At 47.8% G+C, this 140,495-nt stretch overlaps 1 protein-coding gene and 3 long non-coding RNA genes across 6 annotated transcripts; 2 read left to right on the top strand and 2 right to left on the bottom strand.

The window, feature by feature from the left end:
* Positions 1-32,719: 32,719 nt before the first annotated feature.
* Positions 32,720-83,584, bottom strand: LDLRAP1 (low density lipoprotein receptor adaptor protein 1). 3 transcript variants are annotated; one of them, XM_074976488.1, is made up of 9 exons: positions 83,401-83,584; positions 65,222-65,364; positions 60,826-60,938; positions 55,825-55,939; positions 49,531-49,603; positions 47,672-47,755; positions 40,613-40,740; positions 38,390-38,424; positions 32,720-35,343 (listed from the first exon to the last, which is right to left on the bottom strand). In XM_074976488.1, exons 1-9 carry the CDS (start codon positions 83,483-83,485, stop codon positions 35,199-35,201), a joined length of 921 nt encoding a protein of 306 aa, XP_074832589.1. In that variant the 5' UTR covers positions 83,486-83,584; the 3' UTR covers positions 32,720-35,198. The 3 variants fall into 3 exon arrangements, with proteins under 3 accessions (XP_074832589.1, XP_074832591.1, XP_074832590.1); XM_074976490.1 differs by lacking the exon at positions 83,401-83,584 and adding an exon at positions 63,089-63,188 and having other exon boundaries at positions 65,222-65,354; XM_074976489.1 differs by lacking the exon at positions 38,390-38,424 and having other exon boundaries at positions 35,190-35,343.
* A 121-nt stretch (positions 83,585-83,705) lies between these two features.
* On the top strand, positions 83,706-88,557 carry LOC142001338 (uncharacterized). Its single transcript, XR_012642454.1, has 3 exons — positions 83,706-83,932; positions 87,665-87,780; positions 88,098-88,557. It is a non-coding gene; the product is annotated as an uncharacterized LOC142001338 (long non-coding RNA).
* On the bottom strand, positions 85,837-102,792 carry LOC142001339 (uncharacterized). Its single transcript, XR_012642455.1, has 3 exons — positions 102,516-102,792; positions 90,388-90,520; positions 85,837-87,772 (listed from the first exon to the last, which is right to left on the bottom strand). It is a non-coding gene; the product is annotated as an uncharacterized LOC142001339 (long non-coding RNA).
* Positions 102,793-112,836: 10,044 nt separating this feature from the next.
* LOC142001248 (uncharacterized) lies at positions 112,837-132,723 on the top strand. The gene is made up of 4 exons (XR_012642423.1): positions 112,837-113,085; positions 113,445-114,262; positions 127,195-127,256; positions 127,935-132,723. It is a non-coding gene; the product is annotated as an uncharacterized LOC142001248 (long non-coding RNA).
* Positions 132,724-140,495: the final 7,772 nt, after the last annotated feature.

Genomic DNA, 140,495 nt, shown 5'->3' with positions numbered 1-140,495 from the left:
CATAGCTCTTATGGTTTAAGAGTTCATGAACAAATAACACCGCAGAAAGACAGACTCTAAAATTATACAGTAGATAGCCAGATAGAGCCTCAAGGTAATCTGACCCCCTTGTACAAGGGAGGGCAGTCATTTTTGATGGGAGGAACCCCAACCATCTAGTAACTGGTCAAGGGCTGCACTCTTCCATGATATTAATGGAGGAGGTGTGAGGTCTGAGGTGGTGGTTGGGGGCAGAAGGGAGCTTGGGGTAGGAGTCTGGGCTGCAGGAGCAGTGGTGGGGGCTGGGAGGAGGCTGTGACCTGGAGCAGGGGATTGAGGTGCAGGAGGGGGTGCAGGGCCTGGAACAGGGTATGGGTGCAGCAGAGGAGTCTCACCTCGAGGAGGAGTGTAGGAGGGAGGTGTGGGGGTTTGCTTTGTGACCTAGGGCAGGAGGGGGTGTGACCTGCCCCAGGGGATTGAGGTGCAGGAGGGGTAATGCAGTGGGTTTGGGTTGCAGCCTGAGGCAGGGACTTAGGGGGTGGAAAGGTGTCAGGTGCAACCTCTGACCAGGAAGCACTTGTCTTAGGCAGCTCCCAGCCAGCAGCCCAATGGGACCCTCCTGCCTTTCACACCCCCACACGCCGCTTAAAGCATCTGGCTGCGGGGGCCATGTACGTCTGTGTGTGCTGCACACACTGGTGCGGGGCTTTCTGTGCACCACAGGGGCTGCAAGCACAGCTCAGCCAGCTCCCTCTGGCTGAGCCGTGACCTTCTGCTGGGGGCAGGGGCAGTGTGCAAAGCCCCCGGTCCAACAGCATGCATGCAGAGAGCACGTAGCCCCCACAGCCGGATGCTTTGAGCAGCGTGTGGGGATGTGGCAGGCCGGGAGTGTGTATCAGTCTCCCATTGGGCCGTGGGACAGTGGCAGGCTGGATCTGGTGGAATTGCGGGCCGGATTCTGCCGGTGGGCCATATTTTGCCTGGCCCCCTCCGTGACCCTGCACCTCTTTCTGCATATGCAGTCTCTCTGGAAGCAGCAAACTTAATCATTTCTGTGAGTGCCCCAGGGAGAGGGACCGGATGCCACAGAGAGAGATCCTGGAGTTAATTGATTGATACCTGCAAGGCTTAAACTGGTAAAGTCCAGAGCCATTTGTGGGTGAATCAGACAGACAGGCATGGCAGGGAACTGCCACTCAAGCTGATCCCTAATAAAGCTCCATCTTGCTAAGGCAGAGCGGAATAGTGCTTCACCTTTCTGGCCTGCCCCAAGCAGAGCATCACAACACCGCCGTGAGCTAATACGTTTGCAAGCCTCAAGAGACCCATAGCCTGAATTTAGACTCTAATCCAGAGACAGGCAGGTCAAGTCTCACTGACCATTTAAATGGCATGTTTCTGTTAGCAGACCAGGGAAACGTTTGCATTATATAAAGCAGCAACCTCCATTCTCTCTCCCAGAAGCAGGTTCAGAAGCCCTAGAAGCGCTGGTACACCCCATGGCTTAAAGTGGTCTCCATCATATACAGCTGGTTCAATACCCCCTTGATACAAATTGTTCCAGCTCCCCTGAGTGAGCATATCAATTTCACACACAGAATGATACTTTTTTTTTGGCTTTAACAGCTGAGATAAAAATCTGTGCCATGCTGCTGAAACCAGAATTTTACAGAAATCAGACGAAGAGATTTCATAACGAGAGGAGCCTTGCTTAAGAACAATGAAAGACAGTGTCTCAGTATCTTCAAATTGTCCCTTGCCAAAGGAAATAGAAAACAATGCAGAAGCACTGCCAAACCTAATATGAAGCAGGGGAAGCTGCAGGGAGGAAATCGTTGAAATGGCATTGTTTCGTTCTCCCCATGCTAGCTCAGAAATGCAATGGTTCTTCACCGCTAAAGCCATAATTTTAACTGGTGACATCACAAAAAATCAAGCAGACCTCTAGCACCTTACAGACTAGCCATTTTATTTTATTTTATTATGAGGTAATAAAGCAATGGCGAGTTTGAAGGCGATGGATAAGATCTGGAAAAGCAAAGCAATTAGCTTTGGAACAAAGCTGAGTGTCTTGAAAATGTGTGTATTCAGCAGCACACTGCATGGATGTGAGACATGGGTGATAATGAAAGATTCAAAAAGAAGAAGAATATTGGCATTCGAAAGGAGTTGTTATAGAAAGGTTCTGAGAATAGGATGGATGCAGAAGGTCACCACTGAGGAATTATATAGGAAGATACAACCAAAAGAGAACCTGCTGCAGACGGTTATAAAACAGAAGCTACAACTATTTGGGCATATTTACAGAATGAACGATGAACAAAAAATCAAGACCCTGGTATTCAGCATAACGGACAGTTCGAATAGGAGAGGCAGAACCCCCAGAGAATGGGTGGAGGATATAGTAGATTGGTGCGGAGCTAGTCTACAGAAACTAAGCCACTCTGCACTGGGCAGGGAAAGATGGAAGGAAATAGTGAGGGAGGCATCAGACACCAACGGGTGCTGAGCCCATGGTTATTGATGATGATGATGATGATGATACTCTTCCGTGGATAAGACTCATTTCATCGGATTCACGTTACCCACAAAAGCTCGTCACCTAATAAATAATACGCTTAGTCTTTAAGGTGCTACAGGGCTGCTTGTTTTTTGTGACGCTACAGACTAACACAGCTACCCCTCTGAGACTACTTAACTGTGACCAGCAGAGCTGTCCTGTTCCTAGGATGGTTTGGGGCATCCACCCTAGACTCCACACTATTGGGGTCCCCACAACAACCACCTCAACCACCCTATGGATGGAAGGGACCTGGGGGCTTGCAGGGAGGCCTGGTGCACCGTGGCAATATGGTTCCCTCCTCCCTCCACTGGGGCAGTGGCCTGTAGTGTGCTCCACTCCACCGAGCTGCCCATTCCTGGCCCACTGCGCCATGGCAGTGGGAAGCAGAATGCCCCGGCCCTACGCAGAGAAGCAGAGCAGAGCGAGCTAGGAGAGGGCAGCGGGCAGGGAGCAGAGTGGAGCAGGCTGCTGGGCTGCTCTGGCTCCCACCACCACAGCGAATGGGTCGGGGGAGCAGGGAAGCACTGTTGCTCTCCTGCATCAGGTCCTGTAACCCTCCAGCTCATGCTGCTGGGCAATGGCAAGGGGGAGCGGTAGGGCCTGGGGAAAGGGGTGAGTGGGAGTGGGGCAAGGTGCGGCAGAAGCAGGGTGGAAGCAGAGCCCTGCGCCCCCCTAGGGACAGCCCTGCCGACCGGTGCGTCTGGATTGAGCTTGAGGGTCTGGTTTTTTGGAAGGCAGATGGAACAGCAGGTCCCCGTATGGACATGAAAGCCTCTGAGAGGGCTATACAATCCTGCATAGTGTGGCAAAAGGGAAGTGTTATTTACCCCGTCACGTAAACAGAAGAACCAAGAGTCACCCAATGACATTGATAGCAAGGTTGAATCAAACATAGAATCCTAGGGCTAGAAGGGACCTCAGGAGGTCATCTAGTCCAGCCCCCGGCGTCAAGCAGGATCAACCCCAACTAACTCATCCCAGCCAGGACCTTGTCAAGCTGGGCCTCCAGGAAGTCCTTCCCACAGTGCACAATCCGCCTGTGGAACTCATTGCCAGGGGAGGTTGGGAAGGCCAAAATTATAATTGGGTTCAAAAAATAACACCTATTGGCTGAGGTGGTCAGGGAGGGATGCAACCCCCTGCTCGGGGTGTCCCTACACCTCTCACTGCTAGACACTGGGACTGAACAACAGGGTGGATCATTCCATAATTGCTGTGTTCAGTTCACTCCCTCTGAAGCATCAGGCTGCTATCAGAAGACAAAATCCTGGCTAGATGTACCCTTGGGTCTGACTCACTGTGACGGCTCTTACATACTGACACACTCTGCAGTACTGGCTATCTCGGTTTTCCAGGCAGACTCAATAAAATCTTAGCTCCAATCTGTGTTTTATTGGGAGTTAATGTTCAAATGTCATGGGGGAAACTGGGATTACTCGCCTCGGTTTAAGGTGACCAGCCATGCCAATATTATCAGGCCGGTCCCCGTATTAGGGACTGTGTCTTATACAGGCAACAATCCCCTCTCCTGCTCCCCTACCCCCCCAAAATCATTCTGATCTTTCACATTTGCTATCGGGTCAGCCGCCTTCCCTTGTCCCTTAGAAGTTAGTGTTACTGCCTGTGTATCTGAATTTAATCTCACAGTGGCATGACCATGGCCATCCCGGGGGGAGCAGGGCAACCCCTCAGTGCCCCAAGCATGGCAGCCCGCCCCACTGCACCCCAGGCCCCGCTCTTCTCCATTCCACTCCCACCTCAACCTGCCTTGAAAGAGATTACCTGAGGCAGGTGGCAGGCGGTGGACAAGAGTGGCAGCCACAGGAGGTTGCCACCCCCTGGCCTCCCTCTCGTCTCCCCCAGCTGTCCACACTCTCCAGCGGCTTGCAGAAAAGCAGGGCTCAGTGGGCCAGGAGGATGTGGCACAGCTCTGCATGGTGAGTACGGGGCGAGGAGGCCGAGGGGAGGCAATCCCTGAGGCTGCAGCTGCCGCTACCTGCCCGCATTCCCCATGCCCTGCCTCAGGTAATCCTTCCACTCCATGGAGCAGCTGCCGTGGGGTCCCCAAAAGCGCAGGGTCTGGGGTGGCTCCCTCACCTCGTCCTATGGACAGGACGGCTCTGGACATAACTCAGGGGCAAGTTCAGCAAAGCCAACATTGGCCTCTTCTAAGGTCCCTTTGTGCCACTGGAATGGAGCAAAGGCACACTGAACCAGCTCCAAAGTGGGTGCTATGAAAGATCCTCCTCCTAAAGGGACTTGCACATTTGCAATGCAAAAATATCCATCATTCAGAGAAAAAGACTTTTTTCCCCCCTTCAACTGGAAAGCTCATTTCCTTTAAGTCTTAATGGCTTTGAACGCGACTGCTGTGATGGATGCCAAAAGAAATCAAGGCACATTGGAACAATCAGAAAAGATGACTTAATATTTCCATTTTAGCATATATCTTCGAGGAAAAGCAGCACTTCCTAGCAGTTAAAAGTCGTTAAACCACACACTGCAGCTAAAACAGCAGGGTACAGTGCTATATACTGGCTGTCCTCAGGTGGCCAGTAAAGCTCAAGTTCAAATCATTTGTCAGCTTTACAGTAACTTCTGCTCCGGACAATGCAGGTCAGCCAGTGCCCTTTGGGCAATTATATTAAAATTAATATACAGCTCCAGAGTATTTCACAGCTCAGATAATAGCGGTCTCTGTCTTTTAGTGATCTCACACTGCTGGAATATTGATTAGGATAAATGCCCCCGATGTTTTGCATGGATGCTGTATAGTGAAGAAGGAAGAGCACTTGAACCAGAGATTTCCAGTGTAAGCGGAATTTAAAGCTGTTTCAGTGAGGCCAGAAGTGCGGGGGCGGGGGGAGGGCGAGGTGGACAGATAAGGAGAACAAGGCAGATGTTTCATCAGCTAAATATATTTCTTTTCCCTGCAGAGGAGAGTAAAAGTTGTCAAAGCTCTTTGCTATGCGTGGCTTTGCCAAATGAGGGAATGACTTTTTTCCCTATGCAGACATTAAGCAATACAATAAAATAGATACACTGTGGCGCTCACCATTTCTAGAGCATGAGTACCTGTATCAGGTCATTAACATCAAGAAGAGATATTACTTAAAATTTAAAATGATCAGGGTGAAATATCAGCCAAAGCAATAAAAGAAAAAGAATTTCTTCATCTCCGTAGCTCCACTGGCTGGCATCAAAATCCTATTTTATACAAATACCAAAAAAAAAAAAAAAAAAAAATCTGGATGTTCAAAGTGCAGGAGTTGTTTTTATTTTGTAGTCAACTCTTTTGAGTCTTTGGAAAAATGTCAATCACAATGTGCTGGCCAGATTCCAACGCACCTCATTACATTCTGCCAGCTGTACTCAATTCTAGGGTTCTTGCTAATAATTTCCATTCATGGTGGAATAAATTTTATGTGCACAAAGGCTTGTGTAGATGTGCACCAGCTATAGAAACACATGGTGCTGGCTGTGGGCACTCTGCTAATCAGCTGAGCAGCACCTGAATCTCTCATTGACAGCACTCAGCTTATCGGGAACACTGCTTAATCCTTCTTTAGTTTCAGGTGGGGAGGGGATTTTCCACTTCCTGTCAGGAGCAGTAGCCATATTTCACTGCAGAGTCTACAGTCCAATAGTGGACAATGTACACTACAGTCCAATAGTGGGCAAAGTAATCCTTAGGGTTATATAGAGGGACAAATTCAGAGAAACTTGACTAGAGTTAGCACGTACAAAGGCTTCTGCATGTTTTTTGGTCATATTCAATGGTAACACAAAGGCTACGTCTACACATGAAGCCTACATCGAAATAGCTAATTTCAAAGTAGCAACATCGAAATAGGCTATTTCGATGAGTAACGTCTACACGTCCTCCAGGGCTGGCAACATCGATATTCAACTTCGACGTTGCGCGGCACCACATCGAAATAGGCGCTGCAAGGGAACGTCTACATTACAAAGTAGCACACATCGAAATAAGGGTGCCAGGCACAGCTGTAGACAGGGTCACAGGGCGGACTCAACAGCAAGCCGCTCCCTTAAAGGGCCCCTCCCAGACACAGTTGCACTAAACACCACAAGATAAACAGAGCTGACAACTGGTTGCAGACCCTGTGCCTGCAGCATGGATCCCCAGCTGCCGCAGCAGCAGCCAGAAGCCCTGGGCTATTGCGAAGTTGCGGGACGCGCAATGACTACACGGTCCCTACTTCGACGTTGAACGTCGAAGTAGGGCGCTATTCCTATCCCCTCATGGGGTTAGCGACTTCGACGTCTCACTGCCTAATGTCGAAGTTAACTTTGAAATAGCGCCCGGTGCGTGTAGCCGTGACGGGCTCTATTTCGAAGTTAGTGCCGCTACTTCGAAGTAGCGTGCACGTGTAGACACAGCTAAAGAGTTACATCCCTGTAAATAGGTTTAAGAGGCAGAGCAACATAAGCTGCACCAGTGTACCCTCCAATTTTTTCCACCCATGGGTGGAATAACTTTTGTTACATGCACCAAAGCATGCGCAGATGTGGACCACTTATAGAAACACATGATGCCAAGCACTCAGCTTACAGGAAAGGCTGATCTGCAATGATTTGGCATTCCCTGGGTATGTAAAATAAAGGAACATTCCTCATCAAGGGAACGCAAAGGAAATGGGACATAGCAGAAAAAACAAAAGAAAGGTGTATGTGGAGGTCCTCGATATATGTCAGGGATACAGACTGTAGAGCTGCAACTTTAAGCAAAATGATGCATAATAAGGAAATTTCCCCTGTAAGAAATTATGTAAATAGAGGGGGGTGGGGACTGCAAGAGCAGAAATGTTGCCTATGTGACTTTTTGAACCCTAATGTACCACTCACTTGGGTTGTGTCTACGCTACAAAAATAACTTCGAAGTTGCTTACTTCCAAGTTGTACTTCAAAGTAAGCAACTTTGAAGTTGAGCGTCTTTGAAGCAGGGCACTACTCCATGCCTGGGAATGGAGTAAGGACTTCAAAGCTGGGCTCCCTCATTAACTTCAAAGTAAGGGAAAATGTGTGTAGACTCTCTCCTGGCTACTTCCAAGTTAACTTCCAAGTTAGTTGCTAGTGTAGACACAGTCTTACTGTAGCATACATTTAAAGCTTTTTAAGCAAGACTTAAATAAATGATTTTAACCCAAAATACATTTTGAAACCATTTTTATCCTATGTGTAGTACGAGACACAGGGGAGTCACAGAGGATGCTAGGAGGAGATGCTAATTTTCTGTTTTCTAAACAATTTACCGACTTAAGTTAGGAATTTTCACATCGTGTTCCTCAACGTTTCAATGGGGTAAGTGTGAAACAACTTATACTGGAAAGGCTTAGATCAAGGATTGATTATAATAATAAACTACTATCACACACGCTCAACTTATGCCCCCACAATCCTTATGGGACAAACTAAACCTTGTTCTAAATCCATTTATCATAGAGAGTGATCAAACAAGGGCCAAAAGCTGCTCTCAGTTACACTGGTGCAAATCAAGAGTATAGGAGAATAGAATTTGCTAGTAGGCAGAAGCTCAAGGAGTTGATTGAAGATGGATGAAGAGCCTTTGGCAGGGTTGGCTGAGTAGAAATACTGGGCTAGAGGAACAGCGTGTTGGAGTGGGGACTGGGCAAAACATTGGTAGATGTGCCATCAGGTGCCAGTTACTCTGAATCCACTGATGTTACACACGTGTACTATGCACGTTGGATTGGCTGCTCTTTCCACCATGGGGTTAAATAACTGTGCTCAATACCGATACATAATACACACAGCCTCACCACTTACACACGCTCCTGCTCTGGCAAATTTCTCAACCAAGATGAGAGTGCGCCTAAAGGGCTCAAAAGCTATTTAACTGGATACTCCTCAGTTCCTATTGATAGTGTACTAATGGTTAGAGCAGGTGACTGGTGTTCGCCATTTAAGATTCTATCCCCAGAGCTGACACTGACTGAATACGTGTCCTTGTGCCCATCATTTAGTTGCTCTGAAAAATGGAGCTTGTGCGTAGTGCTTAAAGATTCTCAAAAGAAAGGTGCTGTGAAACAGAAAATGTTTTTGCCTAGCAGGAATCCCCAGCTGGAATATCACATCCAGTACAGAAAACGTCCTGCGGAAGATGTTTGCATGGCTTGACAGATGTATCCAATTAAACTTCTTTTGACATTTCTCTTTCCCACCCCCAGTTTATAAACAGAATGATGCAGGAAAAAGAAACTTCCACGGATCCCTGCTTAGTCCCTGAATAAAACCATACAAAGATGGAGATTTTATATGATATATATTCCAGCTAGAACTAATGGCCTGGCAATTGAGAAGAGATACTAACATGTCTATGCTAAAAACTGCTGTGTGTTATAACACATTTTTAAAAGCAGTCATCTACTGGGCTGCATCACTGATTAGAGAGAGACTCAAGCTAGATTGCCAGGCTGTAAAACAGAAAACCTGAACTGAAGCAGATCAGAAACCTAGAATTATAATCACACCAACTAGGTACCATGCACAAGGAAATCTGGATTCAGTCTAGCTGAAAAAAAAATGGCAGAGAGAGAGAGAGAAAAAGCGGCAATGCATTATTCTCCCTTGCTTTCTTTTAAAATTGAGGGAGTTCTAGCCAGGACAAAACACACCAGGCATGAAGTCCTGTTAGACTGACAGATTCCTGGTAAAGCTGGTTGCAATCAGTTTCTCAGATGTGTGGTGTCAACAATATCCCTCTTAGGTTTTATGCCTCCTTGGATTCAGAGGGGCTATAAAACAGCTCAGGGTCAGTTGGAATGTTCAAAGAAAGGAAGCACCCATCACACATGGGGCCAGGTTCACATATGGGGCAGCTCCATTAATTTAAAATGTTACCTCAGGGTGAATTTACTCTAGCACAGCTGATGCTCATGCATTGCTCCTTGCATTTTAAGTCTTTTCACAGGGGTTAGGTAGCATAGGGATACAGTAGACCATTTTACTTTCTGTTAGTCGAGGAAGAGCAGCTATACCTACCTTGATCCTGGAGAATTGTTGCTTTGTATCTGCTCCAGTTTATTTGGGCTAGTGCTTTGACTTGAGTTCCAGCATCCAGGATAAACCTCAACCTCCAATGCCCGAGTGCAGGCACCTGAATGTCATGACTGCTAAGCACACATGCTAGAGAAGTTCACAGTTCGGCTGTCCACTGCCGCTTCCCAGGAACCTGCACCAGTAGTAAGAAGCACCTACACTCACAGACTTTAAGTAGCAACATCCAGTAACCTCTCAAAAAGCACAGACTGGAATAGACCTTTGGAAAGCTGCAAGCTCCAGCCTGTTCTTGCCAAAGGCAAATTCTGCTCAGCCTTTACTGACCTGTGTAAAGGTAGGTGAATAAATCTGGTTTATAAATCCCCCCCTGCCGTATCTAAGGCCTTTTCCTTTTTAGCCCCTACAGGGACTGCAATTCTGGGATCTTAAGACTGAAAAACTCCAGTGCTCAGGCAGGTATAGCTGGGTGTAGGGACAGCAGAAAGAAGCACATATGTGCAAATGGCTCGTTGCAAGTTGTGTAGATTTGCGCAGATAAAGAGAAAATCTCTTATTATTCAAGTATCTGAGGAATTCATCCGATTCACAGACCTGGGCCTGACACTCAACCCTTGTGGGAATAGGCACAGAGCATGTGGCTGTAGGTGGTGGTTGATTTGCCTTCCATAAAAGACAGCCAAGCTTTGCTAAAAGAGTGGCTATAGCTCAAACAGAAGCGTTGGACTTGGTGCACAAATTGTTGGGTGAGCTCTATGCTATAATCTGGGCCTTAATCTATTCTCCTTGCACAGCCAGAAGCTCTCTCTTATTCTGACAACTCCCAAGAGGTCTAGACATAAAGTAGGAGCCATGTGGTATCATACTAGCTCAATATTCTAATTTGTGATGCAGCATTTCGAAGCCACAGGGCAGTTGTGAGTTTGCTCCTGTTGCTTGAAATTCAAGATGCTCCCAGGACACTCACTCTGTTTATCAGCCACGATGCAATAGGATGCTCTGGATGAGAGTCTGAAAGCGAGTTCATAAAATCACTTGCAAGACATTGACTCAACTGCACTTAATTAAAATGGCAGGAGCAAGCTGTATCAGGAGAAGTTTGAGTGGAACCAGAGGTCTAATAAGTCTCCACCCCTGCGCACGCTAAGGAGAGTAATGAATGAGATGTATTATATAGTCAGAGCAAGTTCTCTGTTGGCAGGTCAGAGACTGGTGGTGGCAGGTTTGCCTGCTGTTTGTGAAGGCAGATACAAATTAACCCTTTCCCAGATGTCTCACATAAGAGTGCAGCACCGATTGTGACAGCCGCATGATTCAGGCAGTTTTGAGATGATCCGGGTCTGGATAAAGCGAGCTCACGTGACTGCAGTCACTAGCCTCATGCAATAGGCATCTAGCATTTCCCCAGGCCATTGACCAGCCAGATGGAAAACATATGTTTCTTATGCTGGCTTTTGCATTGAGTAAGCAATACGCCTAACTTGTTTACAGCTGTCTCAGTCATCTGCTGCATCCCTGTTAGGTGTAGGATTAAAATCACCTGATTTCAAGCTCTGCCACATTGCATCTTCATGTGCAGGATAGCTAAAGAGAGTTGGAAACACAAGTAACTTGGTAGATTTCTTTGCGCTCACAGTGGTTCCTTTTAATTCTCCGATCTCAACGAGACTGACCTAGCTTCCCTTACAATAACCATCATATTGACTTGCATGGCATTACTCAGCCAAGGCACTTAAAAACTTTGCTGGTAGTTTTATCATGATCCTTTGCAAGCTACGCTGCAGAACTGACATCAGTAGTTAGAAGGGAGACCTTGAAGGAGCAAGTGATTGAGTACTGTACATGGCATTCTAATGACTCAATGTGTTGCTAGACCACATGTACCATCAAAGATGCCTCTTGGCTCAGCTGCAAAACCTATTAAAGAGGACATTGAGTCTGTCCCAGCAGCAGCGGGGCCGACAGCCACCACAGGCCGTGGGGAACCCATCCTTGCTCCCCGGAAGTGGTGGGGCCTGACTCAGAAAGGGTGGGGCCACTGGGCCCGTAGCACTCCCCCCCGACCAGAGCTGCGCAGAGTGGCAGGACAGCATTGTCATGGCACCTCAAAGGTGCCTGGGATTCTGGCCACTACCAGTGCTATTTTGGCAGTGGCAGTGGCTAGAGCTCCAGGCCCCTTTCAAATGCCAGGTCCTGGGGCAACTGCCCCCTTCGATTCCTCTCCAGCTCTTGGTCGGCCTGCCCAGCAGTAATAATACTAGTATTAGTTAATGAATAAGAAGTGCTGGTATTTTACAAAGGATGTCAGGATCATCCCATTTTATAGATAGGAAAACTGAAGCCCAGAGCAGCAAAGTGACATGCCCAGCACCATACAATGAGCTAGTGGCAAACCTAGACTTTCCGTATCAGTTCTGTGCTCTGGCCAAGAGACAACAGTGCCTTGCCCCAGTCAATTGCTGATAAAATTCTGATTATTTACATTGCCTTTGTCCTTCCCTTCTTGGCTCAAATGGTTTCAGAGCATTGCTGCTTTGTGTTACAAGGGTCATGCTCACGGCAACATCAGACCTTCTGTAATTTACTCATTCAATAAACAAACTGAATTTTAAAGAGATTAAATCAAACACTCTTAAAGAAGTCAATCACATGTGCAGGAGCTTTGTCGGATGCAGATGTTGAAGCCTGATATCCAAGATGTAAAACCAGAGGATGGCCTCTGCCTTAAGGGATCACAGGGCTGCAGTCTGCTCCAGCTGTCAGCGTGGGCACTTGTCTACCCTGAGTTACTGCCTGTGATGATCCTCACAGTCACAGGGTGAGGAAGAAGCCACATCAGTGCAGGATTGCAGCAAATCTGGATGCTCCAGAATAGGCCATTGAGGATCTAAGCTGATGTGCACAAGGGAGACAGAAGGAGGAATGGATGCCTGAATTTTAGTGTGTTAGATTCTCTTTCCCACTCATGATTTCCCTCTGAAATGACACTTCCTTCTGTTTGGTGGCACTGATGGACCATGGATGGTAAAGGGCAAGTTGCACTCTCGACTGAGCTCGTGGGCTCCTGCAGCGAAGGAGTGGGAAATACATGAGTTGTGGCATCACACCTTGGCCCACAGAAGCAGGGTTCCATCTCTGCATGTTCACAGACCTTTCGAGGCGGGGCTATGTGGCCTCAAAGCAAAGATCCCAGAACGTGCAGTTTAAGGGACAGAAAAACAACAACATATACAGATGGCACAGTAGCTACTCCAGGAGAGGGATAGCTCAGCAGTTTGAGCATTGGCCTGCTAAACCCTGAATTGTGAGCTCAGTCCTTGAGAAGGCCATTTAAGGATCTGGGGTAAATAGATTTAAGAAAGAAAAAAAGTGTCAGGGATGGTGATAGGTCATGCAGGGAATGGGACCCAGTGACCTCTTAAGGTCTCTTCCACCTCTATGAGATAAGTATGTCTCCATACTTATTAATTAACTGTGTGGCTCAGTCCAAGAGGGACACCTTAAACACATACTTTTGCCAAGACTAGGCCAATCAGTTAGAGCCATGAGGATAGAGTTCAAAGAGCCACATTATAAATTTGTATCTCTATAGACAAAAACATAGTTGATTGTGACTCAATGCCCTTCCCATCCCCCAGAACCAAGCACCCCCCACCCCCCCATAACCCGCTTCCCCACCCCTCCCCCAGATCCAGGCACCCCCCAGTCATGCAGCTCAAACTCAATGCCGCTGAAGCACTGGAGCCGCCAAAGGCTGGGGCGTGTGTGCAGAGAAGCAGACGGCACTTCCGGCATGCAGCTGAGCAGGAACTGCATTTAATTACTTGAAGAGCCGCACACGGCTCGAGAACCCAGGGTCGGCCACCTCTGCTTAAGACTGATTGTGAGAGGAGAGACAAAGACTAGTGACATCTGAGCAAGTGAGTTTTACCCTAGTCTGTAAGGCGCCACAGGACTGCTTGTTATTTGTGAAGCTGCAGACTGACCCCTCAGGGAGCACCTACAAATCATTTCTTGTACCATTTCAGGATCCGCTCTCACTGTTTATTATTCCCTGTGCTTACTTGGTACAGCTATTTTACAGGCTGTATGAGCCTGCCGAGTTACTAAAGCCAAGAGAAAGTGAGCGGGATTATTTTTTGGCTTATGCATCTTCAACAAAATTATAAATCCCCATTTTAGAATCTTTAGAAAAGGGCAATGCTAGATGATCCTTAAAAGAAATGGAGTGACTTACAGATCTCGGCTTGAGCTTCAGGTCTCTCTGACATTCGGACCGTTCACACTGACACGTAATACACATTGTTCCTGGAACAGCATTAGTGAGAGACATCACACAGGCTAAGGAACCACACTCTAAAAATGAACGCTGCATCCTTGAAAATTGCATCCTTGAAACCTTAGGTGCCTTGGCCACACTTTTCTATTGCTGCAATAATTACTCAAACCTTTAAAAAAATAATCACACTGCTCTTGTATTTTGAAGATCCTGTGTTGTGCTGACCTTGCTGAACGACAACCACTTCTTATGAAATCAAATTTTGTTCTGTAAGACTTGAGCCGTAAGTAATATTTTACATTAAGACAGCACCACTCATTCCCCAGTAATGTGCAAAATGTAGCTGGCATTAACATCGCCTTTGAAATGCAGCCCTTAAGGAATAGAAGTACTAGGCAGAAGATGGTACAGGTTGAACCTCTTTAATCTGGCACCTTCACGACTTGACCAGTGCCAGATGACAGAATTTGCTGGCCCACGAGAGGTTATACTGTCTAGCCGCATTACCAACACTTTCACTGCTTACTGGACTCTGAGAAGACATTCAGGGGTAAATTACAGCTAAATACCAGCACAGAACACTGAAATCAAGGTCTGGTTGGTGGAAATAATCTTTATGGGACCACAGGAAAGTTGGCCCCACCCATGATAAGTGGTCATCCTCTAACTAAAATCATGCCAGAGTGCAGATGTTGCTGGACGAGAGAGTTCTGGATTAAAAAGGTTCGACCTGTATAACGCACACATCACAACAGTTGAAAAGATGCAGGAACCCAAGGGCCACAAACAGAAACCACCATTATTAAATATGCCATAGGTTTGCTTAAGGTGACATTACTATGTGCATGTATATTTATTAAATTTGATTCCTTCACCTAACCTACCCACAGTGCCTACAAATCCCTTGTTATTGTCTTTTCTGTTACAATCCAGTGCCTGCTAGAGTTTAAAAGGGATATGTGATGGGGTTCAGGGGTCCCCCTGCACTGCACCCCGTCCGCTGGCAGGAGTGACTCTCACTCAGCAGGTACAACAGAAGGTTTATTAGGCAACAGATGTCCAGTTTCTCACAGAAGCGACAGCATAGCAGCCAGAGACAGTCCTTCCAACCTGTCCTGGGGAGAAGACCCCGAGGGGTGCCCCTCTGGGGTGTAGCTTCCCCCTCCTCAGGCTGGCTGCCTTCCAGCTCTCCCTTTTCCTAGCCTCTAACTGCCACCCCCGATTCAAAACCCCTCTCAGCTCCTCCCTGCTCTTTGTTCAGGCAGAGGTGTTACCTGCCAGTTGTAGCCCCAGGGTCATCCTTAGCCACTGGGAGCTGCTGCTTGCCTCAGACATCCAGCCTGACTCACACATGCACTCCCCCAACTCCATCACAGGATATTACTTTTTTTTTTTTTTAAATCATCCCTTTGTGTCTGAACTTTTACAACCAGCTAGTAATGCAGGTACCATTATGGGTTCTTATAAGTGAAAAAGATTAGAGAAAAACACATCCCTCTTTTTCCTACAGTATCTTTGTCACACATTTGACAGCACTTTGTATGTCTTTGGTTTTTGTACAGTGTTGGGTTTTGTTTTGTGGTTTTTTTTTTTTTTTGTTTTTTTTTTTTTTTTTATTTACAGAAAGGAGGGGAGAGAGAGAGAAAAAAACATTTTAGGGGCTATGAAATGGATTGTAACAGCACATAAATTGGTAAGGCGACTTAGAGGCCAACACATCATCCAAGTCTAGACCATTCATTTAAAAAAAACTTCTCAGATTTTGAAATGACAGCATCCATTGACATTTGCTGAGGATGATATCACAAAGAACTTCTTTAAAAATGGCTTTTTGTACTGCCACTATAGATAGAATCAGAGACACAATACTCCTCAGAAGAGAGGGGCAAAGGTTTGTGGGTTTTTGTTTTGTTTTTTGCCAAGTAGAAATTTTGCCAATTGTTTTTCAAGGCTCTAAACCTATTTGTCAACTTGGGTCTATTCAACTACAGGTTGAACCTCTCTAATCTGGCATTGTTGGGACTTGACCGGTGCCAGATAAGAGAATTTGCTGGATATAGGAGGTCAATATTGCCTAGCAGCATTACCAACACTTCCACTGCTTATTGGGCTCTTAGAAGACATTTAGGGGTAGATGACAGCTAAACAGTAGCACAGAACACTGAGAACCAGGACTGATGGCTGTAAACATACCTTATGGGACTGCAAGAAATTTGGCCACACCCATGATAAGGGGTCATCCAACGAACTAAAATCATGCCGGATTATGGATGTTGCTGTACGAGAGTGTTCCAGATTAGAGAGGTTCAACCTGTGCTAGTTTCAGCCATTTAAAAATGTCAATGTTTTATGTTACAGCAACAAAGAGTCCTGTGGCACCTTATAGACTAACAGAAAAGTTTTGAGCATGAGCTTTTGTGAGCACAGACTCACTTATGTTTTATGTTGATCTTTTTGTTTTCAAAGCAGCATTTTGTTTTCAAATTTGGCAAAGTGGGGAAAACACACTTGAAAATAGAGGAACAAAAAAAATTTGATCCAAAATATCTTGGCCAATAAAAAACAAATTTGAAATTTTTTAAAAAATTGATTTTTTAAAATTTGATTTGTTTGCCTTAACTCTGGCTTTCTCATTTTTGACCCAAACTGGGGGGGGGAAAAAAATCACTCAACTCCATGTACAAGCTCGCTAATCTTACTCCTCTATGGTATTCCCAGCGGAGATAGCAAAACATTCTTAATGTCAGTAACATCCTTGTAAATTCATTGGCATCAGTAGAGTTATTCTAGCTTTATACTGGCTGTGGTGTCCAACACGCTAGCCACTAGACATGTGCGGCTGGTTGGCTTGAACAGTAAATATATGTTCAGAATAATATGGGTAGTTCACTATAACACTAGAGTGGCTACGGGTTGGACATCACAGTTCTAAGGTAACCTAAATGGGCTTAAGGATCAAGAATGACCTCTCTGAACTTGAAACGCTCATCAATAATCAAGCTTCCTCGCAAGACTCCACAGAGCAGGACTTTTGCTGCACTAGACAAGAAGTCTATAACACACACTTCCACACCCTACAAAAAAGAAACGGACTCCACTAAATGGGCTTAGATACACAAATAAAAACTGGTTCACATCATTTAAGATTATAAGATCATGCCTGAAACTCATTCACTCTCTCTCTGGTGAACAAAGCACAGTGGCTTAAATAGGTTTTTCTAAAGGCAGTTCTGTATGTTGGTGGAGAAGGATCTAGTATACACACAGTTGTTTGAAAAAAGTAGAAGGTGGGAGGGAGAAAGAGGGAAAATATTTAAACCCACACCTGTGGGACTGTTTTTGAAAGCATGCACTGTGATTTCTGTAGGAAAGTGATCAGCCTGTAATAATTTAGATGTTCTTGTTGCTATGGCTACATTTTTAAGGAAAGTGACACATTCCATTATTATTTAAATTTTCAGTAACACAAAAGCTAGCACATTAAAAATAATAATAAAAAAAGCCAGAGATATAACTGCTTTATTTGTTACTGTCAGTTTTTTGGGCTGTGACTGATAAAAATTGCCCAACCTGAAGACATTTAATATGTTCACACATTTTATTACATTAATTAGACCTAGGGCTTGTACAAATGGGCATGTAATCAGGAGGCCAAAGACCTCAGCTTCAGATGTCAGATTGAAATTCATGTCAGTAAAAGGAGCAAGGTGTGTGCGTGTGCGTGTGTGTGTGTGTTAAATCAAGTCCCCAGTGGACAGCAAATTTAGGACTGTTGCAGGATTCAGATGGGGACAGGGAGGTACAGAAGTGTAGTTGGAATTACTTTTTGGAAAGCAAAAGTAGTTGCTACCTGGAAGCATGGCTGTCGCCTGGAGTGCATTTACCATGGATGTGACCATGGTGAGCCAAATAATAAAAGTCCATCTGCAGCTAGCATTGTAAAACCAGTTGCTGCTGAGTTGAAGGACAGTGTTCTCTCTCTCTAGGAAAGCCCATCACTTCTTAAAGAGCATTCGGAGGCTAAAGACAAACTGGGGAGGTGTGAACAGGCCTCCCTTCTTCTTTAGAGCCACAACTTTCATCAGAAGCAGGAGGCGCTAGAAAATCTTGCAAACCAGACTGGAGTGTAACCAGTTCAGAGATATGTAAGACTAACAAAATGATTTATTAGGTGATGAGCTTTTGTGGGGCAGACCCACGTCTTCAGATCTGGAGATAGTGCTGTACTGGAAATGGCATAATCTCCAGATCTAAGGAAATGGGTCTGCCCCATGACAGTTTATCACCTAGTAAATTATTTTGTGAGTCTTTAAAGTGCTACAGGACTGCTTGTTGGTTTGGTTAGGATACAGACTCACATGGCTCCCTCTCTGTTACAATTCTGAGCTATCTGCTTGAACACGCAGAATGTCTAAAGCAATATCTGAGAGGTGTGAACGGATCTGTCCATTTCTATGGGTGGGATCCAATGTCAACAGCACCGTGAAACATTGAAGTCATACCCCACCCATCACAAGTAACAAGCAGGCCTTTACTGGGTCGTGGGCGTTAGTGGGTAAAAGCAGTTTCATCTGAGGAAATGGGTTTTACCCACAAAAGCTCATGATCTAATACATCTGTTAGTTTCTAAGGTATCATGGGGCTGCTTGTTATTTGTGAAGCTACAGACCAACACACACATCACATCTCCTAGAGCTGGAAGGGACCTTGGGAGGTCATCTAGTCCAGTCCCCTGCCTTAACATCTGTTTGCCCCAATCCCTAAATGGCCTCCTCAAGGATTGAGCTCACAACCCTGGGTTTAGCTCAAATTACTGAACTATCCCTCCCCCGCAAGGCCACATCTGCACTAGCCCCCTCCTTTCGAAAGGGGTATAGTAATGAGCGAGTTGGGAAGATGCTAATAAGGCACTGCCGTGAATATGCAGCACCTCATTGGCATAATGGCGGCCACACGCAATTCAAAACTGCCGCTTTCGAATCACGTGCCACCTGTGTAGAGGGGGGTCCTTTAGAAAGACCCCGTCTACATGGGTGGTGTGCGATTCGAAAGTGGCACTTTCAGATCACGTGCAGCCACCAATGGAGCACAGCATATTCATGGCAACACCTCATTAGCATCTTCCCAACTCACTCATTACCATGCCCCTTTCTGAAAGGAAGGGGCTTGTGTAGACGTAGCCTAAAACTAAATATCACATGCCAGAGAATGAAAGAAAGGAGAGGAAATAGCTTACGAAAAGTTATCCAATCTGCTCTGATCAATGGGTCACAGATGAAGCCTTTACTAATATGCAGCAGGGGGTTGGGGGGGCTAGATCCCTTTTCCCCACAAGGAGCTCAGAGGCCAAGAGTTTTGAGAAGGGACACACAGTACCTTCTGCCCTGAAATGCATATTCTAATTTGAAGACTATGTAAGGCCCACAGACCTGGATCATGCGCAGGAGGGAATGACCCTGCAACCTTAGGGGCTAAAACAGGGGTCAGCAACCCCCAGCACAGGTGCCAAGAGTGGCACATGAGCCCATTTGCATAGGCATGCAAGGCAGGAGCTGAGCCCCACCCTCCTCTCTCATGCAGGGGGGAGCTGGCTCAAAGCCAGGCCGCTCAGTGGATTAGCAAAAGACCAGCTAGTGCTACCAAACACCACCTAACCGGTAAAGCTCTGCATCTGAGTTTATTTATGAATGAAGCTGTTGTAAATAGGACTACTAGTGGCTTTAAAAAGTATCACTGGCATTCTGACTGTACATAGAGGTCAAATTTCGACACTCCACCTCAGAAAGGTTGTTGACCCCTGGGTTAAAGCCCATCTCAGCAGCTAAAAGCCACATGGCTCTCAGCTAAGGCCCCCCATCTAACCCCATGCTCCTCCCCCACAACCCACACTCACTCATTAGCAGAAGGCGGACAGCTCCTTGTGGGTCTTTGCTGGCTGCCTGCTTCTTAAAGCACCTGCGCTGGGTCACCCACGTAAAATGGCAGGGGCTGAGAGCCAGAAGCAAAGGCCGAATCTTTCTTCAGATGGGGGCAAAGATGGGAGGGCTGGGTTGCCTCATGCCCCCCCCCAGTTTGGGAAACCGTGCTTAATGAGACTGACTCCCTGTCACAGTGTGTGGGGGGCTGGCCTGAGGGGAGAAAGAATGGGGAAAAAGGTAAAGAGCAAGACCACGGGGCTGGGGATTTGCAGAAGTACTCAGCATTGGCTTAACTCCTTGCTCACAGAATGCAAGAAAAAAATCCAATTGCAGCTACCAGTTTGTACAAGAGACTTCAAACAGTTCCCCCTTGCTCCAGCTCCAGGGAAGTATCCTTTAAGAGACTATGATTTCCCTTAAAAGCCCTGAGGCTTTGTCTACACTGCCAAGGGAACAACAAAAGTTTTGTCTTTCACAGGTGCTTAACCCCTTTCCCCCAGACAAAAGTTTTGCTCCAGCAAGAGGCAGCAAAAAGGGGCTTGTTGGCAGGAGCCACGCTCCTGTTGACAATGCGAACCATGTTCCTAAGGGTGGAAGTATTTTATCAGAAAAATTCACGGCAAGTAGCATCTCCACTGCCCGACTTTTAGCCACACGGCCCTATCCCTAAAAGCACTGCAGCGTATACAAAGCATAAAGTTATAAAATGTCAACCTTTCAAATGTGGCCTTTAATCTTTGGTACTCAATTAGTGGCATGCAGAGCTTGATTTTCAGAAATGCTGAGCTTTGGAGGCTCAGCACCCCTTGGAGGAGCTACATTCTTAGCCTACACCAACGTAAGTTAAAATGATAAACTATGCCTCTTGGGAGATCACAACATGATGTTATTTTATTTCCTAGAATTCAGAATAACATGGCAGAACTTCAAAACAGGGAGAGGCAAAACAGGCTGCTCCCTAATGTGAAGAAGCACAACCATCCCATTTTACCCTCCACTGATCCTCTACATACTGCTGTTAGGTTGATAGCATGCTTTGCCACACAGGACCCTAGCTCACAAATGGGATAAAAGAAAGAACTAAAGATTAAAGTGGTAACTTATCATTTTAAATATACCATACTGTGGAAGGAGCAGAAATCAGGCCTGAAGTCGGACTTCAGCTGCTTCTGAAAATTCTGCCCTGAGGGTGCAATTGACCAGACACAAGACAGATAAGAAATGGAAGCCAGCTGGGTTCTTCTCCAAGATTTCCCCTGCAGCTCTTGCGAAGCAGGCAGCTACACTTGCCCACTGGGAGCCAATTATCAAAGTCCTTTTTCTAAGCTGTCATGACCCTGGAATCACAAAATTAATCCAGCCCCATGTCCAAAGCAGCATCAACTCTTAACTAAATCATCCCAGCCTGAACTTTGTTAAGCCGGGCTTCAAAATCTCTGGGGATGGAGATTCCACCACCTCTCTCGGTAATGCATTCCAGTGCTTCACCACCCTTTCCTAATATCCAACCTACACCTCCTGCTCTGTAACTTGAGACCATTGCTCCTTGTTCTGCTATCCGTTACTACTGAGAACAGCCCCTCTCCATCCCGTTTAGAGCCACTCTTTTGTTAAGTGAAAGGAGCAAGTATGCAATCAGTCTTCTGTGGAGCCTGACTGGTGAACTGGGTGTCACTTATTTGCACCATGAAGATTTACATGCAAAAGGTTTTTTTTCCCCATATGAACATAACCAAAATTTCTGTGGGTGTGGATTATTTTAGATAGGTGGGGTGGGGGGTGTCCTGCTAATTGCAGGGATGAAAAGTGGGGCCCAGTGTAAAACGTTCGCTCAACCCTGCTCTTAGATCCAGCGGTCCCAGGTTTGAGTTCACCTGTATGCAAATGCCTGTAAAGCAGTGTTTCTTAAACTATTTGAGACCACAGCACACCAAACAATAATATTTTTTTATATGGAGCGTCTATGAAAATTTTCTTCAACAACAAAACAAAACAAAACAAAAACAAACAAACACAAAATCAGGCCCCTGCCCCCCTCAAAAAAACCCAAACAGCAATTCACACAGCAAAACCAAAATGAAATAATCAGGGATGACAAAGTAGTAACTTTGTTTCTGGTTTTAACAACAGAAAATATATACCATTGATGCATGATATTAAAAAAAGTGTCAGATACTCATGGCACATCTGCAAGTTGTTCATGGAACACCAATGGTCTGCGGAACAGGGTTTAAAACACACTGATGTAAAGGGTTAAATTCAGATATAGTGGGTTCTCGGTTAGCAAACAGCCAAAATCAGATGGAAGTTTTTGAAGTGAAGCTGTTACCTGCTGAGAGGGTTTTCTTTTCTTTTTCCCCTCCTTTCGTGTGGCTGAAGGAGAGCAAAAAAGATGGTTTAAGCCTGTACCAGGCTTGGAGGATTTCAGTAAATATCCAGGCCTCGGGAAAGCGCGAGCATCCAGCTATGTAAGTAGAAAGGAAACATTTAGTCAGACGTGATCAGGTTATTTTTTATTTTGGGTTTGGTGCAGGACTTTTCAGGCTGTCTGAGGTACCCCCTGAGTACTGGCATTTTTAAATTGAAGCCCAGGGAAGTAATTCTCTTTGCTTTAATCTACCTTTGTTTTCAGTTGCTCTGCAATATGTAGCAACCAAGAGTGCTCTTCTTATGCTAGGTAGCCGGGCCCTGATTGGCTGTACCACCCCACAGCCATGCTAGACCGCTTGAAGTACTCTCTTCGCTGGCAGGGACCTCAGAGTCTAGTATACTCTGTTACCCCTTCCTTCCTCCACGCGATTAACAGTGAATCAGACCAGCTTGTAGACCTGGCTGTTCTCCTCCACTAAGTGCCCTGCATCTGTTTATTCCAAGACTTTTCAGCAGAGGCCCTTGAGCATTTAGAAATCTAGTCCATAGGAAATGCTACTATGAAGAGCATTTTATGGAAATACAGCTCAAGTATACCAGTAAAAACGAGAGATTAATTGGAGCCAAAAAGGGTGCGGAGGTTGGTGGAGGAGACGGTTGAAATTTTTCGTCAATAAACAAAACAAAAAAACCCTCCATGCAGAGCCCCTAGGAATTTCATCAAAAATAAAAAAATTGGGGGTTGTTGAAGTTTCCGGTTACTAGAGTGACATTTTCCTTTCCCCACATTTGGCCTAACTGGAGAGAGTCCCACGAAAGCTCATCACCTAATAAATTATTTTGTTAGTCGTTAAAGTGCTACTTGACTGCTTTTTTGTTTTGGAGAGAAGGAGCTTTTAACCAGGTTTCTGTAACATGCAGCTCCTCCGTCTTCCGCAAAAGGAAGCTTTGACAAAGATTTCTAATGCTGGGGTTTCTTTTTCCTAGGGTCTCTTCCTGAAATACCGTCTCATGCTGCTAAGCACTGGATTTAGTGCTTTTAGTGACATTCAGAAGACGACACTCTCCCAGAAAATGTCACGTCAGCTGTTGCTTACTGACCCGTGGTTACTCTCTTGGGGCTTCCCCTTTCTCTGATCCAGGTAGGAAACTTTCAGCCAGCACAGCCTTTGCAAAGCACTTTTTCCAGTTCAGCTCCCATTGGCTCCGAGAAGCATCTCAGTCACGCAAATTTCTCCTTGGCCTCTGGAGTATAGGACAAGAAGCAGTGGGCTAAAACTGCAGCAAGGGAGGTTTAGGTTGGATGTTAGGAAAAGCTTCCAAACTGTCAGGATGGTCAAACACTGGAATAAGTTACCTGGGGAGGTTGTGGAATCTCCATCATTGGAGATATCTAAGAACAGGTTAGAGAGACATCTATCAGGGATGGTCTAGACGGTGCTTGGTCCTGCCGTGAGGGCAGGGGGCTGGACTCGATGACCTCTCGTGGTCCCTTCTAGTTCCAGTGTTCTATGATTCTATGAAAGCTGGAGCAGAACAGGTAAGTACCCAACCCCAGTCCTCCACCTCCAACACAGCCCCACGCCCTGTCAAGCAGCATGTTGCTTTAAGAGGCACGTCATTTCCTCCCTGAGCTTGTTTCATAGAGTAAAAAGCCCCCCTCCCACCAAAACACCAGAACAGCTACTCAGGTCTTCTTCAAGTGCTTGCTCATATTGCTTCCAAGCAGGCGTGGGCACGATTGTGAGAAAGTTTTATCCCAGCGGCTACCCCTCAGGCGGGCTGTGGAGCCCCTTGGAGTGGCTCTGATATGCTGCTCTATGACCCCCTGGACCCAATTACCCTTCAGTTCATTCCCACGGTCAGTGACGGTTGTGGGAACTGTGGTTCTCTTGCTTCTCCAGTGCTCCCTAGCGCTCCACAGATAGCTGCTGTCGTTTAGTTTTGGTAGTTAGTAGCAAGTTAGTAGCAGAGGGGTCTCTCCCTGCTCTGCCTGCATTCCCTCTGGGACTCAGGGGAAGCCCAATCTCAGGCTCAAACTGTGCAGCTCTTGTACTGTGCCTCTGCCCATTAGTGACTCCCACTACTCAGTTCTTTGGTGCCCGGGGCAGACTCACTAGTCGGGTGAGCGCAGGATCTACAAGGTGTCTTAGCGATGTAGTAGAAAGGAGCAAGACTTATCTCAAGCAGCTAATGGCATGGGCCCTTCGGCCCCAGTGCTGAATACATTGGTATGTGGTGCCCCTGCAGTGGGTTTGACATCCATGCAGGACAAGGACTCGGTGCAGAAGCCTCGGCACTGCCACTCCCAGGCACTGAAGCCTTTCGTGACTAGGCACCACTCCCACTGTCCAGTGAGATGCAGCAAGCCGACAAAGGGAGCTCCTCTGGTACTGCCTGCATTGCCGTCCGCGGCCTCCAGCACTGCACAGGGAAGCCAGCGTGGTGCTAATGTCCCTTAGCAATCTGCCTGGTGGTGCCGGACTCCTGAGACACCAAATGGAGGAGGTTGTCATCTCCTCCACCCTGGACACCTTTGGGGACTCCAGGGCCTCATTGAGATGATGGTCCAAAAGTCACCAGGTGCTGTAGACAGGCCGACTCTTTCCCAGCAGACCTCATTGAGAAGGAAGCCAGTGTTCTTGGCCTCTTGGTGGCACCTCGTCACCACTCAGAGTCCCAGTGCTGTTCTGAGTCCTGGCATCAGTCTGACTCACGGCGCTGGTCCGGCCCTCACAGCCGTTCCCACTTGCGGCCGTCTTCAGACCGTCAATCCTGGACACGTGCCGAATCCAGCTGGCAGTCACCATCCCTTCAGCACCACTCTTCCCAGTGCCACTGGATTGCAGCTCCCAGGTCCGACTTCAGGGTGCGAAGAGCCCGAGGCTGGCGCCATTCTCTGCCAAGGCATCGATCCTGACGCACCTTGTTCCGGTGCCCAGGGCTGTAGTGGCACTACTCTCCACTGTGGTGCTGATCCATGTTCCGGCACCACTTGAGATCTTGACTTCACTCGAGGATACAGCATTCAGCACAGCAGTAATCCAGTCAGCAACTCATTGATATTGACTCATCCTTTTAGGAGAAGCTTATGAATCACCTGCTTGGAACTGATATGAGCAAGCACTTGAAGAACAGAAGATGGTTATTCACCTTTGTAACTCTTGTTCTTAGAGATGTGTGGCTTATGTCTATTCTATACCCACCTTCTTTCTCCTCTATCAGACTAGGTCTAGACTACTGCAGAAGAATGACATGCTCAGGGCTGATCTTCCAGGGTTTTCTTTCACGCATGAAACCGCACTTTCTGGGGTCCAAGTCGACCCTGGAACTCCTCGCGAGTGGCAAGGATTAAGAAAGGTTGACAGGAGAAATGCTCCCGTCGGCCACCTTCTGTATAGACAGACATTGAAGTCGACCGCCGATGAGTCAATTTTTTAGCTACGCAATTGGCTCCCTCTATTTTTAATAGACACACTGCTACACGGTGCTCCCTCTATTTTTCATATCCATGTGGAGAATAAATTGTGTTATGTGCACCAAGGCACGTATGGATGTGCACCACCAATAGAAACACATGCTGCTGGCCGTGGGTGCTCTGTGGATCAGCTGAGCGGCACCTGACTCTCTCCTGGGTGGCTGCCCAAGAGCTCAGCTTACAGGGAACCCTGGTGATGGAGCAGAGTCGTGTTGACAATCCATGCTAGAGAAACTGGTATGTAGGCTTCTGCCACGTCCCGCCTCCTTTGGCTTGGAGAAGGAGTGTTTAATTCTACTGCTCTTCCCTACCCAGGGAAATAGAGCTATAGGGCGAAAAAAAGATTAAGTCAGCCAGTTTTTTCCAGAGAGCTGGACTCCGCGTTGAAGAAACATAAAAGACTGGCCCTCACTCAAAGAGATTAACAGTGTGTGGGGGTTGGAGATACTGAATCACAATAGATTGATAAGATCTTAAGTAAAGACCACCATAGAGCCTTAGTGCAGAGTGCTTTGTCTGAGTCAGACAAGGTTATGCCGGCAGCTAGAGAAGCTGGCTACCTGCAGTCCAGCTCGTGCTGTCTGCAGGTTTCTGTCCCTACACAGAAGCTCTGTGGTAAGAGATTGAAGATCCACTTATACTTTGCTTCCTTGTTCATCCCTGCCAGCATCTGCAGGGATGCATGAAGTCATTAAGTTCTCTGTACAGTCAGTTCTAGCACATGGAGGCAAACCCAGCACTTCAGAAGCACAGCTGTACCTGGCTCTTAAAGCAGAACCATCCCTTCTTCAGGAGCAGAAGGATAGGGAATTTTTCACATCTTCGTTACAGATAGGCTCCTGCTTCTCCACCCACTGAACAGGCTCCTCCAAGCACAGGGCTGGCAGACTTATCACATGGCTCTCTACAGAGCAGCGGGCCACTAAAATTGGCGTGAACCTGCTTGCAGGAACTAACTGTAGATCTGATACAAGCTGGCGTTTTGCTGCAGCATCACGGTCCTATGTATAAGCAAACCCTAGACAGGCCCAGCCAGAAGCTGTATAGTCAGACTCAAGTATGTCTTTGCTACTTGGAATATCGACCCGAACACTGAGTGAGGATGCAAAAATCCAATTATCTGGGGTCGACAGTCAACTCCCTGTACCCGCCCCCAGTATCGCAAGCAGTAAGAGAGGTTAAAAGGAGTGTTCCTTCCATCGACCTTCTGTGAAGATGGCCAGGTAAGTCGATTGTAGATAAGTCGATTCCAGCTATGTATCTGCAATCGACTTTAACGTCTAGAGTAGACCTGGTCTTAGCCGTTTCATTTTGGGAGGGCGGGGTGGGAAAAGATGGTGCCAAGCGTTACTGCCCCTTTAAGATTCCAACCTCTCTCTTTGTAACTAGCCCCAGACTTCTCCAAGCTTTGGGTCACTGGGAAGAAGCTGTTGCCAAATCCTTGACAGGTTCCTTTCACTCCTGAGGTGGAGATAAGGAGTCAAGCCTTAACTGAGAGCAGCTGGAGGGAAGAGGCTGGTCCTGGCATCCTCCTCATCAGCCTGGTACGAGGAAGCAACTAGTTTGGCAGGAGGTCAGAAAAGCTTCTTTTCCTTTTGAGGCTAGTTCTCCGCTAGGCATTACAGTCAATTGCAGACACGTCGATTCTAGCTATGGCATTTGCATAGCTAGAATCGACGTATCAGAAAACTATCGTGGCAGCTCCCTCCTGGCGATGTCAGGAAAAATCTTAGTTCAAGTCCTTGCAAACCGACTCCTGCCATTCTGGGATTCTGGAAGAATGTCTTCCGAGTGCAGATTCCAACCATTCCAAGGAACCATGGACATGATCTTCGCTTCCCAGCAACAGCAAGAAAAATGTCATGAACAAAACCAAGCCTTATATATGAGGTTCATTGACATGACCAAAAGCATTCGACTCCGTCAATCATAGCACCCTGTGGACCATCTTCTCAAGATCGGCTGTCCCAAAAAATTCATTAGTATCGTGAGGCTGCTTCACAACAACACGGCTGGCACAGTGTTGAGCAACAACAGCTCCCAAAGTGACCCCTTTGAGGTCAAAACAGGAGTCAAAAAGACTGCGCCATTGCTCCATCACTGTTCTGCATCTTTATCGCCACGACCCTTCACCTCATTGATGGCGAGCTTCCAGCAGGTGGCAAGGCTGTCTGTAGAATGAACGGGAAACTTCTCAATCTCAGGAGACTGAAAGCTAAAACCAGGAAAGACCTCCACAACCTGGATTATGGAGCTCTAGTACGTGGATGACAACATGGTTGCTGCTTTTTATCCCACAGCCCTTCAAACCATCTTTAGTACCTTTGCTGAAGCTGAACATCAAAAAGATCAAGGTGCTCCACCAACCCTTGCCAATAGGATAATCTCACTTACCTTCTATTGAAGTCAATGGAGAACTGTGGAGCACTTCCTATACCTTGGAAGTCATCTTTCCGATAAAGTCAACATCGATGTGGAAATACAGCATCATCTGAGCTGTGTAAGCTCTGCTTTCGCCCACCTGAGACAAAGGACATCTATCCCAGGACAAAGCTCCTTGTATACCATGCGATGGTTATTCTAATATTACTGTATGCATGTGAAATCTGGACAACATACAAATGTCATTTTGAAGGCACTTGAACAATATCATCAACACTGCCTCCAGGGAATCGTAAATATCTTTTGGGGGGACAGGTGCACAAAAGCTAGCGTCCTGGAAGAGTTGCACATGACCAGCACTGAAGCCATCATTCACCAACAACTCTGTTGGACTGGTCATGTGGTTCGGATGTCCAGTCGCTGCCTCCCAAAACAGATTCTGTTTTCCAAGTTGGAAGGATGGACACAGGAGCGTTGGGGGCCAGGAGAAGCAATATAAAGACATGCTGAAGGCACACACGCAAAAGGGCAGCATCGCTGTCAACACTTGGGAGAACCTTGCCCAAGACCATCCCCAGGGGAGAATGGTAATCCGAGAGGGGGTAATGCAATTTGAGAGGTCCCACCGCCATGCAGACAAGGAAAGGTGGAGAAGAAGAAAAAGAGCGTCAAAAACTGCCCCACACCCCTCCAATAGCTACTAACACCTGCCCCTTCAGTGATAAGACCTGCAGCTCCAGAACCAGGCTGATCAATCATCAACGGACCCACAAATAGGAGGGTGACATGAAGACATTCTACTCTTTGAGTGGCCACGAAGTAGTGGTAAGTTAAGTATCTTCCTTAGTGTCGTCCAAGCCTCTTTAGTCTCACGTTGACCTCCTTTACTCCATGTGATAGCATGTAGCACAGGGGTTGACAGCCGAGCCCACAGAAGTCAATTTTACCACGTCTTCAGCAGACGTGCAAAAACAAACTCCAGAAGACTGACTGCAGCGCAATCTTCCCACAAGTAGACAGGTGCCCTCAGACTCCCTCCATCTGCTTCCCCTGCTGGTTTAAATACCTACCCAGCAGAGCTCAGGAGGAAAGTCTTGCTCCAATCAAAGCCTCCTTGCAGGGAATTAACCCCTTCCTCTCCAGCTCTGGTGTGGAGATATGTACATATCCCCCACCCCACTGGGCTGGAAACCACTGTTCCCGCTAATTTTTTCCCCACCCAGGTGTGGAATAAATTTTATGTGCACTGATGCATGTGCAGATATGCACCATCAGTCAAAACACACACTGTCAGCTTTGTGCACTCTGCTGATCAGCTGGGTGGCATTCGAATATCTCCTGGGGGCTGCCCAAGCGCACTGCTTAGCGAGCGCACTGCTAGAGTTTTGTCCAGTCACATGGCACCGGCCCTTCTTCTCTCGTTCCATCTCTCAGGATGCGTTAGAAGAAGCTAGCCTGACAGCAGTCATCTCCTTGTAGGAGCAGTGAAAATGCCTTAAGAATATTATGCAGGTGCAGGTGAAAGAGGCAGAACCTACATGAGCCCAAATAGGAGAGAGAGGAGAACTCCCAGTCTAGAAACTGGGGAAAACCCCAAGTCAAAGTCAGCGGGAGGAGAGGAATTGCTCCTGCAAAAGGAGAGCATGCCAGTTTGTTAAAATTCAGCAGATACAGCACAACCCTCCAACCTTAAGAGAGATGTTGCATGATGTGCTCAGCCAGCCGTTACCGACTAGCCACCAAAGCAGCGGCTTAGCGGCCTATGTCGAGAGAACAGACACATGCTGCCTTGTATTAATAGTGAAACAATATACTGAACCCGATCGGCAGGATCTTAGTTAAAAGCGCAAACCCTACAGAAAGAGGAAAAAAAAAATACAGCTGCTCGCCACAATGCTTTCAGCTTCCTAAACAGTTCTAAAATGGGTGCAAAGGAGACCGTTTTATGCAGCTAATGGAAGATGGAGTCTGGGGTTTCTATACAGACATGCAAAAGGTCACATCAAAATTGAAAGATCAGTTTGTTCCCTGCCACCTTCTTCAGTTATGCATGAACGACCATACTGGATACTCAATATTCATAATTTGAGCCCTATCCTTAGACAGGAACAGCCAATTTAAATAGGGAGGGGAAAAAAAAACTGTATGGCATTTGTGTTCTTTTGACACCCATGAAAGGGATCTTTGTAAACTCAGACCCACTCAACACTCAGTACCCAACTGGCTTCATGTTGCATTTTGAGAACATTCCATTACTCATGGTTTATTAAATCTATTTGTCAACATCCTCAAATGAATTTCTATGTCTGCTAGTCGGCAGGTGATTTTTAGCTGAGTGATTAAATGTTTGCCAAGGACAGTCACCAAAGCTTGCAGAAAAAAAATGGGGTGGAATAAATTAAATTTGAGGGCTAAGAAAAGCATGTTTTTGAGTCAGGTGGAAAGAGGACAGGAAAAATTAGCTATTGCTCTGGTGGGATGGGCCAAAGAAATTCTTGCAAATTAGACAATCCCCACATGTAAAAATTAAAAATCCCCGTATTCAGTTGTACATGATGTGAGAAGGCCCTTGTCAGCCTCCACCAGGTTCTGTGCTTCTTGGCAGATTTTATTGGGTGTCTCAAACTCACAGTGGCCCTCCTTCTGCCTTGGGTCCTTCCAGAGGCAACAGTCTCCACTCACTGAGCCATTCTCATCCTAGGCAAGTCCCAAGAGAAGGAGCAAGACCCCTTCAGAAGGTTCGGACACCCCGTCCTTCCACTAGGGCAGAGGTCTACAAGCAAAATAGCGAGAAGAGCCAATTTTTCAAATTCAGTTACAAAAATCAATACTGCAAGAGCCACAATGCATGTGAACGAGACAGTCCTTAATAAATAACATCAAAGCATACTTTTTGTAACCCCTATTTTAAGACTAGCATGCACACAATTTGTACCAGTTAGAAAGGTTAAGTTATTTTCACCCCTGGAATGGAGAGCAAATGAGGACAAGGAAAACACTGCACCTGGGGTAGGCTCTTAAGCAAGGAGAAACGTTTGCATCAACTCCACACGCGAGCACACACACACACACACACAAGCTCTAACCCCCCCTTGGCCCACAAACCCGCCCCCCCATCCCCAGGCTGTACCCCTCCATCCTGCAAATCCACTGCCCCACCCCAACTCTTAACCTCTCTCAGCCCCAAACCTGCCCCTCCATCTCCAGGCTTAACCCACCTCACCCAACTAGCTACTCCAGCTGTGCATGCCTCTGCCTCTTTATCAGCAGGGCTGCACGGCACCAGCAGGGGCAGACGCAGCCGTTCCTTCCCTCTGTTCTCCTGCAGGCTCAGCACTTCCTCCATCTGCAGTGTGGACGGCTGCCTGCCCTGCTGCTGCTGAAATAATGGAACTAAACTTTAATTGGTTTAAGAGCTGGATTCAATGAAATTGAGTTCTATTATTTCAGTGGGGGCCGGACAGACAGCCGGAAAAGGAGTCAGCAGTGGCAGCGCCTGGAGCCATTGCTGACTCCTTAAAGAGGTGCACGGGTTCCGGAGCTGCAGGATGCCAACCCCTGCACTAGGGCATCTCTTCAGGGGAAGGGTGGGGGGAGCCCAGGCCTGCCCACCATTATGGGCTCCAGCCCAGGGACCCTAGATGGATGCAGTTGATGGGGCTTTTCCCGTCCCAAACACAGCAGCCTGTCCCTGGGCCACTTCTGACACCACATCTCTCCAGCACCTTCCCCCTGTAGCTGGCTGAGCTGCTTCTCTCCCCCAAACCTCAGTCCTCCAGCCTCTCTTCCTGGTCCGCTTCTCTTCTCCCTCATCCCCATGGGGAAAGCTTTTGTAGAGAGCCGGAAGGCCTTAACTGGCAGCAGGTGTCTGATTAGCCTTTTTGCTACAGATGGATTCTTAATAAGCCCCAGTTGCCTGCCAGGATGCCTTCTGTGAGCTTAGGTGGGGAACAAAAAGGCACTGACCCAGCTCCCAGTATATTTACCTTCCACTGAGCTCTCGCTGTGTGCTGCCTGTGGTCTGTCCCAATGAATATTTACTTTTATATTTCCCTGGCAGGTGCTCCACCCCTGCACCGCAGCTCTAATCCCTACTTTGCTTCTTCTCCTGAAGTTTTAGCCTCTCTCTTCCTACCGCTGTTCTACCCACTCCCCCAAGGCTTCCTCATCCATCCACTGCTCTCCAGCCTTCCCCGAGTCACCCTGCCCTTCATTCTCCACCCTGCCCCTCAACCACCAACCATCCCACAGCCTGCTGAAAAACTGATCAGCAGCCCACCCCAGGACCCTCCAAACAGCTCTGGCTACCAGATGCTGAGTCCTGGAGCACCCAGAGTTGGTGACTGCATACTTGTCCATGCACCTAGTTACCATTTCCACGTTTTGCTTTTGGAAAGCTCAGCACAGGGTGGGAACAAACTAGTGACTCTTATTGGGGGCTAAGTCAACGCACAGCACATACGCATGTGCTTGTCAGAGAGCTGGCCCTCCAAGTACAAGAAGACTCCAGCAATCACTCCTCCAGAGGTAGTGGAAGCAACCAATGAAGACATGCATCCCATAAGTGTTCCACATGCTGCTTGTTTCTTATTTACTGACCATTACATGTGGGAGGGAGGAGAAGGTAAGGGTGGTGCATGAGAAGCAATGAAAAGAATTTTTCTTGCCATTATCTTTGCCTATGAAGCAGGCCCACCACTATTACTCAAAAAGGTAGAACTTTTATTAATGTTCTTTACAGCAAAGGAGTTAAGACTATATACATAAATGCACCATGCTACATCTGTAAGTATATACTCCCAGGATCTCTAGAACAAAAACAGAGATTGATGTATAATTGAATCCCCAGGGTACATGCAACAAAAAATATTTTTTGGAAAAAAAAAATCAAAGAATCAGAGCGAGATACCTGCTGCAACTAGTTTTGAGGGCAGGGGGCTGTTTGCAGTATTATCAAACAGTAGATATGCAAAACTGCACTGTGCAGTTCTTCCATTTGCAAGAGATCAGTACCATGGGTGACAACATAAGCTTGCTTAAAGCATGTTTGCAGGGAAAAGAGCACCCAGTTTTTATAGAAGACATGAGTCAGATTCATGGCTCCCTATCATATCACAGTAACCTTTACAAAATGCATTGTCTGTAAGTTAAGAGTCATCCAGCCGTTTCCTAATACAATTATTTTCTTTCCGAGAGATTTATTTATTTTTACTTGGCAAAATTTTAAGAGAGTTAGAAAAATTAATTCGTTCCCCACTGAGCGTTTCAGAACCAAGTGACAAATCAGAAAACAGATTAGTATATTTCTCACAAGGCCACAAACACTGCAGACTGTCACTGCACCTATTTAGGCTCATTATGCTTAATCTTTTAATTAGCCTAATCCTTATACCACCATTAATTATTTTCAAATCTAGGAATCCAGGAGATTAAGGAGTGGCATTTCTCTTTCAGCTTCTTAGGAGGTATAGGTCTTGGAAGGATAATTACCAAAATAACATATAGGGAACTGATTTTCTTGGAAGAGTGGCCAGATAAATATTGGTTTCACTTAATCCAATTCTGTCTCAGTCAGAGTGGCTCCGCTAAGGAGTGACTGGTATGGGGACCGGATAGAGAGATACACAAAAGAGACAGCCAATATTTAAGTGTATCCTTTTATGCAACTGGTTTAATCTAACCTGCAGTTTTCAATGTACAACGCAAAGACAAGTGGTTACCAGAGAACTCTTTCCATGACTGTCAATGTGACCGAAATCTCCATCTTTAGAGTCAAGGGGAAAATAAAGTATTTCAAGCATGAAAGGTCCATTGTGAGATGCAGACTATGATATTGGAGGGGGGTTGGATGAGTAGCTTCTGGGCAAGAAGAACGTTTTAATAAAAGTCATGACTAGGTTGGGGGTGGGAAACAAACATTCATGGCCTTTGACCTGTCCAGGCGTTATCTTATATAACCCCTGCCTAAAACTGGGGTGCTTAATGGTACAGGAGGTGGAAGCCTAAGGGCATCACAGGTGCTTGAGGGGGAAGGACCCCTACTTGGTTCCATGCAGCTCCCCAGAAGTGGCAACATCCCTCAGCCTGGGATTCCCTCATGCTTCCTCAACCCCAACCACCAGCCCCGCAGCTTCGATTGGCTGAGAACGGCAGCCAGTGAGAGCTGGAGGGGCTACACGTCCCTCTGCCTAGGTGCTGAGGGAAGGGAATGCTACACCACTTCTGAGGAGCGCCTCCCCGAGATGTGTACCACTCAGAGCCCTCACCCTCTTCTCTGCTCAGACTCCCAGCCCTCTCCCACATCCAAACTCCTGCTGCTACAGGGTGAGGTAGGAAGAGGAGGAGGAGGAGGAGGCGGCCACCGGCCACTGCAAAAAGTCACGGTATTCACAGCTTCCATGACACACTCACAGCCTTACACTGAACCCCCAGATGGTGTGGGCATTTTGGGCTGTGCTTTCAGTTCAGGTTTTTAAAGTGCAAAGCCACGGGTCTTTGGGTGAGTGAGCTAAATGCAGCGTGAAAGCTAGCAAAAAATCCGAGAGTGCCTGACAACCTATTACTGATGGCTGACAACTATGGGGCTTTATCACAGATATTCACATGGAAAATAAAACCTGTAACCTCTGATTTTAATACTGTTACCTGCAGTTGTTCTTTCCCTACTAGTATATCAAGATGATGAAATGACAGAAGACAATAGAAGAAATGACATTGTTTTAGAAGCAAAGGGTGAGTAACAGTTGCCTGCACATATAATTGCAATTGGAAGCGCATCTAGGAAAATATTTACAGGCTAACAAGTCTTTGGTGCTAGATAGTCCTTTGCAGAAGACCACAAAGGTCTCCTGAATACTCCTCGATCAGTATATGTCCATCTAAGTCTGTACAGGTTACACTGAAGGATTCCGTACAAAAGTTAACTTCCATAATATATGCAAACTGTAAACGTTACAGAATAAATATATTCAAGAACATCTCATTGCTTAGAGAAAAAGCAAGGTTAAAAAAATGTATTAAATGTCTAAAGCTTTGGTCTAAGCAGTTGTTGGTGCGATAACAGCATCCGTATGACTGGTGAAATCTCCCCTTTCAGAAAATCACTCCGGAACTTCACCCTGAAGGGTTTGCATTCAGTCCTTTTACTTTTAGTGGTGACTCTGTTGCAAATCGTTGGGGAAGAGGAGCTCTTCAGAACCCAAACAGGTCATCTTTCTCGGAGGCATTCGAATCAAGTTTGTCCCAGTCTACAGGCGAGAGGGTTTCTGCGCTCTGGATATCTTGAGCAGTGAGTCCGATGTCCAGAACATGCGGGTTAGTTCTAGACTGAGCAAGTCTGAGAAGAAATATCAACCAATCACCTTTATCCACAAGGAAGGTGTTTATAGCACCTCTATTTGCTGGATCTGTGCTGTTATATGCAGCTTCATACTTCAGCATATCTCCTACAGCTTGTAAAGAAACGCTCCCGCATGGGGGAAAAAGCTAATCTTTGTAGCTCTATGGAGTGTGGCGCCTGCCTCTCTACTGGCTTCTCAGCGTGTCACTCTAAAGACAGTCTGCATTTGTGAGGAGAAGTGCCTTACATCAGGGGTGGGGAACCCTTTCTGGGTTGGTGGCTACTGACCCACAGACAAAAAAAAAAAAAAATCAGTCTAGGGGGAGGGAGGGGACCACATAAGTGATGTGGCCCCTGACTGACACCTCACTCCCCTCACGCTCCAGCAACACAGGTGGGGGGTGGAAAAAGGGGGACCAAAGTTCAGGACTTCCCCTGGCAACAGTAACTCGTTGGGGGGGGGGTCCAGGAAAGGACCAAAAATGAGGGGTTCAGTGTGTGGGAAGAGGCTGTTGAGGAGCAGGAAGGGGGTGTGAGGTCTGGGCAGGAGAGTGCATGAACAGGTTGAGGGTGGATGTGGGTGGGAAGCAGCATGTGGCAGGGTGAGGGGTGCAGGAGCAGAATGGGGATTGGGGTCTTGAGGAGAGGGGGTTGCATGAGGCGCTCTTACCTAGCTCAGGTCCCTGGAGGCACACATGAATCTGTCTTCCCCACCACTGCCAGGCACCACCCCCGCAGCTCCCATTGGCTGACGGGGGGGCAGGGGAGGATCCAGGCAGTACTTCCCTGCACTAACGTTCCCCCAGCTGGAAGGAGGAGGAGGAATGGCAGTGCATACAGCACTTTCTCCCCCAGCCAGGCAGAGCCCGTGGGCCTGGTCTGGCCCCAGCTTATCAGAGTCCAGCTTGGGAGGCTCAGGGCCAGCAGGCAGGAGCTGGGGTTAATGCGCCAGCCTTGTGGGGATGGCAGAGCCCCGAGTCTTATGGGCTGGATCCACACAAGCCACAGACCCTAAGTTCCCCCACCCCTGCTGTACGCCACAGGCCTGGGAAAATGCTGCCTTCTTCCTCACAAACTAGCACTAATTGGTGCATTCTAATGCAGGGACAAAGCAAAGCTGCTTCCCTCACTGAAAGAAACGCCTAAATTTTCAGCATTCCAGGAATACCGGAGCAAGGAGCCAGTACATAATTCACTGCCATCCACAATCAAACAGCTCGGAGCGGCTCTCCTGCTTCTCAGAGCCTACGCTAAAGTTTTACTCTTAAGAAAACCAAAACAAACAGTATTTTTAGGCTGTGGTCAGATTCGAAATGGCAGTGGCAGCCTGCCTGTAGGGTCATTTTTAACAGCCTCAACTCATCCCGAGGCACCATACATATTTATGAAAGTTACGCACCACCTTTTTGTCATTATATTACTATATTCTCTACGTATGAGACTATAACTTGACTGCAAACTCCCCCATGCACAAAGCATATATGGAGTTGCTATAATGGATCTTAACAGATTGCAGCCAGTGTGCCCTTGAATTCCTTCCATCCACAGGCAGAATAAAGTTTATTCTGTGCACCAAGGCTTGTGCAGACGTGCACCACCTATGCAAACCTGCTGCTGGCTGTGGACACTCTGCTAATCAGCTGGGCGGTATCTGAATCTCTCCTGGGTGGCTAGCCAAATGCTCAGTTAACAGGGCACACTGATTGTACCCACAAATTTGACCCCCCCCCGCCCGGCCCCAATTGTCTTTCTAAAAACCACAGAAAAGCCAAAACGAAATCACAGCACAGGGACGCTCTTAAAAGAACGACCCACTATGTAACTGCTGTAGTGGGAATTGTGCATCTATGATCGACTTTAAGGTCCAGTGTAGACCTGGCCTAAAAGAAATATTTAGGCATAAGCTTTTGTGGGTAAAGCCCACTTCATCAGATGCACCATTCGTAAGCTCTAGTTCATCACCTGAGCTTGTCTCCAAGCGGTAGCTGTGTGAGCCTGTAGCATCACAAACAAAAAGCAGGCCTGTGGCACCTTAGGGCATGTCTACGCAGCAAAGTTATTTCACAATTGCAGCTGTTATTCAAAATAACTTTGCTAGCATCTGTACAACGCAACCACTACTGAAGCAGCAATTGGTTTATTTCAAAATAGATGGACCTCATTCTAAAAGGGGTAGTGCCTGTTTCAAAATGGCTATTTTGAAAGTGGGGCTGTATAGACAGGGAATAGAGCTTATTTCGAAATAAGCCATCGTGCATCCACTGGCTCTATTTTGAAATAGGCCGTATTGTGTGTAGATGCGCTATTTCAAAATAGCTGAGGGCTATTTCAAAAAGTATTCCGTGCTTAGAAGCGTTACTTCAAAAGAAGCAATTCTGGAAGATCTCTTTTGGCATAACTGATTTTGAAATAAGGCCACTGTGTAGACATAGCCAAAGAGACAACACATTCATTAGGTCATGAACTTTTGTGGATAAAACCAGATGAGGAAGTGGGTTTTATCCACAAAAGCTCATGACCTAACACAGTGGTTAATTTCTGAAGTGCCATAGGACTTCTTGTTATTTGTAGAGCTGAGTTAGTGAGTCTTACTCATGGACTACATGTTTGCAGTTCCTTTGTAGCAAGGCAGTGTAAATACTGAGTGTTACACTCACATGGGGGAGAAGCAAGAAAGGGGAGCGTCAAAAGCGCAAGATCAAACCAAGATCTCTCCCGCTAGCCTGGGGACGAGCCACTGCCAGCTGAGCTAACAGCTTATCCATTCCCGTCAAAGGAGATGCGGTCGCCATGCTACATTAGGGGAATTAAATTCCCCACTGCACACACCTCGCTTCATCCTTAAAAGGTTAGTCAAATATTTTGACTATCAGCCAGCCTCCAAGTCTATCTTTCAATTAACCCGCTGAAGCACTGGCAGGGCTGCTCCCTGGCTCAGATCACAGGAACTGATTCGATTAGGAGCATTATTAAAACTAGTCGTAGTCAAGTCTCTCGGGCTGGTCCCTAGCGCCATAAACTTGTAAAGAGTTATTAGAATTACCTCGAAAATGCCTCCTCGAGACCATCATCCATTTCCTTTATTAAGAGAGAGAGGAAAAAAAAGAGGTAGTTACTAAGCTAGCGTGCAAGTGGATTTAGAGAGCTGGCTCAACTTTCCTTTGGTGCCGGTACAGAAGCGTCAAGTGCCTAGACTCAGCAACGGAGACTCAGGGGCTGAGCTATACCATGGCAGAGTGTGGGCGTGTGCATGAATGAGGTATACCACGATGCGGGGGCGGGGGGCTGCGCGTGCACATGAATGAGCTAAACCACAACCGGGGGGGGCTGGGGGGCGCTGTGCATGCACATGAATGAGCTATATCACAGCAGGGGGTGTGGGTGTGTGAATAAGCTATAATCACAGGAGAGAGAGAGTATGTATGTGTGAGAGAGAGATACCTCCACAGGAGAGTGGGGGGCAGGGTGTTGTGCAAACAGCAACGACCTAACAGATTGAGCAATGCTGCTCCACCGCACCCTTTTCCACCATCTCTCCTGTTTTTCTCCCCCACCCACCAGCAGTGATTCCCTCCCCAGACCAGTGCTATAGCCAGGCACGGTGCAGTGGACTCACTCCCCCTATTCCCAAGCCTTCCAAACCTTTCCAAGACCGCCTGATGGTTTTCTGTGGCGGATTTTGTTGTAGAAACGAGGCCTTTTCAGTCCTGTACTGCCGCTTTAAAATTTCCCACCCCTGCTTCTTGGTAGAAATTCACCCCTGCAGGGCAGGACAGCTCAGAGCTCTGTACAGCCTCGATCCTTGAAACAAGGCTAATAATCATTGCGCCGTCCCTTGGCACAGGGGTGCGTTTTGCCCTGAGAGTAGCCACTTTGTTCCAAGTTGAGATGCTGAGATTTCGGCATGCGCTTCTCACAAGAGGGGACTTTTGTTCTCTCAAGGCAACACAAAAAGGTTGCTCTGGCTGAAAGCACAGGTTTGCTCTCTGCATGCAGATGCTTTCCCCAGTGCTGGAAATGAAAAGCTGACCTCTCCCTAGATTTCAGGATTGGCTAAGTTAGCTGACTGGTCTCCCCCTTACAAGCTTACAAGGCGCAAAGGGCAGCAGGGAGAGCGGTTCTGTAAAGAGAACAGACTTTGGAACCAGCTCGTCAAGACGCTTTCAGTCAAGGACCTACAGGAGGTCAGTATTGTCTAGCAGCGTTACCTGCACTGCTTACTGGGCTCTTGGAAGATATTTAGCGATAAACTGCAGCTAAATAAACACAGAACACAGAGCCAGGACTGGTGTCTGGAAACAAACTTTATGGGCCCATGGGAAACTCAGCTACAACTATAAGTGGTCATCCAGCTCTCTTCTTTAGAGACTGCCCATGAGCAGTGTTTGAATATTACTGACCTGGGGGCGGGGGCAAGAGGGGGCACTGTTGGTTTTGTTTTAACTGAAAGACTACATGGGAAATGGCCTTTCAATGGACAACTTGTTTAAATCTACAGAGTTTTAAGCTTTGGAGCTCTGAGGATCTTGATGCTATTGACTTATGACAAAGGAGGTTGGCCAAGATGTCACCAGGACCTACTGTCATGTTAAAACTATGGAGATGGCTGGGCGATACTCTAGTTTGACCCGAAGGTCACAAAACTTGGTGTCAGACAAGCCAGCCTCTAGAAGCAAAGCCCCGATTAAAGAGGCACCATCACTGCTCCACAATTCAGTGGATTTTTAAGTGGGAGATAGAGGAAGTAATCTGGAATAATCAGTACAAGATTATTCAGGACTTGACAAGTCAAACAATAGGTTGCGTGGCTCAAGTACTGACGTAAGCCACATCGGCATTCACAGCAGCTACACACTGGTGCCTCTATCTGAAAACTAGACATTGACATATGTGCTGAAACACGTGAAGCAGCCAAGCATCTCAAATATGGGTTTAAGGAACAAGTTTATAAGCTCCTCTGAAAATCCCAGGTCTTAGCAATCAACAGATGCCTAAGAAGCATTCAGACACCCAAATCAGAGCCCAGTTTCCCACTGAAAACAATCTTCGGACACCTTTGAAGATTCTAGCATGGATGGCTGAGCCATGTGGAAGTTCTACACCCAACTTCTAAGGCTTTGGTTAGAGGTGGGCCCAGAATGAAGACAACCCCCACCCCACACCCCTCTTCCAGGGAGGGAGGAGTGACCAACCGAAAAGGAAACTTCTCCCAGCATCCCATTGGTCCCTCTTTTCAGCAGGGACAGCGAGTGCCCCGCATGCGTACCCAGACGACGTTGTTGTTCTCAGACGAGAAGTTTGGACCCAACTCCTCCAAGCGTGTGGCGTTTACGTTGACAGTCAAGGGAGATCTGGCAGCATCTTCAAAGTCTAACAGGTTTCCTGTGGCAACTGCTGTATAGAAAGAGAAAAAAAAAATAAAGGGTTACTTAGAAAAACAGATTATAGAGGGGTTCTCTCCAGCCAGCTTCTATAATGAAGAGTTTCTCCTTCTCTGCCTTCCCGCTCAATAAGAGGAATTGGTCTATCCTTCTGCTGGGCTATGCTACCACCACTTATCTGCTTTAGGTTAGCAGGTAGAATCTCCTCCTCCAACCACTTCTCCCCATGAGGCCAGGATGGTGCTAGGCAGGGCCACCCTTAGGATTTATAAGCCCTACGCAGGACTGTTAAACTGGTGCCCCTATGCCCAATGGCAGTGGGGGGGGGGGGGGAGGGAAAAGTTTTTTTTTTTTTTTTTTTTAAGCGAAATGATTTTATAATCTTCAGTAACACTAATGGAATATTTTTAAAATGAGATTTAAACCAGGAGTGGAGGGGAGCCCAGAGCCTTATGGGCCTGATCCAGGCAAGCCAGGGCCCAAACAGGCCTGTGGGCGCTGTGCGGCCAGGGGAGCAAAATGGCTCCTGGGCACTGCAGGGACGGAGGGTAGTGACATGAAGGTCTTTTCTCCTCCCGCCCGCCCCTGGCCTCTTTTCCTTGCCTCCCAGTTGTTTTTTTTTTTCCCCTCCCCCTCCTCACTTGTGGCCCCAGACTGAATTTTCTGTGGGTCAGTGACCCCCTGACTCAAAAAAGGCCCCTCCCCCACTTTGAACTAAGGTCCTGTAGATCAAGGGTGCACAAAGTGGGGGACATGCCCCCTTGGGGAGACATGAAATTTCAAAAGCAGGGGGCACAGCACGATCAGCTGCCGGGACTCAGGCTCATCCACCTCATTAGAAATGTTGAAATGTTACCATTTGTGTGGGTGTGTTCACATTTCCATACCAATTCATGAAGTTTTTACATTCTACAGCACGGTTTCCCAAACTGGCAGAGGTGAAGAAATTCCGGGGGGTGTGGGCATGTGGTGACCCAGCCCCCGCCCCCATCATTCTCCCTACCCAAAGAAAGAGCCGGCCTTTGCTTCCGGCTCTGAGCCCCTGCCATTGTACTATGAAAAGCAGAGACCTGGTGGAGACCGATGTGGAGCTAGCTGCCTCCTGCAAAGGTGAGTATGTGTGGTTTTGGGGGTGGGGGGGGCAGGAGGAAGGGGTTAGATGTGGGGCTGGTGGTGCCTGGCTTTAGGGGAGGGGAGGGGCTCAGGCAGCTGGCCCCAGTAGTGTGGGACTTGGGTGGCTCAGGCTGGCCAGTGGGCAGCTGGCCCCAGCAGTGCGGGCGGGCAGCTGGTGGGTGGGTGGCTGGCCCTGGCAGCATGGGGCTCAGGAGGGTGGATCAGGAAGCTGGCCCTCTAGAGCTGAGCCAAGCACCAGCAAGGGGCCAAGAAAAACTTCATGCTTATTTTATTTCAAATTTTTGTGTATTTTAAATTGCAGATGATTTTTTTTTTTGTTAAGAGGGGGGTTCGATGATGGTAAAGAAGAGGTGGGGAGGGGTGTGAGGCTCTCTCAAAAATCAAAAGGGGGTGTGATGCTGAAAAGTTTGGGAGCCACTGCTCTACAGACTTATTTTCTTATGCGCGCGGCAAGGGGTTTTTTTTCATATGAACATAACTGAAATTTAGCAGCAGAAATGTAGCATTTTAAAGACTAACAAAGTGATGTATTCAGTGATGAGCTTTTGTTAGTCTGTACCCCAAAAAAACAAAGCAGCAGAAATGTAGCACTTTAAAGACTAACACAGCCACCTCTTTGTTATGTATCTGAAATTTGTCAGGTTGGCTTAATTGCAGGGATGACAAGTGGGACCTGAAGTTTGCTCACTCCGGCTGCAGACTAACAAAGGAAATTCAGAAACTGACAGGGGTAGGACACATGCCTGTGAAATGGCTTCATTACCCCTGAATGGCTCTTTCACAGGCTCTTCTGCTAATAGCTAGGGCTTTTCCCCCATTAACTAGATCCTCTCTGGAAGAAGCAGAGCCACATAACAGAGATAGGAAAAAAGCGAGGGGGTGGACACTAAAACCCAGCAATGCCCCCAAATCTGCACCTGCCCTGCACAGCTGCAAATTCTGCCCATGAGTAAGACAGCTCTGCATCTGGGCAGGGACTGTAAAAATATTACGGTTCAAGCAGACAGGGCGGGGGAAGGAGAAGAGGCGCAGACAATTTAAGTTGAGTTCCACGGGTCACACAGCAGGCTCTGCCTGGTGGGGGAAAGAGCGCCGCTCCAGCTTTGCATGCTGACGTTCCCCGCCCCTGAAGCCATGGGTGTTGCTGCTGGCCCTGAATCACGGCCAATGGGAGCAGCGTGGGGGGCGGTGTCTGCAAACACAGGGCCGCGCAGAGCCATCTCTGCCCCCTTCCCGACAAATGGAAGCTGTGTCAGACAAACCCCTCAACCCCCTGCCACCCTACCCCACCCCCAGACACTTCCTGCACCCTACCTCCCCCCGAGCCCCAACCCACACCCTGCACCTTACTTCTCCCCAGGCCCCACGCCTCCCCAGATCCATCTTACACCCTGCCTTCTGCGCCCACGCCGCTGCTGCATGCTCCCTCCTGCCAGACCTCATGTCCCCACCCCGCTCCCCAGTACCTCTCCCTCACACTGAACCCCTCGTTTTTGGGCCCCACCTCAGAATCACAGAACAATAGAGCTGGAAGAGACCTAAAAAAGCCAGAGTCCAGCCCCCTGCTCTAAGCAGGACCAAACCCATCAGATCAGCCCCGCCAGGGCTTTGTCGAGGCGAGACTTAAACACCTCCAGGGATGGAGGCTCCACTACTTCCCTGGGTAGACCATTCCAATGTTTCACCACCCTCCTAGTGAAAAAAGTTTTTCCTAACGTTCAGCCTGGACCTTTCCAACCGCAACTTCAGACCATTGTTCCGTGTTCTGCCATCCATGACCACTGCGAACAGCCTCTCTCCAGCCTCTTTGCAGCCTCCCTTCAGTAAGTTGAAGGCTGTTATCAAGTCCCCCCTCAGTCTTCTCTTCTGCAGACTAAACAGTCCCAATTCCCTCAACCTTTCCTCATAAGTCATATGCTCCAGCCCCCTAATTATTTTGGTCGCCTTCTGCTGGACCCGCTCCAGTGTATCCACATCCTTCCTATAGTTGGGGGCCCAGAACTGGACACAGTACTCCAGATGCGGCCTCACCAAAGCCGAATAAAGAAGAATAAATCACTTCTCTGGATCTACTGGCAATGCTCCTCTTGATGCAACCTAATATGCCATTAGCCTTCTTGGCTACAACGGCACACTGTTGACTCATGTCCAGCTTCTCGTCCACTACAACTCCCAGGTCCTTTTCTCAGAACTACTACTGAGCCAGTTGGACCCCAGCCTGTAACAATGCTTGGGATTCTTCCGGCCCCAGTGCAGTACTCTGCACTTGTCCTTATTGAACCTCATCAGATTTCTTCCAACCCAGTCTTCCAATTTGTCTAAGTCAGTCTGGACCCTGTCCCTACCCTCCAGCGTATCTACCTCTCCCCCTAGCTTAGTGTCATCCACAAACTTGCTGCGGGTGCAATCCAACCCCTCATCCACGTCATTGACAAATATGTTGAACAGAACAGGACCCAGAACCAAACCTTGGGGCACTCCACTAGAAAGCAACTGCCATCCTGACATCGAGCCGTTGATCACTACCCTCTGGGCCCGACCTTCTAGCCAGCTTTCTATCCATCTTACCGTCCACTTATCCAATCCACATTCCTTTAATTTGCTAACAAGAATATTGTGGGAGACTGTATCAAAAGCTTTGCTAAAGTCAAGATAAAAAAAAAAAAATCACATCCATTGATTTTCCCCTATCCACACAGCCAGTTATCTCATTGCAGAAACTAATCAGATTGGTCAGGCACGACTTGCCCTTCATGAATCCACGCTGACTATTCCTGATCACTCTCCCCTCCTCCAAGTGCCTCAAAATGACTTCCTTGAGGAGCCCCTCCATGATTTTTCCAGGGACTGATTTAAGATTGACTGGCCTATAGCTCCCTGGATCATCCTTCTTCCCTTTTTTAAAGACGGGCACTACATTTGCCTTTTTCCAATCATCCAGGATCTCTCCCAATCGCCATGACTTTTCAAAGATAACGGCCAAGGGCTTGTCAATGACATACACCAACTCCCTCAGAACCCTCGGATGAATTAGGTCCGGGCCCATTGATTTATGTACATTTAGCTTTTTTAGATAGGTCCTAACCTGTTCTTTCCCCACCAAAGGCTGTCTACCTTCATCCCACAATGCATCACTTATCACATTAGTCCGGGAGCTGTCTCTGTGCGTGAAGACAGAGGCAAAGAAAGCATTAAGTACTTCTGCTTTCCCTACATCATGTCACTGGGTTACCTCCCTCATCCAGCAGGCACCCCACACCCTCTCCGATCACCTTCTTGGTAACATGCCTGTAGAAACTTTTCTTGTTATCCTTCACATTCCTCGCGAGTTGCAATTCCAGTCGCACTTTCACCTTCCTGATAACTGCCCTATATTCTCGAGCTGTACGTTTATACCCCTTCCCAGACATCTGTCCCAGTTTCCACTTTTTGTAAGCTCCCTTTTTGTGCCTAAGTTTTCCAAGGATTTCCCCAGTAAGCCAGTCTAGTCTCCTACCATATTTACTTCCCTACTGTGCATCGGGACAGTTTCTTTCTGTGCTTTCAATAGGGCTTCCTTAAAATACTGCCAGTTTTCATGGACTCCTTTTCCCTTCATGGTAGCATCCCACGGGATTCTGCCCATCCGGTTCCTGAAGGAGTCAAAGTCTGCTTTTCTGAAGTCGAAGGTGTGTAATTTGCTGCTCTCTTTTCTTCCTTTGGTCAGGATCCTGAAGTCTACCATCTCATGATCACTGCTTCCCAGGTTGTTCCCCACCTCTACCTTCCCAGGCTAATGCAGGCCCGGTCATGGCTAAGCATTGCAATAGCAAAGCCCCACTGGAAGAACAAACAAAACAAAACAGGGCTTGTTTTTATGGCAGGACACCCTCAAGGATGTGACAGCGTCCCACAGTGGCTTTGTTTTTAGCAGTCATCTGCAAATGGGGTCACTGCATTAAATACGAAGTGGGACTAAAACAGCCTGCACTGTGTGCCCTGGGTTCTTTTGATATTAATGTTATTGAAAGCCATTCCATTCGGTTTAATGCCACACAGTGTTATTCAAAGGTATGTTTCTATTACAGGACTACTGGGGAAAACTTTGGTAGCCAGGCAAGGGGTAAGTGGGTGGGTGTTTGCTTCCCCAGCACCCCTCCCACCACTTCCTAAACTGCCACACCTGCAGAATGTTTGCAGCTAAGGTTAGGTCAGGTGACTAGCTGGCAGTGCCATGTACTTAACACCTCATTGAAACTTTTCTTTGCAACAAAGCCCGCTCACAGCTTTGTCCACGTATCTATTCTGGAGATAACCTGGTTAGGTCCAGTGATGGTCTCTCCAGAATAGATATGTGGACAAAGCTGGCAGCAGGCTTTGTTGCAAGGAAAAGTTCCAGGACTGATGTTCCTGCAGTATAAACTGTGGCTGTGAGTGAGAATCCTCATAAGGTTGGGAGGTTGTCTGTAGGAGAGAACAGGCCTGTCACCTAGAGCCTTCTGGAGTGCGGCATCCTGATTAAGAATAGGTTGTAGGTCTTTAATAATGCATTGCAGTGGTTTACCTTCATTTTTTTTGTCTGATTTGTCAACCTTGATTACTATTTTTGGTTCTCTGTGCCTTAAATATTGAGTGTGTTCTGGTCTGGATATGGTCTGAAGAAGTGGGTCTGTCCCACGAAAGCTCATCACCTAATAAATTATTTTGTTATTCTTTAAAGTGTTACTGGACTGTTTTTTTTCCATTTTAACGAGAATCGATGTATCTGCAGTCAACTCAGGTCTGTCCTCACTGAAGGAGGTCAGCAGGAACATTCCCTTACGCCTCACGAGAGCAGGAGCACAGGGCGTCAACCGCAGACCCCAGAGAAAATCGTTTACACACATCTGTACCAGCCACGCAAAAATCCAACTCTGGGAGATCAGCGCTTCGACCCAGGAAGTGCAGACGTACCTAAGCAAAGGATCCGAAGCTAGCTCTCTCTCGGTCATAACTAAGCTCTGGCACATATTCACATAAAACATGTCCGATTGTGGTCTTTCCTCCAGGCCATTCTGTCATTACCTGCTTGCTGTTCCTTTGGCCGTCCACTCTCGTATCCAGTAAAATTCTGCTAGAGAGTTATTCTTACTCCATTTTTCCCCACTGATCAGCATCCCCTGCAAGTCGAGCACTTGGGTGGCCACCCGCAAGAGATTCAAATGCCACCCAGCTGATTAGCAGAGCATCCACAACCAGCAGCATGTGTTTATTGGTGGTGCACACATGCCTATGCCGGGGTGCACATAAAATTTATTCCACCCGCAGATGGGAAAAAAAGTAGAGGAAACATTTCTGTTGACCCATGCTACTGAGCCCCAAGACTTCTTGCAGCACTCCTCAACCTCCACAGAACGTGACCCCCTCCTCTCTTGTACCAGGTAACATGCACCTCTCTTTTCAGCATCTAAGCGACTTCTTAGTCTCCCTGTTCATTGTTCCTAGGTTCAGAGAAGCCAGATGTAGTTCTTGGGCTCACTTTAGCTGCACGTTCCCAGAATGCAGCAGCATTTATTTTTCACAGACCATCAGGTGAAGCAAGGGGGCGGGGGAGCTGCAGGGAGGGTGGAGAAGGAGAGAGAGAGAGAGAGCAGAATCCCCACCACTGAACTGACATGCTCCCTGAAGACAGATGCAGAGAGAGAGAGAGTCTGAGACTGGAAAAGCTGCAACGCACTGGCTGGCCACACCTGGCATGCCTCAGTCAAAAACAGATGGAAAAAACCCTTGTCACTGCACACAGATATTTAGACCCCTGAAAGCTAACAGGTGTTCTTTTGTTCATCACTTACATGCTTTAAGGCAAGCGGGATCTTCTGAATTTGAGCCAGATGCACCTTCGCCCTCTGTGACGGACTTTTCCCGCTTTTCTTTCTCTGCAACAAGACAGACCCTCTCATTGTCTGTAGGCACCAGATACTCTGATGTGCATTTCACAACCAGAGATGTGACAGTGATCATAAGAGCCGGTTGGGAGCTTTCCCCATCAGGGCCTTGTGTATTCGGCATAAGACTGGTTTTGCAAAAGCTGAAGTTTTGCTGCAGAAAGCGCTTTGCCAGGGGAAGGGGATCTAAATGAGGGCTCCGAAACTGAGTGCCTAGAAGACATGCCTGAAAGCAAAAAAGTGATACTGTCAAATGCCTTCCAGACAGGGAGGCCTGAGATTCCATTTGCGTCCTCCCAAAGCAGAGTTATTCTGGAATTTCCTGCCCCGAGTTTTGCATTTAACTTTTCCCTCACAAATTACAATTATAGAACATTAGAACTGGAAGGGGCCTCAAGAGATCATCAAGTCCAGTCCCCTGCCCTCAACAGCAGAGCTAAGCACCAGAGCATCCCAGATAGGTATCTAACCGGTTCTTAAACATCTGCAACGATGGAGACTCCACAGCCATGCTAGGCAATTTTTTCCAGTGCTTAACCACCCTGACAGCTGGGAAGTGTTTCCTAACACCCAATCTAACCCTTCCTTGCTTCAACTTAAGCCATTGCTTCTTGTGCGTTAATTAGGACAAATTTCTCTACCCCAGGCTGAGATTTCTCTTTTCAGCCAACTTTTGTCATCATCTGCATCCAGAGCTTCGTGCATTTGGGGCAAACGTTTTCCCCAACCCTCATCCTCACAAGACACTTTTGTATCTGAAGTTCTACTCGTTCTCCAGAAGAGCCAGCACTGCCCAAGACACCCGAGGCCCATTCTTCCCTCTTCCCCAGGCCCTACATGCTTCTTGGGTGGATTATATGGGCAGGATAGGAGATACGAGTGGAAGGGAGAGTACTTCCCCAGTGCAGGCGAGGCATAAGGCTAAAATCAAGCGGTCCTGAACCACCCAGGAGCAGTGTAGTGCTTAGAGCTATAAATGCGTGCGCAGCGGAGTAATTACTGTAACTTACACACCAAGGGATGTGCCATCTCCTGCAGCAGCCTAGAAACCAGGGAACACAGACCCACCATCACCCCCCAGTGCCCTTTTCCTTGGGCTGTGCTTTCTCAGCAGCACGGATCCTGTCCCCTTCTCTGGTGTGGTTTGCAGATGTGCGAGCATCACAACAAAAAGCAGTCAAGTAGCACTTTAAAGACTAGCAAAATAATTTATTAGGTAAACTACTAGGTAAATAATTTACCTAGTAAATTATTTTGCTAGTCTTTAAAGTGCTACTTGACTGCTTTTTGTTTTGGTAGCACATTGACTAGCACGGCTCCCTCTCTGTTTCAATTCAACTTTCATCACAGTGAGCGCTATGTTGCTCAGCACCTATTGGCCAGAGAAGAGAATAACAGCCTCTGCCCCTTAAATATAAGAATTCCGCCCCCAACGCCAGCGTGAGAGAAAGACAGGGACACAGGTGTTGGGCTGACTTGTTCAGAAAAATTGAGTTATTTTACAGCTTGTTAGGCCCCCTGTATTTCATGTGCCCACCTCTGGTGAAAGCAACAGGCGGAGACAAATTTACAATTGGCAGGACTCAGTAAGATGTATCAGCCCCTGATTGCAGACTCTAGACCCCACCGTCAGAGCCACAAGAAACCAGCAGTTCCGTTAGAAGCGCAGCCGGAGCGCTCCTCAACACCCCCTGCTTTCTGTGAAAGGATAATAAACCCCAATTATTTCCCGGGCTCTCTCGCAAGACATGGAGAGACACGCTCACCTTCCTTGGATGCTTGCCAGAACTCAAACGCTACTTTGAACGCTTGCGCTACAGTCAGGGTAACTGCCTGGGCCTGAAAGACACAGTTATACAGTACATTAGTTGGCAGTTTCTCATGTAGATTGAAATCGTTTGGCAGTGCTGCTCATAGAGGAGAACCTGGAGCTTACTTGCATGCTGGTGCCAGGACTCCTACATCCCTTTAAGAGAGAGAGTCATCTAATATTGACGTCAATTGGGATTTTTTGCTCTCCATAGGCAGAGCTGGCGGCAGGTGTGTTACATCTAAGAAAACAATTATTTTCAGAGAAAAGAGGAGGTGTCACACTCCCAGCTCAAGAGGCTACAGATCCCTCTTGCCTCAAATGCACACAAAGTGCCTTGCACATTGGCCCCTTCCATACGGAGGTGGAAGAAGTACCCCCAAAAGTTACTTGAGTAAAAGTCTGGCTGCTGGAGGGGGAGGTACTTAAGTACAGGCCACTGCCCCCGCCCCCCCAACTACCTGAGTACAATCAAAGTGTGGTGTTCTTTTACTCAAGTACCCAGAAGTAGGAAAGCAGTTGTATTTTTACTCAAGTAACTTTTGGAGGCTTTTCCTACATGCCTCAATCTTGCCCAGGCAGGAGGACTATTAGTACTCCCCCACAATACTTGCATTCCCTCAACGTCACTGTAGTATCAGATCATCTTTGATAGACTCATCCTTACCACACCCCTGTGAGGCACGGCAATGCTACTACCCCATTGTACAGAGAGGAGCTGGGGGGCAGGAGAGGAGAACTGGTACAGAGAGGCTAAGTGACTTGAACAAGGTTATGCAGGACGCAGAGAAATTAATTCAACTCGATTCTTTCGAGCTGTACATGAATGCCCCAAGCATGAGACACCCCTCCTCAAAGTTCAGGACCATCTGTCTGCCAAGAAAAGTGCCAGTGAGGGCAGGTGCTTTCAGCTGGACTGAGTACTAGCCAGTGAAAGTGGTCACTACAGATGCAGAGCTGAGTTTGGTAGGGCAGGTTAGAGAGATAACCCATCCCCAGCACCTTCCCCTCTTACCCACTCATTTGTTCTGAGCTAACATCTCAAGTAACAGGATGCTGTAAGAAAAGGAATTAGATAGCGGAGCTGGGCTTCCTCTAATTTTTTCTACCCGAGGGCAGAATAAATTTTGTTACATGCACCAAGTCCTGTGCAATGTGCACCACCAATAGAAACACACATTGCCTGAGGTGGGCGCTCTGCTCATCAGTGAGAAAGCCCCTGAATAGCCAACCAAGCACTCAGCTTACAAGGAACACTGTAGTGGAGGAATGAGAACTGGCACCTTCTTCACATTCACAGTTTCAGCTCTCAGTTACAAAGGACAGGTGAGGACACAGAGCACCCTGTGAAGTCAATGGGAGCCTCTCCTATCTGGAGGAGATGTGTTACACCCACTTGCACGAGCAGCAAGTTTGGCCCTCTAGCCCACGCATTTTTTACACCACTGTAACAACCCGTTGAGTAAAGGTCATTGGGTGGCTCCACTTTTACAGTGCAAGAGTCTCGGCATACCTTATTTCTCCCCAGGTTTACAGATATAAGCTACACCACTGTGGCTGCATCCATACCAGTTCAACTATACGCTTCTCAGCAAATTAAGCCAGACAAAAACCCTGCTCACAGGAGCCCTTGGAGCCAAATAGCAAGGCATACCAGCATGGCAAGGTAGACACTTGAGATCCCAGGGTCATTAAAGGAAAAGTTCAATGAAGATTCTATATATAGAAACACATCACATGCAATGTTCCTGCTCATTTTTTTCCATCCAAATGCAGAATAAATTTTACGTGCACCAAGGTATGGCCAGATGTGCACCACCACAAGACACACACTGCTGGAACTGTGGGTGCTTGGCTAATCAGCTGGGCAGCACCTGACACTCTCCTGGGTGGCTGCCAAGTGCTCAGCCTCCAGGGAACACTGGTCACAAAACTGAAGCTGGTGGTTTATAAGTAGGTTTTTACAGTTCTATGCAAAATAAAACCAAAATTTCCCCCACCCCCATCTCTGTGCTTTGGGGAAAGCAAAAGGAAGTTAAGAGGAAGTTGCGGATGACACAAAACTAGGGGGAGAGGTAGATACGTTGGAGGATAGAGAGAATCCAGAGGGACCTGGATAAATTGGAGGACTGGGCTAAAAGAAATCTGATGCAGTTCAATAAGGAGAAGTGTAGAGTCCTGCACCTGGGGCGGAAGAATCCCAAACATTGTTACAGGCTGGGGACCGACTGGCTCAGCAGCAGTATGATGGAAAGGGACCTAGGGGTTATGGTGGATGAAAGGCTGGATGTGAGTAAACAGTGTGCCCTTGTAGCCAAGAAGGCTAACGGTATACTAGGGTGCATTAGGAGGAGCATTTCGAGCAGATCTAGAGAAGAAGTTATTCCTCTTTATTTGGCACTGGTGAGGCCACATCTGGAATAGTGTGTCCAGTTTTGGCCCCCCCAGTATAAAAAGGATGTGGATTTGCTGGAGCATGTTCAGTGAAGGGCAACAACAATGATTAAGGGTCTGGAGCACAAGACCTATAAGGAGAGGCTGAGGGATTTGGGCTCATTTAGTTTACAGAAGAGAAGACTTAGAGGTGATTTAATAGCAGCCTTCAACTTCCTGAAGGGGAGCTCTAAAGAGGAGGGTGAAAAACTGTTCTCAGTGGTGACAGATGGCAGAACAAGGAGTAATCCTCAGAAGTTGAAGAGGGAGAGGTGTAGGTTAGATATTAGGAAAAACTACTTCACCAGGAGGGTGGTGAAGCACTAGAATGTGTTGCCTAGAGAGGTGGTGGATTCTCCATCCCTTGAGGTTTTTAAGTCCTGGCTGGGATGACTTAGTAGGGGTTGATCCTGCCTGAAGCAGGGGGCTGGGCTAGATGACCTCCTGAGGTCCCTTCCAGCCCTATGATTCTGTGGAGGAAAAAAAAAAAAAGTTTAATTGACAAATAAGTTCCAAGAGTCATGGGCTTTTTTAAAAGGGAAAAAAGGCACACAAAACCCATCTCTGCCAATTAAACCTCACAAAGCAGAAGATCTCATTTGAATGTCTGAGCTATTTACATCTTTGATGGAAGTGTGAATACTTTATGGCAAAAAAAACCCCTTAAATATGGTAATTAAGTATGAAACTCCCCACAGCTGTTTACAATTTAAGCTGTCACATCTGAATCAAGTTTAATAGAGCCAGCTACCGTCGAGAATTGCCCATGAACTAAAAATATGGACTAATTATATGCCAGAGACTGGTAGCTATACATACATTCAGAGACCGAGTCCTGCTTTGGAGTCTTAAATGCCATGCTCTGGTAGGACAGTATCCATGTACTTATCAGCATGGCGTTCTCACATTTTGCATGCGGACTAAGATCTACTTTCTACAACAAAAGGCCTTGGAGAACTTATTTGGCGGAAGACGCACGGAGCTGATGTATCAAAGCAATAGCTCTTTGAGCACGAGAGAGATTTAAATTTTAATTTGTGGCAGGAGTCTTATCTCGGCAGTGCAAAGATGGGGCCAGGCTTTGCAGCCAGGAGCGAACAAGTGGCTTTCATTATTCTCCGGGTTCTCCCGGCGAAGTGGGGGGGAAGGGATGGAATATTAACATTGCTGTTCATGCCCAGGGCAGCAGGGGGGTGTTGGGATCTGCAGTTTGGGCCATGCATTGCTGGCAGCAAAGCTTGTCTTTTTCTCTCCCCCAGCCTGACCAAAAAGGGCTTGATAAAGGGGGCAGAGGTGGGATGGAGCAATCTATTTTCCGCTCCCTGTGAGGTGACAACAGCTGTGGCAGCTGCCTCAGTTTCTCCTCCCGCTGTTCCCAATGGGGGTTGCAGAAATTAGGATGTGAGACAGGCAAGTGTGTTGTTTCAATCCACAGCTCCTTGCAGAGATCAGATTCAGGGCCAGAGGAATTAGGGGGTGGGGTGTCTCCTCCAGGAAGCTGAGCTCCAGGCACTGTGTAAGAGCATCCCAGCTCTATAAGTGTCCAGACCCTGCACGGCACCATTGCCCGGGTTCCTCCACAGAAAGCTCCCCCAGCTGTGTGTCTATAGGAGGGCATGCAGAGCTCTGGCCCTGCCATCCTACCCGAGCAGGCAGCTGCCGTATCCCTCTACCCCACAGCAACTTTTAAAGTGCAGCCCCCTCTTGACTCATCCAGCTCTCCACAGCAGGGTGTCTCTGGCACATGAGCCTCTGCGCCTGCCCATTTTGAGAGCGAAGGAGATCTAATCACTCTACACCCACGCACAGCTTGTGCCCAGTGACCCACTTCTCTCCCTCACCAACTCGGAAGTGCTGGGCTTTTGCCCATGCCGGACGAGCTCAGCAGAGAGTTCTCCCCTTACACGGTGCACCGATTCACACAATCCCACCCTGGCTCAAACAAAGAAAGCGGGGGGAGGGGGGGGCCTATTTCCCAGCCCCGGTGAGTCTCTTTAGGAGGTGTGACGGCCTCGTGTTTCACGCTGCGCATCAGTGTGAAATCTGCCGTCAAGCGTATTGTTAAGAAACGCGTCATGAGTGTGGGGTGTGAGAGAGCTTGTAAAAGTGAGCCACAATGCAGAGGAAGGATTGAGGTGGAACACGAGCAGGGACTGTCCCTATCCCCGCTCCCGCCCGCCCCCCACGCCAGCCTCACCCCCTATTGTGCCGCCTGGTCCCTCTCCTTTTTAAAATTCTGTCCCACTCCTGGAAGAAGCCGGCACTCGGGCTGCAACAGCACCAACACCGAACACGTCCACTCCAGCCTTATGGCAGCCGTGGGGAGAGAGTGAGGATGCTGAAGCCACGCAGTCGGGCATTTCAGGAAGCGAGGGAGCGTCTGCAGGATTCTGGCAGGCAGGCAGGGACTAGAGACAGTTTAGCGAATGCTTAAGATAAATGCCCCCTCTTCCCACCCAGGCTGAATGGGGTCGGGGTTGGAAAGGGCTGAAGGTTTGAAGAGGTTTTCTTTGTATGCCGACTTGGTTAACCAGCTCTCAGCACCCCCACTACAGAACCATTCCAGCCCATTAGAGGCTTCAGCTTGGCTCCTCTTTCAGCACAGTGACCAAGTCCCAGGGACTTCTGGCAGGCTGAAGGCGTGCCCTGCTCTAAGCGCACACAGAAGCATTTACAGAATAAAGGGTCTCAAGAAAGGTTCCAGGCCTAACTGCACACTGCCTCTTTAAAAGATATGACTCTCCCTTCTGAAAGCAGGTCGTCGTCACCTCTTTGGGGCACGCGGCCTAGTGGTTAGATGAGTGAAGACCCTGACACACCTGTAAGAAACAGGGAACATTGTGGGTTCTCGCCCTCTTGAAGTCAAATCCAGCCATGATCAGGCAGTGGGGGGTGCTGCCATTACAGCCAGGGCGGTGGCTTCTTCCACAATGGAGAAAAACATATTAAGGTGGACAACAGCCAGGCAGCACAAGGCATTTTTAAGGCCCAGCTTAACAAAGCCCTGGCTGGGATGACTGATGTGGGTTTGGTCCTGCTTCGAGCAGGGGGTTGACTCAGTGACCTCCTGAGCAAACCTATCCTGAGGGAGATGTGGGGCCCAGAGTAACATCCCCACTGCCGGCCCTGCCCATCCCCTTGCTGGGCCCCCTCATCCCTCCCCCAAGCAATGCAGCCTGGAGGATTCTGGGGGCCTGGTACGGTGACAGCAGGTTCACCCTCTCCCCCAACCACATGAGCAGCGGAAGCTGGCACGGCCTACCAGCCTGCTCCACCCCAGCCCACTGCACCTCGCTTCTCCGCGGCAGCAGGAAGCAGAGTGCAGCAAGGCCAGAGCTCACGACCTCCTGCTATGATTGAGAAGCCGCCCCCAGTGGAACAGGAGGGTGGCATGGAACAGGCTGCTGGGCCACTCTGGCTCCCACTGCCCCCATGGTGAGGATGTGGGCAGGCAAACCCTGCTGCCACTGTGGGCCAGGCCCCATAATCCAGGACGGTTGGGGCAGCCACGGTGGACAGAATGGCTCGGCTCACAAGGTCTCTTCCAACCAAGCCTCTAACAGGCGCAAGCTGTATCGTGCACTTATGGATGCAGTGCTACGAACGGCCCCAGGCAGCGTTCCCTGCAAGCTGAGTGCTCGGCCAATCCTCAAACCACTGCCTTATCCCTCCACAGACAGGGAAATACCAATACCCACAGGCAGGGGAGTTTGCTGGCTCAGACCCGTGGATCAGTAAGCAAAGTTGGGGAGCTCATGAGGCACAGAACCCTGATCCCCATTCCACAAACAGGAACAATACCCTGTTTTCTACTGACCATTTTCCGTTTGGGACAAAGGAAGGCATGGCACTCCAGGTTCTCGTTGTGCTGGCTCTGAGCAATGTAGGCAAACACTTTATCGTGGATCTTGTCCGCGGTGCAGTAAGATATCCTGAAAGTCAGAGTGAGGGAGAGAGTTAGGCACCTGGGTTATAGCAGGGTGGGGAGGAAAACGGCTCACGTGCCCCAAACTAGCATATGGATGTCAGATTCAGCAAGGGAGACACAGAAGGAACACGACCACCACCAAGGCTTGGGTAAGTCAGGCAGCTAAATCAACTGCAGAGACACAATTCTAGCTAAGGAAATTGTGTAGCTAGAATCGACTTACCTGGCCATCCTCACCGAGGGAGATCAACAGGTGAGTTTACCCCTTCGACCACCTCCCTTACCCCTCCTGAAATCGAACTCTGGAAGATCGACCTTGAACAAGTCCATCTCCTGGCAAGTCTACACAAGCCCCAAGTTCAAGATTCTGGGCTCAAATAAAGGCCTTGTTTTAGGTGTCAGAACCACTAACTGTGAAGGCAACAGAGTCACACACTGAATGATGCATTTCAGGAGCCTTTCCCTTTGCCAGAGGGAAGAGAGCTCTTTGCCTGGGTTTTGTGTCTCACTAGTTGTTGAGCTGGATAAGAGACACTTGGCTGTCGGGAGAATCTGATGGAGATTCTCTTCCAGCAACGAGACAGCCCAAGTTGTTTCAGCATCACAAATTACTCTGGATGCTCTGCTGTGTGCACTTCGGTCAGAGAGAGGCTGATGTAGGAAGACCAGGGAAGTCTGTCTGAAAGGATGAGCCTCAAACGCCAGGCAATCAACTCCAGCCATCCTTGAACTCAGCAGGAGATGCACGCAGCCGGAGGTTTGAGACACATCCAGGCTGATGGGCTGCTCTCCCTGGAGGCAGGAAGGCAGTGGTTTGGCATATTTCAAGCAGCCAGAAGGGTGCCTTATGAACAGGCATTGGCCAGGTGAGCAAGCTATAAATGCACCTTTGTGGGCAGAATTCTGAGCATTTCCTTGCTACCCCCACACTGCCTACCCCTTGCCCCCTGCTCTAAAATTCACACAGGGGTCAGCTACTCCCATCTTATGCCAGTGGTCCCGGCTAGACGTGGAAGAGGAGTCAACTGCAATGCACACACAACCGGCAGCAACTAAACTAGCAAGCTATTGGGGAGGTGACCTCCCTACAAGATAGGTTCTAAGGAAAGAGCATTGGAAGTTGGGGGAAATACAGCAGGGTTAGAATCTTCACACACCAGATTCTGCATTCATCTTTGCTTCCATGACCATCCGCTAGAACGAGACAAGGGCATCCCATGTCCCAGACAGACTTAAAAAGCCACACTTGAGGTTTACTTATACGGGTTGAACCTCTCTAACCCGGCACCCTCGGGACCTAAGCGGTGCCAGACTAGAGAATTTGCCAGACCATGGGAGGCCAATATCATCTAGCAGAATTACAAAGATTTCCATTTCTTACTGGTCTCTTACAAGACACCTACGGGTACATCACAGCTAAACAACAGAAGAGAACACTGGGTGGCTGTAAAAGTTTATGGGACTGCGGGAAACTTGGCCACATCCATGATAAGTGGTCATCTGGAAAACTAAAATCCTGCTGGATTACAGATGTTGCAGAATGAGAGAATTCTGGATTAGAGAGGTTCAACCTGTACTATTTCAATCTGTGTTATATCACTTCTTTTTGTGGGTCAGGTTTCTTTTGCTCCTTCAAAGCAACATGTGCCTTACCAAGCAGCATCATGCTTTGGAGGAGACACTTCAATTTTCTTTTCCTCCAACATTTGCTGCCCAAGTACCGAGGTTCCTCCTCCAAAATACTGGAAGGAGGGAAGCTTGTGGGTGTGTGCGCATCATCCCCCGCTTAACAGCAACCTCCACTGCTCACCTCCACGTACAATCATCAGTTTTCACAGGCTGGGCTGGCCACACCAACCTCTGAAGTTAATTGGGTTTGTAACTGGCAGGCAACTCGCTGCATGCAAAGGGGTGAGTCTGAAAACCACTTGGGGCCGAGTTATAAGCTGCAGCGAGGCAACTGACTCCTGCAGAGATTACAGTTTCTGCCAGTGAATTTGAGCTTGCCTAAATAAGAAAAGTTACAGGTTTGAGAAGGGGTGTGCTGGAGATCTTAAGTCTGTAGGTTTAGGCATGACCCAGTACATGGCGGGAGAAGTTACTTTGGGCAATAAAAGAAAGCTTGCAAGAGAACAGCATGTTTACTTGCCCAAAATCCCCCACGGCCTTTAGGAAAAAAGGAAATTACTCTGTCATCCAAAGTGTCATTGTATTACAGACCTTCCTTTAGCCCAAATGCTGTCAGCCTACTTAAGACACACAGACTTCCCTGAGTCAACTCAGAGCATACCTTTGTATGAACATGGATTGGAAGGGACAGCTTCACCGGCCAAGCTGAATTTAAAGCTACCGCTAACTATTCAGACCTCAGATCTTCACTCGCTCATATCCCTGCCCTTTGCCTCTCCCTGCAGCATAGCTGTAATGATTTCCATAGACCAGAATAAATCAGGAATGATTAACAAAGAAGAACTGGGTGCATGGTCTGCAGCTGTTAGCTTCTTTGGGCGGGGGGGGGGGGGGGGGAGGAGAGAGGAGAGAAAAGGAAAGGAGATTACAGAAGGAACTCCACTCATGATTCACAAAGCCCAAGCACAGTCAATGGTTTTGTCCAGATCCTCAGTGATCCAAAGTCCTCCTAAGAACCACTAGACAATGCAAAATGCCACTAACCCTGGCTTTCAGTACGGGGGCAGAAAAGTCCAACAACACTCCGTGGGCACGTCCACACTACAGTTAGTCTGGAATAGCTTATTCCAGAGTTATGCCTAAATAAACTATTCCAGAATAATGCGTTCACACTACAGAGAAACCCTGGAATAAGCAACACTTATTCCGAAGTAGTGTGTCCACACACAATAGAGCCTAGCTTGGATTAGAGCCTCTGGAAGCAAGGCTACGCCTACACAGTAACTTTATTTTGAAATAAGCTATTCCGGAATAGCCTCTATTCACTGTCTACACAGCCCCTATTCTGAAAAGGCGCAATTCCTTGTAGAATGAGGTTTACAGACATCAAAGTAAGCCGTTCGCTATTTAGAAATTATTTCAAAATAGCGGTTTTTGCTGTGTAGATGCTTGCAGAGTTATTTTGGAATAATGGCCACTATTCTGCACACACACACACACACACACACACACACACCCCTGCCACCCCCTCGCCACCCCCGAGAGGCAACGATGGAAGAAGGCATGAAACAGTTGTCGCCACACTGAGCCACACCTAACATCCAGTATTCTAGTATCCAGTCTGACAGCGGCCACCAGCAGCTGTTCAGAGGAAGGTGTAGGAACCCCAGAGTAGGCAGTTATGGATAATCTGCCAACCCTCCCCCTTATATTAGATTGTGATCTAGTCCGATCCCTGGCATAACAGGCTGTATGACATCCCTGACTTAATGCCTCCTCCTGGCCTACAGCATGACAGATTGGTTCATGCCCTGAATCTAACCCATGGTAGGAGAGGGAAAGGAGAAAGTGAGTTGGCCCCCCCCGAAGTAGGAAGAGTCAACTGGCAACGCGCACCAGCCTCCCAAGATGGGACTTTAAAAGGTTTAAATTTAATCTTGCAACCGGATTAATGCCTAGGAAACATCCTGACATATCAGCAGTACCTGCACGTACCCTATGCCGTAGCTGAACCTAACTTCAGAACCACTTTAGATACCCGAAGTCAGCAGTCCGAGGTCTGTTAAGCTCTGTACGTTGAGTCAGCCTTTTGCCTGCTATAAAGCGAGTTAGGGCTCCTAGGAGGAGCAGAGCCGATACAGAAAGATGCTAAGATCTCTAGACATCCCACAGCAGCCTGCTCACCCCAATGCGTTTCAGCCCTTGCTAGCATCTCTAGGGTAAAGAGGAGCTTGCAGCCTCCAGGCTCCATTCAGTGGCTGGCCCGTTTGGAAGGCTGAAAGCCCACCAGGGCAGGGGAATGCATGTGCTTTCTGTGCCTATCACAATAAGGCTCCAATCCCGACTGGAATCTTCCGCAGCATGTGTTACTTGCACCTAGGCATATGCGGATGTGTCTCACCACAGAAACATGTGGGTGTCCTGGTAATCATGTGGGTGGCACATGAATCTCTTCTGGATGGCTGCCCAAGTGTTCAGTTTACAGGGAACAGTGATCTCTGGGCGCTACACAGTCAATACCATGAGGGGGCAAAGACTTTTTCCTGGGACTAGGTCTCAAACTGCATGAGAAAGACTCTGTTTGACCCTGCAAAGCTTTAGTGAGTCTGGAGAAGAAACCGAGATGGGGTCAAGAAGGTCAACAACCCCATCCCCTTATCTAAATGGCAGCTCCCCTTTTCTGCACAGGCCACTGAGCCGAAGTCGCATGCTAACTGCATTTGGCCACTGCTGTTTGTCAGAGCTCCTTAAGCACCGCGCAGCCTCTCAGCAGGACACAGAAGCCACCACCGAGTACAGGACAGAACAAGAGGACATCTTAAATGTCCAGTCTCCCTCTCCAGCCTCTTAACCCTCTCCGATTCACTTGGTCCCCTGCTAAGGGGTTATACCTGATTCCACAACACTAGCTTAGAGCTGGGATCATCAACCTGCACGAACTGTATGCTTTGGACTTTGCAGAGTCTTGATACACCTTGCCCCTTTCTTACCTATGTTAATTACACAGATCTTTCCGCCTCTGGATTTTCCTGGTAGCGTTCCCTCATTCTCCTCTTCCCGCACAGCTGCCTCTTTCAACCTGGGCTTTCAGATTCATAAAGACATTGCCGGCCTCCAGCAGAGGTAAGGACGGGAGCCAGATACTCACGCTCCCTACCCTCCCACCGAACCCTGCGCTGTGAAGCCAGGGCTAATATTCCATCGGTTTGGACAGGAACAGTCTCCATAGTTTTACAAGCTGAACCATGTCCACCAACTTACCTGTATATTGAAACGTTTTCTATCAACTCATTCGTTCCGCTGTCATTTAGGATGATCCCTCTGGGAGATACCATCAGTGTAACTTTCTGCAATTTCTTTCCACGTGCTTTAGCCTTTGGGAAGGAAAAGGAAATAGATTTATGGGCCTTTAGCATCCAAAGCTCTATCATGGAGGCAGATTACTCTAGACGTGTGCTGTTTAATAGACCAAATTAATGGCACTTGTTCCTATCAGATTGAATTTAGTACTAAGTACAATAAGGCCCTTATTAAAATTGTACCTTACACTTTAATACCGTGTCTACACCTGCTGTAGGCCACGGGGCTTTGCTGTGCTGATTACAGCGTCTGAGGGCTACAAGGCCAGCAGACAGGTACACTTGGCAACGAGCAACTGGGCTCCTGCAGAGTCTGACAAGTTCTGCAGTGGTTTGGTTTTCAGTCTGATATCCCAGGAAATACTACAGCTCTCAGACTACACATGGACCAGCAAGAGAGGGGTGACATGCAGTCGAGTTTGACTGATCCCCTAAGTGTTATTTTATGATTACACCACAGCTGTAGGAAGCCACTATCATCTGTTCAAGCTGCCTTAAGTTGTCCCATAAAGGGAGAGTTTATTGAAAGTCTGATCCTCAAGTTACTGAAGAGTCAGTAGGTGTGTTGCCCGATAAAGAGACAGGCTCAAGCCCATCGAAGAGCGGAGGTTGTTAAAAGAGGAAGTGAAAGCTTTGATACCCTCCCAGGCCTGCCGACAGGGCGGGGGCAAATGCACACGGACCCAGCAGTAGCAGCAGCTGGAAGCTCCAGGCCCTTTTAAAATGCAGTGGGAAGGATGGGGGAAAGGGGGTGCCTCAGCTCTGTACTCCTGGCAGCTCTGAGAGCAGACTGCCTTTGGCCCCTTCCACCCAAGGCCCCGCCCGTTCTGGACAAGGAACAGGCCCCACACCCCTTGCTCCTGGGTCCCTGGTGGCCGTCCACCCAGCTGATCCTCCATCTAATGCACCAGGCTCTGTACTCAGACACCAGGGTGTCATTCTGTCTCACTGTCCTACGGACAACTGGAATCAGGGTTTGCTTGCAGCTTCTGCAGCATTCAGGTTGACTGGCTCAGGAGGGTGGATAAGGCATGGCAGGTTTAAAGGAAGCAGGCTAGCTACCAGAGCAGCTCCAGCTGGTCAACACTGCCAATCGCAGTCAGTCATTCTAAAACCCTACACAGGCTGCCACTTGTTTCCCACAAGTAGGATTTTAAAGTACAACATTTAATTGGATTTCTGGATTGAGCCTCTAGGGCACACCTGAGTCCTCAACTCAAGTTCATCTCTGCTAACGCAAAGGCTAGACGTGTCCAGTACGAAAGAATAAGCAGAGTATTAAATAATCACATGACTCGAGGAGCTCGGGCTTCAACACCATCCTGTACAGGCATCCCCAAGCTCCAGTCCTCCCCTCCCTGCTAACACAGGAATGATGCTTCTACTCCAGACATTGCAGAACTGGGTCCCTTGCCAGCTGCTAATTTGCCGGCCAACCAGGTTGCGCCTGCTAGCATGGGCACAATAGAGCCCAGGCAGAGGAAGCCTGCAATTGCAACACAGTCTGTGGAGCTCTTTAGTTCCCAGGTCTTTACTCCGTATCAGAAGGACAAATGGCTGGAGCCTGGACACGACAGGTTTGGGCACATAAGAGCGGTGGACTATTGCCAAAACCACCTAACTACTTCTGTGGTCCTGATGCTCCAACCTGGTATTGCTTAGACATTTAGCAGCAGTCACAAGTTCCTGTTTTCCTTGCATTTTAACAGCCCTTCATGATACAGCCAGTTCAGATCAGAAAGGCCAGCAGATGATTAAGAGCATTAGGTTGCTAATTAGTACGCGACGTTCTGCCACCTGCGACCACTGTTCCCTCTATTTTTCCTCCCCATTTATGGGTCAAATAGTCTTTTTAGTGTGCACCAAGGCATGTGCAAATGCGCACCACCAATAGGAACACAGGCTGCCAGCTGGGGGGGCTCAGCTAATCAGCTGGGCAGCACCTCAATCTCTCCTAGGCAGCTGCCCAACCACTCAGCATACAGGGAACATTGCCTGCCACGCAATATGGACAACCTCAGCTCTATTTGGCAGAGGTTGGGTCATCTCCCTACTTGCAAGGCGGCCATGAGATGGCACCATTTCAGAGTGCCCTCAGCTACCCGGCACGATCCACTCCCCAGCACCATCCCTCAGTTAAGAGCCTCAAGGAGAGTTGTACTTACAGGGAGGGTTCTTTGGGCGCAACCCCAGAGTCCTCTAGACAAGGCCATGAGCTTCCACCCACCACAGTCGTGATCACGAGAGATCCAGGACACATCATGACTAGCCACCCAAGAGTTAGTAGGCACCCAAGTGAGACAGATGAAAGTCAGCGTCATGGAGACAGACAACGTCACAGCACTTTGTAAGCAAACATTTTTTTCCAAGAGCCATGCACTGTTTTTGCCCTGTGACAGTGTGGGAGAAACCACAGAACAGGGAAGCAAGCAGCCCCCACCCCAAGGGTGGAAGTGAATGCCAGGACATACTGGAGAGCCCAGTGCGAGGGGCCTGGCTCTGGGCTGCTGGAAGAGGCAGGGCTGTGGGCAAAGGGAAAAGGGCTAGGGACAGACTCCCCCAGCAGTGGAAGCTGGGAGCCCGGGGGAGGAATGCACCAGCCCACCTTGAAGGGGAAGATGTCCAAAGCTTAAAGCCAGGAAGGGCCACCCTTCCCAGTCTCGGCTACTACGTACGCAGCAAGCTGCGGCACTCATTTAGAGACATTCCCATATGCTTTAGGGCCAGACGCTCAGCTGGCACAAGTTTGCAGAGAGCAAGGACGTTAGTGGAGACTCTGCCCCTAGGTTTTCCAAATAGGCTCAGCTGCTCCAGGAATCCCAATCCACCCTGGAGTTCAGAGTGGAAGGAATTAGTTCTCGTGTCTGGTTTCCCAGAAGCATCATCATCCCTCCCCCACATCTCACCCCGGCTTAAAGTTCAGTCTGTGCAGCTCATTGCCTGGAGCATTTAGCCACCGCATTCAGTTTTACGTGGATTAACCACATGACTGAGTCTTCGCCTCATTCCATTTCGTAAGGGTCTACAGAAGCATTAATCTGACGCAGCATGAGTAGTGAACAAGGATGGACTCCTGAGTAAGTTGCAGTGTTAAATATTTAACAATTGGTAGCTGTGCTGCGCTGGCAAAATTAGAGAGAGACATCACTCAGCTGCACCCGATACTAACTGCCTTTTCAGAGGCCAGGAAAGAGTAGGACTAACTGTACCTTCTGCTGATTCACCATTGGATGGTGAAGCTCAGAGAAGCCCATTCAACCAGGGACACTGGAATTAGAGACACAGCAGCACCTTGAAGAGGTTTCCATCATATACGTGGCTTAAAGTTTTCTTCAATGGCTATTCAGTATCTCCAGTGGGGAAAAAACATTCCGATACCACTGCAGCCAACAACCCCCCCATGGTGGGGGGGATGGGAGGGGCAGGGAATTCCCATACCAATGTTCTAATAACCCACCTCCAGGGAGACAGTTTGACATGAAGGGCACACGGGCTGCCTTTAAAGTAGTTGCCTGTATTGAGAATTCAAGATTTGGCAACATGTGCCTTAGAAAAGGTACCCACATAACTCTAGTCTCTCCCTGTGGTATCTATTAGCAATCCTGAAGCTTTCCTGTACCCGTGCGTGATGGCTGTGATGAAGGGTTAACCATAGCTACAGATGCAGCAGCCACCATTTAGGGCCTTTTCTTCCTACAGGATGAACCTCTCTAATCTGGAACTCTCGTCTGGCAACATCCATAATCCAGCATGATTTTAACTAGCCAAATGACCACTTACCATGGGTGTGGCCAAGTTTCCCGCAGTCCCATAAAGTTTGTTTCCAGCCACCAGTTCTGGCTCTTAGTGTTTTGTGCTGTTATTTACCTGTAGTTTACCCCTAAACGTTTAACAGGTTAGTAAGCAGTGAAAGCGCTGGTAATGTGCTAGACAACATTGACCTCCTGTGGTCCAGAAAATTCTCTCATCTGGCACCAGTCAGGTTCCGAGAGTGCTGGACAAGAGAGGGTCAACCTCTACAAAGAGAGCTAGGTAGACCCATCTGAGTAAGTTCTGCTTGACTGCACAAAGCACTAGAGAGATGCTAGGTTTTATTCCAACTGCACCCCAAGGTCTCTCCTGGGTGCTCTATCCTCTCCTAGGGAGTGTGTGTTTAGGAAGTATTTACATTCAGGACGTTAGTGTTCCAGAATTATTGCTTCAACCACAGAAAGACAAGAGTTTGCATTGTTTGGTGTTGCAGAGATCTCCTTGATAAAGGAGTCAGAGCTACTTAAAACTCTGACCAAGGCACTCACCATTGCGACAATTCTTTTGACGGCAGCTGCTGAGAGTTCTTCTCCTTTGGGCTGTTCCACCATTGTCATGCCCATGTACTTCAGGTTGAAGAGCATTCCCTCCAGGAGGGTCTCTCTCGTATCTGTCCAGTTTTCTGGTAGCTCTGAGGAACAGCAGAGATCTTTAGTTTCAATGCACAAGGACCCCCGCTTTGGGCAGCATGAAAATACCACACAAACATTGCCAACTGCATCTTCATGTACCATCACATGAGCCAGCTGCCTCTTCGTGTACTTTGCTCAGATGTCAGACATGGCCATGGAAAGCCACCACGAAACAATCGTGACTGGGTAGTATTTGAGTGTGCGCCAGCTACAGGAAGCGCTTGAAGCGGGCTACAATGAACTAGCCACATTGTTCTGAAAATACCTTGTTCAAGCCAACTAGCCACACATGGATAGCGTGTTGTACACCACAGAGTTCGGACAGTGCTATTCTGCTCTCAGTGAAGACTTCAGAGAGAAGCACTGCTTGAAGGGAGATGTTCAGGCCAGGAGAAGGAACCTCATGGGAATGAGGGGCATGATCCAGATGGACCAATACTCAGTCTGATCTCCCATGGAAGGGAGAAAAGGCGGCCCCACAACTCATCTGGCTTTGCCTTGCGCGATTCAGGAAACAGGCTGCAACCACCTCACAGCAGAACTAGGGGTACAGTTTGAAGCAGGATGCTCAGCAATGCAGAATCACAGGGACTTCTACAGGTCATCTAGTCCAGCCCCCTGCACTCAGGACGGGGCTAAGTATTATCTAGACATTCCTGACAGGGGTTTGTCTAACCAGGTGATAAAAATCTCCAAAGGTGGAGATTCCACAGCCTCCCTAGGCAATTTGTTCCACTGTTTAATCCACCCTGAGTTAGGCAGTTTTTCCTAGTATCCAACCTAAAGCTCCCTTGCTGCAATTTAAGCCCACTGCTTTTTCTCCTCTTCTCAGAAGTTAATGAGAATAACTTTTTTTTACTCCATGGCCATGAACACCCGTCCTCTGCAAGGAAAAAAAAACCCACCACCTTTGCCCGATTTGGCTCCTTTAAGCAGTGCCCTGTGGCCAAGTCCTCCGACACTGGAGAGAAAGTTCCTGGGAGTAAGTTTATTTACAAAGTTTTTCTGCAGTTGGTGAGCAAGTGCAGCAGTCTCCAAATTTTTCCACAGTCTTATTCCTCTTTTGCCTCCCGCCCTGGGAGCTGGGGCTGAGAGAAGGGCCATGAATCGGAGGTGGGGGGTGAGGGGAAAAGAGGGAAAGCAGCACGGACTTGGGTCAGATGGAGGTGGGACTGGTGCCAAGTCAGGAGCAGAAGCCACAGAAGGCCTGCGCTCCCTCCCCACCCATGGGGACCCACCACACACTTGGGGGGGATCTCTGATCCAGGGAGAAGCACGCGCCAGGCAGAGCCACCAGAGAAGATGAACTTGCATGTACTGTTCCACAGCTGTCCGAAAGGATCACACCTTCTCTGCGCTCTCCTGAGCAAAGCTCCTTGAGGACCAGCCAATCCCCTTCAAGGAGCTCCCGAATGGATTATGAATTAGCAAAAGTGGCACCAGTGCTAACATTACCTTATAAGTCTCCAGAGCGGCACAGCTTTTAGAAGCCAAAACCATGGGAGCCTTTGAGTCCAAACAAATCCCTTCAGGCAGATGCGGAACTCTGCTTACTGCTGCTCCCACTGCCAGGGCAGAGGACCGGAAGCAAGGAGTGGGGGTTGGGACAAGTCAGGATCACGTATGAGCCCAAGGCCAGGCACACAGCTGGCGTCAGATGAGCTACCGCATGAAGGGAGAGTACAGCGATGGGAGCAACTGGGCGGCACTAGCTCGCCAAGGCTGCGGCTACTCCGCCAGCTGAAGCCCAAAAAGCTGCGTCGTCGGTGTAGCAAGGGACAGTATAAATGGTTCCCTGCCGGCAGCAGCGCTCTCCTGTCGAGAACGCAAGCCCCACTCGGGGTGATGGAAGGGTTTCATGGGCAAAAGTACCAACAAACAGCGTTTGTACTGCCCGACTTCTAACCACAGATCCAACCCTCTGTTTTGAAAGAGCCGGGAGCAATTGTGTCAGCATAGCGATCACGCACACATTTCTTAACAGCAGAGACGCGCGCAAGCTATTGTTTGATGCTGATCTGCACAGATAAAGTTCCGTTCGCTCCCAAAAAAGGCCTCCCATGGCTTCCTCCCCAGGCACAGCCAAGGCAACTAACTGTACAAACCTTCTCCAGTTCCTACTTGCTGTGCTAGGCAGGGGCCCCCTGAGGAGCGAGTCTCTCTCTCCAGGCATGGAGGCACCAATTCATCACCCTGGTCCCTTGTGAAGAGGGGAAGCAAGACTAGAACAGAGACCTGGATGCTAACGGACGTGTCAGCAGCTCAGTCGCACCGAGACGAAACGCATCTACTTCACTGTAACAACAACGAAGGGTTACAGCACAGACTCACTTCATCAGATGCCCACGAAAGCTCACGCTCAAAACTTTTCTGTTAGTCTATGAGGTGCCTCAGGACCCTTCGTTGTTCTTACAGATCCAGACTAACACGGCTACCCCTCCGATACTTGACATCTACTTCACTGGTGTCCTTATTAATCCTAGGGACATTCTGGCATTCACCACAGCCTCGGGGAACAGGACCCAGGGCTTCTCGCTCCAGAAGGGCAGGCCCCTGCTGCCAGAAGAAAAAGATACCCCTTCCAGCAATACTAGAGTAGCAGATAAGCAGCTCTATTTCATGCCATAGGCTAACCAGCTCGGTCCCCCTGGAAAGGGCTGGTGCCAGCCCTATGGCAGACATTACATCATAAGTAAAGCCTTGTGACCACAAAACAAAATTTATTTCTGCCCACAGTGGGGGAATTTTGTTTTGTGCCCCGACACGTGCGGGCGTGGACCACCAGTAGAAACACACACTGCTGGCTGTGGGCACTTTGTTAATCATCTGGGTGGCATTTGAATCTCTCTGGGGGAGCCACCCCAGGGCTCAGCTTACCAGGAACACTGCTTGAGACAAGTTCTCGTTCCGCCTAGGAGCACGGGAGGCTGTTTTTCAATCCTCTCTATGGAAGGCATGAAAGAAGGCACCAATGGGTGTGTGGGAGGGGGGGGCACTCAAGAGCCATCTTGGGTAGAAGAGAGTCAGCTGTACTTAACCCCACTTGCATGCTGGCAAGAAGGGGAAGTCACAATACACCGGAGAGGACTAACGCAAGGATCCCACTGCAGGAAAAGGGACTTGAAGTTGTGTTAGCGATTGTACAAAAGCAAAACAGCGTCTCACGTTAGGCTTTCAACCCATGAAACTGGGCCTTCAGAGTTATCCAGGGAGTGCCTCCTTTACTGGTGGAGGCAGCAGCAGCAGCATGAGAGAGCATCAACGAAGTGGAAAGGGACCTCGAGAGGTCGTCAAGTCCAGTTGCCTGCCCTCACGGCAGGGCCAGGCACCATCTAGATCTAGAATCATAGAATCCTAGGGTTGGAACAGACCTCAGGAGGTCAGAGTCCAGGCCCCTGCCCAAACCAGGACCAACCCCAACTGAATCCCAGCCAGGACTTAAAAACCTCCAGGGATGGAGGTTCCACCCCCTCTTCATCTGATAATCCATGACAGGTACCTGTCCAACCTGCTCCTACATATCTCCAGGGATGGAGAATCCACGGCCTTCCGAGGGTCTGGTGCTTGCTTCAGAAACACCAATGGCCCTGCTCCAGGGAAGTTCCATTCCAGATCCAACTGCTTCTTCTTCCACTACCACCCGGCTACCGCGGCACTGTCTGCGACCAGCCATCCACAGCGAGGGAGATGGCAGGTGCTCAGTGCGCGGTGCCGGTCTCCAGGTGGCACACAGCCACCCCCTCCTCACCAGCAGGAGCTATTATCCCTCAAAGGTCTTGCAGGTGTTCCTCTGCCGCACATCCACCCTTCCAGAACCTGTACCCACATGCTCCCTTTCCCAGGAGCGGCAGCTGCAATAAGCCCTTCGGACAGGCCACTCGAGCACCAGCTGGAGCCTGTTCCAAGCTCTCCCAGCGAGTTTCGCTCCCTGTAGGTGCAAGTGATCAGAGGTGGAAAAAGTACACCAAAGGCTACTTGAGTAAAAGCGAAGCAGCTCTCACTTCTGGATACTTGAGTACAATCAAGATGTGACACACATGGGTGTCCTTTTACTCAAGCAGTTTTCCAGCAGGTCGCTGGTGACTTGTACTTAAGTACCTCCCCCACCCCCCGGCAGCTTTACTTTCACTCGGGTAACTTTAGGGTTACCTTCCCCACCTCTGCAAATGACCGCCTGGCAGTGGGTCGGTACAGGACTACCCCACTAGCAGACAAATGACTCTAGGGCAGGGGTGGGCAAAATATAGCCCCAGGGCTGAATCTGGCCTGCTTAACACTTGGGCCTGGCCCCACAGGCTGCATGTGGCCTGCATGCTATTTATATCCCACTGCCAAAGTGGCAGCGGACTTTTTTAAATAGCCGCAGGGGCCCCAGACGGTAGCCAGGTGGCACAGTAGGGGCAGGGAGGCCCTTTAAATAAAAAGCAGTTTAAAGGTCTCGAGGGTCACGGCTCTCAGCCCCCTCTGCTACCCCACTGCCTGGCCACCACCCATGCACAGCTCTTGCTATTTAAAAGGCCTGGGGCTACCAGCCCCTACCACTACTCTACAGTGGGTTATAAACAGCATGCAGGCCACATGCAGCCCACGGGCCACACCCGCCCCCGCCCCACAACGCACAGGGAGTAATTTCATTCATAAGAAAGTTGCAGCCTCTGACATCTTTCCAAGATTCAGATTGCCCTGACCGACCCCCACCCTCCGGCAAACGTTATTGCCAATCCTGCACTGCCCACTCGCAATGGCATCACATCAAGCCCATGCGCCACACCCCCAGATGGTGCAGATGCAGATCAGAAATGCCCTGCCGGCTACAGGAGACGAGTCAAGTGCGGCCATCCCAACCCTCTGGGTACGTACACTACATGGGTCACATCCCACTGCCTGCCGGAGCTGTTTTCCCTGCTGCCTCGTGCTTGCCACAAAGCCCATCAAGAACTGCACGCTGCGGAGCGGACGCAGGTGCGTAAGTTTCGCAAGCCCTTCGTGCCACCCCTCCCCAGTTGTACTGTAGGAATCAGGACAGAGCAAGGCCCTGGCAAACTCCAGTGCTTTAGGGTGGCAGGTTCATGTGGCCACAAACAGGGCTGACCTTATGATTTTTGGCATCCAGTGCAGCCTGGGCACTGCACCCTCCATCCCGCACTGGAGAGGGGGAGCAGCCATTGCATAGGGGGCTACATTCAGGGCTACAGGAGCAAGGTAGGGAGGCTGGAAAGTGAGCAGGTGGCATGAGCAGAACACCTGGCTGGAGCTGCACCCAGAAAGCAGAGCAAGACCAAGTGGGGGGCTGGAAGATGGAGCAAGGGGTGGGGGTTAGAGCTGCCAGGGCTAGGAGAAGGAAGGGGCACACAAGGACCAGTGCTACCCACAGCATTGGTGCCCAAATTTAATGGCACCCTAACAAGCTAGTGCCCTACACAGCTGCATATGAGAGAGACCGGGTTCGATGGAGGGCAACCAAAATGCTTAGGGGGTTGGAGTACATGACCTACGAGGAGCAGTTGAGGGATTTTGGGTTTATTTAATTTGCAGAAGAGAAGAGCAAGGGACAATTTGATAGCAGCCTTCAACTTCCTGAAGGGGGGCTCTAAAGGATAGAGAGGCTGTTCTCAGCAGTGAGGGATGGCAGAACAAGGAGCAATGGTCTATAGTTGGAGGGGGAGGCGTAGGTTGGATATCAGGAAAAACTATTTCAACAGGAGGGTGGAGAAACCCTGGAATGAGTTACCAAGAGAAGTGGTGGAATCTCCACCCCTGGAGGTTTTTAAGTCCTGGCTTGACAAAGCCCTGGCTGGAATGATTTAGTTGGGGTTCATTCTGCTTTAGGTGACGGGCTGAACTCCATGACCTCCTGAGGTCCCTTCCAGCCCTATGTTTCTATGACATGCCTAAAGACAGCCCAGGCCACAATCTCGCCTCACTACCCTCTCCTCTGCTGAGCAGAGCGGCAGGTTTGCCCCACAACACAGCCTCCACCACAGGTCTCTGCTCTGTGCAAAAGATTACAGAGGGAGACATCAGAATTGGAATCATTTGCAAATCTGACACGTTTAAATTAGGCTTCAACAGAGATCTCACCTGTCCAATGCAATTTCCCCAACTTAGATGTTCTCAGAAACGGGGCACATCCTACATAACTTAATTTGCTTCATCTGCTGGTCTGGCTAGTGACAGGTAACCTCCCTTTCCCCTGGGCTCTCTGTAAGAAACCCTGGATTCTAGAGTGTGTACCCCAATAATCTGGGGAAGGGGGGGGTCCTACCCACGACAGCTCACAACCTACTAAATGTGGTAGTCTTTAAGGTGCTACAAGGACTGCTTGTTATTTATGCTTCCCCAGAGAACACCTCTGTGTAATTCCACACCCAAAGGTGACTTCGCCATGATGCAGAGCAGGGAAAGGCAGCAGTTTGCAGAGTGACTCAGACATCACTGCCTGCCGCTCATTCAGGGCAATGACAGGCTGTGGAGAGGAACCTGCTCTGCTGTGTTTTGGAGCCAGATATAGTTTCACCCTCTACCTTTCCAGGGAAGACCTGTAAAGCGTTTTGAAACCTAAGCACTACATCAGTGGTAGTCAATCAGCCGACCAGGGGCCAAATCCAGATGGTCTCGAGTGGACCCCAAAAATCTTTTTATTCACTTATCATTTGTATTATTTTCTCTGGAACATGCCTACACCTTGAGCAAAAAATGTGGACCCAGACAAAAAAGACTGCCCTGGGGCTACATTGCCAGCATGCTGCAGGACAGATGTTGCCAGGGCTACATCAGAAGCAGATCATTAGATTTTAGGGTTTTACTGTCCATTCACTTTCACACTGAACTCAATAATGCCTGGGAGTAATGAACCATTACTGGGGCAATGTCCCCACCTTTGATATAAGCAGGAATGGCTCCCACCCCATTTAGTTTGCTTCTTCCACTGGTCCTATTAATGACAGGTGGCTCTTACTTCCCTACCCCTGGCTTTTTTTTCCCCCCCTCTCCTTCTGCTTCACCCCCACCCAACTCTATACAAACTCTAGATTCTTATTTCTGCTCCAGATCAGAAGTGAGTCTTACACACTGCTCATTACCCAATAAATTTGCTCATTCTCTAATAAATTTGTTAGTCTTTCAGGTGGTGCAGGGCCTGCTTGTTTTTTGTGCAGCTATCAAACTATTTTATGCCTCCTTCCAGCTGCAGTACAGTAAGAGCATAATTGCATCCCTGTGACAGATAGCAGGGACACTAAAGGTGTTGGTCACTGGGACCTCCGGCACTCTGGGATGGTGGGAAGAACACAAAGGCTGTGTCTACACTTGCATGCCTCTTTTGAAAGAGGCATGCAAATTAGGGAAATCAAAAATGCAAATGAAGTGCAGACTTACATATCCAGCACCTCGCGCAAATTCTTTCGAAACAGCTTCTTTCAAAAGAAGAAAACCAGCTTGGATGCAGCTCTTTAGAAAGTAAAACTCACCTTTGAAAGAGCCTTTCTTCCCCGCCCCCCCGCTTTTTTTTTTTTTTTTTTTAAAGGAAGACGGGTTCTTTCAAAGATGGGTTTTACTTTCGAAACAGCTGCATCTACACTGCTTTTCTTTCGAAATAATATGCAAATGAGGTCACAGATATGTAAATCTGCACTTCATTTGCACTTCTGATTTCCCTTATTTGCATGCTTCTTTCAAAAGAGGAATGCAAGTGTAGACACAGTCAAAGGGTATGTCTACACAACAAAGTTACTCTGGAATTATTATTCCAAAATCTGCTATTTCAGAACAATGTGTCTACACTACAGGGAAGCCCTGGAATAAGCAAACCTTATTTCAAAATAGGCTCTATTGTGTGTAGACACCATTTCGAAATAGAACCACTCGATTCACTATGGCTTATTTCAAAATAGACTATTCCCTGTCTACACAGCCTCTACGTTGAAACAGGTGCTATTCCTTGTACAATGAAGTTTACCTATTTTGAAATAAGGCACCTGCTATTTCAAAATAGTGGTTGTGTTGCATAGACACTAGCAAAGTTATTTCAAAATAACTTTGCTGTGTAGACATACCCAAAGTCAGAGAACACAATAGTGCTCAGGCTGACATTAGGTTTCAAAGAAATACCACTATTGAAATGATGATGGTCGTTCAGCTGTTGCAGGCTGTCTGAAGGCTCAGGAATAAAGACACTTGCATTCATATACATATGGATTGGCTCTCCTCGGCTTGGAAGTCTAGTGTCCCCCCCTCCCCATTTTAAATAAGGAAACCCTACATACAGGGAGTGGATTCTGTGCAGCACTGTAAGGCAAACAGGGCATAGAAAGTCAGTGAGGTGACCATACAAACATACCTGCATTAAGAGTCAGACACAGAGAGTCTGTTAAGGAAACAGGCACATGACATGGCCTCTTTTTGTGCTCACCCAGGCATCTACAATATGCCCAGCACTGTAATTACACAAAGGTTTACCAGGTCCTAGATCTTTTATGAATGAAGACAGCTTTGAACACCATTGCTAAAAACACAGCTCCTCCATCTCCCTCCCTCAGAAAAAGCAACTCCCAATTTAGCCAGGTCTCCAGGACAACCCTGGGGGCTTTCTGCAGCCAGAGATACATGCCAGGTAGGAAAACAAGGGCCTTCCCCTCCTGCAACTGCAAATCAGTCTTTTCAAAAGCACAAGTAAGTGGGGGGAGCAGAAGATGGACAGACTGGGATAAAAACTAACTACTCCCACTTTTGAGGTTTACCAAGCGTTGTCATCAGCCGCTGAGTGCGATACAAGCCAGGACTCGTTGTTTGGGGGAGAACATACAAGCAAGCCTGCCTGAACCTGACAAAACTGGTTTTGCTCTCCAAGGAGATCCATAGAAGCCATCCGCTGTGGCTAGCGCAGGTCAGCGCTCTCCAGAGACTGCAGCTCCGTTGGCGATATATTACACCCCCGCGTCTGCATTTGGAGGTTTGGAATCTGACCTACCAGCTGTGGTCAGAGGCATGAATCATGTCACCCCTGCACTGTGTCCATCTGCTCTCTCCTGATGAGCAGATGCATAATGCCCCATATTCCTGAATATTCAAGGGTAGTGGTATCAGGGGGTCCACTAGATGTGCTGTTTATATGTGCAACTGAACCAGGCAGCCCAGGAAAAGGACCACATGCTAGCCTGACAGCAGGCAAGGGACAAGGAAAAAGAGGAGTGACCACCAACTGGTTTAAAATAAATAAATAAATAGAGGGTTTGCAGCACAGCAGAAGCACTGAAGCTATTTGAATGTTAGTGCAATGGATTCTAGTGTCTTTCTTGGCTGTAACTACTCCCAGGCACACACATGGCTCCCACGGGAGAATCAGAGAACCCTCACCCAGGCTGGGATTCCTGGGAATGCGAGTTTGGAGTCCAAGTGGGCCACCGGGAAGAGCCAGACTGGAAAACAGCCCAAGTTCCTAGCCCTGTTGATCTACTAGACTGATCCATCTCCATCAGGGTCACACGGGAGAACGTCATTTACCAAAGCAGGGGCTGCGCAGCATTGGACAGTAAACTTTGTCACGAGAATTTGGAACACCCAGTTGGTTCCCAGAGGCGGGGGAGTCTTGCATTCAGACTCACAGCTCCTCCAGCCTGTGGGACAAGGCGAGAGAGTCAATTTTGTTTAGATAGCCGGAGTCTCTCACTAGCCACTGTACCAGGAATGCTATTGTTAGCCAGGCTTTGTTTTAAAAGAGCTTCCCCTGCCCCCACCCTTGGGGCTGTGCAGATGACCCACTCCCAAAGTTCAACAGGAAACCCAGGACAAGCCAGATGCTTTCCTTAACTTGGTACCATCTGTTTACAGACACAGCGCAAGGAGGGCTGAATTCTGTCTGTGTTAGAAAGTCTGGCTGCCTTGGCTTCCCACCTAGTCAATTCGAGGGTGGGACAGCTTACATGAGGCACCAGCACCTCTCTCGCAATACATCTGAAGGTCTGCCAGCAAGGGACATAACATATCAGTCTCAAGGGGCTTTTTCATTCTCAGAGCAGCCTAAGCTGGGAGGGAGGAGGGGGAAAAAAAAAGGCAGATTAAGAGCCAGATATCCCTTGTTTGTTTAATCTGCTGCTCCTCAGTCAATAGCTTTCTCTGTGGCTTTCTGCAAGCCGCTCTCTTCCACCCAACCCACCTCTTCCCTGCACCAAACGCAAGGGCTCCTGCCCAGCTCGGAGGGATGCATGCCGCAAGGTCATCTTTACAGTGCATGCCTTTGGAAAGGGGAATAGTCTCTCCTGGCAGGTGGCTTTTAAAGCCCCCTGAAATCTCACTACAGTTTGCTGGTGCAGCGTTTCCCCAATTTTATTTGGCTACAGAACCTTCTTAAACGCCAAAGAATTTTGCGAAGCCCCATTCCCAGGCTCTACCCACCCCCGAAACCCACCTCAGCCCTCAAATCTGCTCCCCTATCCCCAAGTTTTACCCCCCATCCCATAAACCCACCCACCCACAGGCTTAACTGCTCTCAGTCCAACCCCCCACAGCCCTCAATTAACCTGCCTCAGCTCCAAACTGGCCCCTGGGACTAACCCATCCATAGTGCTGGCTGGGGAGCTTATGCCAGGCAGCCACGTGTGCCCAGGAGAAGGAAGGCTGGCACGAAGATTTTCTGCTGGCAGGGGTGAAGGGCGAACGGGGTAAGTGAGGGGCTTTCTAGAGCTCCCTCCCATCGCTGCTGAAACAGAACTAATTCAGTTGGTTTAACAACCGGATCCCTCCCACCGCCCTAAATTCAGTTCTACTGTTCCAGCAGCGCCAGGGCAGGGAGCCACACAGAAGTCAGCCATTGTAATGGCATTTTCTCGCAGAACCCCGGAGTTCTGGGTAACACCATTTGGGAAAAACCGCACCAGCCAATCTCGGCTCTCAGAGGCCTGGAATGGAGGTTGCCAACTCTGACCTCCTGTGACCTGAGCAGTTTACAACACCTTGTCCTAATTTGCCTTCTGGGTGGTGAGCCTGGGAGCAGTGGGGGGGGTCCCCTTTTCCAGCTTCTGGATCAGGAAGGCTAGAAATTTTTTATTTATTTATTTATTTATTTTTTAAACACAGCAGAGGTTCACATAAAAACAGGGCTCCAGAACTGTCTCCTCCAGGCTTAATACTCGATGCCTGGAGGAGACCGGTGGAGGTTAGGAAGCACGAGATAAAATGGCAAGTTGCCAACCCTGTTAACACAAGCAGGGAGGAGTAGACTGCTGAGGAGAAGTTCCATTTCCAACAGGTTGCAAAAAACCAACAAACCGCCCCCAAAGCTGCGTTGCGCTTGCATGCTGGGGATAGGGGTGGCAAGTGCAGCGCCTCTCAGGGGCTGGGAAAGGTTATCTGGGCATTAAATGGTGAGAAGTATCAGAGAGGGAGCCATGTTAGTCTGTAGCTTCGAGAACAAGAAGTCTTGTGGCACCTTATAGACTAATATATGTTGGAGCATAAGCTTTCGTGGGCAAAGACCCGCTTCATCAGATGCGGGAGTGGGGAGGTGGTTTCAGAGGGGTATTTAAAGAGTGGGGTCCCAGTAAGAGGGAGGGCCAGAGCTGACAAGGTCTATTCAGCAAGGTGGAATGGCCCAGTATCAACAGTACTTATCAAAAGAGGAAAAAAACAAGTCAGATCAGAGAGGGGGATGTGAGCCTTTGTCAGAGTCTAATGGGAAGATATTAGCACCCAGAGCAGAGAAACTGCCTTTGTAAGCTGCGAGCCACTCCCAGTCTCTGTTTAATCCATGGTTAATGAGTCAAATTTGCAAATAAATTGCAGCTCAGATTTCTCTCTCCATTTGATTTTTAAAATTTTGATAAGTCCTGTTGCTACTGGGCCATTTCCACCTTGCTGAATAGACCTTGTCAGCTCTGGCCTTCCCTTTTACTGGGACCTCTCTTGAAATACCCCTCTGAAACCACCCCTCCACTCAGGCATCTGATGAAGAGGGTCTTTGTCCACGAAAGCTTATGGTCCAAAATATTTTTTAGTCTATAAGGTGCCACAAGACTTCTTGTTGTTCTCTGGGCATTAAAGCAACTCAGCAATCTTGTTCTAGGGGTTGCGTATTCAGGGTAAGAGCTAGAGTGGGGTGTTTTTGTTTGTTTTTTTTGAGGGAGTGGAGGGCAGAGACCAGTGTTCCCTATATGCTGAGGGCTTGGGCAGCCACCCAGGAGAGATTCAGGTGTCACCCAGCTGATTAGCAGAGCACCCACAGCTGCCTGCAGCTGGCAGTATGTGTTTCTACTGGTGGTGCACAGCTCTACATTAAATTTATTCTGTTCATTGGATGGACAGGGTGGGGCAGGGGGTACCCAAAGGAGTACTGCCAGACGCCACAGGAGAGGATCCTGCTGCTCAGGTGTTCCCTCTAATTTTCTTCCCCCAGTTATCCATGGGCGGAATAAATTGTTATGTGCACCGAGGCCTGTGGCGCTGTGCACCACCAATAGAAACACAGGCTGCCAGGTGTGGGCACCCTGGTTATCAGGTGGGTGGAACCTGACTCTCCTAAGCAGCCACCCAAGTGCTCAGCTTACAAGGAACACTGCTCAGGATGCACTTTGACTCAGCCCCACAGTAGGCAGTCTGAAAGGGACAGCGCTCAGAGGCAGACAGGTAGCTGGCCATGGCTAACAGCAGCACCTGGATGGGAAGGAAGCTCCTTGATTTCAGTTTAGCCTCTGAAGTGCTCAGAGAGGAAGACAGTTTGTAGCCCAGGAAGGGGCAGCAGTCAGAGCGAGGGTCTTTCCGAGCAGTAGCAGGAACCGTGACCAATGTTCCCTCTCATCTTTTCCATCCATCCATGGATTTTTTTCCATCCGGGTGTGAAGAGAAATTTTTACATGCACTGAGGCATGTGCCAAGGTGCACCACGCATAGAACACAAAACCTAGCTGTAGGGGCTCTGGTAATCAGCTGGGTGGCATTCGAATTTTTCCTGAATGGCTGCATGAAGCCACTGGTTACCACAAACACGGGCCGTGGTTCATCTTTCCATCAACCTCACCAAACTCATTCCCACCCCTGGATTTCCCCACTAAAGCTTCCAAGAGCTTATGAGGCGAGCAGAGAACAAGCTTTCCCCACGCTGTGGGGAAAAAAAACACCAGGAAATTCCCACTCCCCTCCTGGTTTGGATGAGCAGCACTTCCTGCCAGCTCTCCACTCTTTTGCACAGCCTCACCATTGCACAGACAGGCAGAGACTGTCACACCTTTGGTGAGCTCTATAGCGCGCATCTCACAACTGATTTAGATACAAGAGCTGAACCAACATATATCAAAGAGGTAGCGGAGTGAGTCTGTAAGATGCTGCCGGACTCTTGTTGTTTTTGAAGATACAGACTAACAGATATTATGGAACACAAGCTTTGCATCTGACGAAGCAGGTCTTTGCCCACAAAAGCCTGTGCTCCAAAATATCTGCTAGCCTATAAGGTGCCACAGGACTCTTGTTTTTCAAGCCAACATACAGTTGCTCAAAATTGAGTGAGGCTGGAAAATTGACAGTGGTTTACGCTTTGGTTTTAGAGCGACTTGCTCTGACGTTCCCTCCCCCATCTCATGAGCACAAACAGCTCACTGGCACCTCAGACACAATTTCAATTCACACACCAGCCACAGTTTGCATACACACTTTCCCCGCCTGCACCCCTGCAAGCACAACTTGCTTTTGTTCTCCTCTGCACCTCTCAGAACAGGAGACACTTTTCCTCTGTTTCAAATCCACAAACGTGTCAAGGTGACCCTTCCCTGAAGCATTTGCAAGCCAATGGATGCTCCCCCTGAGGATGAACAGTTGGGGTTACCTGTCTCATTTCATCTTCTAGCAAAAGTGTGCATAAACACGTGTACAACCACAGCACATGGAAGGTACTAGATACCCTCAGACCCGTGTTCCTGTAAGCTGAGCCCTTGCGTGGCCACCTAGGAGAGAGATTAGCTGAATGAAGTGAGCCTGTGCTCACGAAAGCTCATGCTCAAAACTTTTCTGTTAGTCTATAAGGTGCCACAGGACCCTTCGTTGCTGTTACACATCCAGCAGCATGTGTTTCTAGTGGTGGTACGTATCCACATATGCATTGGTGCACATAAAGCTGATTCCACCCCAGGGATGGAAAATTCAAAGGAACCTTGGTTCAGACCAGAAACATTCCCTATCTTGGGGTCTCCAAACAAACAGAGTCCAAGGTAAGGTTTTTTGCTAGTGCCCATCCTTAAGTTCATGGGTTTGTTTGGTTTTTTTTGGGGGGTGGGGAGGAGGGGAAGAGAATCAAAGGCTAGGTCTTGTACAAACACACCTGAAGCCTTAAAAAGGCTAATGCAATCACACATGCTCAAAACCGAGAGTCCTTTCTGCAACAGGGCAGTATGCATTTATTCAGTCTGCATTTACACCCTCATTTACACAGCAGATGTCTTTGTTGCAATTGACACAAACTCCTGCTTTTATTTAATAATTCTTATGCAATTCACAAGCTTGTTCAAGACAATTTAATACAGTCCCAACAGCTTCAGTCTAAGCACAAAATCCAGTTCACTTTTAGCTATCTTGCTGGGTATTTGTCACCAAAAAAAAAAAAAAAATCCCTCCCACATCACTCCCTACAGGCCTAGTACCAAGTTTCAGACCAGAGCTAAAGCATCGACTGCAAGCTTCCTACACAGTGCCAAGAATGATCTCCAGCAGCAGGGCTGTCATTGCAGATCCAGAGATACTAGCCTCTTAATCCTTAAAGGACGCACAAAGATCTGGAGTAAATCTCACCGGCTTAGTTAAAAAAAAAAACCAGGAGTTTGATCTTGCCACTATACAGCGCAGTCTCAAGACATTAGGGTTTTTTTCTGGCACAGAGAAATCTGGCAAAGGAAAACACTATTTGTAAGACTGGATCTGAGTACTTTGGAAACGCTGCAAGGCTTTTCCGCACACCTGCTGGAGGCAAGCTACGCCCTGCTCTGGCACAGGAGCAAGAACACTTACTGTAAAACCCACTTCTCTCCTCCCATGAGCTTCTTCACACAGCTTTCAGGGAGATGGAGAAAAATCTCAGGTCGTTCCAGGATCTCATCAACAGACAGGTCTACGCATATTCACCCTGGTACGTCAGAACCTGAATGGGGCAGTGACAGGCTAATACATGGGTAAGCAACTTTTCCGAGGCAGAATGGGGAAATTTGATCTTTGAACCTCTATGTACCTTTTTAAAGTCACCGGTAATCCTACTTACACCAGTTTCATTCATAAATACATTGAGAGGCAGAGCTTCCTGTTTAGCTGGTCTTTTGTTAATTCACAGGTGGCATGGCTTTGAGCAAGCTCCCGGCTGCATGGGGGAGGAAGGGTGGGGCTGAGCACCCGCCTCGTGTTCCAACGAAACTTGGCTCACATACCACTCTTAGCACCTGTGCCGGGGTTCACTGACCCCTGGTGTAAAACTTCAGGCCTTTTGGAAGAGGGCGGACTGGAGGAGAGGTCTTGCTCTTAAAGTAAAAGGAGCAAGGAGTCCTGTGGCACCTTAAAGACTTCCAGACTTCTTTGGGCATCGGCATTCATAGGTAAAACCCACTTCGTCAGTTGCACTTGGTCTCAGAGTGTGTTGAGCAGGAGGCTGTTCCCAGACTTGGGGCATGGACTTAGGAGTGAGTGGGTGAAGGAGACAAAAGAACCAAACAGAGAATCCTGGCTGGAGCAGAGGGATTGAGATCAGCATAGTGAAAACAAGAAGCTTGAGCTGAATGCACCAGTGCAGAAAGGTAAGGGACAGCCACCCAGGGAGATCCTGGGGGCAGCATTCTGCACACACCTAAGGGATGGAGAGAGGGAGAGGCATACGGGACACGTGACAGGAAGTGAACATCTCATACTCCCATCCAAGCTGCAGCAGAAGAGATGAGAGAAAACACACAGGGTTTAGATGCTGGGAGAGGAGTCAAAGTTTCCACCAAGGCTGAGACATCTGGCAGGCCAGAGTATCATAATACTAAAAACAACTAAGATGAAGAAGAAAGTAGTTCAATTTTCCCCCCTTTCATTACTGTCTGGGAGCCAGAAAAGGAACCAAGGCTCTGTGTATATATGGCAGGTGCCCAGCCACTGGTGAATTCAAGTTACAGCTTCTGTCCAAAGGACAAGAATCCAGGACCACACTGAGCAGAACATGAAAAACGAAGCACCACGGTGTGACTTTACTTTAAAACAAACTAGTATCCTGAGTGTTGCAACAAGAAAACAAACATTTTTAATCCAGCCAATAAACCCGAAGTTACAAGTTAACCACTGGTTTAACTTTATCAAAGTACAACTAAACCAAAGCCAGAAATCCCACAAGCAGAGCCTTAACCTTTTGATGACTACAGAACCTCTGAGTTCTGCAAGTGATAGGACAGAAGGTCATTGTGACTTCTCTCAAGAGAAGCACAGGGCTAGTATCTGCCAAGCCAGAGGGTGGGCTTGGAGAAAACTTGGTTCCAGAACCAGACAGCCGGCAGAGAGGGGTGTGTGTGTGTGTGTGTGTGTGTGTGTACACACACACACACACTATGAGCTGCCACACCACATTAGGATAAGGCCACACAATTAGCAAGTTACACTCCATTCTTCTCTAGTAAATGCAGCAACTATATTATTGAAAATGAAAAAAGGAAAAAATAAAAACCTGGACCAGGGAGAACAGTTCAAAGGCTATCAAAGCAGAGAAGGAGTAGGGTGGTTTGTTTGTGAAAGGCTACATTTAGGGTCAAGAACTGGGTTCTTTCCCCCCACCCCCCAAAGGAACTCAAGTCAGCCAGCCCAGGCAGGAACAGTACGACAGCAGAGATACAGAGTTCTGGGATTTTACAGGTAAACAAAAGAAGGGGACTCACTAAATTGGCTGAAGACCTCCAGGCAGGCCAATAACCTCCCAGAGCCTCACCCAGCAGAGGAACAGTGCAGCAACTCCTAAAATATGGGGCTCTGGTTCAGGGCACTAGGAAGAGGAATGCCTTGGTTAGTGGCCAAATAACCACGCGTCACTAGACACAACACACACTGCGGCCTCCTGCACCTTAAATAACTATTAACCCAGCTTTCCAGCACTCTGCTTGTTCATTCATCTGTGGGCTGAGGACATTTTCACCATTCTTACATGGGCTCTGGCCCCCAAGTGGGGCTAGGGCCCTGATGTCCAACACAGTAGCCCCAACGCAGCTAATAAATAAGTGTGGCTAATTAACTTGAACAAAAGCTATGTATTTTCAGAACAAGGCAGCTACCTCGTTACAGCACTGGTTGAGCACCACAGGGCTAGGGACTGTGCCAGACAGAAGGAGCACGAGGTATGCCCTAAACCACCCTCCAGCCAGCAGGCAGGGATAGGGCACTAGACCAGTTTTATAGGGGCAGTGCTGAAACAAATGGCAAACCCTGGATATACAGCAGAACCCCGATTACCCGACCTCCAGTTACCCAACACCCCACATTATCCATCCCACATGCTCCAGCCCCATGGCAGCCAGCCCCCACATTACCCAGCCCTTCAGCACCCCGGGTTGTGGCACCGAAGGGGAGCAGATCAGATAGACGTACAGGGGCCTGTTTTGCAGTGCCTGGGGCTGGCCTCTCTCTGCGCCAGGAGGGCGCTGGGAAGGCAAGAGCAGAGGGCAGAGGAGGGATTCCATTGCCTGGCTGCAAAGGACAAGGAGGAGTTTTCACCTGCCCACCACCCAGGCACAGCCTGGTGATCCGGCCAGGGAACAAGCCCCCCTCCACCCTCTCGCCACTCAGGTCGCGGGAAGCGAGTGGCAGCCCTCTCCCCCCGGGCTCCCCTCCTGCCTGCTCCGGGCAGGCCAGCGGCAGGGAGAGGCGCCCGGGGCTGCCAGCCGGGCACCCTCCCGAAGCAACGCGGGCGGCGGAGGCAGAGCGAGCGAACGCTGCTCCCGGGCCAGGGGCGGCTCCAGCAGGGCGCAGCGCCGGGCACGGCCCCAGGCCGGGGGGGGGGTGTGGGCTGCGCCCCCGGGAGAATTACCACCCCCGCGGCGCCCCGCACTCACTCTTGTGCTTGCCGCTGCCCCAGGACTGCTTGGCGGCGCTGGGGCTGCGGATGATGGCCCGGCCCGCCGAGCGCAGCGCCTCCATGGCGCGCCCCAAACTCCCGCAAAGTAACTTTTCCCAGCGCTGCAGCGGGCGGGCCGCAGCCGCCTCCCGGCCCGGGCGGTCGAGGGATGATCGCGTGGGGGAAGTGGGAGGTGGCCCGGTATGTAAATCCGCCCGGGGTGGGGCTGCTGACGTGCCCTGGCGCAGCGCCGGCAGCTCCCGCCCCGCCGGGCTGCCGGGGGGGGCTGGCCCCGGTGCAACCCGGCCTGGAGAGATCCGGGGAGCTGCCAGCGCCTCCCTCCGGGGGGCCTGGCTGAGAACGCCGCGGGGTGGGCACCGGCCAAGGGGTCCGGCAGGGTTCCTCGTAAGTTTTTCCATGCACGTGCAGGATGCATTTTGTTGCCTGCACCGAGGGATGTGCACCACACGCTGCCGGCTGGGGGTTGCGCCTTTGACTCTTCCCTGCAAGGCTGAGCAGGGGCAGGCGAGGTATGGACGGGGCTCACCCTGGGATCGGGCCCACGGGCTGCAAGTGATCCACGTGTATAAAGGGGGCCGGGAGCCGGGGGTTTTAAATAGCTGCAGGTGGTGGCCAGGCAGCACAGTGGGTGAAGGGCAGGAGCCCTTTAAATAGCAGCAATTTAAAGCGCTCCAGACTCTCAGCCCCCTGCTGCAACCCCAGTAATGGGGTATAAATAGTATGCCAGCCAGATGCAGCCTGCAGGCAAGATCTGGCCCCCGGGACATATCTTGCTGGTCTGTGCAATAGATGGAGAAATAATTTCATTAATAAGAAATGTGCGGCCCCGGACAGCTTTCCAAAAATTCTGAAGTGGCCCACGAGCAAAAATTAATGCCCACCCTGGCTTACAGAGAACACTAGTGCCGTGCCCTGCCACCGTCCCCCTTGGGGTTGTCCCCAGACAGTGTGACAGCAGCAAGGCCAGCCCCTCACTTCACCCCTCTCTGCAGACCCCTTTCCCAGCAGGGCAATATCGCAACAGGCCCCAGGCTGACACTAGCATCCATAAGGCCCTGGGTGAATTGCAGGATGATTGTCAAATACAATGACAGTTGACTTGCGGAGAAGCCATGGAGAATTGCAGAAAAGTAATAATGGGCCTTATTGTTTCTGGTAATAAAGTCCATTGTGCTATCCACAAGTTTCCCCTGTTGGCCACTCAGGCCTGGCAGTGGGCACCTGTGGCTGACAGTGGGAACGCAGGGCTGACAGCGTAGGGTCCTGATGTTGGTTGCCTGGGGCTGAGAACAAGGGGTTGTGGTTGTGCTGTCAGCGGCCTGGGGGGCTGAGTTCAGGGGTGGTCTGGAGCTGACAGGGGCTTCTGGGAGCTGAAGGTGTGAGGGTCTGGGACCAACAGCTGAGGCTCCTGCTCTCAAATCTCTGCACAGCAGGGCTCCCACTGTCAACACTGCTATGTAAGTCTCCTATTGCAGAATTAGCAGTTCCTGCAATACTGCAAGTTAAGTAGGGCCTGAAGCAGAAACATACTGAACAAGGTGTCCCAACCCTCCAGTCTCAGCTTGTGAAGGCCCATCCTTGGGCAGTAACAGGTGCAACATTCCTCTGAAGCCCTGGTTAAGCTCCAGTGGTATTCTCTGATCTCCACCTAGAATGACACCTAGGTTTCCAGAGCAGATCAGCACCTTGCCTAAGCCCTTCCCATCCACTTGTAACTCACACTCCTAGGTGTGGCTCACTGTCCCTTGTAGAGGCACTTAGACCAAGAATTAGCTTCTTCTGCAGCATTGCCTCACAGGGAGCAGGCTTTTAGCTCAAACTGTAGAGGCTCCTGCACTGAGTTCCAAAAGTCCCAGGTTTGAGTCTGCCTGGGGATAATTGCACAAGTGATGTCAGGGTCAGATTTAGAGGTAAGAAAAGCCCTGAAAGCCACTCCCACCTGGGGGGGTTGGTGGCTATGTCCCTTTGTTGTATAAATGTGTCCCCAGAACTGGACACAGTGTCCTCACATCCCCCATGTGTCTGTGACATTTGGCAGCTGCTCCTCAAATATTAGGACCCTCCCTGTATCATAGTTAAATAGGCCTCATGCTTAAATCTGTCAGCTCAACTGTCTGCACACACATAGGGTAATGCCTTGGTAACTGCTCATTCCCTCCCCCAACTCTGGAGGGTCCCTATGATCAAATCAGTGGTTTTTCACATTTAAGCACTCCATCCTATTTTACGGCAACGGTGACCCTCTTTCATAAAAACTTGCATCACCGCTCTGTTAAATCCAGAGTGTATTTGGATTTTGAATTGAAAGTCATTTGCACCATGTGATTACTTTGCTGTCTGATGTACAGTATATGGAAATAAACAACAAGACTTACTTTCAAAGGAATTTAATGTGTTATAAGGACAGGGGAAGAACAATTTGTTTTTGTTTCCTTAAAGTCTCAAATGTAATACAAGCAAATTCCATGCAGTATTTTAATATCACCTTTAATAGAGGACTGTACATCTGTAACTCTATGCATGTGTTAGATTTCAGCCAACTACTAGTATGTTTTAAATGAAATATGTGCATAAGTGTTGGTAGGGACCTAGAGGGTTTGTTAACATGAAAGGGTTATTATCGGAAGTGGGCAGGTTAGGCCTGAAATGCAGGTTCTGTGAAATAACTTTTTACAAGCTTTCCAAAACTTCCTATTAATAGATATATTTTAACGTAATTGAAAACAGCTTTTTGGTTGAATTTAAACATTCCCATCTGGTGTTGGCAACCCAAACCTTGCAGCATTGCTTTAGAAGCCAGAAAGTGAAATTGATTTAGAAATAAAAGTAGAATCGACTAAACTATTTTCATTGTCCAAACTGAGGGAAATGCAAGATGTGGATAAGCCACCTGAATGATGAAAAGTAAATTAGATTAAATATATTCTTTCAGTTTTAACAACCTAACCTATTAGTAATATTTTATTTCAAAATATACTGTTTGATTTTTAACCTGACAGTATCCCTTTAAGACCAACAACTGTGGTCTGCATTTGAAACAGGAAATTTAAACGAACTGGTATCAAAACATACAGCTGGTTCTCTAATGTAGCTGGTAAATAACAGCCTAGACATGTTGCGAGTATATAATTAAGTCAGTTTAAGGGTCCCTGTAAAACTGCAGCCCCCAATTCATCAAAACCCTTAAGCATGTGCTTAAATCCATCCCTGTTCAGCAAAGCACATAACCATATTTACATTTTAGCACATGTTTAAAGCACTTTTTCCCTCTCATTTTTCTCTATGTGCAGAATAAATTTTGTTATGTGTACTGAGGCACATGCCGATGTGCACCACCAATAAAAACACACGCTGCTGGCTGAGGGCAGCTGTGGACTCTCTGCTAATCAGCTGGGCAGCACCTGAATTTCTCTTGGGCAGTCACCCAATCGCTCAGGGTAGAGGGAACACTGGTTGAAAGCAGCCTTGAAGCCAAGGGGTTTAAGCACGTGCTGGAATACTTGGCTGACTTGAAGCCTCGTGGCAAAGACGTCGGCTGAACCCGGTTCCCAATTTACAGCGTGGACTGTGCTGGAGGGTTCCACACCTGCCAACCTGCAAATGGCCAGTCCGGATACTCTTTCAAATTCTCTGACAAACGAGGGTGATAAATTGGCCTGCCAGCCTTTGATGGGGCCATGTTGTTATGCCTCTTCTTGTGCATACAGTTTTCTGTGTTTTTCACCATCGTCGCCTTAGGCAGCTCACCATACGCCGTTGACTCGGGCAGCTGGTTCAGCACTTTCTCACGGCTTCCCCTGCCCGCCATTTCCCCTGTAGCAATCGCACAAACAAGCCACCCGTCAAAACAAGCCATGCTTCTGTCTTGTGGGCAGCACCCTTGCACATGCAGCATTCTTGCTGCTCTGCCAGACAGCCGCTGCCCACACCCCGTTCACGCTGCTGCTCAGTGTATGGTACTGTCTTTTTTGTCATCCTTCCAAAGTGCATAGCTTACATCCTCAGACCCTGGTGGTGGTGGTGGTTGTGCGGGGGGGTTGGATGCTCTGGCTGCACAGTCCTGGGTCTTTTAGGATGTTTTGAGCACAAACTCCAGTTGCAGTGTGTCCTCCATGGCTGTTTTCTTCCCCAGTGAACTGCCAGAGTCAGTGTCAATGTCTTTCCCTGCCTGTGCTGAAAATGCAGTCTCAGGCAGGAGGACTGTGTAGGAGTCACAGAACATATTTCTCCATGTGTCGTAGCAGCTGGAGAGGGAGAGACCGTGACAGCACGAAGGCAGCCTGCATGAGAGAGGCTAGTCATCAAATCAAGGTCTCCTGCATGGTGGCACAGCACCTCTGAGCTGGTCTCTGCCAGGGTAAGAATTTATGTTTGAAATATCCTTGTAATCTAGCCACTTCAGAAAACCCACTGAGGGCTCCAAAAGCTTTAAGTTGGCCCTTAGCTGTGCCGTCTATGAGCACCCCCAAACTCTGACTTGTCTTCACTTTCAAGGCCTTTCACTCAATCCTTTTCCCCATCCTACCCATCTTCTCTCGTTCAGGCCTTGTCTATGCTTATCACTAAATTGAAGCGCCAGAGGTCAATTTTCTGGGGTATGATTTAGCAGGTCTAGTATGGACCCACTAAATCAAATGCCGAGGCACCCCCATTAACCTTTGTATTCCTTTGCAGTTGTGAGGAGTAAGGGTAATCAATGGGAGAGTTTCACCTGTCAACTTTCCGCTGTGGAGATGGAGGAGAAATTCATGAGTACATAAGAATGGCCAGACTGGGTCAGATCAATGGTCCATCAATCCCAGTATCCTGTCTTCTGACAGTGGCCAATACCAGATGCCACCAAAGTAATGAACAGTCAATCTGGGACCCTTTCTTTCCCGCACCATGGAACTGGGAAGGCTCAGGTGGTCATCTCCCCCCTCCTCCCCAGCCAATCACTTGTTCACAATATTCAACTTGAGACCCTGTGGTTTGGATCCTAAGATTCAGAATGGGGAGTCCTCATACTCAGTTACTATGGGGCCAGAAATTATTTCCTAACAGCTCCATGCCTCAGTTTACCGTTCTGTTACCCAGGTATAATTTTCACCATGTAGGAGTGTCGAGAGGCTTAATGAATTAAAGTGTGTGTTTTTAAAATTAAAGTCCTGTGTGATTCTTTGAGAGGTGGCATTTCCAGAATAAACAGTATTAAAGCACTGTCCAAATAAATTATGTCCCACCCCACAGGTGTTTTATTGAGTTGGTTGTAACTATTTTACATTTCCATTGCACCTGTCATCCATACGGATTCTACTTGTCTCCTCACCACATGTATTCCAAAATTCATAATTCTACCAACTCTGGCCCCTCATTTGCACTGGCTCTGCCGTTTCAGGTCAGTGGGACTTGGACTGGGAGCCCTCAGTACAAAAATCTGCGTCAGACTGAAGGGTTAAAATGTGGGTAGCATAAAATAAATGAAATATAATAGCAGATTCACTTGAAACAAGCTATGGGACCGATTTAACAAGCTATGGGACCGATTTAACAAGCTACGGGACACAGTTTAAGGGAGAATATTGCATCGTTGTCCCACAGGGTGCCTTTTCCATAATTTAGGGCTAACAGGCTGCTTAGGGCATCAGGAATCTTTGACTGCATTTGAAGCCTTAAATGTTTCCCATTCTTAAATTTTTCTGTATTGACTGTCATGTTGCCCTGGAGCCATTTCAAACTCAGAAGCATTAGCCAATGCCTTGTGAGAAATACACTTTTCTCCTTATCAATAAGGGCTGGATTTTCTGTTGCTCCGGCGTCTTGGCACCAGTGCAGAACGCCGGCACTCTGCTTTGGCAGCATTGCTTTCCCATTTTGCACTGAGTACGAGACTGTGCCAGGGCAGGGCCAGAGAGAATCCATCCATGTTTACTTTACAGACCCAGAGGCTAATCCCAGGAGAAGCAAAATGACACCAGGCTGCCTAGTGTGCTAACTACAAATGGTTCCTGATTGCAAGTTTTTGACAGTTTCCTTGACTACTGTGGCTTGATTATTCCTTTTCTGCCCTAGCAGAACCATGCTCATAAGTTACCTTCACACACAGCATGATTGTCGTAGCCGGGGTCACAGACAATATAAACAAGACTGCTGATTCCCAGCTGAGAAGGAGCCCTCTGGCCTTGAGTAGCAGCGTGTTCCTTCTAATCAAGGTCTGCCAGCCTCGTAGGCGCAGCAGATTAATGGATACAATGCATGGAAAACAACCAAGCAACTTGTTCTTAGAGCAGCGGTCAGCAACCTTTCCCAGGTGGAGTGCTGAAATTTGACCTTTTGACCTGTAGGGATGGTCCAAGTGCTGGTGACACTTTTTAAAACTCACCAATAGTCCTTCTAACAACAGCTTCATTGTTAATAAATGCAGATGTAGAGCATTACTGCTTAGGTAGTGGTTGGTGGCATTATCTGGTCTTTTGTTAATCCATAGGTGGCCTGGCTTTGAGCAAGCTCCCGGCTGCCTGGAGGAGGAGGGGCAGGACTGAGCTCCCACCCCATGTGCCAATGAAAATCGGCTTGCAGGCCATTCTTGGCACCTATGCCGGGGGTTGCTGACCCGTTTTAGAGGCAGTCCCTGCAGGTCAGGATTGAGGAATGTTGGAGAGGCAGTACAGGGAGGCTGTCCGTGCTAGGAACACAGGGATCACCTGACTGGATGAGAACTGTGGTCCATCTACTCCAGCAGTCTATCTCTGACAGCATCCAGCACCAGATGCTACAGAAGATGATGCGAGAAATCTCTTAATCCCGAGTAATTAGAAATTGGTTTAAAGCACAAAATCTAATATGCCTTTCCCAATTTGCACTAGCATCAACTAATCTAGCTCTGATTATTCTTGTTATGCTTAAAATCAGCCCACCCCTTTTCACATCCTGCTCTCTTTCTGGTCTCAATGACATCCATCCTTCAAGGTATTAAGGCACCTACCTGCCAGTGAAATCCTCACGAGTTAGATGCCTTGCTAGGGAGGCTCAGGGCCCAAGTTTAAAATCATGCTACCTCAGTTTGGGGAAAGAAGTGTTGCTTCCCTTTGTGCTCATGTCTCTTTCCTTATTTAACCCTGCAACAGAAAGAATTATTGGTCCACCACAGCCAGACAGACCCATAAACCCAAGCCAATGGTTCCCAGCCTGGGGTCCGCGGACCCCCCAGTGGTCTGCAATGATATTGCGAGGGAGGCATGAAAAAAACTAAAAGATGAATAAAAATTATCATAGAAAATAAGTTTTAAATAAATTGCAAAGCTACAATCAATTATTATTATTTTTAAATTAAGCATCTTCCAATAGCATTATTAATTGCCATCCCACAATCTAGGTTGTGGTTTCCTTTTTCATTTAATGAACTGTGCACAGGGGACTAGAGTTGGTTTTGAGGGGGATCCACAAATGGTTTGTGGGGGGTTATTGGGGATCCGCACTAGTGAAAAAATTGGGAACTACTACCCTAAGCCAAATACTTGGCACCATCTATCAGCAAGGTTAGAAAGTGCACAGAACCATTCTGCATCCCTAATGATGTAACCATAATCTGCCTTTCTGTGTCTCTAATTCCCAAAGGAGCCTCACAAAAGGTCAGTATCATTATCCCAAGTTTACAGAGGGGGGAACTGAGCTATAGAAAGGCGAAGTGACATGCCCACGGTCACCCAACAAGTGTGGATAAATCAGCTGTCCTGTCTCCCAGCACTGCCTTCCATCTACTGGATCATTTCTGCACATGCTCTGTGCAATTCACAATGGAATTGCCTCCTGTGGTCTGGACTCTCCTGTTTTGCATTGTCCAGTCAGGCAGCAGCAACTGGAGAAATGGAACCGAACCGGAGAGAAATTCCTGCTGGCAAAGAGAAGTGTTTGTGCCAGCAGAGGATTGCAGGGTTGGATCCAGTGCAGCTACTGTGCTGCAGGTGAAATCTGGCCAAGATACCAAATCATCACGTGTTCTGGAGGGAGCGTAGGTTAAGGAAGATAAATACCACGAGCATCTCCCAGGGGCAGAGATGTGCATTTAAAAATTCACACCCATATACCAGAGGTGCCTGTAGGGGGAGGCAGTGCTTGGAGGGCCACCCAGAGAGGCAGGAAAGGGACATGTGGGCGCACTCCATTAAGCCATTACAATTCTGTTGAGGGCACAAGATGGTGGTGCATCTTCCAAGTGTTACCACGATTTACCTGTGCACATCAGCACACAGCACACACGTGCCTCTCTGTCTCCTAGACACATGCTCCAGCCATACATGCACTGAGCAACACTCAAAGCAAACACAAACCCAGATACTTGCCATGGAATCGCACTCCCCACACCCAGGCAGAAACAAACCTCTCCCCCCCGACATTCAGCACATGTGTGCTACCTCATGGCCACTTGCCCCAAATACACCACAATAGCCTCACCTCTCTGAACACTGAACAACACTCAACAACCACCAGCACAATAACATACAGCCCCTTATGCACATGCACACTTCAGATGACTTCCATAGTTGTTTTTAATTATTGCAATCCATCAAAACACAGGTTGCTGCCCCTATTTCCAGCCTCCCAGCTGACAGCTGCAAATGTTGACACATGCCAGGAAAAATTGGAGCTGGCATCAAATAGGCAGCGCACTTACTTCCAAAAATGCAAAGCGTCTACACGGTCCCCACATGCAACTCGGAAAACTGTGGCATTGCTGTGTCGGTTTCAGCAGTAGCTTAACCATGATGTGTATACCACATGGTGCCCCCTGTATCTCAGCTTTCCAGGTGATGTGCTGGTCAGAGACCCCCATAGGCTATCTCTACTGTTCAGCCAGCATGTCTCCTGCTATTCCCCTTTCACACATCAGGGCCAGTGCTGTGTAATCTGCTGCTGGGGTGATGCTAGCCCACAGATCCTGTGGTGCAGCTGGCTGTTCTAAGGCAGCAGACGGTGGGTCAAATGAACCACTGGTGAAATGCTACCATTGATCTCACTGAGTTTAGGTCAAAACTCCCAGTGCCCATATTCTCCTGGGAGGCTGCATGAAGAGGGACAGCTGGTTGCCATTGATTTTAGTGGAAGATTTGCCCGAGTAAAGGTAGCAGGATCTTTGAGTTTTATCTCTTATTTGGTTGTACACTCATCCCTCACTAAACGAGCACTTTACTTACAAGTACTGGCTAAAACGAGGGACACATATACTTACCTTTGTTCCCTAAACAAGTGAACTCCCGCCTGCTAATACCAGCCTTACCCCACTCCCCACAGTTCCATCGTGCCTCATCCAGAACCCCCCCGCCCTCCGCATGGCCCCAACTCGCCTCAGCCCGAACACCCCGCCCTCCCCACGGCCCCAACTCGCCTCAGCCCGAACCCCCCACCCTCCCCACGGCCCCAACTCGCCTCAGCCTGAACCACCCGTCCACCCCATGGACCCAACCCACCACAGTCTTAACCATTAGGCCCGCCCCATGGATCCAACCCCCCACCAGGTTTTAACCTTCCCTCCTGCTTATGGCCCCAAACTGCCCCCAGCTTTTAACCCTCCCCAACCACACCGCCCCCAAACCGAAGGTTCACTTACTTTTCAAAAGCAGTGCCACATGCTGCCACTCCTTCACCAAGTTACGAGCACTTGGACCGAAGCAGAGACTTTTACATGTATTTTAATGGGAATTTAGCGTCCCTCTTACAAGTTTTCACCTACGAGCAGAAGTTTGGGAACCAATTGTGCTCGTATAGCGAGGGCTGAGTGTACATATATTTGGTTAATAAATACTATATTTTTATTTTATTTCAGTTCACAAAGAGCCAGATTCTGATCTAAATTACACCAGTGTAAAACAGGATGAGCACTACTGAAGGTGGATTATGCCGCCTATTAACAGCACAGTAACGGAATCCAGAATGTGGACCCAAATTTATATAACAAAGATAAAAATACACCAACCATCCAAAATTAACCGTTAGATTAAATAACCCTGAGCAGGCATGCATGTGTTTAGTGCTGGGCAAAGAATTGGTGAGATAAATCATATTACTGTAATCTGAGGCACTCCTGTAATGTCTTTTGGCCGAGGATCTCAAAGCACTTGCCAATCATGATTGTTTGACACCTCATGGTCAAAGTGTGTGTCAGGGAATGAATCCAGGAGGCACTAGTGAGCCACAAGTAGAGCTGTCAAAAAAAAAGGTCGCCAGGATTTTTCCATCAGAAAATATTATTTTTGCTAAACTGAAATATTTTGCAGGATAGGGTTGAATTGCGACAAATGTTTGGATGGACAAGTGATGTTGCAAAGTGATTTAAAATCAAAATGGAGGGTTTGATTCTATCATTTCATTTTGTTCTGATTATTCCATTGGGTATGGACCTCTATATTATATTTGTTATTTATTTTGTGTAAATTTTATGTCATAGCATAACATTATTGGAACATTTCATTTCAATAATGTTCGTTCAGTGTTTTCAGATTGAAAATATTTTGGTCTGCGGAATAGTTCGATATTTTTGACTTTTGTCCTGATGTGGGACAAAAACAGATATCTAAATATCAGAATTTCCCCCAAGATGAAAAATTCATTTTCCAACTGACTTTACTTACAATCGCTTGCTGCTCTAACCCCTGTCATGCTGAGAAGATGGCTTTTTCATGAACGTTTTCAAAGAAGGCTTGCCCGATTCTCTGCTCATATTTAGGAAAGATCAACTGCAAACTCACAAAGGTAATCTCAACTATGATGAAAACTTGAATTCTCTTTCCAGCACCCTGTAACAGTGCGCGTAGAACCTGCTCTTTTAAAATGCTACATTTAGGGGCCCCATCCAAATCCAATGAAAGTCTTCCCCGGGCAATGGATCAAGGCCTTAAAACAGGAAGATGGAAAGGCTATTGCATAAAATACATTGAATGTCTCTGTTTTAATTTTGTTTGTGTTTCACAGAAAATACCCAGCATGAGACAAGATTAGCTTGTCCCCATCATCACACCTAATATATCCCTCATCATTCTGATTGGAACACCCCTAACCCCTCCCCCACATTACATGATTTGTTTGCAGCTTATATTTGCATATGATAATAATTGGCTCTGCCTGTTTAAGTACAGGTTGAACCTCTTTCATATGGCACCCTCGGGACCTGACTGGTGCTAGATGAGAGAATTTGCTAGACCATGGGAGGTCAGTATTTTCTAGCACATGACCAACACTTTCACTGCTTACTGGGCTCTTGGAAGATATTTCAGGGTAAATTACAGGTAAATAACAGCACAGAACACTAAGAGCCAGGAATTGTGGCTGGACACAAACTTTAGGGGACCATGAGAAACTTGACCATGGTAAGTGGTTGTCTAGCTAACTAAATTCATTCCAGATTACAGATATTGCCAGACAAGAAAGTCCCGGATTAAAGAGGGTTCAACCTGTACAATGGTCATATTTCTGCCTGAGCTGTGGGCCACATGCTGGACTCCTTAAGCAACAAGAACTTTGGTTTAAGGTCCAAGAGCTCCAAAGTTATTAGGTTCCTAAGTCCTATTGAAATCAGCCTCAATAACTTGGAGGATAGAGGCCTAAGTTTTGTTTGATTAAGGACTGCTAAACTTGTTGGGTCAGATATTAACTGCGGTTAATAAGTGCAGGTCCCTGGAATGGTCCATGATGCACCATCTGAAAAGTGGAGTTAAATAGTGTAAAAAATCCTGGCTGCTCCTTCTAATAATAGCACCGAGCCCCATCATAATTATAACAATTTTTCATTGCTTCCTTAAGCAAACACTTTCTGCTTTTATGTCTGCCCAGCAAAACTGTGTCTGTCCTGTCACATGTTCAATTGACATACTTGGTGGATGCTATTTTCACACCAGAGCCACAGCGTGATTCATGGGTTTCAGTAGTACGTTGCCAGGATATCAGATGTCACTGCTGTTGTTGTTGTTTGTTTTAAAGTTCAGACTGTACCAGCACGTCACATTTAATGTGCAGTTGGGAACAAAACCTCTGAGACTGTATGGACGTAACAGAACAGATGGGCAGTGACTTGCTGCTCCAATTGCCGAGACTTTGAAGCTAATAATAATCGTAACCATCCCTTTTCATCTCATTTTAATCCTTGTAATCTCCTTACTCTGCATTCAGATTGTTGTTTTCTTTGTGCGCGGGGCTCACTCCTCACAGCCAGGAGATGCGCTTTTCCCTTTACAAAGGAGCCACCCAAAGCCAAATTTTGTTCTTAGAGATTTATAACTAAACTAATTCCACACAAGCCCCACTTGCCTAACTAACAACTGGCAGGGGTAGATTTTGAGGGCAGATTTAGAAGGATGTTGATACGTTTAAAGAAAAATCACCTCAGGAAGGAAGCATGAGTTAGGGGTTACAACAGGAGAAAGGGAAGCAGACATCTTGGATTCTGGCCCCAACTCTGCCATTGATTTTGTTTGCAAATTCACTGGTGCTAGTTTGCATTTTACATAAAGCTCCTGCTCCCAGAGTCATGTTACCAAAGGTATGTGTATGCAACAAAGTTATTTTGAAAGAATGGCCACTATTTCAAAATAACTTTGCAAGCATCTGCACAACACAACCGCTATATAGTGGGTTTCTTATTTTAAAATTGGTAAATCCCTTTGGCTACATCTACACATATCCTGTCGGAAGGGGTATGTAAATACAGTGGGTCAAAAATGCTAATGAGGCACTGATCTGAATATGCAGCGCCTCGTTTGCAAAGCGGCAGCCACCCAGAGCGATGAAAGTGCTGCTTTCGAATTGCAAACTAGCTGTGTAGACAGGGTTCCTTCAAAAGGAAACCCTGATTTTGAAATCACCCTTCTCCCAGTTTTTTTTGGGGGGGAAGAAGGGTGCTTTCTAAAATGAGACTTCCTTTTGAAGGACCCTGTCTACGTGGCTATTTAAAAGCAGCACTTTTGACATGGCAAGTGGCCACCAGTATGCAAAGGAGGCACTGAATATTCATATCAGTGCCTCATTAGCATTTTCAACTCACTTCATTTACATGCCCCTTCTGAAAGGGAGGGGCAGTGTAGATTTCAGCCACTGTATCAGGAAAAGCACTTATTTTCAAATAGGTATTTCAAAACGGGCTGTGTAGGCTGGGAGTAGAGACTATTTCGAAATAAGCCATAGTGCGTTCAATGGCTCTGTTTCAACATAGGCTCTGTTGTGTGTAGGTGCTCTATTTCGAAATGGCTGAGGGATATTTCAAAATGCATTTTGTGTCTAGATGTGCTATTTCATAATAAGCTATTCTAGAAAATCTCTCCTGGAATAGCTTATTTTGAAATAATGTTGCTGTGTAGACAGAGCCTGAGTGAGCATCTTTCAGTAGACATCAAGAGTTAACCCTCATTGTTGAAGAGAAGCACTCAAAAACGTGGCCTCTCAAGGCTTACAAATCCAGAAAGCCAACACAAAGCCAACTGTGTTATTTTAAAGTCTCATGATTTGGGGGCGGCTGAGTCATGGTACTGGATCGCTCAGCATTGGTAATACTGGAATTCGGTCCAGGACTTGAGGCCAGGAGCTGGTGGGTGCTTAATGCTTTTGAGAAACTCCGCATTTCAGCCTTGATTTTGCAAGGGGCTGAGCCCCCACATCCCCGGCAGAACAGCAGTGGCAGACATTAAGCATTTCTGAAAGTCAGGCCCTTTGTGCATCCCCCACCTGAAAAATAACCCAGGCCCTCCTGAGAGTTGCAGTGAGACAAAATTCACTCCCAGTTTCAAAGTGCTTTGAGGGCCTTGGATGAGAGGTACTGTAGAACTCATTCTCTCTGCTAAGAAGTGGGTCTGTCCCACGAAACCTCATCACCTAGTAAATTATTTTGTTAGTCTTTAAAGTGCTACTGGACTGCTTTTTTTTTCTCTGCTGAGGAGCAGATTTCTCCTCTTCCTCACATGCATGCAGGGATTTCAGGGGGTGTGATGGGATGGGCATACCCCACACTGGGACAAAAGGGGTTCAGATCCTGTGGGTGAAGGAAACCCCACCCCTCCTGCCAGGACTGGGTACACTCCAGGTGTTGGGGCAGTGTAAAAGAGCAGTTCAGATCAGGCTAGGCTGGATGCTGGAGAAGGACCTGCTACAGGAGTGCCAGAGGTAACCCGGCCAGAATCCCAGATGATGGGAACTGGAGATTCAGGAGACGACGTTGAGCCAGTGGAGCCTCTGCGGGGGACGAGTATGGCAGAGCCCCAGGACCGTGAAAGCACGTGGATCACCCCAGTGCCAGAACTGGTAGGAAGTGACCCAAGGAGGATGCGTGAGTGGTATCATCCACCTGCGTGAGCTCAGAATGTTGTCGTAGGATTCCCCACTGAGTGTGTGGTGGATCATTTTCCCACTGACAGGGCCCTGGGTCAGGCTCCAGAGGAGTTATGAGGGTCCAGGCCTCCCAACTGGGGCTGCTGCCTCCAATCCCCTTGGACTCTAGTTACTGCGCTACTGTCTCTAGCCACTGGGCAGTGCTGCCCTGCGTCACAAGGGATATTGGGCAGACTCGGGCCATTAGGCCACACTGCCTGGGGATGACGAACTGATTCAAGTCACCTACAGGCTGGCACTGGTGCCCCAACACCTCTGTGCCCTTGCCATCACGGGACTGGGTGTGCAGTCGCGGCAACGCGGGCCGGCTGCATGATTGTAATTGAGAACAAATTCTATGTGTAAGGAAATCAGTGGAAGTTTTGTCTGCGTCAGGACTACTGCCCTGGCCTCACGGTGGGACCCAGTTTGCTCCGTCCCTGGAGTTTTTAATACGTTTGCTCTGTCTTGCTTTCTTAACCCTGGTTCCCAGTGGCCTGACCACATGGCAGTATCCAGCCTTCATCTGTGTCTCTGAGTGATTCCTACAATACCTTCTGAGAGAGCTTCACCCCCACCCAGCCACAGACCAAGTTTATCTAGTTTCTGAGCACTGCATATCGTTCAGCCTGTATTGATACAGCACTAGGGAAAGTTCTTTGGAAATCTACTTACTTTGGACCCTACCAGGCAATGCAGCAAGCCAAGGCGGGGTGATGTTGACAGTGCACGGTTAATAACTCGCGCAAACCGTTACCATGTCAGAACTGTGATTTTTCTGGGGGAAGGATTCCCTGTTTCTGTGTGTGTGTGCACAGCTCTTAAGACAATGGGCTCTTGGTCTCAACGGAAGCCTCTGGGGGGCTCCTCCACTACAAACAAATAAAAACAAAGTCCAAACGTTGGACCTGATCCTTCACTCCGTGAAATCAATGGGCGTTTTGCCACAGGTTTCAGAGGGAACAGGATTGGGCTCCTGGGAGAAACAGGTCTTTTCTGCCATTTTTATCAGATGGGAGGCAGGCTTGGGAGAATTTTGGCAGTGCCCCGAGCTTGCACGCCCCCACCCAGACACCCTCCCCCATTCTTGCTTAAGGCACTGAGAGTAAATTTGAGTGGGGGCTGGGCTGGGCTGCGGGGCGGGGTGGGATTGGGTGCAAGAGTGCAAGAGGAGGTGAGGGGCGCAGGATCTGGGAGAGAGTTTGGTGCTGGGTGCAGGCTCTTAGCTGGGGCAGAGGATTGAGGTGTGGGGTCAGGGTGAAGGTTCAGGGAGAGTTTGGGTGCAGGAGAGGGTGGGGGATATGGTGCAGGCTCAGGAAGGAAGTGGGCTGGCTGAGTGTGCGGTGTTTCCTGGAGCACTCAGGTGGCGGTGCTGGGGGTGGGGCTGTCCCTGTGGTGTTGCCTGCAGGCACCACCGCTGCCACTCCCATTGGGCGTATGGGTGCTTGGGCCAGGGGCAGTGCACAGAGACACCCCCACAACATGGGTCTGCAGGAACATTCGGACACCAGCCTGGAACAAGCACTAGGAAGCTGCTCTAACCCCTCTGCAAGTGATGAGCCGGGGGAGGATTTTAAAGTGTCCCTGGGGGCAACAGGTGAGGCTGGGGAATGCACATGAGGGAGCACACAGGGGTGACAGATGGGGCCTGGGGAGACACCTGGCCCTAAACTTTGGAACTCACCACCTATGCCTGTCATATCTATTACCAGCCTGAGATGTCAGGAATTCATCATGCTGCTATTTTGACAAATTCCAATTGCTAGACAACCCCCTGCCCCAATAGGCCGAGGGTTTCCCATGGATCCCCAGGATTTTTCAGGACGGCGGGGGGAGGAGGCCTCGCCCTGGTGGATTTTTTTCACGGGATCAGAATCTCGCCTGCCACAGCATGGGATCATTCCCTCTCTGGATCCCCCCATCATGAGCTTGAAGCGGGGCAGATGAGCTGGACCACTCTAAGCTCTTCAGGGCAGCGGACATTGGCATTACGTCCCACTGAGATTTACGGGACTGTCTGAGTGATAACAAGAAATCACATCACCCAGCAAGTGCGCGGTCATCCCAGCAGCAAACGTGCTTTTGCTTTGCAGCTTTAATTTGAGATTGGCTAGCTCCAAACACAGGTTTGCATTCTAGGTCGTACGCTCCTCTGTTGCCTGCCCTTGCATGGAGAGAGATCAATACATCCCTCCCTCCCTCCAGACCCCATCCATGCCTCCCTGTGCCCCAGCCCCTGTCTTAAATCTCTAAGGTGGTCTCTCTCTTATGGGGACTGAGGTCTGGAAACTTAATTCCAGCTGCGTGGGCTGCATGGCTCCTAATCTGCTGAAAGCAGATTATTGCTGTTGAACAGCGTGCATGAGTGGGCTGGGTGTTTATAAACTCCATGATTTCTGTTCTAGTGGTATTTCCCGTCTGCCCTCTGCCATGTTTGTATGTGTGTGAAAATAAGAGCACATAGGGAGGTTACTGAAAAAAAAAAAAAAAGGAGCTCATGAAAAGGGCAATCTCGCAGCGGTGGGCGGTTTTAATTAATCAGATGTAAATTGGGACACGTCAATGTAAGAAATACAGCAGCAGCATATCAGGGGGCTGATTCACATTTCTGAGGTGGTTTGGTTAAGAAGGTTTAATTCTGAGCAAGAGGAGATATGACAGGAAGGGGGAAAAGCATGTATTTTGTGACCTCCCTTTTTTCCTGCTACGATCCCACTATCTTTGGTGAGGTAAATAGGCCACGAATGCCCTCACCTGTAAAGGAAAACACTTACTAATCTAATACACAGTCATCCTTATGTTTCATTCTAATGCAGAGTGAAGAACTGAACCATAAGACTCTTGCAGATATGTCCGTACTGGAGGGAGCTGGAGATGTGATTTCCAGCAAGAGTACAGTGTTCCCTGTAAGCTGAATGCTTGGGCTGCTGTCAGAAGAGAGTCGGGTGCTGCTCAGCTGCTTAGCAAAATGCCCACGTTCAGCAGCGTGTGTCTCCATCGCGGTGCACATCCACACGTCTTAGTGCACATAAAATTTATTCTGTCCATGGATGGGAAAAAAAACAAAACTAGAGGGAACTCTGCTAAGATCAACATGTCTACCCGACCTCTGTCTGAGCAAAGCACGTGCAGGCACTGGGATATCCCTGAGTACATATCTAGGATCCCAGAAGGGATCAGACTGGGAGCAGGTAGCCCATCCTGCCACTTATGTTGTCGTGGCTACGATGATCAGAGCCGGTGTGAGTGCGTCTACATGAGCTGTGAAGCTCACATCCAGTGCTGATGTAGACATACTCTTAGATCCCCCAAAACAGCAGCAGGGGCCACAATGGGCATTTAAAAATTCACAGGTCAGCCCTCTCCCCAAAAAGTGACAATAATCCCTTTTGATTTGCCTGCTGGTTTCTGATACTAAGAGTGTGCTCAGGCCACATGTGCTGTCCTTTCTCCACAACCAGATGGGCTGAACACTTTGCAAGGAAAGCTGAGATTTGCACCTGGTCGCATGCCTCCAGCAGCTGGGAGATCCGTGAAAACGTCAACATGACTTAACTCTTGCTTAAGTTGTGCGAACTGGCAGCAGTGACTCAGCCATTGGATTGTTAGTCTCTTTGAGAGCCCAAGGACATCCATTGACATGGACCCAGGAAATCAGGTGACTAAACACACAACAAATGAGGCAATGCCCAGTGCCCAGTGCAAAATTTCCTACATCCTTGTTTAGCACCGCGGCAACTGCCCCATGCAAAATGGCATCTGTGTGCCCAAAGGCAGCAGTTAAACCCCTAAGCACACGGCTCGCAGCTACTGATGAGCAATGCATGCGCACAGCCTAATGCTTGTGGAGTGACATCTCTGCAAAATTACCTCTTTAGTTTGCGAGGGTGGGTGACACCTCTCTGAGTATGTGGCATTCATGGGTATTAAGAGGTAATTAGGCTCTTTTTGTAGTGGCTGATTGTGAGGGGATGTCCATATCCTGCACTGGGACAAAAGGGATTGAAATCCTGTGGGAGGAGGAAGTCCCGCCCCTCCAGCCAGATCAGGCACTCTCTACCTGCTGGGGCACTATAAAAGGGAGTAGCTCGGCTCAGTCTGGGCTGGGCCCTGAAGGGGGAGGATCTGCTGTAGGAGCTCCCAAGGTAACCCAGCCACAGACCCAGACAATGGGAGCCAAAGGCTGTGTCGAGCCTTCAGAGCTGGTAAAGCCTGAAGACTCCAGAACCACATGGATCACCCCAATGCGAGAAGTGGTAGGCTATGACCCAGGGAGGGTGTGGGTGGTGCCTCCCACCTGCGTCAGCTCAGTGTGTTGTGGTAGGATTTGATGAGTGAGTAATGGATCATTTCCCCACTAGCCCCTTTGGAGTCGGGTGGACCTGGGCCTCCCCAGTGGGGCTGCTGCCCCCAGCCCATTGGACTCTGACCATTAGACCATGCTGTCCTGTAATCCAAGGGCTCCTATACAGTCTCTGCCATTAGGCCACACTGCCTTTGAGTGAGTGAATAATTCAAGTCACCTATGGACTGACAGCAGTGCAGGAGGCGTCTACCCCTCCCCATGTCCTCCCCCTCCTGGGATGGGGTGTGATATGCTGTGACACTGATCTATTATTATTATTATCAGTGTTACTGTCACACTTACTGCCTCTAGGCATGGATCAGGACCCCGTGGTACTAGGTACAGTACAACAACACACGCCCTGCCCCAAAGAACTCACAAGCAAGTGTGGGGAAAAATGCTGGGAAATAACAACATACCTTGCAAGTAACAGATGAGTCTTTGTTCCTTCTGCATTCGTAGGGTGGTTTCTTTCCTCCTACTCCGCCGCATTCAGTTGAGAGCTCATGCTGGGACTTCTCAATAAAACTCTCGCTGGGAGACCATTCACCGGGAGAGAGAAGGCAACATTTGGCTATTGCGTTCGACTGTTAACAGAGCTAATTACTGGAACCTTTCCTGTAAGAGCTGCAGCTGAGGCGAGAGCCTAGGTGCACGCTAGCTTGTGGGTGGTTTGCTTCATGTCCTGCAGCAAAATGGCTCTGAAGAGGGACCTGCTATGAGGAAAAATATTAATTACTCTGAAATGTGCATCTTGCCACTGATTTGTTTTATACCTACATTTTGTCCCTGTCATTAAATCTGGGCTGGGTGCAAAAAGTGGTGGTTGTTTGAGGGCTGGGGTCAAAATGGCCGTGGTAGGTCTTGCACCACATCCCAGAAGTCACCTCCATAATTAGGCCTACCTGCAGAGGTGGAAAAAGTACCCCCAATGTTACTTGAGTAAAAGTACAGCTGGCTGGGGGGTTACTCAAGTAGAAGTCACTGGTGCCCCTCTGAAAACGTACTTGAGTAAAAGTACACACACATCACCTCCTGATTGTACTCAGGTATCCAGAAGTGAAAGCAGCTGAATGTGTATTCAAGTAACTTTTGGGGGTTTTCCACCTCTGCCTACTTGTCCCTCTTGTTGGCAGTCCCATAGGCCTGAATAGGCCACAGAAGCCAGGGCACAGTGGAAGGATATTAGGCTTATTAATTGTAGGGGGCAGGCACTCCAGCAGCGGAGAAGACCAGTGCATGCAGCGCAGCCTGCTACTTTACGAGCAGGCCCAGAGGGACAGCTGTTAACCCAGTGCATGAACCCCTGCCGAGGAGCTCCTTACAGCAAGTGAGGTCACTTGCATCAATTACCTAATTGCTATTTTGCATGTAGTCCAGGATACATGCAGAAGTGTCCTGTGCTCGCCAGAGTGTCTCTGGGTCTGGTGCTGAGCCATCGCAAGAGAACATGTGGCTTCCTTCCCCCAAGCTGCTTATTTAGGAGCGTGTATGTAGTTTGGCTTCACCTGTTGTTCCTGCCAGACCTGGCCCAAGCTGAAGGTGTTGGGAGCTGATCCTGTAACCCCAGAGGTACTGAGACCACATACTAGGGAGAGTGAAGTCTCTGCTCTACAGCCTTGTCTGAGAGCCAGCCACCCTTTTGCTCACGTGGTAGAGCACGTGGCTTTAGCCCCTAAGGTCACAGGTTCAATCCCTCCTGCTAACGACCCAGGACTGTCAGAGTTACACATACATGTGCAGATTGTTTTCTAGGTGCTGACAAAATCTATGTGCACTGAGGCATGTGTGAATGTGCACCACCAGTAAGGGGGAAAAATCCTAGCTGTGGGTGCTCTGCTAATCAGCTGTGCAACACTTGAATCTCTCCTGAGCAACCGCACAAGCACAGAGCTTTCAGGGAACGCAGGTGCTAAGTGCATTTCTGCTTCAGCTTCAGCGGTTACTCGGGGTGCTCTGCACCCTGCCTAGCGATTTCAGAGCAGTTGCTTGGCTAAACAGACTTTTCAGGCGGCCCTTTCGAGATACGGTGAAAAGTGACAATGCACGCATGTAGTATCCACCCTAGTGCAAAGGTCTGTGTAGGGCAATGTTGTGCTTTCGCACGCTGAGCCTCTAGTGCAGGGGTCAGCAACCTCTCAGAGGCGCAGCACTGAAATTTGACCTTTTGACCTCTATGCATGGTCCAAGTGTGGATGATACTTTTCAAAGTCACCAATTGTGCTACTTACAACAGCTTCATTCATAAATAAATTCAGATGCAGAGCTTTAGCAGTTAGGTGGTGGTTGGCAGCATTAGCTGGTCTTTTGTTAATTCACAGGCAGTGGCTTTGACCAGGATTCTAAGTGCATGGGGAAGGAGTGGTCGGGCTGAGCTCCTGCTTTGTGTGCCGATGAAAAATTGGCCACGTGCCACTCTTGGCATCTGTGCCAGGGGTTGCAGACCCCTGCCTAGTGGCTCGGTATTGGCATTTTTACGTTTCTTTGTTGAATCAGGGGCTCTAATGCTCTCTACAAGCACCACACAACCTCTAAGAGCCACTACCTAGAGCGTTAGTCCACCAGGTTGCCATTCTAGTCATCTTAGAAGACCAACAGCCACACTAGGAGGCCACTAGCTCAGTAAAGTCAGAGGAGGAATCCATGATTTCAGAAGAAAGCTTGACAAGCTATTCCAAGCTGCCAAAGGAATCCAAGTTGGAGAATCTCAAGAATTTCTAGAATTGCAAGCGGGTGGGAAACAAGAGGCGAGGCTGGAGGATGAGGTTACAAAGCAGGCTCAGGGAAAGGAGATGTTTGAAGGGCCTGAAAATAAAGAGATCTCATGACTTAACTCCCTTTCCATCTTCCAAGTGATGCAGCTGAAGTAGCCTACGAATGGCCTGCGATGCCAGCAGTCCTCAGCAATCCTCCTTTATCTGGAAATGCGACAGCATGTTGGAGCCCAATGGCATCCCAGAAGCTTGTGACTTTCACTGCCAACAGAAGCATTGGCAGCTGTTGTTAGAAATCACAACTGGGAAGAAGATTTTTTTCTTCTACTGAGGTGTTTACTGCAAGCTCCTGGCATTTACTCTTGGAGGAATGGACAGTGAGACAAGAGGAGAGCTTATCCAGTTGTGCATTGACACATGGACCAGTTGTTGCGTTCCATCACTCTGGCTGTACTCTTCCGCTGTGCAACGCGTCTTCTGCAACTCCTCCGCTATCGCTGCCAAAAAGGGGAAACTGAGGATCCACAGCCAAGAGGGAACTGGGAAGGCTCCAGTTCCAGCTCCAGCTGCAGACAAGGGCTGCTTGGGACTTTCAAGGTTTCCACTCCGCTTTGGAAAACACACACTTCTGAGCTTCATGGTGGAAGGAGAGCAAGGCATGCTGATACCTGCCATTCAGTGTTCCCTGTAAGCTGAGCGCTTGGGTGGCTGCCCAGGAGGGAGCTGGGTGCTGCCCAGAAGATCAGTAGAGAGCCCACGGCCGCCGACAGGGGGAAGCACGTGGGTGGTGCACACCCACACATGCCTTGGTGCAAATAAAATTTATTCTGCACAGGGGATGGGAGAAAAATAGAGGGAGCACCGTTGCCAGGTGCTGGTTGCCCATTCAGAAGTCCTGTAAATGTGTACCGTGTGCCTCAAAACCCTCCCCTTCCACCATATTCTAAGCATACTCCATTATCGTCAGTTGGCGGAAGACTGAACCAGTGGTGGCCTATGAATTAACCTGGAACAAGTTCTTGCAAATGCTCAGAATTTGTATAACTTTACAGAGCCCCACACCCCGTAGGCAATTCACAGTGAAAACAGCAGGCTGTGACCTCTGCCACACACATCTCCCAGCCTCATTTACAGCCGATCCGAGTGTGATTAGCAAATTGTAAAAGGAGAGCATGCTTGTAACCTCATTCATCTTCCCCAGCAAGACTGCATGGTTGCTTTGCTTAGGCAAGTGCATGTACTGATAGTTCAGTTACTCTGTAGTGAGAGTATTAATTGAATTCTAATGAGCAACAAGGCAGAAGTGGTTTGTGAGGAAGGGTTTTTTTGGTGGGGTTGGGCAAGGTGGGTAGGAAATAGCATCTTTCATCCAGAAAGAATTCACAGGACTTCAGGAAATCACTTCACCCAGCACTAAAATGCAGCTGCTTCTGGGGTGGAACATGGCAGACATTTGAGAATGCACAGTAGCGATACATGACAACTTGGGACAGGACATGTGAAAAAATGCTCTATCCATTTAAAACAGGAGAGGAAATTTGGGGAAACAACGTAATGAGCCAGGGCTGTAATTTAGTCTTGATTCTGGGATTAACACCACCGTGCCCTCGAACCTTCAAAATAACAACAGTTTGACTTTTCATCCAAAAAAAAGGCACGTTCAGCTTCACACATATAGGGGTCCAGAATCACACCTGGCACTCTTCCACGGCCATAAGGAACCACCAGACCAGTCTGCTCCTTAGTCAAGGGAAGAAAACGAAGGGTTAAGCTTGTTCTGCCATCTGTCACACTCTGCACACTTGCAATATCTTCAGGATCTACTTTTCTGCAAAAATAACCACAAACATATTCACTGTGTAAGATGTGGCTTCCTGACTGGTGAGATGACATTACCCATAAAACAGCTCAAATGGTCCCTTGGATTTAAGTGCGGCCGGCTACTAAAATGTCAGCCTTAAGAGAAATTCATAGATAAGTGCCCTTCCCTCTCCCCCGAATCCTTTTAATAACATCAGTGCTCTACACAAAGCCCTTAACTGCTCTCCTTTGGGAAGCAAATACCTTTAAGTGGGTTTTTGTCATTATTAGGTCTCACTACGCAGTTTGATGGGGAATTGTACTGCAGAGGCTCTTGATACAGCTTGAACCTCTTTACTCTGGCACCCTCGGGGCAGCGTCAAACCAGATAATTTGCCGAATCACAGGAGGTGAATGGTGTCTAGCAGCACTACCAACACTTCCACTGTTTACTCAGCTCTAAGAAGACACGTAGGGGTAAATTACAGCTAAATAACAGCACAGAACATTGAGAGTCAGGACTGGCGGCTGTAAACAAATTTTACGGGACCACAGGAAACGTGGCCACAACCATGATCAGTGGACATCTGGTTAAGTAAGATCACACCAGACCATGGATATAGCCAGACCAGAGAGTGCAGACTAGAGAGGTTCAACCTGTACAGCCTTTAGAGTCTTGTTCTGTTTCCAATAGCTCTGAGGGGGCCCCCATATAGGAGACTGGCCCTGAGGACATCAGAAAGGATATTTACCTTTTTCATTTCATCCCCTGGTCAACCTAGGATGACCATGAAAACCTTGTTGGGGCAGGGAAGGGTGAGGGAGGGTTTGTAGTCTAGAGCAGGGGTGGCCCACCAGTTAGAGGCAAAGAGCCAAAATAGCTGTGGAAAGAGTGCAAAGAGCCACATATTATGTGCTGGTCAGTTTCCCAGGTCCTTGCGCAAAAGTTGAGTTACGCTTAATTTGGGGGTCTACAGTCTGCTCTATTGTGTGTGGACACGCTCTTTTGGAATAAGTTTTGCTTATTTTGGGGCTTCCCTGGTGTGTAGATGTGTTATTCCGGAATGGCTTATTTTGGAATAACAACTCCGGAATAAAGTATTCTGGAGTAACTCTGTAGTGTAGACACACCCTTAAAGAAATACCATCTGGAGGAAGGTGGCCCAGTGGTTAGAGCAGAGAGCCCAGCAACCTTTCCGTGGTGGAGTGCTGAAGTTGAACTTTTGACAGAGTGCCAGTTATACTTTTTAAAGTCACTAGTAGTCCTACTTACAATGGTTTCATTAACATATACATTAAGATGCAGGGCTTTACTGTTTAGTTAGTAGCATTGGCTGGTCTTTTCTTAATCCACAGGTGGCCTGGCTTGTGAGCAAGCTCCTGGCTGCATGGGGGAAGAAGGGCAGGGCAGAGCTCCCGCCTCGCCTTCTGATGAAAAATCAGCTCACGTGCCACTTCTGGCACCCGTGCTGGGGTTTGCTGAGCCCTAGGTTAGATCTTTGACCTGAGACTTAGGAGACCACGATTAGGTTTCTGGCTGTGCCGCTGGCCTGCTGGGTGAGCATGAGCAGGTCATGTCATTGCTTCGTGCCTCAGTGTCCCCATCTGTGAACTCCAGTTAATACAATTTAATAGAGCACTTTTTGAGGTCTTCTGGTGAAACATGCTCTGTGGATTCTCAGTATTAGTAAGTCACCCTAAACAACATCAATTAACGTATCGGCTCCAGAAGTTACATTCCATTCTCTCCAGTTGCCCAGCAGTGGGCTGGGACATCTGTTTGGCAACTGAAGGCAAAAAGAGCTGCTAGTACCTTGATGCGGGAGTGGTTGCCTGTGGGAGGCTTCTTTCCAAGCAAAGACCCTGGCGAGAGCAGACCTGAGCAAAGCATCATCCGCACCACCAGCAACAATAACTGCTGAGCGTCAGATAGGGACATTTCTCACCAGAGAACTGAACCGGCTTGCAGCTTGGCCTGCGAACTTCAGCGTCACCTGGCCCACCCAGCAGAAGCTGTCCTCAGTGGCTGTTTTTGTGGGAGGAGAGGAGATGATGGCCATGGCAGGGAGCTTTTTTTACACTCGAACTCTTGGAGTTTTTACAAACCTCATTATTTTAAAACGCCATCAAAAACATACCAGAAAATCTGGCTTGCCTGCTGTTCCGATTGGCATGAGCGGCAAGGAGTGGGGTTGAGCAGAAAAATTGTGCAGCTGTAGAACAATCGCTCTCATATTAATGCCCCTGGGCTTGCTGCCAGGCAGCCGGATGCACCATCAACATTTGACCATCTGCGCCCTCCCCTCCCCGCTGTAATATTTCTGGCAGCCCTTTCTCTGAGACGATTATGAGGTTGCAGCCTTCAGCGCCCAGGGGAGAGGTAGGGTCTGAAATCTGTGCTGTGTTTCTCATTCAGAGCTTCAGGCTCCTGTTGCCTGAGCTACCCTTGGACTCAAGGCCAGGGAGACACCTGGTTCTCTGGCTCTCGTCCTCCTGCAAAGGTGCCGAGTCAACAGTATGTTGACGTCAATGAACATTGTGGGTCTTTGACACCATCCGGGAGGTCTGAGGATTCCTGGCACAGGTAGAGAGCTTCAAGTTAGCTCAGCTGGAGGTAGAGCACCGCTGGTGGCTTGGATTAGTCCCCCAAGCCCCTCGGCCCCTCGGTTCTGAGTTTGGATGGTGAGACAGAGCAGCTGCCGCCGCCACAACATTCACGCTGCTATTTTTAGCATGTGTAAATGTGTCTGCTCGACCTGGGAGTCCCAGCTGCATTGTAGACCTCCCCTAAGCCAGGGGTGAGCAAACTCTTCGTGTCAGGCCCCGCCTTTCATCCCTGCAGTTAGCAACACCCCCCGCCCCGCCCCAGGTGTAAGAAAATAAGTAGAAGGTAAAAATTATTAATCAGTCTATAAATGTGAATACACACTCATAAGAACAGTAACAGATTTCAACGCTTTTAATGAGATGGATGAGCCTGAGACCCAGCAGCTGATAGTGCTGTGTTCTCCATATGAAATTTCACCCCCCTACTTCAGGTACCCCTGCCCCAAGCGACCACCTGATCCTGTTCGATTGTTTCTAATAACAGTCCCTGTGGGTGGATGAGAGAGAACACAGGGCTTTGGCTGGGTGCGTCTGGGTTTCAGGTGCAGCTGTTAATTGGATGGAGAGGGTGACCTGAGGAAGCTCAGGAGATCTTTGAAAAGGGTGGCAGGACAAAGTGGTTTTGAGGTCTAGGGCAGGCAAAGGTGTAGAGCAGCAAGGGGAGTAAAGGCAGATCCTTCTGGAGTGGGAAAAGGCAGGTGACAGGGTTGGGGCCACGGAGCTCAGGCTGCAGCAGTTTGGGTGTGCAGGACTGGCAGTGGGTTCAGCCTGCGGTAGGTTGGGGCCGTGGAGCTGGTGGGGTGATCAGGCTGTGGCAGGTTGGAGCCACAGGGAGGTAGGGTCAGGCAGCGGTGTTTTGAGTGCGCGGTGCCTGCGAGGAGGTCAGGCTGTTGCAGTTTGGAGCCACAGGGCTGGAAGGGGTCAGGCTGCCAGAGTCCAGACAGATTTCCACAGCAGGAAGTGACCCTTTTTAAGTATCAGACGTCTGGCTGTTGTCCCAGAGTCCTATAAGAATGATTCCATCAAATAGCTCCTTCCTCGTTCTTGCTCTGTCTCCTCACCTTTGCCTTATATGTAGACACCCTATCGAATTCCCCATCCTTGTGGGTCAATTTCACAGTCCTAAGATTTTTTAACATTGTCAGTTCCATGATTTCAGCTATTTAACCCTGAAATTTCACCATGTCGCTATTATAGGGGTCCTAACCCAGAATGGAGATGTGTGTGCAAGGGGAAAGAGGGCTGGGGGTTGCAGTTCTGCTACCCTTATTGCTGCACTGGTTCCTGCAGAGCTGGGCCCTCAGGATACGGCTACACTTATCGAATCTTCCAATCGCCACGCTGGCAGTCTATTTTCCAGGGTTCAGTTTAGTGCCCTTAGTGGGGATGCTCTAAATCAATCTGTCACGGCACAGCTGTCGACCCTGGTACTCGCAAGGAGTAAGGGAAGTAGATGGGAGAAACTCTCCCACTGTGGGGGACAGTGGCAAAAATCCATTTTAGAGATGTCGACTCCAGCGAGGCAATTATAGTCAGAGCTGTGTCTCTCAACTCAATTTTTCTTCCTAGCGAACCAGGCCTCAGACAGCAGCTGCCCCACTCTGAAGGCAGCAGCGCAGTAGTAGAGGTTGCATGGAATGGTACCCGCCCCCTTGCTTCTGCGCTGCTGGTGTCAGGGGTCGCCTTTGGAGCTGGGTGCCTGGCCACCAGCCGCTGCTCTCCAGGTGCTCAGCTCTGAAGGTGCAGGGGAGATGAGACTTGCCGGGCCCCCAGGCAAGGTGTGTGCGTTGGGTGGGGGAAAGGTGGGGGGTGTTCTGCACTCTTGGAAGGAGCTGGGCCTCAGACACAAGGGGCAGGCTGGGGCCGCCAGCCGTCAGTGCTGCCTGGAGCGCACCACACAGGGCTCCAGAGAGGGTGGCCAGCAGCAGGGGCTCCAGCAGCAGCAGTGGTGGCCAGGAGCCTCAGACCCTTTTGAATGGCTCAGCCTGGGGACAGTTGCCTCCATTCCACCTCCCTCACCCCCACTGGTGGGACTGTCAGGTGGCAATACTACAACCCCCCCCCATAACTTTATGACCCCCATTTGGGTCAGGTTGCCTGGTTTGAGAAATGCTAGTCTCTCCCCTGTCCCCTGCCCCAGTTCTGCATAGTACAGGCTATAAGCAGCCATGACCAGATTCCACAGAGCGTTGGGGTGAGGAGAGAGCAGACGTCACAGTCGATGGCCCACACAGAGCCATCCCGTCCATAGGAGGAAACGGGGTGGCCGCTCCAACTGTCCCATGGATGGGCAGGAGCCAGGGGATTATGGGGGGCCTAGCATCCCAGCAGCCGGGATTGCCCCCCACTCACCACATGGCTGACAGGAGCTGGACAGCCTGTTCTGCTTTACCGTGCTGCTCCCCCACACCCCACTTCACAGTGGGAGGAAGCAGAGTTCCCCACAGGCTCCACTTCCAGCTGCCACAGAGAAGTGGGGTGCAGTGGACTGGGCTGCAGCAAGGCAGAGCACTGCACAGGTTCCCCGTCTGCCTGGTGAATGGGGGGCGATCCTGGTGGCCCCAGTGCCAGGACTGGAATCCCCCCTGGCAGCATTGCTTGGGAAAGGGGGTGGGCGGAGACAGAACATGGCTGGGGCTGGGACTGCAGCATAGCGGGGGGTTGCCCTCGACCCTGCACCTTGTGGCGGGGGAGGGGGGTTGCCTCACCCTTGGGACAGCCCTGATGACATATTTTCCATGGCTGTGAATTTGGTAGGGTCTGTCCTACCTCGGTGAGTGTGCTCGTTCGACACACGTTAGACAAATCAGCAGTTACCGAACTGCCAAACACAGGCAAGGCAGTTTCCACATGCCGCCCTCCATTCACGCCTGCGGAGGAAATCCATTCACAATGGGAGGCTGCAGCTTCGTGGGAGAAGCGAGCCAGCCAATCAGCTAGCAGTTCTCTTCCCCTTTCTAGGTGGAATGTTAATGGAGGTCTTTTCTGCTAGAGCCAAGGTCAATCTGCCCCTCTCCAACTTAAATGAGCACACCCTGTTGATCACCCAAAAGGTGCCGATTCCACACAGTGGGAGCAAAAGAGAGTTTGAGATTAGCACCAGCCGCCGTGGCAAAATGGACTGACGGATGCTTTTATAAGTGCAAATTCGATTCTTGGTGCTGGTGATTTAGTGGTTAGAATAAGATAGACATGAAGTGAAAATGAAGCAAAAACATCACTTACTGCTTATCAATGCTTGCCTGCTACCCACGGGCTCAGCTCCTGATTGCACTATGAATGCATAGGGTTATCACTCTCTTTAGCTGGAAGAACTGAAATATACAAGTCACTTGATTTAACAGATGGAATACTGTGGTACTTCCTGGTTGCTAGCCTTAAGAGTCAATTAACTACCAACAGTTTAAACCTGGTAAAACAGCCCTAGCGTAAAAACTTCCCAGCGCAGATATAACAGACCTGCTAAAAATAGGGAGTGTTAGTTATGCTGCTCTTGGCTTCAGTAAGACACACTTTTAATGGCGCACTTGGTGTTTTAGAACAGCTCAAATTGACATGATTTTTGCAAACACAAAATCTTATTCATGGATCGGTGTGCGCCCAGCCTTCTAAAAAGTCGTTTATCAAACGTGCCGCCCTTTTGACAAATGCTGAAACTGAGGCGTAGAACGATGACATGACCTGTCCAATTCACATAGTTTGCCGGAGACGGAAGAGAATAAAGCTGATTGTTAAAACATTCATTTGATGCTAGCAGCTGATCAGAATATCAGGTCCCATTGTGCTGGGTGCTGTATGGACAGAGAGACCATCCCTGCATTAAAGGGTTAACTCGCTGGAAACATCTCCAGACTATGGCCCCACCAAGGTATGTAAAAGTTAGTTGGGTACAGTCTGTTACTCCTAATGGTTCCATTCAAAGCCCCTCTAATCAGTGGAAGTCCTTCTGTTGAAGAGCTCAGCAGCTCTTCAATTTGTATTGGAAAGAGCAAGTCCAGTGCTCCATTTCCACCCTATTCACTGCAGAATTAGCCTTAAGGGTTTGTCTTTACTTTGGGGGGGGAAGGGTATTCAACAGGGATCAACAAAAGGGAGTTAAAAATCTGCATGTAGTCAAGGCAAGTGGGGGCTGTAGTGGGCTTCTCCTGGGGTTTGCCTGGATCAGCTAAGATGTTAAAATGACACACTGCGAATGCTAACATGTTAAAAATGCACTTTATTACCCAGGGTCAACATAGCCCCCTAGGACTGGGGTGAGCAAACTTTTTACGTCAGGCTCCACTCTTCCTCTCTGCAATTAGCAGGTTCCCCCAACCTGCCCAATGTAATCCACACTGACAAAATTTGGTTATATTCATATAGAAAAAAATTACCCTTTCAGCATGTGTAAGAAAATAAGTGTAGAACGTAAAAGCTTTACAAATCGGTATTGTAGCGAGGTGCCCTGACCTCCCCAAGACTCAGCGGTGGAGGAGGCTGCTCAAAGGCCCTGGTGGGCAGGCCCTGAGCCGGAACACCAGTGCCCCACCCCGCAGAGGGCGGTGCCTAGGGCCAGAAGGGCCAGGGGCAAGGCTCGGGGCCCATTAAATGCTGGGCCGCCATGCCAGGAGGAGCCGGCTGACTGTACTCCCAGGCGCCGGGGCTGGGAAGCCCACCCACTGCTGGCCAGCTTGTCGGCCAGCGCTGCCCCCGAGCTGCCGAGACCAGCCTGGGCAGCTATAGATAAGGATGCCACAGGCGTACTACCCGGACTTACCAGGGTCCTTGCGCCGGTGGAGGGCCCCCTCCCCTGAGCCCTGGCCAGGACCAGAGAGACTATCCGGGGCTAACTACCCGGAGGCCCTGGAAGCCCCCATCCCAGAGTTCAGCCGGATGCCCGCAGCGCAGAGGCCTACGACTGCCCTGAGCCCACAGTTCTGCCATCGCCAGACTACCCCAATGACATTGAGATGTCTGCCTGGCCGGCGCCCGCGAAGGCAGACTACTCGGATGAGGCCTACCCGCCGGGACTGGCCGACCAGGATCCTGCACCGATGGAGGTTGAGGTAGGAAGTGGCCCCAGGAACGCTCCCCCTGAGCCAATGGCGGTGTGTTGTGGTCTGAATCCCCACTGCCAAGTTCAGGTGTGAGCGATCCTCAGGGCCCCGGGCAGGGTCGCAGTGGAGTGGGAGGGCCCGTGACCTACTACCCCTCCCTGGTGGGGTCACCCCTCGCCTCTCTAAAGCCACTGCCCCGCCCTGAACTAAGGGCTGGGCTTCCCCAAATTGTTGGTTTAACCCTTGCCCTGCCCCAAGCTGAGGGCTGGGGCCCATAAGCCGTTGTTTGACTGCTGCCCCGCCCTGAACCAAGGGCTGGGCTTCCCCAAAACTGTGTGCACGTACCTGCAGCCCCGCCCTGCTGCAAGGGCTGGATATCCAAACCACCTGTGCAACCCCTTGCCCCGCCCCAGGCTGAGGGCTGGGGCCTGTAAGCCGCTGTTTGGCCGTTGCCCGGCCCTGGACTAAGGGCTGGGCTTCCCAGGATGGCGGGTGTGACTGCTGCCCTGCCCTGAGTCAAGGGCAGGCTCCCCACTGTTTGACTGACCACAGCCCCGACCCGGACTGTAGGCGGGGCCCTCCAGCTGCTGGCCGACGGACCGCTGGTCCTTAAAGGGGACAAAGCCCTGGGACAGCTAGACCCGGTGGGCAACCTGCACGGGCCCACGCTGCCCAGAGCCATGGCGCCGGGCTCTTACAGGTATGTAAATGTGAACACACAGACATAAGAACAGTAACAGATTTCAACATTTTTAAGCAGATGGATGAGCCTGAGACCCAGCAGCTGATAGGGCCGTGCACTCTTCTGAAAGTTCACATTCCCCCCCATGGGGGCCTGCCCCCAACTTTGCATCCCCCTCGTCTAGGAATGGGGCAACTCTGTCTTAAGGTTCTGTGTTGATCTATTTTGCAATCTTTTCCCTCTGCCTTCACTAGCTCAGCACTGTCTATTCTTAAAACCACCGTTTAGCTCATTTCCTCCGTCACCAGAGCCCTCTGTGATTCCGGCCGGCCAGCCAGCCAGCCAACCTAAGCTCTTGCTGCGTCTCGTCTCCCTCTAATCTTTTCTGGGCTGGGACCTGCGTTCCTTGAATACTCCAGGGACCAGGAACCGGACTATGAGATCTGATGCCCCTGGAAAAGTATTTATAGCAGGGAGTGATGAGAGCTCTTGAACCAAACTGGAAATGGTGTATATAACAGAAACCATGTCCAGCCAAGGGTTGTGGCTGCACCTCCAGTGCACCTAGTTCCAGCTCCTATCATGGGATCTGCTGCTCCACAGACCCAGCAGTGCTAATAACCCATAGAAAGGTGCAGCAGGCACTTTGGCAGTCCACAGGCTGGATGGAAGGCCGCATGGTCCCTTTACCCCAGGTTCGTGTGTTAGTTTCATCCTGGCTGTTGCAGGTCTCCCACCCCATGCCTGACCCCTTGGTGTGGGCTTTGCCCACAGGGCCATGGAATACAGCCCCCCCTTCCCCACTCTGAGGGCAGGGATGTTTTTAAATTTAATTTTTAGAGAGAGGTAATTTGCATGCAGAACGTTTAAAGCCTCTTAAAGACGAGGCGACAGCGGCACTGACTGTGCTTCCATGGCAACCTCTGTTTAGATTCATTTCTCAGGCTGTTTCATAATAATTAATACAGCATGGCCATTCACACCACCCAGGTGGCAGGTGCGTGGAATGGCCACAGCTGGGATTTACCTGGCTCACAGGAAATATTCATACTGACAAATTAGAAGCCAGAACTTTTCTGGTGGGTTCCAGCAGCTGTAAGTAAGCAGGGACGCAACAGGTCATGGGCCCATCTCAGCGGTCCTGCTCTCTCTAATGTTTCTTATCTAGCCATTGAAGTGAACAGACAGCTAACCTATTTGACAGCTGGGATTGGCAGGTGGAGCTCTCCAAAGCAGCTAAAGCCCCATCCATCCTGCTGAGGGAGGGGCCACAGAAATCAACCAATTACAGAGGGACAAAACATGAGGAAATGGATGGGGCTGCTGGTCACAGGGTGGAAATAAGAGATCTGCAGCCCAGGGGATAGAAACACCAAATTTTGCCAGCAAGCATTGAAGAATGAGAAGAAACTTGTGTCTCTGCAACCAGAACCTATTCAGTCCTGTGCCTTTCAACTTGGACAGGCTACAAAAGGGGCCAACTCACATGCACCATGTGCAGCAGTGGGTAAGGATGTCAGTGGAAATACACCAGAAACGGGGCCATTTCTACAGCTGGAAGAATAATATGGAATGGATTTATCAAACTAAAGTTCAAACCCAAAATCCGTTTATTTCTATGGCAGATAGTACATGCCTGATCCCAGGTTGGAGTCTAATCTTAGAAGCAGTTGTCCTGATTGCACATTCAGACATCAATGATTTGTATGAATATTCAACTACTCGAGGACCACAGACAGTGTGCCTCCCGATTGATGCTGTGTTATATGAAAAATATCCTTATGGATTAACTCTGCGGGCATATATTCCAGCTCAGGCTGGAATTTGGTCTAGAACAGGGGTCAGCAGCCAAAATAGCAAGAGCCATTTTTTCCAGTTTGGTAAACTCATTTCAAGAGCTGCAATGCATGCAACTCTGAGATGGTCTTTAATAAATAATATTAAACCATACTTTTTGTAGCCCCTATTTTAAGAACAGCGCACACACAATTTGCAATGCGATACATGTTTGCTGCAGGACGGTCACAGACTTTTTACATATTCTATTTCCTCACACTTTACATGTGTGTTTGTACCACTGTCTTCCTGACTTTCACTCCTGAAGCTGCTCTCTCTCTCTGAAGGACACTAGGGGAGTTAGCCAATGTTTCAAGATAACATATTTGCTATTTAGATATGAGTTGTTCATTTGGGGGCTTTTAGACATTCACCATTTATCAAAAATAACCACAAGGGTTTTTTTTTGTAAACTTTTGCAATTATAAATATAATAATTAGGAGCCACAAAGAAGTCCTTAAAGAGACGCATGTTGCTCCAGAGCCACAAGTTGCAGACCCCTGGGCTAGAATGATTAGAACCATCCCAGAGTTGAATTTCTGGCATGTTTTATCTTAAAATGGGCATTTTGGCTATGAGCCTGGAGCTCCTATTTGGGAGGCAGCAAATTTTGAACTTCACTGGGAGTACAGGCCTTGTCTACATTACTGCAGGCTGTCAACCTAAGTTCCACAACTTTAGGTACATGAATAATGTAGCTCAAGTCAACATACTTAGGTCTTCCTACTGTGGTGTCTTGACACCATTAGTTAACAGTTGACGCTCTCCCGTTGAGTCATGCTGGTAGAGTACTGGACTTGATGGGAGAGCACTTGAGGGTCAATACATTGGGTCTACATTAGATATGATAAATCAGCCTCCGCTAGATCAATCACAGCATGTCAATCCAAGCCATAGTGAAGACTTACCCGAGGATGTTCACTATTCACAGGATTGGGGCCGACATTAGTTGTAACATTGGCTAGAAACACCTGCTGCATTAGTCTCCAAATGGGGATGAGGAAGCAAAACCATCACCCTCAGGACCAGATTACAATACTGTTGCCGAGGTACAGCAGGTTTATTCTATATCCATTGCTTTCGTGTTGGTCTAAATGGATACTCAGAGCAACCTGCCAAGCTGACAACCCTCAGCCCCTTCCCCACCACCACAGTCTTTCAGGGAACCACGTTCATCTTCTCTTAGGGCAAAGTGGATCAAAGTGACAGCTGCCTTTTAGCTGCAATTAGAATGATCAAGGCAAAGGTATGTTAAGAGCCTGCAGCCATACCACCTCAGGCTGTGGTTATATCAGCTCTCGTGTGCTAAGCAGGTGCAGGCTGTGTCTGTACTGGGATGGGAGATCACAGAGGAAAACCCAGATGCCACACGTTATGATGGTAAGGAACTTGTAGGTGGCATGTTGCCTTTTGAGCAGTGGTCCCAGAGCAGAGCGAGAGGCATTGTGCTTCCAGAGCTGCCATCCTTTCAGGGGGCAAAATCCAAGGCTTAAACCCATTACAGTCCCTGACGTTTTTCACAAGAGGAGCGCGAGCAGCAGTTCCTTGACCAAATTCCAGTTTGGGTAATTACGTTCCGCCAACCTTGATTCCCGTCCCCCACTGTTTCAGTTGGATACAGCATTCAGAGGCAATTCTCTGCCTAGACATTTTTCTGGCCTTTTTCTTCCTGCTGACTAAACTCCAAAAAGAAATCTTGCTGTGAAGAATGGCTTTGGATCAGCCTGAAAGGCCCTGAAGAAAGAAACCCTTCAGAAGGCACAGAAATAAACGTCACGGGGAAGGAGCCCCACAATGGGAGGCAAAGTTCTGGGTTCTGTTCCAACCTCTGTTTCAGAGTGAGTTGCCCGGGACAAGGCACTGCAGCTCTTTGTGACTCATTTTCCCCTTTGTGAAATGGGTGGAATTATTACGCCTTTAATTTTATATCGCACCAGCATCTCAAGCCTAGCCCTTGCTGTGTTAGGTGCTGTACGAACCCATTATAAATGGTAAAGAGTGTCTGATCCAAAAATTATTGCCCTACCTTGTGGGGGTGTTGTAAAGTGCATTGAGATCCACACATGACCGGCCTCTCTGCAGGGAACAGAATTACTGATGTGCACGCCAAGAGCTCTGTCTCCCACGCCTGACCCTGCTGCCTCACGCTGAGTGAAATGTTGTGTCCAGGATGCTGTGTGCTCAGTGGCCAACATAAATTATATTGGAGAGACAGAGAAAGAGACAAGAAGCTGGAGCTGAGCCTGGGTGTAATTTCAAGAGGAGTGATAGGTCTGACTATAGCCTCTAAGTAATGGAAGGACCATGCACTATTCTTCACCTTCAAGCTCACAATATTCACAGCTATGAAAAAGAAACCCACCCTCCTCCAGCTCACGGTGTCCAAAGGTTTTCCAGGCCAGATAATATCACTGCAATGGAATCCTTCCTATGTGCCTGGAGAATCACAGCAAGAAGAGTGCTGATGAATCTCCATCGGGCTGCATTCGCTATGTGTGTTTGTCATTTAAAAACTTCCATGACTTCCCTTCACAGTGAGTGCAAGGTCATGCCGCAGGGAGGATGCCATTTTTGAAGCCCAGGCCAGTGCTCTCCACCCAATTGCTGTGAAGATGGCCATGCACGGTGCATCTAAGGTTAACACTGGTGGGGGGAGGCTGCACTTCAGGTGATCCAGGCTAATTTTTGTCTCCAAACTGGACTGGGGATAGGCCATACTAAAACAGTAGTCTAGCTAAAACCACACAAACAGCCAACTTCCAGCCTAGCTGCAGAATCTGTCTGGACGTTCATCTGGTTAACTAAGACAGTGGGCGTTGGATTCTACTTGTTTGTTTGTTGGCGTGGCCACAGGCATAAATGAGTTTGCCAAGTCAGAATGGGTCAGAGTGGAATGGTAGAGCCCTCTTATACCTTTTCAGCAGCTCAAATGAAGAGACCCCAAAGGTTTTCAAACCGTTTCACTGGCAAGCCCCCCAGGGCAGAAGCTGTCCTCGCCTAAAGGGAATTTTCTTTCTAGCCCACCTAACAATCCCTCTCAGATGGAGGCACTTTTCTTCTAACGTTGCATGTCAAAGCAGATGGTCAGGCTGCTTCATCTGCTCTCTCCTGGGACGTGCCATTTCCACACAGAGAGCTCGGGAGAACCTTATTAGTTTTGATTGGTGGGATAAAAGGATTGCTGGACTTTTACTGGAAGACTCCCCGCTTTGTCAGTGAGGCTGATCCTTGAACCCCTAGCTAGACTTGTACATGATGTGTCCCGTTTTACAGAGAGAATGCTCAAAGCACTCAGTTCCTCAAGGAGGAATATTCATATTGCAATAACGCCTGTGCCTCCCAGTCATCAACCTGTTGTGCTAGGCCCTGTACAAATACAGCTCCTCCCTACAGAGAACAACGAAGGGTCCTGTGGCACCTTATAGACTAACAGAAAAGTTTTGAGCATGAGCTTTCGTGAGCATAGACTCACTTCATCAGATGCTGGTCCAGCATCTGATGACGTGAGTCTGTGCTCACGAAAGCTCATGCTCAAAACTCTTCTGTTAGTCTATAAGGTGCCACAGGACCCTTCGTTGCTGTTACAGATCCAGACTAACACAGCTACCCCTCCAATACTTGACTCCCTACAGAGAGTTTCCCATGTACTCCCAAGAGAACCAACCCTGGGCAAGCTGTTTAAGCCAGGCTATTCACAATCTAGACTAGGGTTCCTTCACATAATGCAAACCAAACCAGTCACAAAGAGCACTTCTGCTACGTTCCTGGCCAGCAAGGGGTTACAGAAGCCAATCCCTCAGGCCCTCTAGCTTTCCTAGTGCCCTAATCAATACCCTGCCTTACACACGAGAGGTTATGAAAGCCAATCTCAGCAAATCCACACAAGTCCTTCCAGTCCCCAAAGGAACCAGCCACATTTCCAGGCTGATACATAATTAGATCTTATCCAAAACAGCAGGCTGAACCCATCCTCTAGAATCTAAAATCTGAGGTTTGATTTGTAAAAGAAAGAAAACATGGGGTGAGAAGGAAATTGTTAAAGCAATCAAATTACATACATCAATTATAAGGCCCTTGATGCAGGCATGCAGCAGGTGGAATATGCTGCACTCTTAATAGTCTCTGGAAAGACATCGTTTGTTAGCATAGGCCAACAGTCCATTCAGGTTCATAGCAGAGATGTTGCTGCAAACTGCAGCCTGAAGATGTGAAACAAGATGGCGATTGTAGACTGGAGACCAAGGGTGAATTACCAGGGTCCCTTTTATAACCCTTGCCCTTCTGGAGGGAAAATCCTGCCTGTGGTCACGTACAGAATGGAGAATTACATGATTAGGTCACCTGTCCATCTTTTGAGGCATTCTGCCATCGGCAACAAGCCAGACGTCACGTCCCAGCTTAGTTCCCGATGTGTGAATTGAAGTCTGATGAGGTCCTCTCTCTGTTCAGCGCACCTTTACCTGGCTTGGAATTCTTTCACAGCCGGCGGCCCCACCTTCTATGGCGTCCTTTCAGAACTAACTTCAACTACAAGTACAGAGCCAATATTTCTATCTTTACATATAAAAATGATGCAGACATATAAGCACCATCAACAGATTTAATGAATCTTCAGCTTTCATTAGACACCTCACCTGGCACAAGATTTGGTGCAAACTTCAGACAGCGGTTACAGAAATGGCTCTCACGTTCCTTTTAAAATCCAGTAATGTCACCGAGGCAAAAGAAACTGCCCCAAGTCACAGGGAATCTGTGCTGGAGTGGACAGTCTTATCTCCCAGGACAAGAGCTGCAGCAAAACATTAGAGAGCAGGTCTTTAGTGCCCCAGGCGCATGATGATACTGTATGGCTTTATTCCAGGCATCTAAAAGCACCACAGATTTAATAGTCACCTTGTGCATATGGTTGAATTGTGGGTGACCCCAACCAGTTGACCAGGGAGTGTCCCCATCTGACTTCAAATCCCATCCTTGCAGCTTGAGGTGCAGGAAGCAACGTAACTAAAAAGGGTCAGTTGGCAGTGGTCAGCAACAACTTCGGTGCTCTTCAGGCCTGATCTCACCAGTCTTCCAGGCTTGTGTGTTAAACAAAAAACAGTTTTACCACTGTCGGTAATCATTTTCCCCAGCATGAGTCATTCTTGCCCAGGAAAGTGGAAACGTCAGTAGCTGAAATGGAGACTCATTTGTATTCTTCCCGTGGGATAGGGTGCAAAGCTTCCACTTCATGGAAGTGGCTAGGCCTCTCCCACCTTCCCATTACATAGATATCTAAGCCCCAGTTTGCAGGACCCTAGCCAGGCCTCTCCAAGACAACATAGCTCCCCTAGGAGTTAAGCAACCTATGACTTTCCCTGATCACAGCTGCCCTGGGCCCAGGGAAGAGTTTTTCTGATGTCAGAGAGGGTGTTGGTTGAGCTGCCTTACATTTGGGATGATGATCCTTGTGTGTTTGCAGCTGGGGAGAGGAGCAGAATAGGGTGATGACCATAGGCCATAGGTCCACTCCTGGGGCTGGAACTCTGTTTTCAGGTCCCCTTTTACCCAGATGACCTTACAACACTAAAACTGGAAGGGACCTCCAGAGGCAGGACCAAACACCATCTAGATCATTCCCAATATGAGTTTGTCTAACTTACTCATAAACATCTCCAGTGATGGAGATTCCACAAGTTCCCTGGGCATTTTTTTCCAGTGCTTAACCACAGTAATGTCCAAGCTAAGCCTCCCTGGCTGCAGTTTAAGCCCATTGCTTCTTGTCCTGTCATCAGAAGTTAAGAAGAATAATTTCTCAGCCTTTTAAGTACTTGAAAGCTGTTATGTCACCTCCTTTCCAAACTAATCCAGCCCTCATAGTAACACAGAGTTTGCCATGTTAGTCTGTATTCTAACAAAACAAACCAGCAGTCATATAGCACTTTAAAGACTAACAAAATAATTTATTAGGTGATGTGCTTTCTTGGGACAGACCCACTTATTCAGATCAATAGCAGTTCCAGTACAGACTGACAGTTATACAGCACAGAGGTCCAAAAAATAAAATAAAATTAAAATAAAAAAACCCAGACAAATCAGATATATGGAACTGAAGGGAGGGAGAGGGGGAGATATACTAATTGTCTTGCCTAAGATCATTATGCATACAAGGAAAGGGAAACAGCCCTTGTAATGTGTGTAATGTGTAATGTGTGAGATAATTGCTCTCTCTATTGAGACCCAGTGTTAATGTATCAAATTTGAGCATGAACTCCAGTTCACACATGCCCCTTTGTAATCTGCTGTTGAAGTCTCTTTGTTGTGGGATACGTATTCTCAGGTCTTTAACAGAATGGCCCAGTTCACTGAAATGCTCACTGACAGGTTTATGTGTATTGGTGAAGTGTTTGCCCAGTTTGTCCAATGTACGTAGTAAAGGGGCATTGCTGGCACATGATGGCATATATAACATTGGTGCAGTACAGGAGAATGATCCCTTGATCTTGTAATTGACGTGGTTAGGTCCAGTGATGGTATCTCATAGATCATGTTTTCTAGATCTTTAATCATTTTTGTTGCTCTTCTCTATACCTTTTTGAACTCCTCCGTATCTTTCCTGAAATGTGGTGCACAGAACTGGACGTAAACCTCCAGATGAGGCTTAATCGGTGCAGAGTAGAGCAGCAGAATGACTTTCCTGTGTTGCTCACAACACTCCTGTTAATGCATCTCAGAATGCTGTTTGCTTTTTGTACAAGTGTCATGCTGACTCATCTTTACTTTGTGGTCCACTATGAGCCCTACATCCCTTTCTGCAGTACTCCTTCCTGGACCGTCATTTTCTATTTTGTATAATCTATAGCGCGGACCAATGGCTGGCAGATGCCCTCAGATTCAGCTCATCCCATCCCCCGACAGCTCCCTGCCCACATAATCTCAGCTCTTGAAGTCCATTCTATTATTAGACTTCCTCTTGCAACATGTCAACTTCATCCCTCAGCTAACAGGAGCATAATTTGGGCTGGGCTGGGCTGGCAAAAGTTTGTAACATCATTAACACCTAAAGCAGGACTGTTAAAGGCAATGCTCTGCGCTCTGTGATGAATCCGGGAGGTAAAAATCTGTTGTTCAGAGTAGGGGCAGAACAACAGGAGATGAAAGCTTTAGAATCCTGACAAGAGTTCAGGATGCTGTCTCTAGCGTCCCAAATTACCATCCCTCATTTACACTGCAGAAAAGTGGCAAAGACAAGAGCAGAGCCTGATGAGCACCCACACTGTCCAATTCAGTATCTTAAACTCTTCTTTGACTCTCGTTGCTGAACTACTGTTATTGACTGGTTGACCTAGTCCATATTTGCATCCTGTTCATCACAGGATGGAATCAGAGCAGTTTCACTACCTGTTATAGGCCCTATAATGTTAAGAGGAGTTTGTCGTGTAGATGAAAAAACGGTAGCCACCCATACGTTTGGAGGAGGATTCCTGCTATTTCCATGAAGCTCTGCAAGCTGCAGGCCGAGAAACCCCAAAGTCATTGATGTGCAGATATCTGTCTAGGGTTTTTATGTCAGGCTCGTCATCAAACCATAGCAGCGGAGAGCCTGGATTTGTTACAACATACAGAGAAATTGGCAAGACACTTCAGAGTTTTGGTTGTTTCTGCACAGCTCCTGGCTGTGAAACGTGACATCTGCTTGCGTCTTCTTCGCCTCGCCAGCGTGCTAAATCTGCAGCATCTTGGAGGCAGCGTGCTTTTGCAGCCATTCAGGAACGCTTCTGCAGCCACTCTCAGGTTGGAATGCAGAATGAGGCTTATCCCCTTTCTCAGCTGCAAGAGACATATTAGCAGATATAGTTGCTTCCACCCAGCTAAAAGGGGGACCTTCATAGCTGTAGCTGTCTTGTGATCAAACAACACTCTCAGATTGATTGGGCAGGTGGAACCTCACGAAAGGAGCCAATATGCAGCATGAGAAGGTAATTGTGCACAGCTGCTATCACAGAAACCAGCTTTCTGTGCAAGTTTGCAGACGTCCTACACCACAATCTTTCGGGGGAGTTTGCAGTCTTTAATAATTGACGCTTTTATTAAGCCGCTACTCCATTTCCAATTACAAGTCTCAGATTAATTTCATTGCCATCGCTGGCCCATTGGGGAGAAGCCATTTCTAGATTGAAAATGGAAGGCAGCGGCGGGAGGAGGGGGAAGCTACGTAGCCCTCTGTATTTCCTTAAGTGGCTGGATTTGCTTCAACAGCTGTAATTATGGAGCTCATTAACTGAGCCACCAAGCATAAGGGCAGGGATTTCAGAAGCAGAAAGTGAGAAACAGAATTACTGGCAGCCACGCTGTCCAAAACGCAGATCAAGAAAGGCCACCAACTTTCAGAGAGCTGACGCTCTACCAATCACCTGTTATGTGTGACAGGGACAGCAGCACTTCTAAGAAGAAGAGTTGTCTTTTATGCAGAGCAAACCACGAGCAAAAGAAACACCCAAATGTGCACAAATGCATGGGTGTGTGTGACAGATTTGGCAGGTCCATGGGCAAGGTGGGGGGAGGGGAAGGGCATCACACTCCTGGAAGGGGCCTGGCCTCAAGCAGAAGAGGAGGAACTGGAGGCAGCCACCCTTCAGCCCCTCCCACGGCATGCTGTGCCCCTCCCACTTCAAGCGGCTCTCAGAGCCACTTGGAGCGTACTGTGAGGGGATTTAAAGGCCCCAGGAGTCCAGCTGCCACAGTTGCAGCAGCGGCCGGGACCCCTGGGCCTTTTGAATCACCAGGGCTTGTTGAACAGGTAAGTTCTACCTGCAAGATGATAAGGAGCTTGTACCAAGCTAGAAAAGGGATTTCTCTACTTGGATTGCAAGTGTTCCGGCCCTTTTTTTGTTCTGTGTTTGTACAGCACCTAGCAGGATGGAGGCTTGGTTCTAGGAGCAGGTGCAATGTAAGTACGAAAGCAATTCAGTGAGTTGGTAGAGAAGGAATTGCTTCGCCCTCCGTCCTTGGAGCTGGATTTGGGCAACAAGTCTCATTAGTGGGATGACATGCAGTAGACTTCACCTCCCAGAGGGCAGCCTATAAAAGGCCAGTTCTTTGCCCACCAAGACAGACTAGGAACAGGGACAAGCCACCAGCCCCTGCACTCCAATGGCAAAAGGGCCCCTAGCAGCCCCTCCAAGATAACAGTAGTTGCCAGGGGATGGCCAATAACAGGGCCTTGTGCTCCCTTCCCCAAGGAGGTGAAGGCAGACTCAACCAGAAGCAGCCACCCGAGCGATAGCAACAGACCTTGCACCTTCATTGAACTGCAGCTGTGCATTTTGCAGTGAGTTTGGGAGCAGGCAGGACAGGCAAGGACCAGTCAGAATACAGCTGAACTTATCTTCCCTGCCTACAGCTCTGAGCTCACTGCACCCCCTTACTTTTTGAACATCTCCATTGGCTCCAGCTCTCTGCTGCATCAGGTCCAAACTCCCTGTCACCTTCTCCCCACAATTCTAATAAGGATGTTCAAAATTCTGTTGCTCCCTACTTCTCTATCCTTGTCTCTTATCACGCCCTCTTCCTGCCCCATCTCCCTCTTGACTCTTCTAGGGCCTGGTCTACTCTGCAAGTTTAGGTCCAATTTAACCACATTTGGTCAATTTTTTTTTTTTTTTAAAGAAAACAAGTCCATACCACCAAGCCCATTCTGCTGACTTTGAGGACTGTTAAGGTAGATTTCGGCACTCCTGCTTTTCACAAGGTGTAATGCTGAATTTGACCTGGCGTGATCGTCTTTAGGGTAGTGTAGACACAGGGCTGTGAAAAATCGACATCCTGGGCCTCTTGGAGGTGTCAGATAGTGCTCCAGTGTGACTGCTCTGGCCAACGCTTCAGCTCTGCTGCTCTCCAAGTGCATGGGAAAAGGCCTGGGAACGTTTGACTTTCATTTCCTGTTTGGCCAGTGGAGAAGGCAGCACACCTCAGCAGCTCATCTGACCATGAATGCCCAGGGTTACAGATGAGCTGCAGCATGGAATGTGCAGGAGATCCTGGACTTGATTGCTAGGTGGCAGGGTATGAAGCTGTGCTGGCAGAACTGTGAAGCAGCAAAAGAAATGCTGATCTCTATGCCAAGATCACACAGGGCATGGTGGAAACAGCATATGCCAGACATGCCCAGCAGTGTTGCACGAAAATAAAGTAGCTCAGGCACACATACCAGAAGGGAGGTAAATGGATGGTCTGGGTCATTGCTGCAAACATGCCGCTTCTATGAACAGCTGCATGGGATGTTTGGGAGGGACCTAACCACTGTCCCAAGCTGTCTGTAGAGAAGTCCTAAGAGATTCTTCAGGCAGTCTCAGGCAACAGCTGGGAGGACATAGTTAGGGAAAGAGGAGAATGGTCAGCAGGCAAAAGGAGCCACTAACAGTCAGGACCTTTTTTCAATTTTAGGGCCGATCCCCTCATCCAGGGCATATTGCTGCCAGAGCCTGATGGTGGGGCAGACGCTTCTGGTGAGTTCTTGTTTTTAATTATGCTGCAGATGGGTTAAGGCAAGTGGGTGTGGTCTGTGGCAGCCTACACTGTGGGGGCTCCCAGGAACAGTTTGGTAATGTGCCTGGAGACAGCAGGAATCCTCCCTGCACATCTCCATAAAGCTCACACTGTATCTCCTCAAAAGTCTGTCCTTCACTTTTCTGTTAGAGCAGTTTGCACCCGTGAGCACCTTGCCAACTCCCCCAGCTGTTCAGCTAGCACAGACCTGAAGGTGCTAACGTACCTGGGATGACACGTTCCTTTAGCAAATGCAATCTGCCTGCACGGACAGGTCACAATTAAATGCATGGAGAAGACAAACACTGCAGGAGAGGAAGATCGAGCATGAGGAGAAGTAGCATGTGAGGAGAGTGTTCAGGGACTGAGAAGGAGGCAAGGAGGAGACACTGAGGCTTGTAGTGCAGCAAATATTGCTGCTGACATGCCTAGTAAAGGCACAGGAGTTAGAGGGAGCACAGAGCCCCTCTCCAGCCCAGGCTGAATCACATGCCCTCCTCACCATGTTAAATAGTCTCCTCTCCCAGGCACCCTAGAATGTGTGCGTTGAGGGTAGGGGGAAGTCCAGGGCAGCCTTTCACTCCACCCCCATGGATGTCTTTAGGAACAGGATACTGACATTTCCACTCCATGAACAGGTCTGACTACCAGAAGGAGGCTTCCAGACAACTCTCCAGTACCAAATTTTACAGGCTACTTTCCTCAGATCCCACCGAGGAATACACTAAGAAACTACATCACCTGCTCAGGACACTCCCTACACAAGCACAAGAACAGATTTATACCAGCACACCTCTGCAGCCCCGTCCGGGGCTATTCTACCTACTACCCAAGATCCACAAACCTGGAAATCTTGGATGCCCCATCATCTCAGGCATTGGCACTTTCACTGAAGGACTGTCTGGTTATGTGGACTCTCTCCTCAGTCCCTATGCCACCAGCACTCCCAGATATCTCTGAGACACCACTGACTTCCTGAGAAAACTGCAAGACATTGATGACCTACCAGAAAACACTATCCTAGCCACCACTCTCTATACCAACATCCCACACAAAGATGGAATAAATGCTGTCCAGAACAGTATCCCTGATGATGCTACAGCACATCTGATGGCTGAGCTCTGTAACTTTATCCTCACACACAACTATTTCAGATTTGGCGACGATATATACCTTCAAATCAGCGGCACAGCTATGGATACCCGCATGGCCCCTCAATATGCCAATATTTTCATGGCTGACCTGGAACAGCGCTTCCTTAGCTCTTGTCCACTAACACCATGTCTCTACTTACGCTACATTGATGACATCTTCATCATCTGGACCCATGGGAAGGAGACTCTGGAGGAATTCCACCGGGACTTCAACAACTTTCACCCCAACATCAACCTCAGCCTGGAACAGTCCACACAGGAGATCCACTTCCTGGACACCATGGTGCTAATACACAATGGCCACATCAATACCGCCCTGCACCGTAAACCCACTGACCTCTACGCCTACTTTCATGCCTCCAGCTTCCATCCCAGACACACCACATGATCTATTGTCTACAGCCAAGCACTAAGATATAACTGCATTTGCTCCGACCCCTCCGACAGAGACAAACACCTACAGGATCTCTACCAAGCATTCTTGAAACTGCAATACCCACCTGAGGAAGTGAAAAAACAGATCAACGAGCCAGACGTGTGCCATGAAGCCTCTTACTACAGGACAAGCCCAAGAGAGAACCCAACAGAACACCACTAGCCATCACCTACAGTCCTCAGCTAAAACCTCTACAGCGCATCATCAGGGATTTACAACCCATCCTGGACAATGATCCCCCACTTTCACAGGCCTTGGGAGGCAGACCAGTCCTTGCCCACAGACAACCTGCCAACCTGAAGCAAATTCTAACCAGCAACTATACACCGCACCACAGTCACTCTAACTCAGGGACCCATCCATGCAACAAACCTCGTTGCCTGCTCTGCCCACATATCTACACCAGCAACACCATTACAGGACCTAACCAGATCAGCCACACCATCGTGGGTTCATTCAGCTGCACATCAGCCAATATAATTTATGCCATCATGTGCCAGCAATGCCCCTCTGCTATATACATCGGACAAACTGGACAGTCTCTACGTAAAAGAATAAACGTACACAAATCAGATATCAGAAATGGGAATATACAAAAACCTGTAGGAGAGCACTTCAATCTCCCAGGCCACACAGTAGCAGACTTAAAAGTAGCTATCCTACAGCAAAGAAATTTCAGGACCAGACTCCAAAGAGAAATTTCTGAGCTACAATTCATCTGCAAATTCGACGCCCTCAGCTCAGGCTTAAACAAAGACTATGAATGGCTGGCTAAATGCAAAAGCAGCTTCCCCTCCCTTGGTGTTCACACCTCCAGATCAACTGCTGGTAGTAAGCCTCACCCTTGCTGACTGAGCTAACCTTGTTATCCCCACCCTTGCCCTGGCTTATTTATACCTGGTCCTGCAGATTTCCAAGACCAGCATCTGATGAAGGGAGTCTGTGCTCACGAAAGCTCATGCTCAAAACTTTTCTGTTAGTCTATAAGGTGCCACAGGACCCTTCGTTACCCCACTCCTGTGATTGCAGAACAGGGGCATTGCAAAATACCACTTGCTTTTGCTTTGCCCACCCTCCCCGAATGCTTTTCTGTTTCTGCTTCCTTATGTTCCACAAATAAAGTGCATGATTTTGCAACAAATATTTCTTTATTGCTTGTGTTGCGTTGGAGTGTTGCCAGGGTTCACAGGCCAGCATGTGAAACAGAGGGTACATACACGACTGTCATTTCATTGGTCATTCACAAAGCTGTTTTTTCAAAGCCTCTCTGATTAGCAGTGCCCCTTGATGTGCTCTTAGTACCCTGGTGTCTGGCTGCTCGTACTTAGTGGTCAGGCAATCTGCCTTGAACCTCTATCCTGGTATGAATTTTTCCCCCTTGCTCTCTCAGGTATTATGGAGCACACAGCAGGCTGCCACAGCAATGGGAATGGTGCTTTTGCTGAGGTCTAGCCAAGTCAAACTCCAAAACCTGGCCTTTAAACAGCCAAAAGCACATTCAAACAACCATTCTGCACTTGCTCAGCCTGTAGATGAACTGCTCCTTACTGTGGTCCATGCTGTCTGTGTACAGCTTCATCAGCCATGGGAGCAAGGGGTAAGCTGGGTCTCCAAAGATAACTATTGGCATCTCCAATTATAATTTTCTGGTCTGAGAAGAAAGTTCTATCCTTCAGCTTTCTGAGGAGACTGTAGTTCATAAAGATAGTCGTGTCATGCACCTTTTCTAACCATTTCATGATGATGTCAGTGAAATGGCTCTTGTGATCCACTAGCACCTGCATCATTGAGAAATACCCCTTACAGTTCATGTACTCTGGGGCAAGACTGTCAGGTGCCAAGATAGGTGGAATGCACATCCTTTTCACCCACTTTAGTTAGGGAACCCCACTGCAACAAATTCACCCACTACATCCTGCACATTTCCCAGAGTTGCTGTCTTTCACAGCAGAAGGGTATTGCTTGCCTTAGCTACTTGAATCACAGCAGCTCCTGCGGTAGATTTACACACTTCAAATTGATTCCCAGCTGACCAGTAGCTGTTTGGCATTGCAAGCTTCCCCAAGGCAAGTGCCACTCACTTTACAACAGTCAGAGTAGGTCTTATTGTGGTATTGTGGGGAAAAGTAATTCACAAAATTCTATGAATGTGGCTTTACACCTGTGGAAGTTTTGTAGGCACTGCTGATTGTTCCACAGCCGCATATGAAAGTTACCTTGCGTGGTACTCAAGATGCTTTGAGATGGTTGTTCCTGTGGGTTCTCCACCTACATATTATGGCGCTGTTGTGCCCATAGTCAAAGTGTTATGGTAGCAGTGCCCGCAGAGGGCTGGCACAGGCTGAACCTGATGGCTACTACACATGTGCAGCCTGCCAACCCCTCCATTTTTCTCTGCCAAGAAAAGAGAGTACTGAAGCAGAGGGGAATAAGGGTGAATGATGGAGCACCCCATCTCGATTAACTTCAGTTACTTCACAAGGTGAGTAACTGTCGTCTTCTTCAAGGACCGTCCCTGTGGGTGCTAAGTGATTATGGAGCAGTCTCCCTGGCTGGCGGAGGGAGCTTTGGTTGTTGTGATGTTATAACAGATACGGCTAAATTGGGTGTATCTGGCTGAATATGTTTCAGTGGCATAGTGATATGTAAATGTGTGTGTAGATGCCCACGTATTTGTTCTATACATGTCCAGTATCGGTGCATTATGAAGAAAGGCTGTGGATGCAGCCATTGCTCTAGTGGAGTGGGCCCAGACGGTTGTTGGGGGCTGTTTGTCGAAAATGTTGTATGCTAGGTGAATACATCTGGATATCCACTTGGATAATCTTTGTTTTGATACTGGAGTGCTCCAAGGCCATTTGTAGAGAATACAAAGTCTATTTTCCTGAGAGATTTTTTTCTTTGTAGATAAAAGGCCATTGCCCTGTGAACATCTAACGTGTACATGAGTGCTTTTCCATGGTCCAAGTGAAGTTTGGGGAAGAAAACAGATTAGTATATGGATTCATTGCAATGAGAAGAAGAGCAGTGTTGGTGAACTCTTTAAAAAAGTTGAGACTTGGAAGGGAAAGTGCTTAATTGTGGCCTGTACCTCCTTCAGGAAGCCAGCAAATTGGAGCCATAACGCTCATCTCATGACCACTACTGCGATATGGGATCAAGCGGCCAAATGCACTCAATCAGGGATGGCCTGGAGAGCCGTGCAGGATAAGCACTCCCTCACTCAAGTTGTTGTTGAATTGATGTCCTTTTGTGTTTGATAGCTGTGCAATAAATTCCATCATCTGTACAAAGATGTTGTATGTGTATTTTGCCTGTGAGGCAGTATAGTTTGCAATCCTGAGTTGAATGGTGGCTGATGAGTAGGCCTTCCTTCTGAATAAGTCCAGCTTTTTCCAGTCTCTATCACAGGTCACAGTGCTTGCAGCATGTTGTCTGTCTCTGTGATTAACATTGTCAACTACTGAGGGGTTTGAGGTCACTTGTGTGATGCCACATATTTTCTAGCTCAGAGCTAGATTGGCTATTCATATACCCATAGCAGGGAAGTCAGGACAACCTGGCTAACCTTTGAGTTATATTCTCAAAGGTCTTTGGCAGGCTTTGCGGCCATAGCTTTAGTGCTATTGTTATCAGAGCTAGCTAGGTTTATCTTCAGGGGCTATGGTCAGATTTAGATTACAATGGAGACATACCCTTAGAATGGAAGCCATTCGTGGCTTGCTTATGTGAACTTCCACCACTACTACTAGAATACAAATAACAGGTTACAGACTGCTATGCAAATTGACAGGAAAGGTGACTAACAGGGTAGGCAGCAGTGGTCAAATAACTGTTAAATATGGATCAGGCTGAAAAAAAGAAACGAGCAGAAAAAATTCTGTTGCCTCCTTGCCACTCCAGCTGTCTTTTGAGATTATAAAAGCGCTGCAGGGCAAGGATTTTTCTGTTTTCTGTCCATAAAGTGGCTAGCACAGCACTAGGACAGCGGCAGAAAAAGGAATGGTACCTACAACACAGGACTTTGCAGACCTATATTTTAGCCCCTTGATAATTCTGCCTTTTTTGTATGAAAGCCGATTGGGAACATGCACGATAATTATTGAGCAGAAACTCCCTTAGCAGAGACTAATTTTTGACTTTGTGTTGGATTCCTGGAGAAACATTTTGTCTTTCTAAGTATAGCTGCCATTTAGAATCTCAGCATGAGACTCAGATTGGTAATGCATTACTTCATGCCATAAATCCATAGTCAAACTCATGGTTTCAATTCCGCCAACTTCTCCCTTGTCAGTACCTAAGTGGGACTCCTGCTGTTCTCCAGCACGTTGCTGCATTTCCTCCCCTCCTCCTTTTGAGCTATCGTAAATCAAAAATAAATTAAAATAGAGGGACCAGAAGGCAAACTCTTTTGCTAATATTTCATTTTTTTCTTCTCAGTAAATATTTTGCTGCTGCAGGCAAGTCAAGTGACATCACGTGGGAAAACCAAGTGGTTATCTTCAAGGGAGATAAATTCCCTCATGTAGAATAGTATATACAGTACTTTGTGCCTGGTTTAGTAAAATACCATCTCAGTAATACCTAGCATTTACCAAGTGTTCTACATCTTTAAAGTGCTGGACAAAAACATGAGCTGATCTTTCTAACATCCCCATCAATTCTCACCCCTCTTCCCCCACCTTGAAAGCTGATCATCTTCATTACCATGAATCCAACGGCAGACCTTGTAGGAAGAGAATTAATTAGCCATGACAAATGTTTGAAATCGGTCTAAAATAGCTTTTCTGTGTAAGTAAATATGATTAAGCTCAATTATCCCTGAAAGCTAGAAAAAGTAATGTATTTCTTTGCAAATGGAGATTCCTAGCTCTTTTCCACCTGTTTCTAGCCTTCATGAACTATTGGGCTTTAAACTAGACACTGATTCAGGATTAAATAGTACTCATTTGCATTTCTGAACTGTAACTTCCTTTCAAAAGAGGGAGGAACATATTTTTATGGAAACATTAGGACTGGTGGATTTCAAAACTGCAGCAGGTCTTTGAAAGATGCCTATGAGTAGGCATTTATAATGTTACAAGTTGTCCTGCGGGAGGGAGATCATGGGCAGAGTGCAGCTGGGAAAGGCACAGGTGCAAAATAAATGTAATTTATCATATGGATACCACCACCATATACGGAAGACAGTAGAAATTCTCTACATACATATACAGCAGTATATTTACCTGCACTGATGTGTGAAACTTAACAAGAGTCTACATTTGCTTCTGTTGTTTTAAAATAAAGCTTTTAAGTATATAGGATGAAGTAGTTTTTAATCAGTACATAGCCTTATTCATAAAGGGAAAGGCACTTAAAATTATAATCCACGCACATATCAAGGCACGCGTCAGCTTTCTGGGTTCACTGTACTGAATTTCATACTTCTCCACATCAAACATTTCTGAGACCAGTAACATTTAGAGAGGACTCTTTTTAATAAACATGGAGTTTTAAAGATTTTAGCTATTGAATGCATTTGTGTTTTGCATTTTAATCAGATAGTCTCATCTACCACAGCTGTTTTGGGCCCTCTTGTGGCTATTCCTGAAAAAAGGTGAATTTCCGTTCTGCAAATTCAAAATTTCCAGTAAGTCCCAGATTGTTGCCATGATGCATGATAATCAGAGATAGATACAAAATGCAACTCTTAGATCCAGATACAAATTTACTACAAGTTCAGAGGTTTTCAGATCTAATCTTTGAAAACCAACTACTACTACTGAGCACTTCTATAACATTTTTCATCAGAAAATCTGTTTTACGAACAACTAAGCCTCACAATACCCCTAGGGTAGAGTAACAGACTCATTTTATAGACAGGGAAACTGAAGCAGAGCGTGGAAGTGACCTGATCTAGGACTCACTGGGAGTTGTGAGGGGAACATGGAAGTCCAGAATCCTCACCGCTGGCTGTAACCACTAGGCTATCAGTCATTCAGTATCAACAGTCGTTGAGCCAAATGGTCATTTAGTATCAACAGCAGTTTCAACTTTTTCCAAAAATCAGTGATTCTCTAAAACACAGTAGAAAAAATAAACGTAAGACATCTCTTTTTCCTTTTTTCCCCATCATCGAAAATGTGGAGGGGTCCAACTGGATAGGAGAGCTCACAGAAGTGAAATCTACAAATACATTTATCCTACTCTTACTTCTGCTTAGTTTGGACCCTTCACAACTTGATAAGCAATTAGATATTGGTTGGGATTAAGTCCTAATATACTACCCTTCCCACTGAAACAATCAATTTCCAGGAGAAAAAGCAATCATATTTGAATAAAAAGACCTAGAGTTCTAATTGTCTGCTCTAATGTTAGTTGTCTGCTCTAATTGTCGAATGCACAATGGATGCATCGTTTTCTGGAAGCAGAACCTTTCTTCATTTATGGGACTAGGTCTCTGTAAGGTGTTCTACCTAGTCATTTTAGTCAGCTCTTTGGTATCTGCAATTGCACAGATACTTTAAATATCTTTTAATGATAAAAATACTTGCAACCATTCTATACTACATTAAATTCTTTTGCAGGAGACTAAGCAGAAACTAAGCTATATGTAAGAAATTATAGATCAGCAACTGCTTGGAAAATTAATATCCACCTGAAGAGTCTAAAAATTGGGAAGACTGCCTGAGAAGAAGTGCATAAAGAGATAAATTGTTTAATTAAGGTTGTTAAAATTAGGATATAGTAGCAAATATGGCAGAACATACAGCCAAGGTAAAGGGAGTGGTTATAAAAAGAATGGGAAGTTTTGAAAGTGTTAATTATTTTGCTCAAAAGAATCCCGTACTTCACTATGGTGTTGGACGACATGATCTAGTTAATCTGAAAGACTTCCCAGATATTTTCCATAGGAAACATCATAATGGGATTTTCAACTATTTGATAGCCAGATATTTTCTATAGGAACCATAAGTATTGGACTTTGTCCCAACAGATTGATAAAACACAGCACAAGAGAATTAATGTGGATCTTTCTGTGAGACCAGTTGATCATGTCAAAGTTGGTTAGTTAGGTAAGAAAGAGACCACATTTGTTACACAAAAGAGGCTTAGGTTTATACATCGGGGCACTACAAGGAAACCTGAATTCACTATAAAAATAGTAGTTCTTGAAGCATTTTCAGATATGTAAAGGGAGAAGAAAGCATTTATCTAGCTTTTATGTTATATAATAGAGACATTACCCAAACCTAGATAAATTCTAAGGGAAATAGCTATATTTTAATTATACAAGGATTGTAGACACACAATTTCAAGAGAGAAAGAATTTTCTGTAAGCAGTAATGAGGATTTGCTGAACATGACAACATGCCCCATAACTGAGTCCAAGTACCACACACAGAGAAAATTATACATAAATGAGCCACTTAACTTTCAATTTGATTGGACAGAGTTCTCTCCTTCACCACTTTTTTATTAGAAATGATTTGCTTGAATGCTTTTGTGGTATTGCTACAGCATATTATAGCAGCTCTGATTCAATTAAGATATAAGACATCTCAGATTCCCTCTTTTAATCTATTATACATTAATTAGTGTTACAATTCGCTTAACTTTTCTCTCTCTTTTGGCTTTGATTCTAGAAATATTAACCAATAGCAAGTGCAGTCTTAAAGGAAAAGAGCTGATTTCTTTCCCACACAATAGGGAAAAAGCATTTTTAAGTGATAAACTGAGACATTGATAATGAAATTCATGACTAGGTCTAGCAGGTGCAAACATTGCTGAAAGCTGTCGGGCTATGCCATTAGAATGCTGGCAGTCTGCAAGCCCATATGGGTGATATCAAAAGAGGTGGGTTTTTATTGGTGTAAGACCTTTTCCACCCAATAGTGGCTCCCTCTGAAGTTTTCTGGTCCTGGTCCTATTCTTGGAAAATCCAATCCCAGTAATAATAAACAAGATACTGTATGGGGTACAGGAACTGTGGGTCAAAGTCAGAGGCCAGTGGAAGGCCTTGTTTGGAAGTCCTGAGATCTGAATGAGCCTGGGTCTTGTCACCTTGAAGTACAAAAGCCCCATTTCTGCACACATCATTCACCAATAGTGGCAAATACAGAAGAACTAGTTGCTTGAAATAATCAATAATTCTACTCAAGCAGTTTAATAAGGAAAACACAGTCCTTTTGGCTTTAAAAACCTATCTCGTGCCTAGATATTAATGCGATTGGCCCATTAGAATTGCCAAGATCAAGGCTATGTCTACACTTACCCCAAAGGTTGACGGCTGCTATGTGACCACCAACTGCCTACCAAAAATCTACTTTGCAGCTGTTGACTTCCACAGCTGTCGTCATGGCAGAAAGTCGACAGGAGTGCTCTTCCCGTCATATTTCCTTAATCCTCACCGCTCGCAAGGAGTTCTGGGGTCGATATTTAACCCTGGAGCATGCCGTTTTGTGCATGCACAAAATGGCTACCCAGAAGATTGAACCTAAGCAGTCAATCTTCCATAGTCAGTGTAGCTGTAGCCCAACTGTCAGACTAAGCACCTTTCCATCCTGCTTTGACCATCGGGAAAAACAGATTTTTTTAGCATTAAATATTTTTGTGAGACACTGACATTAAATTGGATAGAAGTTTACTTACAGCCATATATTGAGGTTCCATACTGCCAGACTTACAAAGGTCAGTTCCTTTTTCTGCTCCTCATAAACAGCAGTTCAGCCAAACCAACAGTTTTTATTCCTCATATTCCTCAGGGAAAGCTGACAATGAAGTAAACCTTAATTCATTATGCCTGAGTTTAGAAATGCAAGAGTTTTAAAAGTTTTAAAAGGGGGGCTATAATTTATCCTAATAAAAGCACTGCAACGGCAACTATGAATCCAGGAGGATAATTTATTTCAATATACAGTATAAAATTATGTATTTTGTTCAGCTTTAATTTAAAAAATTCATCAATAAAGTACTCCTCCAGTCCTGTGATATGTAATAAATGTTATAAATAAAGTTGATTGTGATATTTCCTCATGATTTGATTTCCAAATACAGCTAACGTTTTGTTTGGAAGTGGTTAGTGGTTTCAGAGAAGTATTACATTTTATATTAGAATGTCTGTTTAGATTTATTTACCTAGTACTACTTCCAACTGTCTGTCAGAATCTAAGACCCTTTTAGTTTCTTAAATCCACTGCACATTAACATATTAGTCATATAAATATAATTTATGCTCAACCATTAGGATATTTTCCACTTCAAGTAGTGAAATATTTACAGTTCAAAGGTTGGTCAATGTAAAGTTTTGACTGTTTAAATGATCTCATTCCACTTACATGATGTATCTTGGTAAAATGATATAACTGGCAGACGTCTGCAAACAATTTCACTTTTTCCATTATTTTAATTGGAAGAATGCAAATTATGTTTCATCCAGTGGGAGGTAGTGGAGAATTCAACTTTCACTGTAGTCCAATATTATTTTTGTCATTGCAAGTTTACCGAAAGTATACTTATAAAAGTCTTTGCACACTTTGGCAGAAATATCCCTAAAGGAAGGATATCCCCTATTGTACAAAAAGGAAAATGTATCAGAATCTCCCCAAAGGTTAAGAGTAGTGTATTGGTATTGCAGAATATAATGCACCAAGGCAAGTGTATATGAGGTGGTCAAATGGCTGAGAATCAAAATGGGACCTGGAGCAGAAGCTCAAAGTTTGAAGGCCAAAGAAGAATTTTCAAAGTAGGACCACCTACAACAGCAGCCAAATTGTGATGATGCACTACAGCTGGCTTTACTAAAGGAAACTTACAAAAGCAGATGAAGAGGCCTCAACATAGAAGAAGCTAGCAAAAGCAACTGAAGATTCAATAGTAAGGGAATCCCCACAAGCAAATATATCCAGAAGCTATCAAAACAAAAAAGCAGTCAAGTAGCACTTTAAAGACTAACAAAATAATTTATTAGGTGAGCTTTTGTGGGACAGATGGTCTGAAGACGTGGGTCTGCCCCACAAAAGCTCACCTAATAAATTATTTTGTTAGTCTTTAAAGTGCTACTTGACTGCTTTTTTGTTTTGATAGTATATAGACTAGCATGGCTCCCTCTCTGTTAATAACCAGAAGCTGGCGTTGTCTGCTTTTCATATCTTGCCCTAGATGAGGACGATGATTATACTACAAAATTTTCTCTGCATGTTTGATGTCAGGAATGGAAAAAGACTATGACCGAAGAGGTTTAAATAGCAATTGTTTGGATCTGCCACACAACCTCACAGAGCACGTTATTATGGTTCTAAAGAGATAACAGTTAAAACTTGTCACACAGAGAAATGACATGCTAGGTTTCTGCAGCATATCAGGATATAAGAAACATCTGCTCTTCTTTCTGCTTTGTAAGTGTGAGGTCATACTACACAGATGAATTATTACCTGGAGTAGCAGAAAAATAATGTGCAGAAAGGTTAGTTACCAATTTTAGATAACTCTTTAAAACAGAATGCACACCTCATATTAGGCTAGTTACATCAGTTATAAAGGCAAAGATTTTATCTGCAAGAAAATGTTTATTCTTTGTAAACCCTACAGAAAAAATAATGCAGCCAAGACCAAGTATTTAATGGAAGTAGTGCCAAAAAGGCAGCAAAATGGGGGAACCTCAACAAAAAAAAAAAAAAAAAAAAAAAAAAATCAGTGACAATATTTCATGTTTTGCACAAAGATGAAAAACCTATGACATTTCTGAGTAACACTTTTATGGTGACAATTACACAAGATGATTCAAAAATGCAAATGACAGCAACATGCACAACCTGGCTAAAGCTAGAAGTTTTATCCCAAAAGAATATCTGTGATTAAAACAATGAATCTTTAATACTTCTATTTTATTGATTTTCTTGTCCTACTTCATTTTTTAAATGAGGCATACATGTCAATTAACATGAAACCTTTTAATTTTTTTTTAAAAGAACTTTGTCCTTCCAGAGTCCACTGCAGGTTTGCAAAATCATGTTTGGTTTGTAATTTCACTCGTTCCCAATACAATTTTTCTTCCCACCCCTAATCCCCAAAATCTGAAACACTTCAGAAGTTGCCAGTGCAAACACTTTCTACCAATGTATAATATACATTTTAACTTATATCTTTGTGCAGTTTATGAGTTGATTTTTAAAACTCTTTAAAACTTGTTGGCACAACAGCTGAGAAATATTCAGTTCCATTTAAATTGTCAAATACAAGATGTTGTGAATATAAATCACAGCTGAATAAAATAAAAAAACCCCAGAACTGCAGCTTTCATTAGACAGCTCTCTTGTATACAGTACATTGCACAGTTCTGCCTTCACAATAACCTTTCCTATCCTAATATTGTGCCTTCTCTGATGTATTGTAATCAAGGCAAGTTACAGAACACTGCTGATTTTGTATCAAAATAAACAGAAGATGTAACCGTGGTTTGTAATGAATACCCAAATTACCATGAACAATTTGCAGTAGACTCTGTAATGAGTTCGATATATAAGCTAGATGACAGTGAAGGGGGAAAAAATAGTTTAAACTACCAAGTTTCCTCTTGAAATGTCTTCTCCCAAGGCACTGTGAACAAGACTGTCAGCAATTCTCAA

This window comes from Carettochelys insculpta, chromosome 24 (assembly GCF_033958435.1).
Source record: "Carettochelys insculpta isolate YL-2023 chromosome 24, ASM3395843v1, whole genome shotgun sequence".
NCBI classification, from domain to species: domain Eukaryota; kingdom Metazoa; phylum Chordata; order Testudines; family Carettochelyidae; genus Carettochelys; species Carettochelys insculpta.
The sequence above is the reverse complement of the archived record's forward strand: the minus strand, read 5'-3'. Positions and strand labels throughout refer to the sequence as shown.

Excerpts from the sequence above, each read along its gene's own strand:
- LDLRAP1 (XM_074976488.1), bottom strand. The coding sequence starts at position 83,485 with ATGGAGGCGCTGCGCTCGGCGGGCCGGGCCATCATCCGCAGCCCCAGC. Across the intron at positions 55,940-60,825 it reads GAAAACGTTTCAATATACAG|GATATCTTACTGCACCGCGG; the intron begins GTAAGTTGGTGG and ends TCTGACTTTCAG. Across the intron at positions 49,604-55,824 it reads TTTGTCCCAAACGGAAAATG|GCCCAGGCAGTTACCCTGAC; the intron begins GTCAGTAGAAAA and ends TGTGTCTTTCAG.